At 36.4% G+C, this 123,916-nt stretch overlaps 1 protein-coding gene across 10 annotated transcripts; it reads right to left on the minus strand.

Moving 5' to 3' along the window:
- Positions 1-32,949: 32,949 nt before the first annotated feature.
- N4BP2 (NEDD4 binding protein 2) lies at positions 32,950-119,781 on the minus strand. 10 transcript variants are annotated; one of them, XM_070263959.1, is made up of 21 exons: positions 119,384-119,761; positions 112,366-112,425; positions 110,577-110,682; positions 94,498-94,840; positions 92,167-92,259; positions 89,181-90,327; positions 86,536-86,660; positions 83,026-83,114; positions 78,238-78,314; positions 73,770-73,925; positions 69,592-71,975; positions 68,622-68,707; positions 68,014-68,059; positions 66,565-66,761; positions 63,603-63,721; positions 51,265-51,403; positions 45,517-45,705; positions 44,125-44,293; positions 37,663-37,786; positions 36,322-36,397; positions 32,950-35,805 (listed from the first exon to the last, which is right to left on the minus strand). In XM_070263959.1, the coding sequence occupies exons 6-20, from the start codon at positions 90,314-90,316 to the stop codon at positions 36,352-36,354; spliced, it is 5,082 nt and encodes a 1,693-aa protein (XP_070120060.1). In that variant the 5' UTR covers positions 90,317-90,327; positions 92,167-92,259; positions 94,498-94,840; positions 110,577-110,682; positions 112,366-112,425; positions 119,384-119,761; the 3' UTR covers positions 32,950-35,805; positions 36,322-36,351. The 10 variants fall into 10 exon arrangements, 7 of the variants coding, with proteins under 7 accessions (XP_070120060.1, XP_023493971.1, XP_070120059.1 ...); XR_011437629.1 differs by lacking the exon at positions 92,167-92,259 and adding an exon at positions 64,315-64,451 and having other exon boundaries at positions 33,054-35,805; positions 119,384-119,763; XR_011437628.1 differs by lacking the exon at positions 92,167-92,259 and adding an exon at positions 64,315-64,451 and having other exon boundaries at positions 32,950-36,397; positions 119,384-119,763.
- Positions 119,782-123,916: the final 4,135 nt, after the last annotated feature.

Genomic DNA, 123,916 nt, shown 5'->3' on the forward strand with positions numbered 1-123,916 from the left:
TGCCCGTACCGGGGAGAGAGAGCAGCTGACCACCCAGCTCTGCGTGGCAGGAAGGGGCTCCTAGGCATGCTCACCTCTCAGCCCCAGCCTTGAACTTAACTGCTCACTTCTCCATCTTTCTGGTCCTCTCTGAGTCTCTTCCTTGAATCCTCGTAAGTCCTTTTCACGATGGACTGCTGACGTCTAGAGTGAAATATGACCAGAGCTAAGAACCTAGTGGAAAACTCCAGGGTCACACAAGCTGCCTTGTCTTTCAAGTGCTACTCTTTGCTCCTTAGATCTCTTTAACCAAGTCATATATCTTAATAATAATAGTCACCCTGGCCTACCATTTATGGAGCATTTAACATGTGCCAGTTAAGCATCTCATATGCATTTTCTTATTCAACCATCCCAACAATTATGAGGTAGGTGCCATTGTTATCTCCATTTGCCGAGGAGGGAACTGAGGCACAGAGACTAAGTATCTCACTCAAGATCACACAGGCAATAAATGGCACAGCCTGATTCCATAGTCCATCTTTGCGTTCCTTTATGATGGCAGCCAGCTGAATTTTGCCAATATCTTTGGTATCTGTGATTACAGGATACAGCAATATGGTTTAAATATTATTTATCAGCTCTCTCACAACAGGTGGGTACAGTAACCTCCCAAGTCTGTTTGCCCAAATTCCACATGGCTCATTGACAAAGATTGATTTTAAATTTCAAAAGCTGCCATTATTCTCATCCAAAAAAACAGAAATATTTTCTGTTGCCCTCTCCGTGTTCCTCGCACTTTTAAAGAATAGTTTGTTGCCCCTTTTGTTTTTTTTTTCTAAGATGCCTCTCATTTCCTGCTTTAGCATAAAGGCATGAATTTTAGACATATTTTTTTAGATACTGTTTTTATTAGCTATTGCCTCCCTATAAATAGGCAAGAGGAATTTCACCCACTACTGAATAGTTGTGCTGACAATGTGTAAAATTGACATGTGTAAAAATGGCTTTCCTATTCATGCCTGAATAAAGTTCTGGAAGCTGTTACAGATATATACTGATTTATAGAAGAGGCTTGGAACCGTCTTCTGAAAATCGCACAAAACTAGAATTGATATTGGCTTGTCAGTTCATGATCTAAACAGGTGAGTCTCTTAAATGAATAAAATACGTCTTATAAGAACATATAATCAACACAAGGAGTCAAAAATAAGACCAGCGGTGTTTTAATTGCAAATAGAAATGTTAAAAATTTTTGCACCAATGCCCGGAATGTGTGTAGATTTTTCACTTTGGATGAATGTAGTTTTTTGTTTTTGTTTTAAGATTCCACTCACAGTCTTAAAAACGGTTAAGAAAATCAGCTAGTGATCTTTTTAAGCTCACCAGGAAAAAGCATACTCCTTAAGCTCGTGTTTACCTCAATAGAAAATTTATATTCGATCAGTTGGCAAACCTGGAATAATTTGGCCAGAGCTTTGGGAAGCCAGATCCAGATTAGCATATTCCCTGCTCTTTACCAATCAACTTCTTGTCTTGGAAAAATAGCCACTTGCTCAAATGATAAATGTTGAGTCAACTAAGTAAAATTGTGAATTCCATTGACTTTATTACTGATACAACCTTCATGGAGAGAACCAGCTTGAAACAGCTGTGTGAAAGTTTGTACTTACTTATAAATTGTAATTAGGCTCATAGATAAAAACCGAAACAAGACATCATGTCATCCAGCTGAGACTTGACACCAGTTGGCATTGCTTCTCAGGAAAAATAGTTATGGACTCAATGGAAGAGAGAAACAGTTATGTACTCAGTGGAAGTGTGGGCAGTAGAGGTAACCACTTTCTTCAGAAGGCACTGATTTCATTTCTTTGTTGCTGGTGGCTCAGGCCTAAGAAGCAGGCAATTTCAGCTCACTATTAATCAAAAAATATTTAACGACACGGAACATGCTCACAATATACTGTTAAGTGAAAAAAGCAGGATACAAAACTGGAACTTGACTTCAACTTATTACATATGCAAATGTTACAAGAGGCAACCTCCGGGGGACAGGACACCAGTGATTTTTATGTCTTCCTTTTCTGTATTTCCCAAATTTTCCATAATAAGCATCTATTATTTATATGAACCAGCTGAGAAAATTATTGTTTTCTTTAACTGCATTGAGCAAGGCTACCTAAGTTTTCTCCATAAACCGCCGTCACTGCTTCAGTCGCAATATGTTTTACATAATAACCAGTGATTTTATAGCAGTTGATTTTCAGAGAAGACTCACTGAGCCATGGCTGAACCTTGCTTGCAAAGTCATCTTCCTCATCGTTCAGCCTATACACATGGGGTCACTTTTAGATGATTCCAAGCAGATGCAAATTCCACTTCCATATACACTCCAAAAACAAGAGATTCCAGAGGTTTTTGCATTACAGTCCTGTCTTAAATTTCCCTTAAAATGAAAATCTCAGCTGGGAAAGACCTCCTAGGTTGTCTAGCAGCTTTCTCTTCTTATGGGAAAGATAAAAGAGTACTCAGAAGTAAAAGCAGGAGGTTTCTGGGAAACTTACTCGCTGTCTGAGCTCAAAAAGAAAGAGGTAGTGGAAATGCTCGATGCCTATTAGAGGAAAACATGTTTGTGACAAGTGCAGTCAACGATTGCAAGACTCGGTTTCAAACTAAACCTGCTATTTTCCTATTATTATTATTACCTAAATTATTATTGCTGTGCATTTTATTGAATCATTTAGGAGAAAGGGGAGTATTTTTGTAAATTCTCCTTAATGAGCACTTTCTGTTTAAATGACATTTAAAATTATGCATAAAATTTCAAGATTAGACATAAACAAATATCTATTCTTTTTAATTTTTTAACCACATAAACCTTTAAAAAAGCAAAATTTCTATTAACACATTTTTTCCAAATAAAACTTTCCAAGTTTTTAAATGTTTACCAAAAACAAAATGGCTTTCATAATTTGGGGCAAACTTATCTCTATGGCATTTATTATTCAAAATACAGAATAAAATTGATTTTGCTCTCTGTAATTCCTGTCTTTTAATTAATCTTCTAATTATAAAATAATGAGATTTTTTTTAACATGCTGAAAGAAAAATATTGAATTACTAAGTTTTCTCTTAACTTTGCATTTTTGTCTTTCTGATTCAATACACAACTTACAAAGTACTTTTGTGTATATAATCTTATTTGATCCTCACAAAATCACTGTAAAATAGCAAAAAACATTATTATTGTTCTCAGCAACTTTCATTTTATAAAGGAGAAAACTGAAACTCAGAAAGGTTAAACAACTTATGTAAGGCTAGATAGCCAGTGAGTGAGAGAACTCTCTAGATCAATTTACTTCTACAGCATTTTCCCTACCAGAAAACAAACTACTTTTCCAAATTGATTTATTAAATCATAATAAGAGGTACACATTGAATTAAAGAGACATGCAAAGAATGGAGAAAATCTGCTATTTTAAAAGATTCATAGATTTATTAAAGAGTAAGATAGAAAACTAAAGTATCTGTACAATAAAATCCTAATTTTATATGAAAAAAATTTATTCATATTTCTGAAAGACTAAAAATAATTATAACAAATAATAATGATTGTCTCAATGGTGAAATTGGAGATAATTTTTTCACTCCCTTTTCTTTAATTTTTTGTACTCTGCAAATTTTTAGCAATCACTAAGGATTAACTCTATAATCAGAGAAATAAACATTACAAGCTGTTTTTAATAAAGTGCTATAAATACACAGTTTAATCTCTTCAGTAATGCATTTGGTTTCACTTCAGTTTTTTGGTTTGCTGGGAATTTTTTATTTAAAAAAAAGGCAGATGTGGTTTCAATGTAAAAAAAAAAAAAAAAGAAAAACTAATGTGAAATCACAGTGCTGTATTTTTGAGGGCTTAGTTCTCCATTCTAGCCCATGTAGCAATATAAGGCAGGTTTTGAGAACTTCACCTGAAAAATCATTTCTGTGGTTTTCTTTGTCTCCACAATAAGTCCCAATGTTTAACCCTTAACTTGGATACTACCTGTCCAATAGTCATGTCTTCTTTCTTGCTAAAAGAACCTCTATTTGGGGTTGGGCAAACTGTCCTGAACCAGGGGATGAATCACGATGTCCGGTCTAAGACAGTGAAAGAGAAGCTTTTGGTTCCTGGCTTCCCAGCTTCCTTTGCAGCTGTGGGTACCCATGTGATCCCGTTCTAGTCAATGAACTATTTGGGAAAGTCTTGGGTGTTCCTGGGAAAGGTCTTCCTCACCAGTTAGATCAGGGAGACACAGTCAGAAAGCACCTGCCTTCCTTTCATGCTTTGGGTGTTGTCATATGAGAATGTGATGCTCTGAGAGCTACAGCAGCCATCTTAGGACAAGTGGAAAAGCCAAGAAAACTGCAGAGATGCAGAGCCAGAAGCCTGACGTCGTTGACTCACTCACTACCTCTTAATTTTTATGTGAGATAATTAAATGCTTGTATTATCTAAGCCACAGTTAATTATGCTAATACTTGAAACTGAATGTTTTCTAACAATATAGTAACAAATAACAAAAATCTGAAGTTGAAGCTATCAACATCTTACAAAATGTAAAAAAACTTATCCAATACCCAACCTAAATGGCCAACAGTATAGAATGTCATTTAGAAATGGTTAGGTATACACGATATTGTATGTCAAATATATCTCAATAAAGCTGGAAAATAAAAAGGAATGGTTAGGTAGATTATTTTACTGGGATATCATACAGTCATTTAAAAATAATATTTAGGAAGACTGTGTGGCCGCATGAGGAGATGCTCATGATGTAAGATTATATGAAAAGAAAAGAAAAATAGGAGCTGAGATTGTATATGCACTCTGATTACAAAAATGTTTTGAAAGACTCTGAGGAAAAAAACCCAAACCACTAACAGGCCTTGTCTTTGGGGAATAGGATTGCCAATAGATTGCTTTTATCCGTTCCTCTATTTTCTAAATATTGGGCCTCATAGGTTACAATTTTAACATTAAAAAATATAAAATAAAGTACCTTATATAGACAGGCAATATAAATCTCTGGAAGAATTTATATCAAATATAAGAATAGGTTTGGCTCTCTATTGGCAAAATCAAACTTCCCAGCTTGACTTGCAAAGCCCTTTCTAACATGGCCGCTGCCTACCTTCCTAGCCCCATCTCCTACCACTCCTCCTCTTCCAGCCACAGTGAACACTCTTTCATGCCTCTGTGCATGTTCTTACCTCAGCCTTAAAAGCCTTTCCTTGAGAACAAGGTAAACATTCCTGGTTGTGGCAGAGACTGCTGGTTATTCCCCAAAATCCTTTTCCTCAGTAATGGAAAATAATTCTCAACTGAGTACATTGCAGCCCAGAATAAAGGCAATAAGCCCCAGCCTTCCTTTCTGCTGGAGGTAGTCATGTGGCTTTGTTTTGGCTACTGAGGTGCCAGCAACCTCCAGGAAAGTTCTTAAAGGAAGAGGTACTCTCTTCTTTGTCCTTTCCTTCTCTGATGCTTGAACTTGAGCAGCCAACTTGGACCATGCAATGAAAGCCATGAGCTGAGCTTGGAGAAACAAGACAGAAGAAGGCTGGGTCCCTAATGATTGTGTTGCTGCCACCCCAGCCCTGGAGTGCCTACCTCTGGGTTTCCTTTGCATCAAAGAGAGAAGTAAACTCTTACCTTGCACATCCCACTATTGTTTGGGGGTTTTCTGTCACACACAATCTAACCTAATCCTAAATGATGTATTAATTTACTAGATAAGCTAGTAGCAAAAATGTTTTTAGAAGAGGGATGACAACAATGTCACTGAATTGCTATCCAGAAGAAATGAACAGAAAGTTGGGAGTTGGAGGCTGGCATGCAAAGGAAAACAGAGGCTGAAGAAGAGAGAGGGGGCTAGCAATACAGTGAGAAGCCAGGGCCACCAATGACTATTTAGGGGAGAGGATGGAGGCAAAGATTTGGCCAAAGGAGTTTTAAGAACAAAGATAACTAATATTAAATATTAAGTCCCCTGTTGCATTCTGCTATGACATAATTCCCTAATGTTACCACCAAATTCTCAGTAAAAATCTAATATACACAATAGTCTGGTGTGACAAAGTTTTTTGGAAAATCAAGGGAAAGGGGTCAAGGCAGATAAAACAATGGCAAAAGTGAAACACCAAAAGGCTGTACATTCAGTGGAAGCCAGAAATCAACACTTATGATAAGCATAAGCTTCCCCAAATCCCCAGAAAAATGGGTAAACATGCTGTATTTCCCACTCAATATGGAATGATTTTTACAGACAATATTTTGCATTTTAATTATATATTTATATAGTTTTGCATATTGTTTTCTTTATACCAGAAATAGGGTCATGCTAGACATACTGTTTTGCAACTTATTTTTGTTTTGTTTTGTTTTATTTCAATAAATATGCCATGGACATCTTCCCGAATAGATTAAATTTACTCTTTAATAGCAGCATAATATTCCATATGGAAGCACCATCATTAATCTAACCAGTCCATATTGATGTAAATTCACTTTTGTGCTATTGCAAACAGTGCTATATTTGTACAAAACCATGTAACAGTTGAATGCACTTGTGCATGAGCAGTTAAATCTTGTGGAATACGTGACAGGAGGTGACTTCGCAGGGTTTCAGAGTAGATGTATTTTTTATTGTAGTAGATATTGCCAAATTACACTCTGGAGAAGCCCAACAATGATGTCTGAGAGCACCTATTTGCCTGTCCTCTCACCACACCAGATGTTATAAATCTCTCTAGTTTTCGTCAGCTGAAAATTGGTATCATCCTAATTACTAGTGAGATTCAACATCTTTTCCCATATTTACCTGTATTTATTTTATTTCTTCTCTGAAAGACATATTTATATCTTGTGCCCATTTTTTTCTATTGAATGGTTTATTGTCTTCACATTGATTTAGAAAAATTGTTTATATATTAAAAATATCAATAATCTGTCTAGATGTATTTTACAATATTATCTCCAGGTCTATTATTTGTCTTTTAATTTTGTTCATGGTGTCTTTTGCCTTGCCCAAGTTTCCGATTTTAGAGATTGCTTAGACAGACTTTACCACTCCAAAATGTAAACAATATTTCCCTATATTTTATGATTTATCATTCTTTCAAAATTATACGGCAATAACGTACTAGTTAAGATTACAGCCGTTAGCACCACCCCGCCTAAGTTCAAATCTTGATTATGCTGTGCCACCTCAGGAAAGTTATTTAACTTCTATGTGCTTTGCTTTCCTCAACTGTGAAGTTGGGTAACAATAAGCATCCATACCTCAGAGGGTTGTTCTGAGGATTAAATTAGCACATACCAGGAGTTCAGGAGACTCCACGCAACACGGCAAGTTTCAATAAACATTAGCTACTATTATTTTGCTACATTTTAATGACAGTAGTTTTCTCTGACGTGCCCCATAAATAAATTCTCCAGAAATGCATCCAATCCTCATGAATAGTCTTAACCTTTCTGCCACCTGCTCATATCAGTGAAAATGAAACTCTGCAACTGAAGACAGACGGAAAATTGAAGACTGCAGGTGAGAAGGGCAGAGTGCCACACAGCAAATCAAACAGAAGGACCAGCTGCAAAAACGCAGCAGGTTATGAGCAAACAGAAGAGCCTAAGGTAGGAATTATGGGAGTCTTGCCCACAGGGCTCTCAAACAGCAGCTGCACAAACCTGCCTCATCCCATCAGAGGCAAATGGGCCATTCCCAGTCAAAGGAGGCTTCTTCCCTATACATTCAGCCTAGACACTTAGCAAGTTGCAGGGACTTATATTCAAACCTTCCAAAAACTTTGATTTATTCCTGAGCAACTTTATGTAGTTATCTCGAGAGCCTGTTCATTGTCCTTGTGAAGCATTATAGCTGGAACACCAAGATTGTTCATTGTTTTTACAATGATAAAGCGTGCCCGTGTTTTGTTAATAATCACTGAAATCTACACAAAAGGCACATGCCGCCCGAGTACCACTAGTTCTTCCTACAATTCCTTAATCTCTTCCGTATCTGTGAGTACCTTTTTTGTGCCTAAAGCTGAATTTTTTTTCTTTTCTCTTCTTTTTCTTGATGAGTCTTCTCAGAGTTTTCTCTATAGAATTTATATATCTTGAGGAACAGTTTTTGGTTTTACTTACCAAAGCTTATGTTATTATTTTCCAATTCACTGATTTCTGATTTTCTCGACTTCATTTGCATTGATACTGACAGGAGACAGAAAAGGTAAAGGCTGATTTTAGATTGTACTCATTTCTGAGCAAACAATTCATCCTCCTGTTACTTTCTTTGATTTATTGTGTTGTTTTCTGGTTGCTTAAGTTAAATGCTTAGACTTTTTCTTTTAAATTACTGTCATTTCATAATACAAGTATTTAGTTGTGGCAATTTTATTTGAATTTCAAAGGACAGGGTGACCCCAGCAGACATCTAGACTACACACGATTTATAAAAGAAGAGTTGCTCTCTCAAAAAAAGGCCTGTGCGCAAGATGACTGTGGAGAAAATGGTGGAACATTAGAACCAGGAGCAGCCTTAAGGAGAGCCAAAGTCTTACACTCTGCAAATGGGGGACCTGATGAGAGATAATGAAATCATTTGTCTGACTTTAAAAAGTCAGATATCTTCACACTGTGTCTATCCTCCAGTTGAGCAAGAAGTCTTTAAAAAACAAAGCAACGAAGAACTACCTCTTTTCCTCCCTTCTTTCTCGCTGCATGATACCAGATCACCCAATATCCTGAAAAGAACCTAGTTAACTGTTTCCTTTCATAAGCAACCCAAGTCTGAAATACTGTACAAATTCTATTTTCAAAGCTGAGCTTCAGCCAGGCACTGCCCCAGGCTTCCCCCTTCCCTCCAGGTTGGAAATTGGAGGGAAATTCTGGAAGGCAGAAGAACAAGGCCTAATGTTGATGACATCTGCTTCAACTGAGAATTTTAGATGCAAGCACAGGGAACTTGGATAATTAAAGTTAACTCAGTGAAAAAAGATATGTCACAATTATTTGGGCCCCTGTTATGGCGCCTGTCCTTCTCATATTTTCTCCCAGTCACCACAGAATGGTTTCATTGTCTTAATCTTGCAGTTCTTAACCAGAGCTGGGGACAGGGGGTATGCCTATTCGAATCACCTTGGAAGTTTTTGGTCAAAATTATATTCTTTTTACTCCTTGAATGATAAACAATGATCTAATCAAAGAAGAAGGGAGTAATAAAAGATGAAAAGGAATCTAGGAATCTAGTTTTGGAAATAATTAGAAATGGGGACAGATGTTCATCATATGACTAATGATGAAAACTTTGATCAGCATGAATGTCCAACAACAGGAAAATAAATTACATTACAGTAATCCATATTATGGAGTGTGTTTATACTATTATAACTACTTTTAATACTATGAGAAATGATGCATGCTTAAACTTTTATTGCAAAATGTAGGGTACAAAAATATATAAAATATGATCTCAACTATTTAAATGTTTAATTTATATACACAGAAAAAAGATTAGACAGGAAAATCAACAAAATGTTAGCAGACTTTTGTTTTTAATGGGAGTAATGGAGAGGGTATTTTTCCCTTTATACTTTTTTTTTTTTTTTTTTTTGCTTTTCAGTGTTTCTCTCAGAAGCATTGTTGCTTTTATAATCAGAAATAAATCAAGAGAGGTTTATGGGTAAACTTCAAATCTGCACCTTCTGTTTCTTACAGTCAGTTCTAGAGAAAGAAAAGGAAAGGAAGATGGGGGGAGGGAGGAGAGAGGAGGAGATGCGAGGAGAAAGTTATAACAAAGAGAAAAGGAAATACCGTTGGTTTACCAGTAGGGGTGATATTCAAAATATTTAATGAGAGTCTGGCCCAGGCTCCATACAATGAGCACACAGTTGGACTGTAACTAACTGGTCCACACAGGCGTATTCCCACAGAACGTTAGCCTGTTTGCAGGCTCACTTCACAAGGGAAGGTGTTGCTGGGAATATCCTGACCATCGCTGAACCTTTGTGTACACCATCTCCTCACACAGAGCACATTTACCTGCATCTCCATCTGTCAAAATCCTGCTTAGGTGCTTGTCTTCCATGAAGCCTTTTCTAGCTGTTCCAATCAAAATAAGCTTCTTTCTCTGTTTCCCTATAGCCTCGTCCCCATTTCTCTATTGTAGTACTTACCATAAATGCTGCCTCATAGTATAGGAATTACGTGCTTTCCCGCTATTCCGTATCCCCACAGTACCTAACATGGTAGAGATTGCATTTGAGTCCTCCTCCAGCTGTATTCAAAGCAAGGACTCTGTCATTACAGAGTACCTTCCAGAGAGTCCTTGGTGTTAGGGCAGCCTTGCCTTTTGCAACTTTGGCTTACCGATTGGCTCGCATCCAGGATCTGAGCAATTTCCTGAGGTGGGATAGCAGACAGGTTTCCTAAACCGGCCCCTCTGAGGAAACAAGGGGCTCAAAAGGAAGTTGGCCTGATTGCAAGGGATGCCCTCTATTGATGGTGAGAGTAGAGCTAGATGTAGGTGGTGACTGGGATGGAAGTTGGAGGAGAAAATAGACAACATCAGGGAAGTGTCAACTGGACGTACTCCCAGAGGTACCTGCAGGGAATACTGGGTGGTGCTTTTGCAAAAAGACAAAAAGTTCTTAGCTTTGGAACATCAGAGAGTCAACATAATCATTCATTTACTTAGTAACGAAACATTAATACTATCATGGTCAGGCCACGTGCTGGATATTGGAAGATTACATAACATACATTGTTAGGAAAGTTGTAGTAAAATGGTGACTGTCACAGACTTACACACACAGCTGAGTTGAATTGATCTAAATCCACTATATTAGTTTCCTAGGGCCTCCATACAAAGTACCATAGACTGGGGGGCTTAAACAACAGAAATTTATCGTCTCACAGTTCTGGAGGCTCGAAGCCCAAGATCAAGGTGTCAGTAGGGTTGGTTCCTTCTGAGGGCTGTGAGGTAAGGATCTGTTCCAGTACATTCTCCCTGGTTTGTAGATGTCTATTTTCTCCCTGTGTCTCTTCATATCATCTTCCCTCTATGCATATCCTGTGTGCGAATTTTCCCTTTTTATAAGGACACCAGTGTACTGGATTAGAGTTCACCCAAATGACCCTATTTCAACTTGATTAACTCTGTAAAGACCCTACCTCCAAATATCACATTCTGAGGTACTGCGAACTAGGATTTCAACACACGAATTTTGGGAGGACACGATTCAACCCATAATACCCACTCACGTCTTACAGGGTAATCCAAAACTAAATCCAAATGTCATCAGACAGCCTTGAACTGCTTCTCTGGCTGTGTTGCATGGGGACTGCCACCCAGCATTATCCTTGAGAGGAAGGGTAGCAGGAACACCAATCACAGCAGCAATAGGTAAGTTACAACATGCCACTCTCACCCTGCCAAGGGGGTTGGCAGCTTTCTCCTTGAGCTCGGTTCCTGTTTTCCTGTCTAGTTCCTGGCAGCAGGGAAAGATGCACAGCAAACAATGACGGTGATGGTGTATCTGGCACTTCACCTTGCAAGGGCTTGCCAAGGACACAGAAGACAGCCTGAGAAAAGTAGAAGCCCAGTCCTTTACATATGCAACCCAGCCAGACAGGCTAAACATATCTAAATGCCTCTACCAAACCCCAACATAACTGATACAATCATTAAACTGGACACCACCAAATAAAATGCGCCAATCTGCTTTCACTGAAATATTAAAAGTGAATCTCAAAGGTGTTCCAAAAAATAATTAAATCTTTCAGTTGTAAACATGTAAAAAATACATTTCATATCACTTATTATCTAGTTCCAATCCCTTTCCGATGCACCAAAGAGGAACTAAAGTAGAAAGACATCATTGATCAAAATGAGGATATTTGAAATACGGTTGCACTGTCTTAAATGGACCGTGACACATTAACTCAATCATTTAAGTTAATGCATAACTTGATACAGCTATTGAACAGGAAATGATCTCATTTGGTAGCATCTGGCCAAAAAGATACAGCTGAAATATATATATAGTCAACAATTTCCAATTAGAGCACAAAAATGGATGAGGTCTGCTGACCTCATGCACGTATCCTTACTAGAAGTCTATCTAGTTCATTTTCTGTTTTATCTGTAATCTTTAAATGTATTACCACAATGAACTCTTACATTGGGGTGGTAAGTTTGTATAAGTGCATGAACCAAATGAAAAATACATAAAGCATTAGCTACCAGGACTCTTGATGAAGTTGTGCCAGATTCACGGGCTAATTTCTGACCTCTAGTGGTAAAGTTGCAATAAGGTCCTCGAATATATCATACTCCACTCTAAATTGCTGCTGACACTGGGGAGAGAATCCATCTATAAAGGACTAAAAGGAAGACAGTCACCCACAATTTCAGAAGGAATTGGTCTCTTTGACCCTGGGTGGTTTGGGACATTAGTGAACTCCTTGGCTGATGTCCACTTAAATGCTGATTTCAAGCCTCATGCAAGCAAGACTTATTCAAGAACTCCAGACAAAGCAAAGCAACAGTACTTGGGTTTGCATTCAGACTCTTCTCTTCCTCTCCCCAACCTCTTCAGAGTACTAGTGATTAGGAGAAAACTCAAAGCAAGCAAGGAGAGGAAAGAAAGGTGTGGATAATTGGTACCCATACATGAGCTAACAAATGTAGATATATCACTTAATCACACATAATAAAGTATTTCCAAAAACAAAAAGCAATACTGATACATCAAAAGGAATGTAGTGTTTAGATATCAGAAAGTAATCCTTCCATTATCATTTATAACTAGGTACACTTAAAATTTTTAAACCATAAAGTGGATGTAACCAATTCGGACGTTGGCCCCATAAGTCAGAGATTACACCACTAAGGAGAAAGATTGCTAGCACAATATTATTTTTAGAATAATAGCAGAGCAAAGATAAAATTCAGGGAGAAATGTGTGTTTCAAGAAAAACAAAATTATCTTCCCTGATGATGACAGGATTATCATTTTGAGTTGTCTATTTCTGTTAACGTAGGCAATGCAATTGGTAATTCCCCAATCTTAATGAATTACAAGAGCTCCATAGAGATAATGCAGCTTGTAAAGCTCACTGCATCTGGTCCATATCACAGCCTTTTCTATTGTTCTAAATTTTGTTCTTTAGAACTCAGATACACATGCAACATTGCCACACCCACTCTCCATATTTTTATCTACTAGCACATTCTTGTATTTGTATGTATGTAGGTAGGTATGTGTGTACTTTTATCTTCTTGTTTATCTCTGGCCTCCATCTAGCCCCTCAATCTCAGTTAACTACCTGCTGTTTATCTTTACATAGCCTTCTCCCTGGTCATATAATCATAAATATACACATACACCAGAGTTGCCATTAACTGTTTAATCAGTTAAAACATTTAAGAGTTTGAAAAGGTATATTAATGCATTTCCTGATAGTGCTGGATCATCACAGACATCAGCTAAACTATCTGACTGTAACATTTGATACTAGAAAGTGGCCTAAAGTGAAATATAATAATATATACATAATTTGCACACTAGATAATTCACGCTATCAAGTATGACATTTTTCACTACATTTTAAAATATGCATCTATAATTTAATTATGTCTGTTAAAAAAAATAATATTTGGAAAGCAATGCACACAGTTTTTTAAAAATCTGTCCAGACAATGAAAGTAAAATCTCCCTCTCCTACTTCTGACTCCCCAGGCCGACCCCTAGGGTCAACTGCTCTTCAGAGTTTTTTATAGAACCTTTCAGAAATTCTTCATGTGTAACAGGGACAAAAATGATTACTGTGGGAGTATTCATAGCTTCTTTCCATCCTCCTATCTACTAATAAAAAAATTCTGACATTTGTACCCTTGACCCCTTCCCACCTCCTACCTTCCTACCTCCCACTGCCTCATTATGCAGATAGGACAAATGGCGGAGTGGGGGGGCTTTTAAGGGAAGAAACAAAGAAGCTGAGGTAGGAGATTTATATCCAAAAAGCCCAGGCCTATTCATTATAGGGGAAGAAAAACAGAAATGGAAAGAAAGAGGGAGAGGTGACAGATGAAGCCTGTCACTGGCAGAGGTATCAGGGAGGGTTTTGGTGAAAGGGGGTAAGTAAGAAATATGGTGCCAGAGGTTTTGGGGTATCTACAGAATATGAGAGAGTGGGAGACAGAAAGACTATGTGGGAATGCAGACGTAAAGAGGCGTTCATACAAGTTATGTTTTATATAACTTGTGTTACATAAAATACAAGTGTTTCATATAAGTTCTTTGAAGAATACAAATAAAGAGTAGAATTACTTTTACTGTCTTCTGAACATGATACCCTCTGGAGCTGAGTCATTAGGAACCTGGGATCTATTCTGTCCACTTCATGTGTGGGTTTGCATTCATGTATGTATGTGTGTGGGTGTGTGTACATGTGTGTGCAGAGAAAGAGAGAGACAATATATAAGTGGATCTATCTACATATACCCCTTATAAAAAACATGAATGGGATCATAGTGTAAGTACCCTTTTTCACCCTGCTTTTTTTCCCTTAAACATATAGATTGATTTATATCCTGCCTGCTTCCTAAAAACATTTGAGTTAGTTTACAGTGAAATCTCAGGCACATGACCTAAAATTGTTAACGTGACTCCAAGGATAGGAATCAAGAAATATAATGGCGAAGGGAGAAACTATATTCAGAAATTCTAGTTAATAATTTCATTTCACAAGTGTAATAAAAAATTAATAAGGTATTTTAAAAATAGATTCCTAAATAACCAAATGCCAGACATTAATTTTGAAGGGAAGAAATTAATTTTACCTAAGAAAAGACAGAACAATGAAAAGAAAAACTTAGCCTAGAGCTTAAAATGACAGTGAGCGCTTCTTACTGTACAGCTCCATCCACTTCAGAATCTTAACAAAGAGATTCAGGAGAGCGCCATCAATTCTCAGTTGTTTATATAAACAGAGAAACTGAGATAATCCAAAATAATGGGTAATTTCTAATGTATATTTCATTGGTTTTCATATATTCAGAGGGGTAAATGAATAGGAAGTGACTTGAACCATAACAGTGAAATCCCACTGCAAAGAATTGTTTCAGAAAGGCCTGAGAAACTGTCCATTTCCCACAATCCTCTCAGCTCCTCCCAATGACTGCATCCATCTCATCCCTCTAGGAGCAAAACAGTAGATTAAGGCAGAATAATCCTTATAAATCTTTCCTCAAAGTGGGGCTGTGTTGAGTCAGATCCTATCAGTGTGAAGGATGTGGGACCATGCAAATAAAGAAAACATTTTTTAATTCATCCATATTTTCAGCAGACTGACTTTCAATCTTCCTCTCCACTCCATTACCTATCACCTTCCTGGGCTATATGTACATAAAATGTCTGATCCAGAAATTTTATATCAGTTCTGTGACCTTCTCCACTCTGATCACCATCATCTCCATGCTCAGCCACAAATCAAAGTCTGTTGGGAACAAATATCCACAACCCTAATATCTTGAACTCTGAAATTCTCTCCCTTCCTACAACCTCCTTCCACTTTCCCTCTCCCTCACACTTTCTGAATCTGTTCTTTACCCACACCGTACCTTCACTATTCACCTCCATTTCCCCAGTCTATCAGCCCCCTCTAGATTCCACTTGACCCCTTATCCAGTCTGTATCTCTGAGTCAACCATTTCAACTTCATGCATACAGCACCATAAATTCCTTCTCCCTTCTTTCCCACACTGATTTTCTTCCATACGTTTGCCAATCACTAACCCAGTTTAACCCAACTGATGTCTCTGTTTCTCATCCCTGACTTCTGAGAATTGCTAGGGGAAAATCACTTAAATGATACAATAAACAAGCGACACAATAACAATAATAACTATAAACAAATTGATACGGTAAACAGGTACAATAAACAAGGTAGAATATACAGATCACAATCTGGAACCTGGTTCTCCTATTCATTAGCTGGGATAGTTTGGGCAAGTGACATAATCTCTCTGAGCATCTGTTTCCTAATCTGTAAAATGGGGTATATGCACTAGGATGCTTTCAACTGTCAGTAACAGAAAATCCAACCAAAAGCAGTCTATTGTCTCTCATAATAAGACAGCTAAACGTCTGTTCCAGGGTTAATTCAGCGGCTCAATGATGTCATCAAGAACAAAAGTTCTTTCCTCTTTATGCGCCACCATCCTTAGCACATTGGCTTGGGCCTTAGGTTTATCTTTTCATTGTTACAACATTGGTGACTAAAATTCCAGGCATCGCATACAGACATAAAGTCTTGCTGAAGAAGGGTACACTTCCTCTCACATGCCTCTTTATATTAGTAAAGAAAACCTTTCCTAGAACCCTCCTAGTAGAATTCTCCTCAAGTTCCTTTGGTTTGGTCATATATCCACCTTTTAACCAATCACTGGCAAAGAGAAATGGGATTGTCATGATTGCCTTTTCAACCAATCATAATTCACCCTCTGGGGCTAGAGAGAGGTCAGTCTTTCCTGAGCACATTGCCACGAGATACGAGAACAAACAGAGTTGTTATAATAAGATGGAAGACTACCTGTCGGGTAAGCCAACAACCTCTGCCATGTGGGCAATAATACCTACCCCAAAGGGTGGTTATAAAGATTATATTGGATACATTTGCAAAGTACCAAGCGGTGCCTGGCATATGGTAGACACAATGGCTTTTAAAGATGTTCACAAATTCTTTGACATTCTTTCCCTTCAAAAGGTAGTGCTAATTCCCCTACCTTTGAATGTGGGCTGTACTTAGTGACTTGCTTCTAACAAATAGAATTTGGCAGAAATAATGGTATGAGACTTTCAACACTAGGTCATAAAAGGCATTGCAGCTTCTGTTTTGCTCTCATGGATTGCCCACTCTGGGGAAGGCTGCCATGTTGTAAGGACACTCAAGCAGCCTGTGGAGAGGCCCATATAGGGAGAAATCAAGGATTCCCACTAACAACCCGCACCAACTTACAAGCCATGTGAGCCACCACCCTGGAAGTGAATTCCCCAGCCCCAGTCAAGCCTTCAAATGACTGATGTCCCAGCTGACATCTTGTCAGCAACCTCATGAAAGACTCCATCCCAGAATCCCTCAGCTAAGCCACTCCTAGAATCCTGGGAAACTCTGAGGATAATAAACATTTATTGTTGTTTTAAGCCACTAAGTTTTGGAGTAATTTCTTACACAGCAATAGATAACTAATACAGATTTTGATACCAAAAGGGGGTTCTGCTATAAAAATAACCTAAAAATGTGGGAGTAGCTTTGGGACTTGGCAATGGGCAGAAACTGGAAGGACCATGAAGAGGAAATTAGTGAAAACTTAAAGGGCCTTGAAGAGACTGTTAAGGAAGCCTGATGGGCTTTGAGGAGACTGCCAGTGAGGGCAGTAAGGTTCTTTAGCTTACTATGACAGTCCAGGTAAAATGTTTCATGGTTTTCTCCTGGACAAATTGTAAGTCTGAGCTTCTTGGACCATTGCTGAGAGGTAATACACATCACGGTTAAATCACAGACTATAGAGCTTGATTGCCTTGATTGGAATCCTAGTTCCATCACCTCTTATCTACGTAATCTTAGTCAAGTTGCTTAACCTCTTTGTGCCTCAATTTCCCTCCTTGGATTGTTATGAGGATTAAATAAGTTACTGAGTGTAAACTTAAAGGAGTAAATACTTCTTTCTATCTCCCGTGGCAGAGTGGATTACAGCTGGGGACCTGCAAACCAGGATTGGGGTAGAAGCCAAGGAACGCTACCTTGAATAGCTAAGAAAAGGATAAAGCCTTTGTGGCAGGCTATCTCAATAGGGTAGCATTTCTTAAGGGGTGGCCCACCTGCATTAGAATCATCTGGGGTATTTATTTAAAATTCAGGGCTGAACCTTCTGAGATTGAATCAGGAAGTCTGAAGGAAGGCAGAAATTTGTATCTTAGCTGAGCATTTGGTGGATGATTCTTGTGTACACTAAAGTTTGAGAACCACTGCTCTGGGGAAAGGCAGTCCAGGTAAATGGCCTGAAGATTAATCTCTTTGAACTCTACTTTATTTTTTATTTATTTTTGAGGAAGATCAGCCCTGAGCTAACATCTGCTGCCAATCCTCCTCTTTTTGGTCAGGAAGACTGGCCCTGAGCTAACATCTGTGCCCATCTTCCTCTACTTTATATGTGGGACACCTACCACAGCATGGCTTGCCAAGCAGTGCCATGTCCATACCCGGGATCCAAACCGGCGAACCCCAGGCCGCCGAAGCAGAACATGTGAACTTAACCACTGCACCACGGGGCCGGCCCTGAACTTTACTATTTTATCTTAAAAATTAAGGCAAAGTTTTCCATTCTTCTCCACAATTTATTCATTTTTGTTTTAATATGAAATAAAGTATATAAAATAATAATATGCGTTATTTGCCATTGAGTACAATTAATGCCCCTGAAACATGCTAAGTTGACCCTGGACTTGTGGTACTCCCTGGCATACCTCTACATACCTCAGTTGACATGCAAGGCTTTTGTGATAAATACATCAACCCATTTTATTTCTGGTGCTTGGTTTGACAAGTACCATGTGTCGTAAATATGGACATTTGATAACTCATCCTCCAGCTCCACTTTTTTCTAATGAAACTTTTTGTATGGTAGAGGCTGGAAAGTTTAAAATTACATTTCTTAGACCTCTCTGGCATGTAAAAATCTGGATATAAAATAGTTTCCACCAATTAGATACACTCTTACGAGATTCAAGAGGCAGAAGCAAGTTAGAGGCCATCTATCTGTTGCAATGTCTCATTTTGCTAAAAAGTCAAGTTATGGAGAGGTTAGGTTTTCTTCAACACTTTCCAGGTGCCTAGTCACCAGCTCTGGGTGTGTAGAGAGTGAGTTGTGGCAATGGTGCCATGGTGGCCTCCTGATTCCTCACCTTTTAATTATGGCAGAGGCGGCAGCTACTACGGCAGGTTTATTCTGCAGTGTTCTGGAAGTCATACCCAGAGCCAAGTCTAGAGTCCACCTCTCCAAGCTTTCTACCCAACTTTTTAAAAATGCTTTCCATTATAGAGTTTTAAATATATTCAGAAGTAGACATTATAGAATAATGAACCTGCAGCTTCAATATTTACCAACTCAGACCAATCTGATTTCCTAAGTAGCCTGACTCACTTCATCTTATTTTCAAGTAAACCCCAGACATCATATCATTCTATGTAAATATTTCAGCATGTATCATTTTCAAAAAGTAAAGACTCTTCTAAAAATATAACCACCGTGAGATAATAGAAAATATATACTGGTCTCAGGCCCTGGTTCCTGGCGCTGGGCTCCTGAAACTCTTGTAATTCCCTAAGTGACAAGAACACTAGGAGCATCTCTCGTTCTAAAATTTGACTTTGACTGCGTCCCTGACACAGGGCTCCCAAGTCCCCTGTAAACTCCTCAGTGGTAAGAGCACTCGGAACGTCTTTCATTCTACTCAGGTGACTCTTGATGGGCTCCAAATGGGGGCTGATCACCAGAAAGACCAAGCCATGATTAGAAGATTGGAATTTTCAGCCCTACCCCTCATCCTTAAGAGAAAGGAGAGGGACTGGAAACAGTAATAATTGATCATGTCCACATGAGGAAATCTCCATAAAATCCCAATAGTATGGGGTTGAGAGAGCTTCCAGGCGGGTGGACACATCCACACTGGGGGGTGATGCACTCCCAACCCTTCACAGGACAGAAGCTCCTATGCCCAGGTTCCTCCGAGACCTCGCTCTAGGTATCTCTTCAGCTGGGTGTTTATTTGTATCCTTTATCATATCCTTTAAGAAACTGGTAAACATAAGTAAGTGTTTCCCTGAGTTCTGTGACTCGCTCTAGCAAATTAATCAAATCTGAGGACAGGGTCATGGAACCTGATTTGTGGCCAAGTTAGACAGAAGTGGTAAGTGGGGATCTACTACTTACGATTGGCATCTGAAGGGGAGGCACAATCCTGTGGGACTGAGTCATTAACCTGTGGAATCTGATGCTATCTCTGAGTAGACAGTGTCAGAATTGAGTTGAATTGTAGGACACCCAGCTGGTATTGTAGAGAATTGCTCAGTGTGATGGGAAAACCTCCACACATTTGGTGACCAGAAGTGTAGGATTCTGTATAAGCGGTAAAGGAGACACAGAGGAAAGAAACACATAGGAGGAAGAAATGGGCTTTTCCCTTTACAGGAGAGAAAGACATAGGAGAAAAACTAGTTTTTCCTAATACAACCACAATATCACCATCCCTAAAAAAAAAAAGTCTCTTGTCATAAAAGTTTTCTCTTTTTTTTGTTGAACCAGGAAATCAGATCCATAGATTGCAATGGGCTAATATATTTCTTAAGTCTTAATGTATAGGCTCCCCTTCCGTTTTTGGTTTTTTTTTCCCCCCTTCATAATTTATTTGAAGAAACTGTGTTGTTAGTTTCCTGCAGTCCATATTGTGGTGATTGCACCCCATATTCCTGTGTCCTCTAATTCCGATCAATTGGTTATTGGATCTACAGGCTCAATCAGATTTAGATTCAATTTGCTTTTGTTTTTGGCAATATAAGCTGATTTTCACTGATTTTTGAGTACCTAATTCTATATATTAGGTACCTTTCTGGGATAGTAGAAGCTATCAGAAAACAAAACAACAAAAACAAAAGCCTAATATTCAGCATTCAATCAGATGAGTCCACATGTAAAGAGTTAACGGGGATAAACAAACTGGCTCATCATTTAGACATCAAGGGCAGGAAATCTTCCCTAACAGTACCATCCAATTTGAGCTTTGTAATCCACTGTACTCTAGAGAGGCAGTATTCCAGGACCCACTTAAAGACAAGCCAGGTCATTAGCTTACTATGGCAGGCCAGGTAAAATGTACCTTGGGTCTCTCCTTGATAAATTCTAAGTCTGAGCTTTAGTCTTCTTAGACTGTTGATTTTAGCTTATATAAAGCCGATAATAGGAAACCTCCCAAAGGCCACCTGGATAACAGCTTCCACAACTTTACTAGTCAAAATTATAACATGTGTAACTACACCCAAAACTCTGTTTTCATTGCTGACTGCCATGGCCAAACACAGGTCTCCCAAGAGATATACTTACCCGTCTTCTTTGTTTTCTGGGCAGCAAGAAGTTTCCAGTAAGATTTAAATATCTTAAGATCCTGGATAACCTCTTCTCTATTTTATTTCACTTTACTAACCTGAGTAAGAAATTTGTGACCTCGTTGTATTAGCCAGGGTTCAGTTCAGGGAACAACAATTCTAGGTATTTTTCCCAGAAAGAGATCTCAACTACTGTAACCATTGGCTGTACCATGCAGTTTCAGCATTAGCAGATGCCAGTTGATTGGCTCTCCTGAAGCTGGGCAAAGTCAATCCAAAGCAAACTAGGCATCAGTTCCTAGAAATAAGCAGATTTTGGCTTCCCTCCATCCCTAGCCCACCAAGTTATTTATTTAGTGGATTTCATAGGAAAGGGTTGAATTAATCATCCTCCCTAGTTCATGGCACACTGTCATCATAGGTCTGTGCAAGGTCCCTCTCATTTTATTGATTTATTCCCTTTTTGCTGCATTCCTCATTTTCATATCCTTTCCCTGCCCCAGGCAAGCTTTAAAATATTTTCCATGTGTGTCACTGTTTGTATGTATTGTTGTAAAACATACATTGTCGTTTTGTCTGCACAATTGACAAAGAGTACTGTGCTATAGATCTCATTGTTTTTTCCACACAGCACTGCTTTTAAGACTTATCCATGTCGCTGTGTATACACCATGCGCGTTGCTGCTAACTCCTGCATAGTACTCAATAGTGCGTATCAGCCATTTCACACTCCTCCAGTGATGAAGACCTACGTTACCTCCAACGTCCTGCATCATCCCTGTGGACCTACATAAAAATTTCTTTGGCATATACCCAGCAATAAGATTGCTGAGTCATAGGATATATAAATACTGTTGTCCCTCAGTATGCGGGTGGGAGGGACTGGTTCCAGGACCCCCAAGGATACCAAAATCCGCAGATGCTCATATCTCTTATATAAAATGGCATAGTATTTGCACAGAACCTACATACATCTTCCCACATACTTTAAATCATCTCTAGAGTACTTATAATACTTAATACAATGTAAATGCTACGTAAATAGTTGCTATACTGTACTATTTAGGGAATAATGACTACAAAAGTCTGTACATGTTCCATACAGATGCAACTGTCCTAGGCCTTTCATCCGCCGTTGTCTGAATCCGGGAATGCGGAACCCCCGACTGGGAGGGCCCACTGTATTTAACTGAGTACTACCAGATTGCTCTCCAGGTTTCTCACAAGTTGCTCTCTCACGAGTCTGCACTCCCATTGCTGGTGCATTAGAGTAATGTTTGGCATTATCCAGGTTTCCATTTTGCCAGACTAAGTGTGACAGAACATCTCATTTTTATTTTAATTTATTTTTCTCATTAGGAATAAATTCTCTTTATTAGCTTGTTGCCTTTTGGAGTCTCCCTTTCTGTAAATTGCTTCATCATATTCTTTGACCATTTTCCTATTGGGATTTAATTTTACAGGAGTTTCTCTTATATTTAGAATTAGCCTCTTGGCATTCAGACATTGCAAATATTTTCTCCTATTTTCGTTCATGATGTTCTTCATTGGGCAAAAAACTTTATGAAATTCACATTTTTGCCTTACGCTTTTGTTTCTGGGGTTTTAAGTTGCTCCCCACCCCCAGGTCAAAAAGATGTTTTCCAAAATTACTTATAATATTTAATGAAATCCCAGATGCCATGTATAAAGATGCATAATGATTTCAGGTGTTTAATTGTGAAAAATACAGCCAATGACAACTGTAAGAAATAACCTACAGTAAGGACCATCTCAATTTCAGAAATAATACATTGTGAGTTTTAAAGTTGATGACATACACGTACTATTAATTTCATAGCTTCACCTGTCACAACTGTCTTTAATCCTTCTGGAGTCCACCTATGTATACTGTTAGGTAAGTACCCAGATCGACTTTTCTTCCTATATATCCAGTTTCCCAACCTCAGGAGGCAAGATTTCAATAAATTTACCTTTAAGTATGATATTTGTGCTTTAAAAAAATACCGTTTATCAGACTAAAGAAACTCCTTTCTATTTCTAGGCATCTGAGATATTTTATCATTCTAGGCATTATCATTTTAGGTATTAAATTTTATCAAATACTGTTTCTTTATCTATGAAGTTAATCATATGACTTTTTTCTCCCCTTCAGTTAAAGTGGTAAATTATATCCTTGTATTCCTGGAATAAACCTACTTGGTTGTGATACCTTATGCTTTTTATATACCACTGGATTTGTTTTTCCAATATTTCGCTTGGATTTTTGCATCTATGGTCATTAAGAAGATAGGATATATCTTTTTATGGTTACGTTTTAATCTATGTTTGACAACTCCTAATACAGTTTTTTTAGGTCTGTTTCTGCTCTTTTGTCTCTGGTGGTTACCATTCTTGGTGAATTAGATCTTCGTATGTTTGGTTATTTTTTATTTTAAACTACTTGTTTTCCTTGGAAAACAGTATGTGGGACTTCTTTTTTAAATCCTCCAAGATGAGGGTGTATTGTCCCTAAGATTTGTATTTGCTTCTGCCAGGCAGCTAATGGTGGCATTAGCAGGCTGTGACTTCTTTAAATTCAATTCATAGCCTGATGTTTTTTAGACTGTGTAGGTAATATAATTTTGGCTGCTAATCTGTGAGGGCCACTAGTGATTATAAATTTTACTTTTTTTTTTTTTTTGGTCTCTTGCTCCGCTCAGTGCCAAAGCAACATTCCTTGAAGTCTTCTGGGAGTGGGAAGGAGGGCAAAATTACTTCTGATCATCCCCACTGAGGATAAAGCCCTTCATCTTTATGGAGTATCTCTTATTAGTCTCCAGGTATGCTGGCCTCTGTCTTCTGTTGCTGCTCCCCAACAAGACTGAAAACTGAAACCAAGGTGAGTCAGGACCAGAGGCACCTTTTACAAAGGTGCCTCTAAGTCCTTTCACTCAGATTTTTGGCTGAAGCCCTTACTATCTTATGAAATATGCAATGCTATTAGAATGTTTTAAATATTTTCATCTGGAATTTTTAGTCTCCCCCATGCTCCTGGTGGAAGGGTCACTGTGAATATCTAATTAAGAAACATATACACAAATATGAGATAGCTATATCTTATATTAAATAGGTCAGGCTGATGTAGCAACACCAGAAACACGCTTTGACTGAGTACTTCCTCCCATGACCACTGATTGAGCTAGTCTATGATACTGACTTTCTTTCCTAAGTCTTGAACAGTGCAGACTGATCCTTCCCAAATAAATTTCCCATCTTCCTCTCCTGTTCAGCATGCTGCAAGTATGATTTGTCCCAAATCCAGTGGTTATAGTGATGCTATTAATGGTTTTTGTTTTCCTTAGAGGGCACTCCAGATTTCTCAAAATTTCATAGGACAATATTCTGGAACCTCATTTTTAATAGAACCTCATTTATTATACCACTGGTATACTAAAACACAATCTACGTACTGAAAAGTTAATGTTGCAATCAAATAAAGGTTATCTATGTGTGTTTTCATAGCTCCCGTTTAAAAGGATATTTTCATCTGATGGCTTTCAATCCAGAGAAGGAAACCATATTCAGTATACTGTTTTGTGCTGTCTTGTAAATAAGTGATATAGCATGCTCCAGTGTGCCCCCACCCACAGGTGAAGGTCTTTCCTTACCAAAGTCAGCCCATAAAGTCTGGAAGAGAAACTGCTTCTTCAAATGTGCAAACACCTATGCAAGGCTACAGGGATCACAAAGAATCAGAGAAACACGACAGCACTAAAGGAACACAGTAAATTTCCAGTAACTGACCCAAAGAAATGGAGATACATGAATTGCCCAACAAAAATTCAAAATAATTCTTCTAAAGATGCTCAGGGAGCTATAAGAGAACACATAACAAAATCAGGAAAATAATACAAGAACAAAACTGTAAAGAGACAGAAAACATAAAAAAAGAACCAAACAAATTTTGAAGCTGAAAGAATACAATGACTGAACTGAAGAATTCAATAGAGAGCTTCAACAGAAGACTGAACCAAACAGAAGAAAGAATCAGTGAGCTCAAAGACAGAGCATTTGAAGTTATTTAGTCAGAGAAGCAAAAAAGAAAAAAGAATGAAAAGAAATGAAGCAAGCTTATGGGACTTAAGGGACACCATTAACAGAAAATCTATGCATCACTGAAGTCCCAGAAGGAGAAGAGAGGGAAAGGGGCAGGAAGTTTATTTAAAGAAATAATGACTGAGAACTTCCCAAACCTGGGGAAAGATTTGGACATCCAACTTCATGAGGCTAACAAGTCACCCCATAATGTCAATCCAAAACAATCTTCTCTAAACCATATAATAAAATGGCCCAAAATCAAAGACAGAGAAAACTTTTAAAGCAACAAGAACAAAAAAAATTCTCTCATATAAGGGAATCCCCATAAGGCTATCAGTAGATTTCTCAGCAGAAACCTTGCTGAACAGGAAAGCATAGGATGAAATATTTGAAGTGCTAAAAGAAAAAACTGCTACCTAAGAATACTTTACCCAGCAAAGCAGTCCTTCAGAAATGAATTTGAGATAAAGACTTTCCCCAAAAAGCAAAAGCTGAGGGAGTTAACCCCCATTACACCTGCCTTACAAGAAATGCTGAAAGGGGTCATTCAAGCTGAAACAAAAGGCGCTAATTAGTAACATGAAAACATATGAAAATATAAAACACACTGGTAAAGGCAAGTATATAGTTAGATTCAGAATACTCTAATACTCTAATATGGTGGTGTGTTAAGTACTTAACTCTACTACAAATGTTAAAGGACAAAAATATTAAAAATAGCTATAGCTACAATAATTTGTTGGTACACAATATAAAAAGACATAAATTGTAACATCAAAAACATAAAATGCGAGGGAATGAGTAAAAGAATAGAGTTTTTGTATGTGATCAAAATTAAATTATCAGCTTAAAATAGACTTATATCTATAAGATATTTTAAGTAAGCCTCAGGGTAACCACAAAACAAAAACCTGTAAGAGACATACACAAGATAAAGAGAAGGGAATCAAAGTATACTCTTATGGAAAATCATCAGTTCACAAAGGAAGACAGCAAGAGAAGAAGAAAGTTATAAAGGAACCACAAAACAGCCAGAAAACAATTAACAAGATGGCAGTAAGTCCTTACAAAGCAATAATTAAAGTGTAAGTGGATTAAATTCTCTAATCAAAAGGTTGAGAGTGGCTGAAAAGATTACAAAAGATCCAACTATATGATGCCTACATGAGACTCACTTCAGCATAAAGGACACATATAGGCTTAAAATGAAGAGATGGAAAAAGATATTCCACGAAAATAGAAATGAAAAGAATGCAGGGGTAGCTACACTTATATCAGAAAAAACAAACTTTAAGTCAAAAACTGTAACAAGAGACAAAGAAGGTCATTATATAATGATAAAGTGGCCATCAAGAAAATATAACAATTGAAATACATACACATCCAACATCAAAGCTTATAAATATATTAAGCAAATACTAACAGATGTGAGGAGAATAACAGACAATACAATAGTAAGGGACTCCAATTCTCCACTTTCAACAATGGATAAATCATCCAGACAGTAATAATTAAGGAAATATTGGACTTGTACTATAGTTTAGACCAACCAGATGTAACAGACATATATAGAACATACTGTACAAGAGCAGCAGAATATACATTCTTCTCAAGTGCACATGGAAGAACCTCTGGAATAGATATGTTACATCTCAAACAAGTCTCAAAAAGTTTAAAAAGATTGAAATTATACCAAATATCTTTTCCAACTACAATGGCACGAAACTGGAAATCAACAAGAGGAAAATGAGAAAATGCACAAATATGTAGAAATTAAACATTATTCCTGAACAACCAATAGGTCAAAGATGAAACCAAAAAATATCTTGAAAGAAAGAAAAATGGACACACAAGATACCATACTTACGGGATGCAGCAAAAGCAGTGCTAAGAGGGAAGTGCATAACAGTGCATGCCTACATTTAGAAAAAAAAGAAAAGAAAAGAAAGATCTCAACTTTACACCTCAAGGAATTAGAAAAAGAACAAACTAAGCCCAAAGTCAGCAGAAAGAAGCAGATAACAAAGATCAAAGCAGAAATAAGTGAAATATAGAAAAACAATAGAAAAGGTCAATTAAACTAAGAGCTGGTTTTTTGAAAAGATAAATAAAACTGAAAAATCTTCAGCTAGACTTACCAAGAAAGAAAGAGAGAGGACTCAAATAAATAAAAATCTAAATGAGAGAAAAGACTTTACAATTGGTACCGCAGAAATACAAAGGATCATAAGTGACTACTATGAACAATTATACACCAACAAATTGAACAATCTAGAAGAAACTGGTAAATTCTTAGAAACACACAACCTACCAAGTCTGAATCATGAAGAAACAGAAAATCTAAACAGACCAATAACAAGTATGGAGATTGAATCAGTAATCAAAAACCTCCCAAAAAGAAAACCCAGGGCCAGATGGCTTTGTGGGTGAATTCCACCAGACATTTAAAGAATGAACGTCAATTATTCTCAAACTCTGACCAAAAAAAAGAAGAGGAGAGAACTCCCAAACTCATTTTATGAGGCCAGAATTACCCTGATACCAAAACCAGATAAAGATACTACAAGAAAAGAAAACCAAAGGCCAATATCCTTGATGAATATAGACGAAAAATTTGCAACAAAATACTAGCAAACCAAATTCAACAGACAGTAAAAAGATCATATGCCATAATCAAGTGGAATTTATCCCTGGGATGTAAGGATGCTTCAACATACACAAATCAATAAATGTGATAAACCAAATCAATAGACTGAAAGACAAAAGTCATATGACCATCTCAATAGATGCAGAAAAGCATTTGACAAAATTCAATGTCTTTCATAATAAAAACTCTCAACAAAATGGGTATAGAAGGAACATAGCTCAAAAAAGGCCATATATGACAAACCCATGGCTAGCAAAATACTCCACAGTGAAAGGCTGAAAGTTTTTCCTCTAAGACTCAGAACAAGACAAGGGTACACTCCTATTCAACACAGTACTGAAAGTCCTAGTCAGAGCAATTAGGCAAGAAAAAGGAATAAAAGAAATCCAAATCAGAAAGGAAGAAGTTAAACTGTCTCTGTTTACAGATGATATGATTTTATATATAGAAAATCCTAAAGACTCCACCAAAAAACCGTTAGAATAAATAAATTCACTGAAGTTGCAGGATACAAAATCAATATACAAAAATCAGTTGCATTTCTATACACTAGCGATGAACTATCAGAAAAAGAAATTAAGAAAACAATTCCATTTTCAAAAGCATCAAAAACAATAAAATACTTAGGAATAAATTTAACCAATGACTTGAAAAGTATGTACACTGAAAACCTACAAGACAGTGATTAAAAAAACTGAAGACACAAATAAATGAAAGATATCCCATGTTCATGGATTGGAAGAGTTAATATTGTTAAAACTTCCACACTACCCAAAGCCATCTACAGATTTCAAGCAATTCTTATCAAAATTCCAATGGCAGGGGCCGGCCCAGTGGCATAGTGGTTAAGTTCACACATTCCACTTCGGCGGCCCCAGGGTTCACCAGTTCGGATCCCGGGTGCGGACATGGCACTGCTTGGCAAGCCACGCTGTGGCAGGTGTCTCACATATAAAGTAGAGGAAGATGGGCATGGATGTTAGCTCAGGGCCAGTCTTCCTCAGCAAAAAGAAGATTGGCAGCAGATGTTGGCTCATGGCTAATCTTCCTCAAAAAAAAAAAATTTCCAATGGCATTATTTCACAGAAATAGGAAAAACAATCCTAAAATTCACAGAGAACCACAAAAGACCCCAAATAGCCAAAGCAACCTTGACAAAGAACAAAGCTAGGGGCATCACACCTCCTGATTTCAAACTATATTACAAAGCTACAGTGATCAAAACAGTATGGTATTGGCATAAAAACAGGGACTAACGGAACAGAATCTAGAGCCCAGAAATAAACCCACTAATATTAGACAAGGGAGCCCAGAATACTTAATGGGGAAAGGATAATCTCTTCAATAAACGGTATTGGGAAAAGTGAATATTCACATGCAAAAGAATGAAACTGAACCCCTATCTTACACCACTCACAAAAACTGACTCAAAATGGACTAAGGATTTAAACATAAGACCTGAAACTGTAAAACTTCTAGAGGAAAACTGAGGGGAAGCTGCTTGACATGTCTTAGCAAAGATTTTTTAGATATGACACCAAAAGCACAGGCAAAAAAAGGCAAAAATCAACAAGTAGAACTATATCAAACTAAAAGCTTCTGCAGAGCAAAGGAAGCCATCAACAAAATGAAATGGAAACCCTGCAGAATGGGAGAAAATATCTGCAAATCATAAAGGGTTAACATCCAAAATACAAGAAACTCATACAACTCAATAGCAAAGAAAGGAGACAGATCCAATTAAAAACTGGACAGAGGAGTTGAATAGACATTTCTCCAAAGACATACGAATGGGCAACAAGTCTGTGAAAAGGTGCTCAACATCTCTAATCATCAAGGAGATGCAAATCAAAATCACAATGAGACATCACTTCCAACCTGTTAGGATGGCTATTATCAAAAAATAAGAAATAACAAATGCCGGCAAAGGTGTGGAGAAAAGGAAACCCTGATATACTGTTGGTAGGAATGTAAATTGGTACAACTACTATGGAACAGTATGGAGATTCCTTAAAAAATTAAAAATAGAACTACCATACGACCCAGCAACCCAACTTTGTTTCAAAGGAAACAAAATCAGTATTTCAAAGTGACATCTGTATTCCTATGTTCATTGATGCATTATTCACAAAAGCCAAGCATGAAAACAACCTAAGTGTCCATAACAGATGAATGGATAAAGAAAATGTGGTGGGATATTATGCTGGCATAAAAAAGAAGGAAATCCCGCCATTTGCAACAATATGAATGAACCTTGAGGGTACTAAGTGAAATAAATCAGACAGAGAAAGGCAAATACTGTATGATCTCAATCTCACTTATATGTGGAATCTAAAAACATTGAACTCATAGAAACAGACAGTAGAATGGTGGTTGCCAGGGGCTGAAGGGTGGGGGAAATGGGACAATGTTGGTCAAATGGTACAAACTTTCAGTTACAAGATGAATAAGTTCTGGGGATCTAAGGTACAATATGGTGACTACAGTTAACATACCATTGTATACTTTAAAGTTGTTATGAGTGTAGAGCTCTAATGTTCTCACCATAAGAACAACAAAAGGGTAATTATGTAAGGTGAAGGATACATTAACCAACCTTTTTGCAGTAAACATTTCACAATATATACACATATCAAATCATCACATTGTGCACCTTAAGCTTACACAATGTTAAACGTCAATTAGATCTCAATAAAGCTGAAAAAAGGGGATAACTCCATCACCTCATTATTTTTTTTAAGATTGGCACCTGAGCTAACATCTGTTGCCAATCTTCTTTTTTTTCCTTCTCCCCAAAGCCCCACCAGTACATAGCTATATATTCTAGTTGTAGGTCCTTCTGGTTGTGCTATGTGGGATGCCACCTCAGCATGGCCTGATGAGTGGTGCTAGGTCCGTGCCCAGGATCCGAACAGGCGAAACCCTGGGCCACTGAAGCAGAGCACTCGAACTTAACCACTCGGCCATGGGGCCAGCTCCCATCACTTCATTCTACATCCTGACCTCAAATCCTGCAGCTGCTCCTATATGAGACCACAAATAGAACTGCTGATTGATCACATTTTCTATTATTTCTCTACCTCCAAATATAGTCATTCCTTGGGTTAAGGAATTAATTTAAATTCTGAAACTTCTTTAAAATTAAAATGCTAACGTTTAATTAGCTATTAAAATTAAATAAATCTCTAGCAAATTAAACTTAAATAAATCAAGATTACCCAGAGGAGTGCTTCAGAACCTATGAAGGGTACAATTGTACGGTTATATATGTACAAATCCATGAATTTGAAGTGTTTAATCTTTTTTCTACAGAAAGTCATTTAAAGATTTCAATCATGAAAGCAAAGCTCAAAGTTACCACCTCCAAAAAGAATTATTCCTCTCCAGTGCTTCCACAGTTCTTTCTTTAAATGCAGTTTCTAGTTCTTAGGACATACACATATTTATATCTCCCTAAAGTTTACTTAGCTTTAAATCACTTGCAACAAGTATTGAGCTTTCAGACATGGATGTGATTAATAAATGTTTAAGAAAACACAAAAGTCAATATGCAAATATAGTAACTAAGCAGTATCACTAGAAATAACTTACACACCTAATCTAGTTGCCACCACCAAGTTATCAGATCAAAAGCAATCTTATTAGCAGTTAAGTCATCAACTGAAAGCCCATTCCATCAGCCATGTTGATGACTCATTTGAATATTTAAGTTAAAACATATGCAACTGTGATTTCCTTTTTATTCTTCCTAGCACATAGTAGTCATCAACAAAGATCTCTGGGAGGAATGTATCAAAAATTAATTTTCACATTATGGCATTCAGTGATCAAAAAACATGTGTCAGAGACTGCTATTCACTCCCTAAAATCCATTCTCTTCTCTCCAAGAGGATGCCCAGATTTTAGCTGAAATATGGCAGACTGAAATACAGACAATCTCCTGCAGCTAGATGTGACCATGTGATTAAGTTCCGGCTAATAAGATGTAAGTGGAAGTGTCCTAAGGCAGCTTCCAAAAATCTTCTATAAAAGATCACTGGCACTTGCCCATTGCTCCCTTCTTCTTTGTCCTTCCTCCAATAAAATGTAGACAGGATTAGAGCTCTAGCCACCCACCCTGGTCTAGGAAAATGAGGGCCACACTTCAGGTATGGTAGAGTAGTGAGCAAAAAGGATCTTAAATCCCAAAAAACTTCATGGAAAAGAACACATGCATAAGTCCTGGACTCTGTCTCTGGAATTTTATATTGAGAGAAATAAACTTTTATCTTTGCCACTGGGAAAATCCATAATATCAGGTTCCTTTGGATAAAGGAGGAAGGCAGATTTATAAATGGCAGATTTTCATAGACATATATTGTGAAGTCAAATCTCTCTGAGATGGGAATATTAGGATATTCTCTCTTTTTAAGTAATTATTCTTACTCTTATGACATATGAAGTTGCTCTATACTAGAAGTCAGAGAATCCAGGTTCAAGTCTTACCTCTGCCACTAAGTAACAAATCAATCAAATTCTCTAAGCCTTTGTGTCTTTACTTGTTAAAGTGGGTAGCACCACTTATCTAATAAGATTCTTGTATGACTTAAAATACAATGGGTATGAAAGTGTTCCATAGTATAAATCACTATACACAAAATAGTTGATGAGAATAATTTTTTATATCTGTGGATAGAAGTTCTGTCTTACACTCCATCCTCAATAGCAAGTGCTCAATAAATATTTGTTAAATAAATATTTTTAAGTCCTTGTTAAGTGAATGAAATTATTCCGCTTTGGAGTTGAATAAAGTTCAAAGGTCTTTAATATTAACTAAAATACTACTTGAGTCCCTTAGAGAGACAATTCTTAATTTTGATAATAGCTATAAGCTATTTGCTATAGCAAAATAATTTAAACTAGAAGAAAAGATGTGACACAGAAATGAAATTTTTATGATCCTTTTCCCTTGAAATTACCATGTAACACATAAAAATATATTTTAATATTTAAACAACTAACCCTACCACATCAAATGAAGGATTTCCTCACATTGGACTGTGGCTAAAGTATTTTATTAAATTAAGCATGTAATTTGCAAATGGTTTCATAAGAAATTTAAAAAGCAAAGCTATAAAACATTTTCAATAAAAAAGTACAGCGTTAACAGCAAAATTACATTTTATTTATAGTACAAATAAAAACAATTCTTTTCTGATACACTGTCTGAAAATTTTATAATATATTCTCCAACTGATAGCTGCAATATTGTATTTTAATGCGAAGTCTCACGGTCAATTCAACCATTTGTTAATAACAGGTTCATCATTTGGACCATGAAAGTCAATTACTCAACTTTAAGGAAAGTAACAAAATTTGTCAACATACAATGTGAAGTTATAAAAGGCTCTTCAGGATGTAGATGTATTCTAGCCTTGTTTCTCTATTAAATTCTGTGAAGAGGCATTAAGTAACACTGTAAACTTGAATTACATTTTAAAAATAAGCACCATTAACATACATTCTACATAAACTTTACCTTTTAAATGACACTTTTTGTTTGGCCACACAAACATTTAAATCTGTTTTCTTTATCATGTAAATAAGAATAAGCAATATTTTAACTATTACACAGAAAGATTATCAAATTTCACCTCATTGCACAATGGAAAAGCACTTAGAAAAAGCACTTGGAAAAAACAGCACACGTTATTTTCGTGTCTTTTTTATACACATTTGTCATTTTCTTACATTGAGAGCAGTTAAACATTGTCAGAGCAATTTCCTGAGTTTCGAAGTTTCCAATTTCCAGCTCAGAAATAACGAATCTTGTTATTATACATGTCCTTTTTTTTAAGCATACAAAATACTTGAGTTCAAAAAGAAAAAGATGAAAATAAAGGCCTGGAAACAATCCAACAGAACTGTTTAGCTTCTCAAAATGTGTTGTAATACACAAGACACTTCAAAGGATGTCAGGATTTCTAATAAGTAACATATCCTATAGGTAAAGGCCACAGAATTGCAAACAGTATGGAAATACTAATACATTGAAAAACTCTCAACTTGAAAATAATATAGAGATATATTGACAGCCAATAAATGTAAGACAGCATGCTTCCACTTCTCATCTCAAAGTAAGGAAGTGGATGGATTAAAAGTACTGTTAAGAGTCCCCTCCGGGCAACCCCACTTCCCCTGTGAGTGTCCACATTAGTTCTCTTTTTCCCACTGGTAAGACACTACTGAAAGGATATAACTGTCACTAAAACCTTCCAAACTACACAAGTGTTGTACTTTTAAAATATTCAGATGCTAGCAAAGAGCCTTTCTAATGACTCACGTATTAGCACAAATACACCAATATATGAAAACTTTGATAATCTCCACACTATCTTTACCTTTGGTATTTAGGACTTAGAAATGGGTAAAACAAGAAGGAAGAGATTATAAAATTCTCTCTCATAATTATATGTTGCTTAAACTATGCTAGACAGTGGAGTAGAAGGCAGGTTAGGATTAAACAACTTCATAAAAAACACATACGATGCTCAAAATTTGCCTATATATTTATGAATAACGATTAAGAAGAAATACTACGAGATTTACCAAAAAGAAGGCATAAAATTAAAGTTGATACAGCTTGGAAAACATAGCTTCTTTCATTTTGCTTCTGCTCACAAAATACCTCACCTCTTGTTCTTTTTGACTGCTCCCCCATTAATCATAATTACATTAATATTGAAATAAGTCTAGCAGAAGTGCTCAAAAACGGTGATTTTTTAAACTGGGTGAGGAAATACAAAAAACAGAAAAATGAGTATGCAGCTGCATACATTCAAATAAGTCCAGGTTTTAGTATTGTTATTCACATTTCTTGAATCAGATTAATTTATACACAGAAATATTTTATTTCATTAACTAACAACTGTAGTTTATAATAAGTTATTGAAAGGAACTGCTTTATTTTTAATGCACACAACTCTTCTAGACATTACAAAAAAAATGTATGTTAAACTGTTGGCATTTTTTCTTTTTTTAACAAACTACTACAAACATAAGAATGTGAATAATACTTCAATGCCAGTCACTAACCATTTCTAAGTAACAAACATATTTTTATTTCTGTGGAAATAAAATTCAGTGATATGGCTCTTTTTTTAAGAGCATGCTTTCATGATGTATAAAAAACATGTTTTTGAGTTTTATTTTCATTAAAATGTTCTTTTGGGGAAATGATGCTATAATTTAGCATTCTTTCAGCTCAATCCTATAATTCCTGATCCAAATGATTTTTTGTATCAAAAAGCAACAAAGTTGTTTGCTAAAATCATATACGTTGAAAATATTCTCCACATCCAAAGTCAAATTTATTTAAACCATTGTCCCATATTGGAAAATTACACTTTACCACATTAAACCTGTATAAAGGAAATAACAATTAACATACTAACAGGACTTTTTAGCTCACCAAAAAACAGAAGTTAATGAGTTTCCTTTTAGAAAGTTGGCTGTTTTTAAAAATAAAGGTAAAAAACCTTTAAATTTTAAGGATTTCTTTTATGATTATATCAAAAATGTTTTCTATCTTTGTTTTCAGTTAATAGGATTTTGACCTACTGCAGTTTAGAGATTACATACCTCAAATATAAAACATAACTCTTTAGTACTGTCTTAAATACCACTTACACAGACCATTCTATAAGCAGTTCTATGAGACAGCAACACTTGGTAGATAACTAACAACTTCTTCTTCTCTGAAAACTTTTCTGCCTATGGAAGTACAAAACTGCAACATAATCTCAGACCTCAACTTTCCTCCCGGAAAATGCACACACACAGAAGAAAGGAACAAGAAGTAAGAGATCAAGATCGTATAAAAAGCAGAAGAAAGTGCAACAGCATGTCTTCCTTCCTGTGGGATACAGCAAAATGAAATAATTTTATATTTTTACTTCTGAAATCAAAACACATTCAAGCATTTTGCTAGATATCCTTGCTTTTGTTACCACTATTTCTAAGGAATGATACCACTGCTTTTTCCTCTTTTAACATAAGCCTTTGGAGGGCAGGAACCAAGTCTCAAAGCACTTTGAATGCCTCTCAGAGAAGCCTTTAGGACTTTATTCAACGTCAAACAACAATTAATACAAAAGTAACATTTTCTCTCTGAGAAAGAATCAGAGCACTTCAAACTTTAAAACTGCAGCCGATATGTTTCTTCGACATTTGTAATCAATAAAAATTCTCTTTAATATTTTTAACAGACAACATATTTGGCATTTGATTCAGTAAAAAATTAAACTTCTCTTGAATTGTAAAAAACATCATCATAATGTTTTTCTGTTTTATAACTGGACATTATTTCTAATAAAACACGTTTACAGTAAAACTAATTTACTGCAAATAAAACTAATTTCAACCTACAAACCTTCACACTTCTAAGTCAAGGACGTTTATTTTACTTTAGCATGACTTTCAAGCACCCTGGTTTAATTTCAGAGAACCTGCAGAAATGAGAAAAGAGTTATTTTAAAGAGAGAGATTTCAAACTGGTTAAGGAACGTATCTTGTAATCAATTCCAAATGCCTATGTTAAATATAATATTTACTATCAAAGTACTCTCCTTTACTAAGCCACCATCCAGGACCATTATCTATACTTAGGTGTCTTTTAATCTATTGTCTAAATAAATAAAATCCTAAGGGTGAGGGTTACTCCTTAGTAGTTATAATAATTTAAGATTTTTCAAAACTCTGAAGCCTGAATTTGGCCCTCACGAAGAAGAGCCTGATGTATAAAGGAGAAGATGATGTCTGCATTACATTATTTCTGTGCATTAAGTCAGCACCAAGAAGAAATCTCTAATAAAAGAGGTGTCTCCTTCATCAGGCTATGAAACGCTGTCAACTCCCTCAGTGTAAAATTTAAAGAAACAGTAGTCTCTAAAATAAATCATTAATCCCAACATGATAGTATTCTGGTCTATTACTCTTTTTGTAAAACTACTCTGAAACGTCATCTGTTTGCATGCTCAGAATTAATGCTACCATTTTCTATAATGTAGTCAAACAACACGTTACATGGCATGAAAAAATATGCCATACTAATTAAACCTAGAAGGTCACGGAGGAGGGTACTTAATGATATACATCCTCAGGGAATCTTTCCATCAACAGATCTTTATGCTTGGACTTTTCTTTTCATTTTCTGTTATTGAATTATAATCACTTAATGAAAAAGGACATTTCATGTTTGCCAGCTAAGATCATTAATGGCATTTAACTTATGAAGAGGTATAAATTCATACTGACTGGAGCATTTCCACTAAAGTTTAAACACATTCAAATTACAAGCATATTTCAGGAGAAACTCCCAATTCTTTCCAAAATCTACAAGTACATATTTTCTTTCAAAGAAATAATTAAACAGCAACCTTACAGTATGATATGTATAATCTAATTCTCTTAGATAATACATTATCAAAGAAACACAAATATATTTACTTTCTTTTATAATTTTAAATTTATGATAGAAATAGTTTTTATCAGATGATTACTTCAACAACAAACACATTTTTCTTCATTTCTGGATTACTGAATGTCGCAAATCCTGCAGGGAACATTCTATCACAATTTAAGTATAAATTTGTGGCTAAAATCAGATAGCTAAATTTAGTTAACTATTCTAACAAATTGCTCTGAGCATACCATTAGTGTTTACTCTCTATACAGGGCAATTGCCATTATCATAACCGAAATCTATACCCACCTGAAGCTGTGGCTTGTGAGGTATTTAATGACAGCTGGTTTGATGCGAGCAACTCCTCCCTGGCTGTGACTCCCTCTGCCCGTAATCACAGAGAGATAGGGCTTACCACCGCTCTGCTCAAATTCTGTTACAGCAGGAATTGGAACAGTTAAAATTTATTTATCTACATTCTCAATAGAAAACAAACTTCAACCACTCAAACACATACAAAATTATTTTCATGGGGATTAGAGATTTATTTCCTCAAAAAGCCCCAAAATTAATGTTTTAAAATGTATGTTTCATCTACACTGTAGGTATGGAAGTCTCATAGCAATTCACCCACCTAAGGACTTAAGAGGGGTTTCTTCCCCTGTAGAGAGGGATATTTGTGTGTGCTACCAGAAGTTCTCTCTGAAATAATGATAATGATATAATAATATTTAATAATACCAAGCAATTATTATACGCATGGAATCAGGTATTGCTTTAAGTGACTTGTATTTATTAACTAAGAATCTTCACAACAACCCTATTAATGAAATACTCTGAAGCTGGCCAGCTGGTTCTGATTAGCAGTTCTGCCACTCAATGACTGTGAGATGACCATGGACAAGTTACTTAGCCTATCTGTGCCTGTTTCCTCATCAGTAAAATGGGATATAAAGCAAGTGCTTTCTAGAATATCCCTCCCAGGAATAGCTATTAGCAAATCTACTAATTATAGCACAGACTGCAGTCCTACTATTAAGATAATCAATTGTTAACTTAAGAAACTCTTCTACATAGATGATGCTTAAACATCAAACGAATCTGAGCCTCTTAAAAGCACCTGCTTTGGATATGATTTTCTGAAAATCAAGTACATAAATAAATCCTGAAACTCAATAATAGCTGTAATAGAATAACAAAAAAACTGTTAATAATGAGCTGATGTAATGAATTTAATAAATACTTGTTCCTCAGTTATAAATAGCACAAGTTTTGATCTTTAGCATAAAATATATATACACATAATATAAACATTCCATGTTCTGCTCATTAAGTTGCCCTAAGACTCCAGCAGATCTACAAACAGATGGCTTTTCAAGTCTCACATCTCCAGGGCAATATTTAACCTGGAATTTTAAGAGGACATGTTGCTCTTGCATTTCTAATTCCTTCTTTGCTTAAGATCTCCATTTCTACTCTAAACCATATCCATTCCTTTAAGCAATACGTCATTTAAAATTCAACTCTCCCTAAGTGCTGGCTACACAAGGGTATTCACTTTGTAAAAAGTTTTTAAGCTAAACAACTGTAATTTACGCATTGTACTTTACATATGAGATATTACAAACAAGTTTACTTTAAAAAAACTTAAATCTCTTAACTAACCATAATTCATTCTCATTGCTCTTTCTCTACTGCTCCCCTTGTCAGGTAGGTCAATCCTTTAGACCACTTCACCTTTCCATAGTTCATTTATTGCTATGAAATGTCCTCTGTGCGACTCAGATAAAGTAGGTGTTCAAAGGATGTTTGTTGAATGAATGTATATGTTTAGGTTCCCAAATTTCAGGCTGTTCCTACCATTTATCACCTTTTAAAAAACTGTTTAACTCATTTTTAAGCATATCCCAGATGTTTTTATCATTTCAACCATAATATTTCAGTATTTCAAAAAGATATGGACTCCTTTAAAAATATATATAACCACAATGTCACCATCATTCTTACAAAATTAAAAATAGTCCCTTAATACCATCAGCATCTTAAAATAACTAAAAATTGCCCCCAATAGTCTCAAAAAAATGTTTTTTACAAAAAAAATTATTTGAATTGGAGTTAAAAATAAGCCCACATGTTGCATTTGGCTGACACATTTCTTAAATACTTTTAATCTAAAGGTTCTTCCTCCCCTTGTGTTTTTCTTTACAATTTGTTGAAAAAATTGGATCATTTATCCTAGATTTTCACAGTGTGTATTTTGCTGATTGTATCCCCATGGTGCCATTTAACATTTTCTTCTATTCCCTGTAAATTACTATAAAGTAATAGTCAGATCTAAAGGATTGATCTGCTTCTGGTTTATTTGGGAGCAAAAAGACTTCATTGGTGGTGGTGGCGTATATTTTAATCACAAGGCACATAGGTTCAGATATATTTTTTTAATTCATCCCCAATTTTGACAATCCTTTCATCTTATAACTAAAAGCAACACAAGGCACAGCTACAGATTTTCCCCTGGAGACATCTGCATTCAACAATACTACCATCTGCTGGTGACTTCCAGTAACTACAGATGGCAGCATACACAACATGGGCCTTGGCTTCTAGAAAGAATTTGTGTCTTGGGTCTGACCAAGGATCACATTACACAAGTTATTTAACTCTTTTTTTTCTTGTAATTTTTTTTATTGAGATAAAATTCACATAACATAAAATTCACGATTTTAAAATGTATAATTCAGTGGTTTTTAGTATTCTACACTGTTGTGCAACCATCATCACTATCTAATTCCAGGACATTCCATCATCTCAAAAAGAGATTCTGCACCTCTTAGCAGTCATTCTTCATTCCCTCCTTTTCCAGGCCCAGCAACCAGCAATGTGCTTTCTGTTTCTATGAATTTGCTAATTCTGGACATTTCATATAAACGGAAATCATACAACATGTCGCCTTTGTATCTGGCTTCTTTCACATAGCATAATGTTTACAAGGTTCACCCATGTTGTGGCATCAGTACTTCATTCTATTTCATGGTTGAATAATATTTCATTGTATGGATATACCACATTTTGTTTGTTCATTCTTCAGTTGATTGGACATTTGGGTTTCCACTTTTTAGCTATTATGAACATTCATGTACAAGTTTTCATGTGAAGAAAGCATGTTTTCAATTCTCTTGTGTACATACCTAGGAGCAGAACTGCTGGGTCATATGGTAACTCTATGTTTAACTTTAAAGGAATGCCAACTTTTTCCACAGTGGTTGCACCATTTAACATTCCCACCAGCAATACCAAGTCTCTACATCCTTACCAACATTTATTATTTTCCATTTTATTAAACTTTTTAAATCATCAGTTTCCTCATCTATAAAACCAGAGGAATACCTACCCTTTATTCAGTCATTTATTCAACTTTTTTGGGTGTTGAATGAAAGGCACTATATACAAAGATGATTTAATAATCATCACTGACTCAATTCTTGGCCAATTAATAATCAATTACACAATAAGCTTTTTATAAAGACTGTGATACATAGGGAGACTATGAGAGGCTATTAATGGGTAGCCCAACTTAGTGTGGAGGTCAAGAAATGACAGTGTAGCTAAACATACAGATAAGGAAGAGGAGCACAACACAAGATGAGAATGGAGAGGCAGGCCAAGGAACAGATTATGTAGAGATTTTGGAAGTTACGCTACATGCACCATGGCAACCTGTACTTTCTTACCACAACGGAAATTATTTATGTTAACTATTTGTTCACTCTCATCTACTCTACTAGACAGCACACTCCATTAGCAAACTCCATAAAGACAGAGATTATGTGTCTTTTTCACTGCTTTATCCTTGAATCTAGAATACAGAAGATAATCAAATTTTATTGCATAAATGATTAACTCATCCTCTATAGACAGAACGTTCTCTTATAATACTTCTATATAAGAGTTTTTCCTTTCTTCAGATTAAATAATGTATTTAAACTGCTCTTAAATTTTCTCTTTTCTAATCTCTATTCTTATTGTTTTCTAGATTTTCTCCTACATTTCCAAAATTCTATTTAAAAAACTACCGGGGGAGGGGAATCCCCTACTTTATTGAAGAATGTCTGCTAATAAACATAGAATGAATACAAATTATAAAACATCAATATGCAACCACCAATATAATAATTGATTCAGCTAAGGATCATCAATGGATGCTAAAATCATCAGGCAAAATATTGTAGAACAGTTATTCACACAGTCACAAAGTATCAATCACCAAAATTTACTAATTAATTACAAAAAGGTACATTTACATAGAGAAATCTGATAAAGTCCTACCTTAGCTAAGAAATCAAACTTAACATCACCAATATTGGGGCAATCTGACCATGTAAGTCTCTTGATATAGTCACCAAGGGCAACTTAACATTCCCTATGTTGTATTTTTACCAAGAAAATTTTAAACTGAATCTAATCATAAGGAAACAATCAGACAAATTAAAACTGCACAACACACTAGCAAACAACTGGCTTGGAGTCTTCAAAAATGTCGACAGAGAAGACAAAAAACAGGGAGAAGAACTATTCTCTATTACAAGAGACTACAGACATGGGGCAATCAACTGCAAATGTGATGTCTGACTGATCCTGGACTGAGGGGGACAAAAAGGCACAGCTATACAAGACATTATCCATACAACTGGAGAAATTTGAATATGGCCTGCATTTTAGATAATATTATTGTAACAATGTTTAATACATGTCTTAAAAGTGATAATGTTATTGTGATCATGTAGGAGAATAAATTTGCTCCTAAGAGATACATATGCTGAGGTATTTAGAGGTAAAGCACCACAATATCTAACTACTTATTTTCAAATGGTTCAGCAAATTTCAGAGAGATTAAGCAAATGTGGCCAGATGTTAACAACTATCTAGGTAAAGGATATACGGGTATTTATTCATACAATTCTTTCAGTTTCTCTGTAGGTTTTTGATTTTTCAATATAAAACGTCAGAAAAAAGTGATAAGAATACACATGTTGATATACAAAATAAAGCTCAGTGTAATATTACAACTAAATATCTGTCGACAGAGGAATGGATACATTACGATGCATTCACAGAATACTATACAGCAGTTACAATAAAAGACCAGATCCACCAAGATAAGTAGATCTTGAAAACTGTATTGGGTGAAAATAAAATAAGTGACTTGGCTGATGATATAGTGTGATACCATGTACATTCATTTTTTAAAATTCACAAAAGGAGTACTATAGACTTATAGTGGACGAACATACATATAGTAAAGGTATTTTAAAAATTGACCAGGAAGACTGTAGACCAAACTGAAGCATGTTGATTTCCACTAGAAAAGGAGGGAAGAAAGAGAAAAGGATTGGGAAGAATACAAAGAGAAGAGTAAAAAAAAAAAAGATATGAGGCACATATGGACAAATGCTATTATCACTTGTTACTTGGATTCATGAGTGATTAGTATATCCCTCTGTAACCTTTTCAACATGCTTTTCATGATACATGAATTTTCAACCTTTTATATCAATCATACTTAATCAAATAATTAATTACAAGTGATGATGTGTTGAATTGATAAACCTATATAAAGTATAGTATAAAGCTTTCTAAAATGTATATAAATCAATTAATCAGAACAGTATAGCTATCAATGAGAGCGTGGAGCTATGGAGCTGCAAGGTATAGCTCAGGCATGTACTCTACATCTCCGCAATAAAATGGAAGAGAAAGCCAAGTTGAAAATTCAAAAATACTCTAGTAGTGGTGAAAGGAGATGACTTCTAGTATTAAGAGTCTAGGGTAACTAAAACAGAATGAATTTTTCTAAGTGTTACTATCTGATGATGAAAAGGAAACAAGATGGTAAACCAACAAGATACTTTAATGTATGTGAAGTACAAGATACTGAATAGAAGCATGAGAAAGATCCTCATCCAAAGCCCTGGGAAGAGGCAGAACTTAGACAAGAGGCAGGCAGTGGCCCTTCCTATTGATCTGCAAAGAAAATATAAGCAGAAAGGGAGACGGGAACATCACCATACTGTAAACACTCAGAAATCCTGCCTTTTGTGATAAGTCTGTAAAAATCCTATCACCTTATTTACTTCTGTATTTTATTAAACATCTATTGAACAATTGATATCTAATAAATATCTGTTAGGGTTTTTCTTAATGTTCTTTTTTTTATTATTATTTTTATTTTTCCTTCTTCTCCCCAAAGCCCCCAGTACATAGTTGTGTATTCTGGTTATGGGTCCTTCTAGTTGTGATACGTGGGACGCCGCCTCAGCATGGCCTGATGAGCAGTGCCATGTCCATGCCTAGGATCTGAACTGGCGAAACCCTGGGCTCCCGAAGTGGAGTGTGCGAACTTAATAACTCAGCCACAGGGCCGGCCCCATCTGTTAGCTTTGATAAATGTCTACTGAACAAAGATGTATAATTTCTGAAAGGTCCCATTTATAAGTAAGATGATTCTCAGATTACACCATGCCCTCCCTTTAGTAAATACAACAAAGGAATACAAATGACTGAAACAGGAAAATTTTTTTTAAATGCTAATGGTCATGCTAATGAGAATTCTTTCCCAAGGGATCCCTTGAAGAATGAGCCTAATACAAACATCTATAAATGTGGCACAGATATCCTCAGCCTGCACATTCAGAATTTCCTGAGTTTACAAGTTATATCAACATAAGCAAAGACATATTTTCTATTGAAAATTTGTCATTATCACAGTCCTACCTTCAGTTTTCTGCTGTAAAACTGTCATCAAATGTTCTATAGCTTCATCCACATGCAGCCCATGGAGATCTAAAACATTCTGTGGCAGCAAGGAGGCATTGACCTTCTCAAAGATCTCCACAGCAGCAAGGTGATTGGCTTCTTTCATCTTCTGTTCATGGAGACTACCCTTTAATTATGAACACATCACCAGTAAACACTTTTGATATTTGCTACTTGGTAGGCAATGAGGAAACAAACAGTGCCCCAAATAAAAGACAGAACAAAAGAGGGAACAGTAAGGGCCAGCCTGAAGGCACAGTGGTTAAATTCGCATGTTCTGCTTCAGCAGCCCAGGATTCGCCGGCCTGGATCCAGGGTGTGGACCTACGCACCACTTGGCACAGCCATGCCGTGGCAGGCATCCCACGTATAAAGTAAAGGAAGATGGGCACAGATGTTAGTTCAGGGCCAGTCTTCCTCAGCAAAAAAGACGAGGATTGGCACCATATGTTAGCTCAGGGCTAATCTTCCTCAAAAAAGAAAATAAATAAATCTAAAACTTTAAATAATGGAATGGGCTAATATGCAAGAATATGCTGAAATTAAGGTGAATTTTGGTGGATTAATAATACAGTTCTTAAACAAGTGAATCATCATTCCTATATATTTTCTGAAGCAAAAATCAAGAAGAGGGAAACTTAAACACCACCCATCTCAAGAAAAAAATCCACTGGTTTATCCTTTGATAATCCTGGGTCTCATCCCTTTCAACACCTTATAGTTACCCCTGAAGCCATCCCTCAAGGTATGCTGTTAGGGCTCACAGCATTAGAACAGTTTGATACCTTTCTCTGCTCTCTCATGAGAAAGTAAGCCACATGGAACCACAAAAAGTAAATCAGGCAGGTTTCTTGTAATACCATGCCAAATGAGCCCAGGTAGAAATTTTACTTTCCTGAAAGATATTAACGTAATTTTCTGTTTCTCACTATAAAAGTGATACATTACTAAAAATTAAAACCTGATGGAAAGTACAAGTCCCCTGTAATCCCACCATAAGATGGCCAATATTAACATCATGCTGTTTTTCCTCCAGAAAACCTGTATCTGTTTAGAAATAGTACTGAATGATGGAATCTAACTTAAGAGAAAACATGGACTGTCAGAGTAAACTGCAGTTCATGCATGCCATAAAGGCAAAAGCAACCACGGAAATGGGGCATTTCAAAGGAGATGAAATTCTCAGAACCATACATTTCTTATCTATTAGGATACCTTATTTATGTCACTTATATAACTTACATTTCCCAGAATAACTTAATCTTGTCACAATATGAGTTTTATCTGCTTTAAGACTGTTCGGACAATGTGAGTGACAAAGAAATAATAATAATCGGTTTTCTACTTTACCTGCTGGGCATAAAAAGTGGCAACGTTTTTCTTCCCCATCCGATAGGCTTCTTTTGCCTTGCTGTAGCACTCCATCCTCTTCTGCTGGTGCAGGAAAGCCTCCGCCCTGTAGTCGTCATACTCTGGGTACTCAAAATCCTGGAAAGATGGTTCACTTGGTACATCTTCAGTCTCTTTCATTTTCTTTGTCTATAAGAAGTTACAAAATAAGTAAAATATGAAGAAAGTAGGAAATACAGGCTTTATCCTCAGAAAATGTATATGAAAATGGGGCAGTACTATTTTTCATCTTTCTTCTCAGAAAACAGATTCTCCTAGTGTCTACGTAGTAAGTCATGCACTCAGCAACTATCATTAACCTTTTCATGCCATACGGGTACCCCTTCTTTAACCACTCTAACCTTAGGAAATGTTGAAAGTTCTCTAAAGCTGCCAAAGTATAATTAGGTCACAAAATCAAGCCAAAACAGAGAATATAAGATTTTCAAAGAATAAAACATTTACCTCATGCAAAATTTTCCAAATTTTAGTTTGAAAATCCATTCAAAGGGTCCAGTCATTGAAAGCAGTAATGGCATATTTCAGTTTATATTTTTAAAAAACCAATCAATAAAATAATTGAATAATATTCTCTTTAAAACAGAAGGGCATGTGGAGTGATCATGCCTGTAGTTAATAAAAATCATAAGTACATTTATGGACCAGTTTTCAATCAGTTGACTACAAACTATCCACTATGGTAGTGTTGACTATTACATAATTTCAATAAGATTTGTGAAAAGTCATCTATCAAGTAATTGTTACCCAAAATGGATACTTAAATCTCAAAGCAAAAATGACTCTAATTCAAAACATAAGGTAATGAAAATAATTATTATGTAAATTTGCCTCACTGCTCTCCACCAAATAGGAAAATTGCATTTTTCTGAACAAAATTCTTAGTACATCCAGATGTCTCTAGAATATAAAGTCTATATTAAAAAACAGCAAAATATAATGACTTCTATATCCAATATGGCTTTCCATTTATCCTATTCTCCAAAGTGTTATTTGCAGAAAACTGCTTGCAAACAGCAATCTGGTATGTTTCTTAGCATGTCTTTAGGGGGGAAAAATAGCTACTATGATTTAAGTTGATTTTCTTAAAAGTTTAAAAGAATTTCAGGCATTAGGAGCCATACCAAGTAATTTAATGAACATTTTATAAACATTCAATCCCAAAACTCCCCAAAAATATAAACTTCAATTTTTTTAACAAATCATGCTTTTTTGATATAATTAATTGAAAGTACATTAAATAGTATAGGTTGCTTGTTAAATTTATAAAACCTGAAAATTGCCATTAAGTTGGAAATATTACCAAGGAGTATAACTATAATGTACTCTATAATACCTTTAATAAAATACTGATTTGAACTTTTATATAATATAATTTAATATATACTAAAAATTATATGTATATATTTGACAAATAAAAATGGCAAGCAATAGGATATATTGGAGTATATGAGGAAGCCATTTGGTATAAACCTAATTCGGCCTGACTTCCTTTTTTTCCTCCAAAAGGGCCTGACTGCCTATTGAGCACGCATTGCATATCTGCTTAGACATTTCCTATGGCCAGAACAAAGGCCCTTGAGATAAAGATGCAACTTCCCCCCCGACATTAGCATTTTTCCTTAGGCTAGGAACTGATTGCTGCACTCACCTCCCAGCTCACCTGTGACCACCCAGCTGGAGACAACAGACTGCCACCCTGCTGTGTTCACCGAGACAGACCTACCTGCTATTTCCATCAATCACTGTGCCGACAGTCTCACGACTATTGTAAAAGGGACATTCCAATCATATGTGAAACATCCTCTTTGAGGGTATATAACGACCCTGTATACCCCCCCACCTCTTGGGAGTGCTCTGTTCCTTTGTGGAAAGACTCTCCCGGGTTATAATCCTCAGATTTAAGCTCAGAATAAACTCAGCCAAATTTTCATTTATAGATTGGATATGGATTATTTTTGTCGACATATTATATATGTATTGCTGACTGATAAAAAAATTTTTTTTCAAATTTCCTGCCCATGAATGGAGTTCAGAAGACAAGAAACACTGGGAAAACCTGATTTAAAATATAGTATTAGTTGGTTGTGTAATTTCTCCACTCATTACATTGTACTTACTTAGCACCTAGAACTTTAGAGGCTTGAAAGAGTTGAAGAAAAGAATAAAATAAAGGCATCACCATACTCCTAACTCATTACCAGAGCCAATTATCTGTAAAACTGAGACTATACAGTCAATTTATCTTTGCAACAAATATCCAGCTTATTTTATGAAAGAACACAAGGCGCTCTCTCACATATGAATATTCATAGAACCTACAACCTTCTGTCACTGTAGGCAGCACTTAATCACAAGCTTGTTTCATATTAATGTTTATATTATTCTACGAGTGTATGGTTTGCATCACTGACAAAATCAAAGACTTTCGGGGGAAGGGATAATAAAAAAGCTTTCTATGACCTCTGAAAAGTCCACAGTGCCTAACACCATAAAGATAAATTCATAAACCTAAACATAAATTTCTTAACATTAGAGTCTCTGTTGGTGTTCCTACTAAAAAACACAGATGATAGATGTTTCTCTGGGAAGAGATCCTTCACTTCTTATTTTTAAAAAAGAAAAAAACAGTATATAATGAGAAATGCTTTTTCAAAGAGCTACTCTCTTTTAAAATAAAACTAAGATTTATTTTTATATCCATTTCACAGTAATGTGGTTTACTATAACTTCATTAACAGGAGCCAAGTGAAATATTTGCTTCCTAGTAATTCACCTAATTAGTACCACTTATTCTCTTGAAAGCATGATGTACTATATAATACCAAAACCATTTCCGATGTTAACAATCTTACAAATTTTATTAAAGCCTAAAGAAGAAAAGTATTAATAAAACAGTTTGAAATGTCAGTTTCTTGAAAACAGATAAACCAAAATGTTCCTGGTACCATGATACTCCCCTTTAGTATCTGTGGTCCCTTAGGGTCCTGGAATATCAGAGACAGACTATTCTGCTCACACATCTTAGAAGATGTTTATCAGTGTTGTGACACCTGCCTACATTTTGTGAGAAAGGCTAAGAAAAATTTCCAGAGTAACTTAAAGTTTACATTTTGGCCAATGTTTACATAACTCACAAAATCTCCTTTTCTGATGACAGCTTCCAATCATCTCCCACTTTGAGCAAGCCCCTTTCCCCATGACCTCCTCTATCATCGTAATGACCCACCATGCCTTCCTCTATTATCAAGAGAGAGAAAGAATAATCTTCATTCCCAGTTTGACCTTAAAGGACTCATCATCATCTTGTACTCTCTCTATATCTTATAATACCATACCTATCTATCCATGTTGAACACAGGCATCAGTGGTATCACTTGGTTCCTGCCCCATGTATAGCACTAACAGATCACATAAACACCTAAGTCCTATATATCAATCAACTAATTGATGGTGAAATATTCAAAGAAAAAAGGGAGCAGACAAGCTATTCCTGAGTGATCTTATTAATAAGTAAGAATAGCAGGATGATAAAGTTCTGTTTAAAAATAATGTGTAAAGCTAATACAAGATTACTATACAAAATCAATTATATTTCTATGTATTTGCAATGTGCAATCTAAAAATAAAATTAAGAAAACAATTCCATTTACAATAGTATCAAAAAAAATTAGAAATAAATTTAACAAAAGACATGCAAAACTTATATTCAAAACTACAACACACTGTTGAAAGAAATTAAGAAGTCCTAAATAAATCAAAAGATACCCCATCTTCACAATAGTGTTAAGACAGCAATACTCCTCTAATTGATCTACAGACTCAACACAATTCCTGTGACAACTCCAGATGGCTTGTTTGCAGAAATTAACAAGCTGATCCTAAAATTCACATGGAAATACCAGGGGCCCCGGAATAGCCAAAACAATCTTGAAAAAAGAAGAACATAGTTGGAAACTCACACTTTTTGACTTCAAAACTTACTACAAAGCTACAGTAATCAACAGAGTTTAGTACTGGCATAATGACAGACATATAAAACAATGAAATAGAACTGAGAGTCTAGCAATAAACCCAAGTCAATTCAGTTTCAACAAGGTTGCTAAGAAAATTCAACAGGGAAAGAATTGTCCTTACGAGTGGTGCTGTAACAACTGATATTCACATGGAAAAGAATGAACTTGGACCCCTATTGCACACCATACACAAAAATTAACTCAGAATGGATTAAAGATCTAAACATAAGCACTACAACTATAAAACTTTTAAAGGAAAACAGGTGTAAATCTATGACCTTGGATTAGGCAATGGTTTCTTAGATATGACACCAAAAGCATAAGCAACAAAGAAAAAAGATAAATTGCACATCATCTAAGTTAAAAACTTTTGTGCTTCAAAGGACACCATCAAAAAAGTGAAAAGATAACCCTCAGAATGGGAGAAAATTCTGCAAATTATATATCTGATAAGGGACTTGTATCTAGAATATAGAAAGAACTTGTACAACTCAAGAGTAAAAAAGAAAAATTTAATGGGCAAAGGATATAAATAACATTTCTTCAAAGAAGATATAAATGGCCAATAAGCACATGAAAAGATGCTCAACAACACCAGCCATCGGGGAAATGCAAATCAAAGCCATGAGACAGCACTTGTGTATTAATCATGTCTTTTATTTCCTGTATTCTGATGCTCTGACATCTGGGGCCTTGCTAACCCCTAGAGAGACAGCCCCCACCACCCCAGGGTTAGCTAATTCCTAGAGACAGCAAACAACTTGCCTGCTAGAGCACCTTAGATAAGCAAACCAACCAATCTAGAGCCTATACGCCCAACTACTTCCTTTATGGGGTTCTCACACTCCAGGCCACCATCCACATACCCTTAATCACCCAGGCCAGGTAGAAGAAAAGTAAGAAGAGTCCCTATGCCCCAGAGCTTGCTGAAATTATTCAAACCATCCAATTCTATGCCTGCTTACCCTGTCTCATCCATTTCTTCCCACAGAAACCACAATAAAGGCTCTTGCCCACGTTTTCCCCTACTCTCTCTGCCTCCTGACTGATCCTGGGGCTTCCTCATGTGGCCCTGCGTAGTGGGCCATGCCTGTTTCTAGGGATCTGTGCATATAATGAACTTCTTCCTTTATGACATCTCCATGTCTGTGTGTCTTACCATGCCTGATTAAAACAAATCCCAGGTACCCTTAAAACAACTTCACACCCACTAGGATGGCTATAATAAAAAAGACAGATAATAACAAGTATTAGAGAGGATGTGAAGAAATTGTAACCCTCATACACTGCTGGTGAGAACATAAAGTGGTGCAGCCATTTTGGAAAAAAGTTTGGCAGTTTCTCAAATGGTTAAGCAATTCCGTCCACATATTTACACCATAAAACACATCATATTACCACCCTACTGCTATTCAATTAAACCTCATACTCTACTGTCTAGAGTCTACACAGAAAAATTCACAGAAATTCAAGTGTTTGTCATGCACAATGACATTGAAGAAAAAAACAATCATCTATAAATTCATTATTTTGAGTAAAGATATTCTAAACCAAATTGGTTAAATTTCCGATCTAGTCAAAATGGTAAGAAATAATCATTAAATTATCTCAATGAACCAACTATATTTTCAATATAATTATTTTCCATTATAATAAAAAATGAGTAACTCTATACCTTTTTCTCCTTAGACTTCTGTGCAGTATGAGAAGGGACATTCTCATTTTGGTGAACGAACTCTTGTGCTACAACTGTTTTTACAGGGTCTCCTTCAAGAACACAGTTTAGAAATTGCACTGTGTGTTCTAATGAATAGCTGTAGAGAGTTTAAGTACAAATATAATGTCAGTAAACGAAAGTAAAAGTTATGTGGAAACATTAACATAAGCAATCCTTCAAACATTTTAGAAGAATATGAAAAACTGGCTCACTTTTAAGTTTTAAACATTGAAATTAAATGCTAATTGCATATCTGAAAGACTCAAGAATGAACAGAGGGTAAGTCAAGTATAGATTCTCACCAAACTAATTTTTAGAAGGAATACCAAAAGGTAACATATTGATAATTAATTCATTTTCTGATCTTTTATTCCAGGTAGAATATCCACAACAAAGCTTTCTTTCATCTTATCAGCTATACCTCTTAAGTCCCTTGGTGGATTCACACATGGTTTCAGTTTCCTTCAAACATCAAACACAGAGAATAGATCTTTAAACTGACATTTATTGTGTCAAATTTTACTTTTTACTTATACCACGGGGGTTCTAGTCAAAGAAATTCTAAGTGCGGATACAGAAAGGACAAAGTAGAACAGTATCTACCTCTCACCCCTACATTATTCAGGCACATTTTCATGGTGATACTACATTATCTGCAATAGGAAATTCTAAAAATTGACAAATATCTGATACACTCATGTTCTAATATCTAAAAAAACTCACTCCAAAGCAAATTATAAATGATTTTATACTGCTCATTATTTCAGACCATTTAAGCCTCCCGATCTCTCTCAATGGTCAGAAAACGAAGAGGTGACCACAAAGGAATATTTTTGAAATGTAATAACTAGTTATCCAAAGTAGTGTGATATTTTGCTGTTCTTCAGTTTGTTAAAGAGAATCCTTAAAGAGGAACCATTTGGGACTACCATTTCCACTTTAGCCCTCTCACCCCACTCCTCATATATGCTCAACACATAGGGGTTCCTAGGGGCTGGAAGCTACCAGCAATTATCTACATCCTGTCTAGCCCTTAAAATCACCAAGCTTGCTCACTCATGGGGCTAGAAGCCAGTCTCCACCACTGGTGTTGTTCGAGGGAAATTATACCTCAGGCATATACTGCAGTAACCGAATCCAACTACCCTTCTTACCAGGATGAACTTGAAGCTACTGCTAACTGAGAAAGTTATCCAGTGGTTGGCAGACAAATGGAGGGAATCAACCACCTACCCTGAGGGTCCTGACCGATCACTCTAGCCATCCCCAGGAAGAACTCACTCAGCCCCCTTACGTTACCTAGAGAACCACAATTCTGGGTTATTTCACATCAGGCCCTCTTGCCCTAGGTCCCCATAGAAGAGAGCTGCCATATGCCAGTACCAGCCCCTAACCCCCAGCCCCTGGGGAGATTTTAACACATATTTCTAAGAAAACAGCAAGTTAGTAGCAAAAAGAAATAGGGAAATTATGGATTGCAATTATACCATTAAAAACCTGATTTAAACGATCCAGCCATCCCACTACTGGGTATTTATCCAAAGAGCCTGAAGTCAGCAATCCCAAAAGTCCTGTGCACCCCAATGTTTATTGCAGCACTGTTTACAATAGCCAAGACGTGGAAGCAACCTAAGTGCCCATCAACAGATGAATGGATAAAGAAGATGTGGTACATATATACAATGGAATACTACTCAGCTGCAAAACAGAACAAAATCATTCCATTTGCAATAACATGGATGGACCCTGAGAGAATTATGTTAAGTGAAATAAGCCAGCGAGAGAAAGATAATCTGTGTATGACTCCACTCATATGACGAATTTAAAACTATGGACCAAGAACAGTTTAGTGGATACCAGGGGAAAGGTGGGGTGGGGGGTGGGCACAAAGGGTGAAGTGGTGCACCTACAACATGACTGACAAACATTAATGTACAATTGAAATTTCACAAGATTGTAAGCTATCAATAACTCAATAAAAAAAAAAACCTGATTTAAGTGACATATTTATTTATTACTGCTGAGTATGCAGAGTTCTATGTTTTTCAAAAGCACTTTCACGAAATATTTATAAAAACTGATCATGTATTAAACCACAAAGAAAAACTCAAATTCCAAAAAGAACTCTTACAGGTCACATTCTTATACCCCAATACAACAAAACAAAATAAGCAAAAGTCCTCCTCCCTCCCCGCCCCGCCTCCACCATCAAAGCCATCAAACCACTTAGAAAATTTAAAACTCTTGGGTAAATGAAAAATCAAACTGAATTAGAGATTATTTAGAAAATAATGAAAACGAATATACTATATGTCAAAATCAAAACATTATACAGAGAAAAATTCATACTCTTAAAAGTATTTGTTACTAAAGACTGAAAGGAAACAAACTAGCAAAGAGTTGAAAACATATCAACAAATTTCAAGCAAAAAGAACCATCAAAAATACAAAAGAATCATCAAAAATAAAAACAAAATTAAGTGATTAGGGAACATTAAAACAACAGACTTTGATCAATAAACCAAAAGCTTGTTCTTTAAAAGGGCCAATCTAATAAAGAGCAAAAACAGAGAGAAAACAGAAAAGAAATTAGGAAAAAGAAAAGGGATGTGATCAAATACAAAATAATGTTTTTAATTATAAAAGAATATTATATACAATTTGACAATAATAAACTTGAAAACCAAGGTAAAACTGATGATTTTCTGGAAGACTACCAGAAAAGCCTCGTGAAAAAAGCAAACGTGAATAAAGTAATAAGCTTAAAAGGTTCTAAAGATCCCCTCCTTGAAGAGGCACAAGCACAGAACCTTCAAGATACTAAGTCATTAAGCTTTCCAGAGCATAGAGAAGAACGGCAGTCTTGCCAGTTTATTTTATGAAGCCTAATACTAAATAAAACCCTCAAACCAAAATCTGACAAAGATAGAACAGGAACAGAAAAATCACAGACCAATCACATTTAATTACTGTTACAAAAATCCCAAAATCAATTCCTACACTGCACTGAAGGAAAAAAACAAACACAAAAACCTAAAGGCAGGATCCAATGTCAAGACGGCAGCATAGTTGGACTCTGAACTCACCTCTTCCCATGGACAGGACAAATTTACAACTATTCTTGGAAAAATTACCCCTGAGAGAGAACGGAAAACTAGACAAAAAGAACCTCCCAAACAGGGACAGTGCTGACCGAGGTGGAGGAGACAGAAATTCCTTTCTGGAGAGGGAAAGCCATGTTCTGGCTGCGGCACTTCATGGCTGGCCAGGAGCAACCTTGAGGTACAAAGACTTCCCTGGAGGAGTTGGGGATCTGAGCGGCAGAGTGTTACCACAATAAGCAGCTTCTGGACTCAGCACAACCGAGACAAATGTCATAATATCTAGCTTTGCCGGCTATTAACAACAATGGGGATTAGCCCCAGAAAAGCTATCAGGCATAAACGGAAAAAACCTGCTCTTAAAGGGGCCACGCACAAATTCACCCATTTCAGAAAGCAACCTAAAATTACCAGAAGGAAAGGTGTACAGTCCTTTTGAGAAAAGAGACTCACATGATAGGTTCTAGGTACACCTTAGCAAGAGATGAAACTGCCCCAGGCTGGGACCCCCTCCCCAGGGACTCAGATATTGGTGGCAGCCATTATTGTGACCTAGTACAGGCATGCTGACACAGATGTTTGCAGATGCCACTGGAGCTCTTAGCCCAGGAGTCTGACCCACCACCAGAGCACAGATTTAATCCAGCTCAGCCAGGGCAGGCAGCCTGCCTTAGGTACAGGCCCCACCAAAAAGCAAGTCCTGGGGCAACTCATGGGCCCACAGAGGTGGGGTGTCTGGAACCTCTGCAGCCAGGTGAGTGAGTCCACCTCTGTGGGGCAGGGCATGCATAAAGGAGTGGGCTTGCATTAGTGGCGTGTGTAGGGCCTCTGCAGTGGGGTGACTGAGTGTGCTTCAGTGTGTCAGTGTGTGTGCACGGAGCAGGACTGTATTGATGCAGTGTGTGGCCCTGCAGGCAGTGGGGCTTGTCAGCTACAGAAGACTTGTATTTCTCAAACAGCCACATGGTGCTCCCACGCCTAGGGCTGGCCCTACTCAGCTGCACTCCTTAGAGAGCTGACAAAAGCCTTGCAAGGCAGAGGCCCACAGTAATTGTAAGCCCCTGAGCCTAACAACCAGCCACGCTGGGGGCCTACTCACTTAAGAGAAAAACTGCAACAGAAATGTGCTATTCGACCTTGGGGCCAACTGTGCTGGGGCTCCCCATGTACAATAAGTGACTGAAGGGACTGCAGCAGCCACACACAGCTAAGCATTACAACCAGCTTGCCATAGGGAAAGCCTCGTCTCCCCAGGCACCTGCAGCAAGAACAACACTGCCACAACAGAAAGACACAAGTAGGCCACACAGCGGTCACTCCTAGAACATTTGGTGATGAGAGGGAAGCACACTGCTGGGCCTCCTAAGGCATCTCTTACATAAGGCCACTCCTCCAAGAGTGGGAAATATAGCTAATCTACCTGATACACAGATATAAGCACAGAGAAAGAGACAAAAAGAGGAGACATAGGAATACATTCCAAATAAGAGAACAGGACAAATCCTCAGAAAAAAGAACTAAACAAAACAGAGATAAACAATCTACCTGACAAAGAGTAGAAACTAATAGTCATAAGAATGCTCACTGCTCTTGGGAGAAAAATGGATGAACTCAGTGAGAATGTCAACCAAGAACTGGGAAATATAAAAAAGAACCAATCAGAAATGAAGAATATTATACTGGAAATGAGAAATTCACTAGAAGGACTCAACAGCAGAGTAGGTGATACAGAAGAATGGATCAGCGAGCTAGACAAAAGACTGGAGGAAATCACCCAAGTTGAACATAAAAAAGAATTTAAAAGAACAAGGACAGGGGCCAGCTCCATGGCCAAGTGGTTAAGTTTGCGTGCTCCGCTGCGGTGGCCCAGGGTTCGGATCCTGGGCGCAGACATGGCACCGCTCGTCAGGCCACGTTGAGGTGGCGTCCCACATCCCACAACTAGAAGGACCTGCAACTAAGATATACAACTGTGTACAGGGGGGGTTTGGGGAGATAAAGCAGGAAAAAAAAAAAAAAAGAATGAGGACAGTCTAAGAGACATCTGGGGCAACATCAAACACACTAACATCCATATTATAGGTGTCCCAGAAGGAGATGAGAGAGACAAAGGGACAGAGAATCATTTGAAGAAATAGCTGAAAACTTTCCTAATCTAAGGAAGGAAACAGACATCCAGGAGCAGGATACACAGAGAGCACCAAGCAAGATAAACCCAAAGAGGCCCACACCAAGACACATTATAATTAAAAAGCAAGAATTAAAGATAAAGAGAGAAACTTAAAAGCTGCAAGAGAAAGGCAACAAGTTATATAAAAAGGAAACCCCATAAGGCTATCAGATGACTTCACAGCAGAAACCTTACAGGCTAGAAGGGAGTGGCATGATATATTTAAAGTGTTGAAGAGAAAATATCTACAGCCAAGAATACTCTACCCAGGGACTGGTGGTGCAGTGATCAAGTTCACACGTTCCGATTCTGAGCAGCCGGGGGTTCACCAGTTCGGATCCTGGGTGCAGACATGGCACCGTTTGGCAAAAGCCATGCTGTGGTAGGCGTCCCACATATAAAGTAGAGGAAGATGGGCATGGATGTTAGCTCAGGGCCAGTTTTCCTCAGCAAAAAGAGGAGGATTAGCAGTAGTTAGCTCAGGGCTAATCTTCCTCCAAAAAAAAAAAAGAATATTGTACCCAGCAAGGTTATCATTCAGAATGAAAAGAGAGATAAAGAGTTTCCCAGACTAGCAAAAACTAAAGGAGTTTATCACCAAGAAACCAGCTTTACAAGAAATGCTAAAGGGACTTGTTTAAATGTAAAAGAAAAGATGACAAATAGGAATAAGAAAATTATGGCAAAAAAACAAAAACAGGGGCCAGCCCTGTGGCCGACTGGTTAAAGTTCTGCGTGCTCTGCTTCGGTGGCTCAGGTTCACAGGTTCAGAGCCCAGGTACAGACCTACTCCACTCATCAGCCACACTGTGGGGGCGTCCCACATACAAAGCAGAGGAATACTGGGCACAGATGTTAGCTCAGGACCAATCTTCCTCAAGCGAAAAAAAGAGGAACATTGGCAACGGATGTTAGCTCAGGGTGAATCTTCCTCACACACACAAAAAAGCACAATAAAGTCACTGGTAAAGGCAAATATACAGCAAAGGTAGCAGATCAACCACCTATGAAGCTAATATGAAAGTCAAAAGACAAAAGTACTAAAATTATCTATTTCCATGGTAAGAGGGTAACAGATACATATGCACAAAAAAGAGGTTAGATATGATATCAAAAACATAAAATGTGGGAGGAGGGGAGTAAAAGAGTAGAGCTTTCAGCAAGAGGTCAAACTTAAGGGACCATCAACTTAATATAGATTGCTATACATGTAGTTATTATATACAGATCTAATGGTAATCACAAACCAGAAACCTATCATAAATACACAAAAAATTAAGAGAAAGGAGCCCAAACATAATACTAAAGAAAACCATCAAACCACAAGGGAAGAGAGCAAGAGAAGAAGAAAGGAACAGAGAACAAACTACTAAAACACTCAGAAAAAAAATAACAAAATGGCAATAAGTAATTCTTATCAATAGCTCCTTTAAATGTCAATGGACTAAATGCTCCAATTGAAAGGCATATGGCGGCCAAGTGGATAACAAATGAGACCCATATATATGCTGCATACAAGAGACCCACTTCAGACCTAAAGACACTCACAAACTGAAAGTGTAAGAAAAAGATACTCCACACAAAAGGCAGTGAAGAGTAAGCTGGGTAGCAAGACTTAACATCAGACAAAATAGACTTTAAAACAAAAGCTGTAACAAGAGACAAAGAAGGGCACTACATAATGATAAAGAGAACAACCCAACAACAGGATATAACACTTGGAAATAACATAGGAGCACCTAAATATATGAAGTAATCATTAGCAGACATAAAAGGAGAAATAGACAGCAACACAATGATAGTAGGGGACTTTAACACTCCACTTACACCAATGGATAGATCATCCAAACAGAGGCTCAACAAGGAAACATTGGCCTTAAATAACACATTACACCAGATGGACTTAGTAGATACACACAGAATATTCCATCCAAAAACCACAGAATACACATTATTTTCAATCGCACATGGCACATTCTCCAGGATAGATAATATATTAGGCCGGAAAACAAGTCTCAATAAATATAAGAAGACTGAAATAATACTAAGCATCTTTTCTGACCATCACAGTACGAAACTAGAAATCAACTACAGGAAGAAAACCAGAAAAGCCACAAATATGTGGAGATTAAACAAAATGCTGCTGAACAATGATTGGGTCAATGAAGAAGTCAAAGGAGACATCTAAAAATACCTGGAGAAATATGATAATGAAAATATAATGTGTCAAAATTTATAGGATACAGGGAAAGTGGTTCTAGGAGGGAAGTTTATAGCAAAGCAGGCCTACCTCAACAAACGAGAAAAATCCCAAATAAACAATCTAACAGTGCACCTAAAGGAACTAGAAAAAGAAGAACAAACAAAGCCCAAAATCAGCAGAAGGAAGGAAATAATAAAAATTAGAACAGAAATAAGTGAAACAGAAACTAAGAAAAAAATAGAAAAAATCAATGAAACTAAGAGCTAGCTGTTTGAAAAGATAAACAAAATTGGCAAACCTTTAGCTAGACTCACCAAGAAAAAAGAGAGAAGGCTCAAATAAATAAAATCAGAAATGAAAGAGGAGAAATTACAATGCATACCTAAGAAATACAAAAGACTATAAGAGAATACCACAAAAAGCTATACACCAAAAAATTGGATAATCTAGAAGAAATGGATTAATTCTTAGAATCATACAACCTTCCAAAACTGAATCAAGAAGAAATAGAGAATCTGAATAGACCAATCACCAGTAAAAAGATCGAAACAGTAATCAAAAACCTCCCAAAAAATAAAAGTCCAGACCAGACACTTCCCTGGTAAATGCTATGAAACAAAGAAGACTTAATACCTATCCTTCTCAAACTCTTCTAAAAAATTGAAGAAGAGGGGAAGCTTCCTAGCCCATTCTACAAAGCCAACATTACCCTGATACCAAAAACAGACAAGGACAACATAAAAAAAAGAAAATTACAGGCCAATATCACTAATGATCATTGATGCAAAAATCCTTAACAAAATACTAGCAAACTGAATACAACAATACATTAAAAAGATCACACACCATGATCAAGTGGGATTTATTTCAGGGATGCAGGGATGGTTCAACATCTGCAAATCAATCAACATGATACACCACATTAACAAAATGAAGAATAAAAATCACATGATCATCTCAATAGATGCAGATAAAGTACTTGACAAGATACAGCATCCATTTATGATAAAAACTCTGAATAAAATGGGTATAGATGGAAAGCACCTCAACATAATAAAGGCCATATATGACAAACCCACAACAAATATCATTCTCAGTGGAGAAAAACCGAAAGCTGTTCCTCTAAGAACAGTAACCAGACAAGGATGCCCATTTTCATGACTCTTATTTAACACTGTATTGGAAGTCCTGGCCAGAGCAATCAGGCAAGAAAAAGACATAAAACGGACCCAAATTGCAAAGAAAGAAGTGAAACTGCCAATACTTGCAGACAATATGATTTTATATAGAGAAAACTCTAAAGAATCCTCAAAAAAACTCTTAGAAACAATAAATGAATATGGTAAAGTTGCAGGATACAAAAATCAACATACAAAACTGTTGCATTTCTATACACTAACAACGAAGTAGAAGAATGAGAAATTAAGAATATGATCCCACTTACAATTCAACAAAAAGAATAAAATACCTAGGAATAAACTAGACCAAAGATGTGAAAGACCTGTACACTGAAAACTATAAAACATTGTTGAAATAAATTGAAGAAGACACAAAGAAACGGAAAGATACTCTGTGCTCACAGATTGGAAGAATTAACATAGTTAAAATGTCCATACTTCCTAAAGCAATCTACAGATTTGATCCAATTCCTATCAAAGTTCCAACGATATTTTTCACAGAAATAGAAAAAGAATCCTAAAATTTGTATGGAACAACAAAAGACCCCAAATAGCCAAGGGAATCCTGAGAAAAAAGAACAGAGCTGGAGGTATTACACTCCCTGACTTCAAAATACGCTACATACTGATAGTAATCAAAACAACACGGCACTCGCACAAAAACAGACACACAGATCAAAGGAACAGAATCGAGAGCCAAGAAATAAACTCACACATGTATGGACAGCTAATTTTCAACAAAGGAGCCAAGAATATACAACAGAGAAAGTAAAGTCTCTTCAATAAATGGTGTTGGGAAAACTGGACAGCCACATGCAAAAGAATAAAAGTAGACCATTATCTTGCATCATACACAAAAATTAACTCAAAATGGATTAAAGACTTGAATGTAAGACCTGAAACCATGAAACTTCTGGAAGAAAACATATGTAGTATCCTCTTTGACAGTGGTCTTAGCAGCATATTGTCAAGTACCAAGTCTGACTGGGCAAGGGAAATAACAGAAAAAATAAACAAATGGGACTAGATCAAACTAAAAAGCCTTAGTTTTAGTTGCACAGCAAAGGAAACCATCAACAAAACGAAAAGATAACCTAACAATTGGGAGAAGATATTTGCAAACCATATATCTGATAAGCAGTTAATATCCAAAATATATAAAGAACTCATACATCTCAACAACGAGAAAACAAACAACCCCATTAAAAAAATGGGCAAAAGATCTGAAGAGACATTTTTCCAAAGAAGATATACAGATGGCAAGAGGCACATGAAATGATGTTCAACATCACTAATTATTAGAGAAATGCAAATCAAAACTACAATGAGATACCACCTCTCTCCTGTCAGAATGGCCACAATTAAGAAGACAAGAAATAAAAGCATTGGAGAGGATATGGAGAAAAGGATACTCTGGTACACTACCAATAGGAGTGTAAACTGGTAAACCACTATGGAAAAAGAGTATGGAGATGCCTCAAAAAATTAAGACTAGAACTATCACACAATCCAGTTATTTCACTGCTGGGTATTTATCCAAAGAACATGAAAATACGAATGCATAAAGATATATGCACCCTTATGTTCATTGCAGCATTATTCACAATAGCCAAGACTTGGAAGCAACCTAGGTGCCCATCGAGGGACGAATGGATAAAGAAGATATGGTATATGTACACAATGGAATACTACTCAGCAATAAAAAAGGATGAAATCTTGCCATTTGTGACAACAAGGATGGACTTTGAGGGTATTATCCTAAGTGAAATAAGTCAGAGGGAGAAAGTCAAATACCATATGATCTCACTCATAAATAGAAGACAAAAACAACAAACAAACAAACACATAGAGAAAGAGATCAGATTAGTGGTTAGCAGAGGGGAAGCAGGGAGAAAGGAGGGCACAAGGGATGCTTAGGCACATGTGTATGGTAATGGATTATAATTAGCCTTTGGGTAGTGAACATGATGTAATCTACACAGAAATCAAAATACAATGATGTAATACCTGAAATTTATATAATGTTATAAACCAATGTTACCACAATAAAATAAAAGCAAATAAATAAATAAATAAGAAAAACATTATTTTGGCATCAAAATACCCAAAAAAGTTAATTATATTTACTGTAAAAAAATATCTAAAGGTAAAGTAGGTTTTATTCCAGAAATCTATTACTGTGACTGACACAAAATATACTAATAAACTAAAGAAAAAAATTCATATGCGAATTCTCAAAAGATTCTAAAAAGGCAGCTATTTAAAGTAACTCTTACTAAAATAAGAATTTAAGAAAAAGATAAGATCAAAAGTATATGTATGTTATTCAAACTAGAAGCACTCTTAACATATCAAACATCAAAGCACACAATAACACAGTAATTAAAACAATATGGTAGAAACTCAGGACCAAACAAATAGCTCAATAAAATCAAAGAGTCTTTAAAAGAAAATGCATATTTGGGAATGTGGTAAATATTAGTGGTTATATTTTGTAACAGTGGGTAAAGACGATCTATTCATCCAGTTAGTTATTTGGAAAAACAATTAAGTTAAATCTCTACCTCATAATATACACATAAAAATGCCAGATAAATTAAACACTTTTTAACTATTAAAAATACTGAAGAAATATTTTTATAATATTGGGGTAGGACTTCCTAAATGAGACATCAAATTCAGAAACAACAAAGAAAAAAGATTTTCTGGTAAAGTATATGAATTAAAACATGTATATGACCAAAGAAATGATACCAGGTTAAGAGATAAGTATCACGACAGGAAAAAATAATTATAATCTATATTAATAAAGATTACTATAGATAATATACAAAGAACTTTCGCCAATCTAGAAATAGAGACAACCAAAAAGAAAACAGGCAAAAAGTAAGCAACTAACAGAAAAAGAAATAAATGAAAAAAGCTCAACCTTACTAGTAATCAGAAAAATAAGAATTTAAACAACAGAATATCATTTTTCCCATCAGCTTGACAAAAATTTTAAAGATTGTTAATATGCAGAGTCAGTTACACTATCAGTGCATACAACCAATAGAGAAAGCCTTTATCAAATGAAATTGGGCATTAGGTATAAAATTTTAAATGCACTCTGACCTAGCAATTTCACTTTTAAGGAACAAGCCTATAATAGCATTCACCCATGTACACAAAGATGTATGTTCAAGAATGCTTGGTGCAATAGGGTTTTCAATTTTTCTTACAGTCAAAAAATCCGTAAGCATGTTTAAATAAACTATAGTACTTTAAGAAATCATTGTAAGAAAACTATAGAATATTCTGTAGACTTTAAAAAGAAAAGAGCAGATCACTAAATACAGACAGGAAAACTAAATACCAACAAAACTACAACAGCACATAAAACACAGCCTCTTTTTTGGTGAAATATATATTTATATATACACACAAAAACAAATAGGCACACATGCGTTAGCATACATATGAGAAAAAAATTGAGGAAGAATATAAACCAATTGCCAGAAACTGCTTTCTATAGTACATTTAAATAGTTTATAATATACCTATATTGCTTTTATCAGAAAAATAAAAATAAGAGATTAAAATGTATGGTATATGCTTTCAATGACATCACAGTAGAAACTACAGGCAATCCTTCCAGCACTCACTTGTGGTCCTTGAAAATGTCCACCAGAAAATTTTGGTTAATGGCAGGAAATATCTTAAAGAGTTGCTTCTCCTTTAGTTTAGTGGCACAATCTTTTTCAAACATAAGTGACTCCCTTTTCTAAAAAAAAAAAAAAATAGAAAAGGCAAAAATCACCCTTAAAAATGGAATCTATAATACTAATTATGCTGATCCAAAAGCATAGCTATTTCGTTGCAAAGACTATTAATGTAAAAGCAATCACAGATTTTCTTCACTGATTAAAGGCAGAAATTAGTAATATAAGTATTCTTGCACTATTTATTTATATCCCATTTTTTTGCAAAGCACTTGAAGCTGCTCAAAATATACACACACACACAATTATACTTCTACATATATGTATGTGTGTGCATGTGCATATAAATACATACATACATACATACTCATATATACACAGTCAACACATTCAAGCATATTATATAAAAAAGGGTGAAGATATACATATATATATACATATAAGTAAACAGGATATAAATAAATGAAGTCAGAGAGTAAAGAAAATAAAGGTAAGAATATGGGATATAGCTAGCAAGTAAAATTAGTATATAAATGCATGCCATGAAATCCTGTACAATTGCTAAAGGTGGGCCACAAATTGAGTTCTGAGCTTCTTCGTGGCCAAAGCAAAGGGGGAAACAGAGATTCTCAGTGTCCATAAAATATAAACAAACCAGTTGCTCAGGAGAAGTACAGCTTTTTCTGGTACTGAGACCTGAGAGAAATTTCTCCCATGGGTCTTCATAAAAGGGACACTGTGTGATGCTGTGAACAACGTCCTCAAAAACATATTCTCCTCAATGGGCAGAAACTACAATTAACAAATAAGTTGCAAATTCAGGTTGACAGAAAATCTTAAAAGTCACAATTTAAAAAATTTTCACAAACATATTTACTCCAAAATAACTGTATGAGAATTGTTACTAATTGTTCTTTGTTCACAAGTCATATTTGGATCTGTTCAAATTGCCACACCAAAGGAACTCTCCTAAAGTTTATTTTAATTCTAACCTAGGATTATAGTATACATTCTTAAAGTGATTTCTAACCCTAAGACAATTTGTTGACATTGTGATGTAAATAAATAATATTTTTATTTGCTACAAAGATCCTAACGTCTGAAAAATAACTTCCTACCAAATTTCAAAGGTGACTCTGAAAATTCTTAAACATAAAAATTACAATAATCTAGGACAATCCTAGAATAGTTATTGGTTTTGAAGCCTAACCATACTTAGGCCATTTATAACACCAAACAATAATAGAAGAGGAACCACAATAGGTGACAATCTGACCAGTACAACGGACCGGTAAAGCTGAACACATCACAAGAATGATGGAAACAAGCCACTTCACTTCAAGAATTAAAAATATCTCATGTTTTATTAAGATATGCATTATACTCTGAACCTACTAAAAAATTCAGTGATCGGATTTACTAGCAATCTACCAGGTCATGGAGTTTCTAAACTCTAAATTCTAAGGTCTCATCAATAAACTGAAAACTCATGACCTTAAACATCTAAGTTAATTACTCTAGTCATACATTATGCCTAAAGTATATTTTATATTCTTTGCTTTAAAAAAATGCGAAGTGTATTTCCCCTTTGGGGACAAAGAGTGAGGAGAAGGCATCAAGAAATTCTCTTACTGAGGTTCTAACTAAGGGGGAGTCCTGGGGACCAAAAGAGTACAGCTTCTATTACCCAAACCACAGAAAGACAAGCAAAAATCACTGACAGAAAAAAATGCATTAAATTGGGAAGTTAAAGATGCTTATTTGTTCACTGTTATACTGAGAAATTAAAAGGTAGGTTAGAACCATAAAGATAAGTTTAAGTAGTGGAAAATGACATTTCAACAAAAATTGTGACACTATTTGGGCATAAGTTCTAGGCTTTCCTTATTTTTCAAGAAAATCCATTTGCCCAATTTACTACACACATAAACTGAAGAGGATATTTGAAACAACAGTAAATTACAAGATGCTACTGAAGAGACTGGTCCTTGGATTATATGAACACACAAAGATGGGAATGGCAGCATATTCGCAACTTAATTAACAAGGTAACAGGGGAAAATAAATACGAAGGTGGTGGAATCCCATCATTCTTCCTATGCCCCAGTGGTACATATTTCTGCCAAAAATAAAAGTGCTCCTTCGAGCAGACAAATGAGCAGGAAAAAAGTAAAAATGTTTTTAAGATCACCATCTAAGAATTCCAGTTTTTTCCTTGAGAATTGAACTAAATAACCTCTAAGATCTTTTCCCTTTTGATTTTGAAATTCTCTAATACTAATTTTCAGAATTCCGAAAAAGGCTAAGAAGAAGAAATGCAAAGGAAACCAAATTCTCTAATGGCTTCATATAGTTAGATATGTTGAACAAGGAACAAAAATAAATAGAGCTCAAAGTGAAGTTTCTGTTTGAACTTGTTTAATTGAAAAGTTAGAAGAAAAAGAGTATTTAATTTTTTAATTCAAATTCTTAAGTTTCTAAAATTTTCTCTAAAAAATTTTGTTTCAAAAATGGACACCTCTTACTAACAGGACATTTTTTATTACTAATTTATGAATGAAATTATCTTTAAATAAAAGATTTTTGTCATGTTTCTAGAATTAAAAAATTACAGAAGTAAATGTCAAAAGCTAAGAAACATGCAGCTCAATCACCTGCAAAATTAAATCTAAAACAGATTTAACATAGGTTGGCTTATTGTTATAGAATATCAACTAATTTCCCAGAGGCAAAAACCTCCAGCTTTAAACTATATGTAAAACAATTTTCAATTTTAACATTAACTTCAATCAGATTAAATACAGATTTCAGACTAGGAAACAGAATCAAACAAAAATCACAAAGTAAACACACATAATCAACCTAGAGTCAGAGACAAAGGCTTAATATTTATACTAACTCATACCAAATTGTGTTTTTCCTGTAAGGCAATTTCTTCTGACATTATTTCTCTGAGTGATACTTTTTTAGTTTGAGTATTCCAATGATCCAACAGGGGTAGCATTTCAGGTGCTGCTAAAGTCTTCAGTAATCTTTTGCCTGTTCTCTGAGATGATTTTTGTTCAGGGTTATCAAGACCAATGTGCCCAACCATGGAAGGATCTACAAAAGCAGTATAAACAGTGTCAGAGCCTCAACAACAAATGTACAAAACAAGCGTAATTCACTCTGTGACATCTACCTCAGAGAGACCCAGGAGACACGGTTTTTTACCTTTAGCTCATAAATATAATGCAACTCTGAAGTTTCAAAATACATCTTCACCTAATTGCAAGCAAGAAATGATACGTATAAATGCAGGAATATTTCAAATGAGCTATGATCTGGGTATCACTGTAAATCGACTCACTGCTTCCCACTCTTTTTCGTATCACAACAACACACAGAAAACAGTAACACATGTATACACTGGTAAACAAAGCAAGCTGCAGCCAGCCAGAGCAGCTCCGGTCAGCTCTGCCCAGTCACTCCAAGGACGGAAGGATCAATATTTTGACAAACCTGTAACCCACTGAAGGCACACAAATATTGAGCAAATGACATTCAACATAAGGAAGGAACTGAACATTCTAAGAAGTTCACAACAACAAGTTTTAATGTGCAACCTTTCAGCATCTCTAACGGATATCAACACATTCTGATACAGTCCTTTGCTGGAGAGTGAAGAAACAGCAAATACTGCCTTCGCACAACTCTGATATTTGGGCACCTCCAGCTCTCAAACAGCTTTAGCTCTTGAAGCTACAACACAAGCACAGATCTGAACTAAAGTTCATCCTAAGAATCTTCAAACTGGAGTCCCAGTGTGGAGTGGACAAAAGAGGTATATGAAGGAACTCATGCACAAAAGGAGGACCCTTACTAACAGGTCTGCCACCCTGCACTAATCACTGAGGACAATGCTATCTAAGAGAACTCTTCTGGAATCAAATATTTTCAATTTGGCAGATGAATCAAAAAAATAACTGATTTTTGCACTCTACTAATATAAACATCAATAAAAATTTTGAATAACCAAGTAGTATTTCAATGATGTTCTCAAACCAGAATAGTTTTCTTTCATTCAGAGCAAAATCTTAACAGGGAACACCTTGACTACATGGATTAGAGCAACCTTAGGTGTTTCACAGCACCCATGAAAGCTAAATAATATTATAGGGGCTTTTTTCTTCTTTAAGTTTTATTTTATATCAATAATAAATGTTAAGTGTTTTTAAAGAACTTTTATTTGCAAATCAAAATTCTGGGATAACATATTTTGTGGAAGTATATTTAAAACGAGTTAAAATCCATACATGCGCACCAAGTGTCAACATCGAGACAAGAACGTTAGAAGTAAAACTATGAGCTTTACCTCGCATAACCTTGCCACAGGATACCTCTTCTTGTCTTTGTCGCTCCTAAACATAAACGCAGAAAATGGGATTGGCAAAGGAGAATGCATTAGAAAACAAGATTATTATAAACCAAAAATGAAAATGAGATTATATTATTTTTCTCTAGCAATCATTTCTCCTTGTAAAACTATCAATTGTTCTTGCTAAATCTAAGTAAAACAATAAACTTAGATAAATAAAATTATAAAGTATGACTACATCTATATATTTTTTTCCACTTAAAGAGCTCTTATGCTGTATTTTCTTAAAAACTGTTCTTGAAATTTAATCAATCAGCACTGCAAGTCTTTAATTTAGGGAGTAAAAAACTATTATTTTTTTCTCTTAAAAAAAAAAACAATCATACTGAGCTCCATCATTAATTATATCATTTAGCCAGTCTGGAAATAATCTAAAATACTGGAAAGAGACAAAAAAATCAGTAATCTGTTAAGTGGTAAAGCTCATTCTCTCTCAAAGTCAAAATTCAATAGAAGCCTTTTGTGTAACATAGAAGATTTTATTGAAGAGCAAAGGTGACAAAATGGACACAAACGGAGCTCTTTATAAAAAGAAGCCTACCAACCATTACAGATTCTTTCCATTTCTCATGAATCACTTTAGCCAGGTTCAGATCTATATGAACCACACAATCCTCAACTGTTAGAGACCCTTGTGAGGGGGAAAAAAGAAAAGAAAATATAATCATTACTCATTATACATTTGCAGAAAACGTACTCAACCACCTTATGCATCATAAAACTAATCTGTATTATTAATTACTAACCTGTTTCTAGTTCTTAATCTCTTGGAACATTTTTGTGTATGTAATATGTCATTGTTATCACACTTTTTGGCTGCTGCCATTATACAGTACTTCATGTATTTAAGTTATTCATGTCCATTAATCTAAATATATTTAATTTATTCATTTCCATTAGTTGAGAGTTTTCAACAAGTGTGTTCTAAGAAATTAATCTTGCCTTAAATGTATCTGGAGAAGCACCAAATGATTCAAAAAGGCTCATCTGTGCAAATAAGTATGAGGTAAATACTAGAGAAAACTTTCAATATATATGCACCGAATGAACAAACTCCATATAAATACTCTCTATTTCTTCAAATTACTTTTTTTTTTTTTTGAGGAAGATTAGCCCTGAGTTGACATCCACCACTAACCCTCCTCTTTTTGCTGAGGAAGACTGGCCCTGAGCTAACATCTGTGCTCATCTTCCTCTACTTTATTATATGTGAGACACCTGCCACAGCATGGCTTGATAAGCAGTGCATAGGTCCACACCCAGGATCCAAACCTACAAACCCTGGGCCTCTGAAGCAGAGCACACGAACTTAACCACTACGGCACTGGGTCAGCCCCTCAAATTACATTTTTTAAAATCCTCTACAAACACATTGTGTCAAAAATACAGCAAGTAATACAAATTACTTTTACATTTTGGTTAACATATGAAATAATTTTTTAATTGAAATAGAACCTTCTATCTATATTCTATTCACACAAAGACACACATATAGGTAATTTACTTTTCCCTTACCTGAATCAATACCAACAGGGCCAAATAATTCACTGAGCTGAAAAGCCAGTTCAGGGGGTAATGCCAATTCCAGACAGTCTATGGTCAGAGATTTGGCTGTCACTGGCATTGGATTCAACATCTCAGTTTTATCTTCTTCACCTACTCCAGCTGACAAAGTACTCCCTGCCATTAGAATTTTTTCCATTTCCTGTTCATCTTCATTCATAAATTCTTCTGTGTTTGGAAATTTCAAATAATCCTTTGGAAGATTTTCATTTTTCTTTATTTCAAAAGAGTCAGTAAAATAAAATTCTTCATTTAATTCAAGATTTGAAGTGTTCGATACAGAGTTTACAACATCAGACAAATTCAAAGAACGTATACTGTCTCCAATCTCTGTGACTTCTAGATTCTTCTCCATTTCACTCTCATCTGGAGTGGTAGTGACTTTTAGAGTACCTGGAAAAGACTGCTTACTGTTATATAAACCCGAAAGTTCTGCCTGACTATTAGGAAGCACTTCATTAGTATTCTTTAGATCTACAGTAGTAGTAGGAAATATACTTGTTATTAATCCAGGTTTTTCAGTAGTTGTAATTCTTATTTCTGCCTGCTCTGAGTTTCCCTTTTCTGAATCACAGGTAGACTGCATATTAATGCTACTGATACCACTTCCATGGCTAAATTCTGGCACAGAAAAATCAGAATCCTCTAAAGGTCCTCTTTGGCTAATAATTTCCTTCAAATTCAATCCCAGAGAAAATGGCCCAATTTGTGCTTCATCATATGATTTTTCGATATTCTCAAATTCAGTATCCTCACACAATTTAGTTTCAGAATCCAACAAAAGGCTTGTGGCCCAAATAATATCTTTGTTACACCTCTCATATAAGTCTTTTAGGGCTTCTAATGAAAAGGATCCAAATAGTTTACAAAGAATGTTAAGATTTTCAGATTCATCAGCACTGGTAAGCTCACTTTCTTCAACATACGTGCTTTTATCATACATTACCCTATACGGAATTGTTTCTTGAACATCTAATTTTCTGTTCATATTCAAAGCTTTTGGTTTAAATCCATCTAATCTTCCTGTTAATACTCTCAAAGAATCGGAAACACTAATTTTATTTTTTTCTATTTTCCATAAGAGAGCAAAATCCTGTGGTTCAGTCTGAGTATACACACCTACTTCTACTCCAGGGACTTCTTTAAGCTTTCCTTCTTGAAATTCAACTAAAGTCTGTGGTCCTACCGTTCCAGGAATAGTTGGCGTACTATCGGTAAAAGTAAGAGACAATGTGTGCGGCCCATGGATCTTTTCACTTGGACAAGTCTTATCCTCGCAGGTCATTTCACTGGACAGCATTTCAGAACCTCCTAGAGAGGCGCTACCCAATGTTTTTAGTTCTTCAGGGCTTGTGCCCCAACAGGCCTCACGTGCCGTGTATAAGGATATTTCATTCATATTGTCATTAGTTCCAAATTCTAGGTTGGGTTCTTTCAAACCAGCCTTTGGCATTCTTGTTCTGTGCTCTCTCTGAGCTAAAGAATCAGATGAAGGCCAGTCGCCCACAATGTTAAACGAGTTTTTTTCAGTATTTTTATAAGTATCATACATACTGCTATTGAAGGATTCTGAAGTATCATCACACTGTGACTTCTTGTTAGCCTCTACACTTTCATGTGGAGATCCTCGTTGCTGGATACAATCTATATTCCCAGACAGACTATTATCTAATACTTTGTGTGATGGAGGGCAATTATACTTTTTGTCACTTTGTACAGATGAAGCTTTTTCAGTTTTTCGGTTCCTTTTCATTCTCTGACCAATAGTCTTATCAACTGGCCAGTCACCAACAAAATTTGATAGCTCCTGTCTCTGGAACTTTTCCAAAGCTGATTTGCTTTTTTGTTTTCCAAAGGTTTTTTTCTTTACCATTGCTCTTTCTTCCAATACTTCATTAGCTGAAGACTTTTCATTTTGAAGTGGCACAGTATGTGAAAGATCACAGTCTTCTTGATTATTTTCACCATAGCAAATACTCGGTGACACTCTCTCTACAAAACTATCTACATTGGTTTTACTATACTCTTGTTCAGAAGCCATTTCTTCTTGCTCTTCTTTTTCACTTTTGTCTGTTACTCGTAGTCTGCTTTCAAAATCAGAAAAACCCATGTCGGGAACTTCCTGAATGAAAGTACTCTCAACGTTAGGATTCATACCACTTGTTTCTTTTCTTCCTTTGTTTAAATCTGCATTAGGGAGATAAGTAACATTCTCAAGTAACATAGTTGCTTTGGTTACTTCAAGTTTCTTCTCTTCAATTAACTCTAGGTGCTTCAAAGATGAGGATAAAATATTTTCTTCTTTTTCAGAGGTAATATCTTCATTGTCTCTCGGGCTGTAAGATTTTTTTAAAAGTATTATAAGGAAATCTCTTAATGTTACTATTAATATCATGATTTAAATTAAAGAAGGACTCAACTGAAAGACAGGGCACTTAACATTTATTTATTCTAAAAATTCTAGAAATAAACTACATTAAAATTACAAAAGCTAACCTTGATCTTTCTTTAATGCACAATGAACACATCCCTTTGTTGCAATCCCAATACCCAGCACAATACTTGACATATAGGAAGCACTCAATTTTTTTTAAATTGCATAATAAACATGAGATTTTCAGCTAAGGTGCTTATTATGCATGAAATATTAAAGTTTAGGTTCTAAATTTGCTCCTAGAAGAAGACATCACCCCCCTGGCTTCTTTCTGACCTATTTAAGCTTAATGTATTCATGAAACTAGGTCTGCCTCTATACCACCTATCTGTCATTTGCTACAGAGGAAAACACTTAAGCTTCATTTATTAACAAAGTCCTAAAGAGTCAACAAACATGATTTGCACTATTAAGAAAAATGAAAGAAAGGGAGGAGAGCTCTCATTTAAGACGTCACTTGTCAAATTTTTAAAAACCATCCTCCATGTTAATTTCAGACTCAGAGCACTTTTGCCTAATCATTACACTTTGAACTTCAGTGCTTTTCTTTATTCAATTTGTCAACTCATCTTCCTTTCTTTCTTTCTTTCTTTATTCCAGGACCTCTCAAAGCCCCAACTCTCCCTTGAAGCCTTCCTAAGTGAAATCACATCTAACATTAAGTTTGCTATGGGCCAGATGCTATTCTAAGTCCTTTACAAGTGTTAATCATAATTCTTATAAGATCCTTATGAGCAAAGTGTTATGATTGCCATTTTAGAAATGAAGAGCTGAAGTAAATGCTCAATAAAAGAACATTTATCAATTTCTCTTCCTAACTCTCAACTCCTTTTTAACAGAGTCTTTCCATATCTTAGCATCATAAAATACAGGAAATTCAGACCTCTATATGTATTTAAGGTTCTTCTTTACTCACTTATTTATTCAATTGTTTATATGTCCTAAATGTTTTGTTTATTTTTAGGAAAGTTCGCCCTGAGCCAACATTTGCCACCAATCCCCCTCTTTTTGCTGAGGAATACTGGCCCTGACCTAACATCCATGCCCATCTTTCTCTGCTTTCTATATGGGATGCCTACCACACCATGGCTTACCAAGTGGTGCCATGTCCACACCCAGGATCCAAACCGGTGAACCCCAGGCCACTGAAGCAGAACATGTGAACTTAACCGCTGCGCCACCAGGCCAGCCCCAGTATATGTCCTAAATTTTTAACAGAATCAGTACTATCCCGAATTGCAAACTTTCAAAAGGCTCTAACTTGTATTACTTAGTAAAAGTTTACCATTAATAATTAATTTTTATGATATCAGCTTGAAGGAATATTCTTACTAATACCTAAGGAAATTAAGAAGTGATGTGACTATAGTAATAACAGAAAGGCAATAATATAACAGATAAATACTGGAATAGCAGGAAGTTACATAAAGAAGGCAGAAGTATTCGTAGTATAAACATGGACTCACAAAACCCTGAGGACAATGAATAAACTCCCATTTCATTGCATATATAAACTTTTACTCCTCTTACTAACCATATACATTCTTCTTCAGATAAGACTATATCTAAACCCTACAAATAACAAATATCTACCTTATATTTAAAGTTATTTGGCAGTGATTTCAGTGTTTTAAAAATCATATTTTTTAAAATTATGTTTCAAATTGAATTTTTGTACATAGGGATTTTAACCTACCTAGTACTTCTGTCCTCAGAAGAATATGCACACAACTCAATACGTTCAATTTTCTCGGGAACTGAAGAATTCATGATTATTGGCACTGAAACAAAACGTTGATAGTTTTCCAACATTCTTGTTATTTTTTCTTTGCTTATCCCATGAATATTGCGCCTAAAAATTCCAGGGAAGAAAAGGGTAGAAGTAATATTGGTAATTAATTTTTTAATCAAAACATATAATATCAAGAAAAACAATGATATGTTTCTGATATATTTCTAGTACATAAAAATATCAAAGCTGGTTTATTATGACACAATATATACTACTTGACTCTAATTTTCATTTTATTCAGGATTTCTTAAATTACCATTTTCTTAATCATTCCATACAATCTTTTCCAAACATCTTTTATCAACCTGGAAAAAACTAGCAGATCCTAATAACTTTAAAAGAAGTTATTCTCAGGCTGCAAAAAAATCTCATAAGAATATGACTAGCATTTCAAGGCTTTAATTAATTATTAACTAGTGAGTAAAACATTCCTCTACAAATGCTTCCATTTATGCCATTATGGCAGACTAGATGTCCCAAAGGGCCCTCCTGGTACAATAAAAGTGGACCCCAAGTGAATTAAATCAAACATACATTTTAATACATTTTAAGTTCAAGCAAAGAAAAAAAATTCCCAGTATTTGAAGTCTCTAGATGACTAAATATGAAATTATATTTGTACTTTCACTCATGGCGGCTTATTTCTTTGTGTGGTTTTGTTTAGGAGCTCATATTTAGTTGAACCTAATATATGGAAATTCTCAGGCTTTAAACTGGGAGTGCTTTCATTCCTACAGCATCTGGATTTGCATCTGCCAGAAGGCCAGATGGTATGTGTTAGTCCCTCAAGGGTCTTGTCTCAATGAAAACATCTCAGTTGCAACTTTTCTATCTTGGGTTGGATCCAAGGCTTAGTGTCTGGATCCCAGGGCTAATATTAGCATTTGCCACCTGGGCAAATCCGGCTTTCATATTTACCTACCTCGATCTTGACTGGTTTCAGATCACAGAGAAGCAAAGAGATAGAAAATAGGAAAGAGAGGTTAAGAGACATAGACACAGAAGACAGAGCAAAAAGGTCTACTATACATCTAATCCAAGTCCCAGAAAGAGAAAAGAGAGTACATGGGACAGAAGCAATTTAAAGAAAAATGGCTGAGAATTTTTCAGAACTGATAAAAGACATCAATTCCCTGATCTCAGAAGCCCAGCAAATCCCAAATAAGATAAATAATAAGAAATCCAGAACTAGAAACATAGTACTAAAAATGTCATTCACCAAAGATAAAGGGATGATATTAAAAGCAACCAGAAACTTAAAAAAAAAAAAAACTAGTCATCTACAAAGAAACCAACTATTAGAATTACAGCTGACTTAACAATAATAATGGAAGTCAGAAAAGAGTTAAATGTTGTCTTCAATAACAGAAATGTCAATCTAGAAAATACACAATACCTAGCAAATACATCTTAGGAGAATGGGATATAAAAGGATTTTCCAACTAAAAATAAAAAAGAGTTTGACATGAAGCAGGCCTACACTGTAAAAAAAAAAATCCTAAAAGATGAATGCAGGCAGAAGGAAGTTCCCAGATGAGAGGTTTATGACGAAAGAAAAATTAAGCACAAAGCAGTAACTTCATGAGTGAAAACAAACACTGTCTGTACTTTCTAGACAATCATAGCATGTATGTTGGTAAGTATCAGAGTCAAAATATTTGAAAGTCCTTCTATTTGTGAGGAGGAAGGCTAAGAAAATGGTTTAACTTTAAATTTAAAGTTAAATTTAATGTAACTGCATGGTAAAATTTTTAATGTAACCATTAAAAGAAAAATACTGTATATAATTTCCAAATTAGTAGAAAAGGAGAAAATAAGAAAACCTGCATTCAATCAAAAAAAAATCCAAAATAAGGCATGACAAGAGAAAAAAAATTCAAATACATAATATCTGTGATAGGAGAAAAACTATTGACAGAAAAGGTGAGATAAATAGAAAGCACATAGAGTATAACGGTAAGAAACAAGACCAATTATATGAATAACCAAAATAACCGTAAAAGAACTGAGCTTATCAGTAAAAAGGAAAAGATGGACAGAGCGGATTTTTTTAAAACCCAGCCAATACTAGTTACAAGAGAGACATCTAAACATAAAGATACTGAAAGATCAAAAGTAAAAGTATGGAAAAAGATATAACACTCAAACACTAACTAAAAGGAAGCTGGTGTAGTTTTATTAATGTTAGACAAATTAGACTTTACAACAAAAATTAATATTAAGGATAAAAGAAAATCACTAGATAAGGATAAAAGGTTCAATTAATTAGTGATATAAAAATCTTAAGCTTATATGCACTTCAAAAAATATCCTCAGAATATATAAAACAAAAATAGGTAGGATTATAAGGAGAAACTGATATATTGAACATAACAGGGAGATTTTAACATACATACATGTCTCACGGTAGATTTCCTCATCCCTCTCTTAAACATTAATCCATCAAGCAAATTTTTTTAAAAAGTAAAGCTATAGGAGATGTGAGCAACAGAATAAATATGCATAATTTAATGATATATTAATACACTATAACCAGTATACATTCTTATCAAGCAAACATGAAACACTGATAAAAAACTGATAATGAACTATGTCATAAAACTTGTCTTAAAAAAAATCAGACTTAGTTATCACATAAACCGTGATCTTACCTACCACAGTTAAGTTGAAAATCCATTTTTTTAAGAAGATAAATTTAAAAACCATCTGCTCAGAAAGTTTAAAACATAGCTCTCAATAATTCAAGGGTTAAAGAATAAAATCAATCATAACGCGAATTAGAAAATAAATGATAAAAAGAAAGTATCATATATTAAAATTCTGGGAGCAGCTAACATAGGACCCAGCGAAATTTACAGCCTCAAATGCTCATGTTAGAAAATGACCTAAACTTTCAGGTAAAAACTTCTAAAAAAACAGAAAAAAACAAAGCAAAATAGACTTTTAAAAAGCAAAGAAAGTAGAAGAGATGAATTAAACATAAAACAAATTTACAATACAAAGATCAATCAAGCAGACATGTTTATTTGAAAAGGCTAATAAAAAATCTGATCTCTGGTGAGACTAAGCAAGAAAAAAAAGAAGGAAGATACACATAAACATATTTGGATTGAAAATGGGAACTTGAGTATAGATGCTGCAGAGATGTAAACAGAGAATAACTACTTTAATAAAGTCTTAAGAAATTTGAAAACTCTGGTGTAATGGACAAATTCCAACTGAACCTTCTCACAAAGAAAACATCAGATCCAAACAGTTTCATACGTTAATTCTATCAAACATTCAAACTTACATAAACTCAGAAAAAGAAGAAATACTTCCCAACTAAATCTGTAAAACTAAAACCATGATACCAAAGCCAGGCAAAGCAGGGCAAGGAAGAGAAAACTGTAGATCGATCTCACTCATTTATACTGATGCAGAAATCCTAAACGAAATATTAGAAAAGCAAATCTAGTAATGTATCGAAAGGAGAATAAGAAGGAATGAACTACTGATAATATGCTACGACATGGATGAACCCTGAAACACGCTAAGTGAAAGATGCCAGACAAAAACGCCACATATTGTATGATTCCATTTATATGCAATGTCCAGAATAGGCAAGTCCGCAGAAACAGAGAAGCAGATTAGTGACTGCCAAAGGGAGAACTGGGAGTGACTTATAGCAGATATGGGGTTTCTTTTGGAGGTGATGGTTGCACCACATTGTGAACATACTAAAATTAGGTTGTCCTTTAGTTAGTATAGAAATCACTTAAAATTACCTCTTAAGAAAAAAATACCCTGACCAGAATTAAGTTAGGGCTAACTCTAAGGGAATCCATAGCATGAAGCAAAATACATTTTATGTCCATGATCTGAGTAACATTTTTATTCAAGTCAAACAATCAAACAAATAAAAACGTTTAACCTTGGGGGAAAAAAGGTGGGGGGGCGGGGAGTGAAATATCTCAACAGCTGGATATTTGCTACCTTTTCCATCTATACATCCTCACCTCCTTCCTGTATTCCAAGTCACTAGGCAGCCACAAGAATTTGTTCCTCCCAGGAGTACGTGGTTCAGGTATGCCAAACCCTAGAGTCTGTTCTACTTTCAGATATTGACATTATAAGTAATAAAGTTCTGACTATATAAGACAACTGGGATTTTTCTGTTAACTCAACTTTAGGAACAAAAAGATACAAACTCTTCATAAACTGAAAAAGAAAAGTCTATAGGCAATACAAAATTTCTTAACAATTTTTAAGCGACAAAGCTGCAATCTAATCCATTTTGTTTCCTTCATTATTTATAAGGGGAAAAAATCTAGATGGACTTTCTATCACTGTCGTGAAATAAAAAATATGTTAGATAGCCTTCAAGTGTTACCTTGCAAGTTCCTTTGGTTTGAACTTCCACCAGGTGTCTGGTTCCCGAAAAAGAACTTTATATTTATATTTTTGCGACTACATGCAAAAAAGACAAAAACATTTAAAAATAATTACTTCCATGAAATTAAATTCACTGTATTCAAATTCAAAGCATGTTAAAACTGGAAGAACCTAAAAGATTATCTAATCTTGATGAGTTTGTTAAACTGGTAAAACGCAATGTCTTTGACCCAGCAATTAACTTCCAGAAACTCAAGCTACTGATAAATACTTACGTAAGAGTGCAAAGATATATATACACCAGGATATCCAGTTCACCATTATTTGTAACAGCCAAAAAATGCAAACAACTCAGTGGCTTTTAATATGGAACTGGCTAAATAAGTGAAGGTACAACCAAACAATGAAAATATTATACAGTAATTTTTTAAATTCTATATGTATTAACAATTAGAAAAGGTCCTTAGTATAAATTGTTAAGAAAGATACAGAATTTTCTCTAGGGTAAAAAAGGATTATTCACATATTTATACATGTATAGAAAACTTCTGGAAAGATTCTCAAAAATAATATTGAAAGCATCTAATCAAGGGAGTAGGACTTCAGGTGTTCTTTCTTATGGTTTGAATCATTATCATATATATGGCATGACTTCCATAATTTTAAAACTACTTCAAATAACAGCTCACTCTACTTTTCAAAACTCTAATATGACTATAACCTGAAAACCAAGCCCTACACTTGCGCACTAGATCCATCTCCTCTCTCCATCCCCAGGATAACTGGGTTCAGCAATTTCTCCCTTCCTCCTGAATCAATCCCATCACATTCTGTTTCTTCTCCCATCTTACTCTTAACCCTACTTCCCCTGCCAACTATCTCCCCATTCTCCTGCTCCTCTTTGCAGGAAGATGTCTAAAAATAATTACTGTATTCTCTGTCTCCAGCTCCTCTCTCTTCTAGCCTCTCTTAAACCCACTCCAATTGGCTACTCTACTGAAACTGGGGGCACTGAGACCATGAATTACTACCACATTGAAAACTGCTATGGTGAATTCTCAGTCCTCTTACTTGACCTTTAGCAGCATTTGTCACAGTTCATCATTCTCTTCTCCTTAGACTTTTCTTCCTTACACACTATTGTTTTTCCTCCTACCCCACTGGGTAAGTGTTCTCAGTCTTTTTGCTAGTCCTTCCTTTTCACTCAGATGTCTCACAATGGAATGCCCCAAACTTAGTCCTAGATCCTCTACTCTTGATGTAGACTCACTTCTTAGGTAATATCACTCCCTTCCTTGGCTTTAAATATCATGCATATGGTAATGACTCTCAAATACATATCTTTAGCCCAGAATTCGCTTCTGAACTCCAAAGTCATAGATCCAATTACCTATTCAACAAATTTAACATATCCAAACCCAGACTTCAGAAATCCATTACGCCACCCCCACCTCAAAACTATGCTATCAGAATCCTTCTCCATCTCAGCTGATAACAGTCTCCGGTTAGACAGGCCAAAAACCAACCTTGATGTCATACTTGACTCCTCCTTTCCTTTCACTTCCACATCAATCCAACGAGAAATTCAGTCGGCTCTACTTTCAAAATATATCCAGAATCTAATTACTATTGTCACCTTCACTGCTACCATGCCTTGGTGTGAGCCACATGATCTCTTACTTTAATTACTGCTATAGCCCTCTAACAAGTCTCCCTGTTTCCATGCTTGTCCTCCCAAGTCTCTTCTCAACACTACACTACAGTGATCCTATTAATAAATAGTTGGATCATGCCACCACTCTGCTTAAAACCCTCTGCTTTGGATTGATGTTTGTGTCTCCTCAAACCCCATATGTTGAAACCCCATTCCTGTCATGTGACTATATTTGAAGATAGGGCCTTAACTATGGAAGTAATTAAGATTAAATGAGGGCATAAGGTGGGGCCTTGATTCGATAGGATTAGTGTCCTTATAAGAAGAGACACCACAGAACTCACTCTCTACACCATGTGAGAATACAGCAAGAACATGGCCATCTGCAAGCCAGCAAGAGAACTCTTACCAGAAACTGACCCTGCTGGACCTTGATCCAGGACTTCGAGCCTCCAGAACTGTGAGAAAATCAATTTTCTGTTGTTTAAGCCACCCAGTCTATAATATTTTGTTATGGCGGCCCAAGCAGACTAATACATCTTACACGCCACTCAAGGTAAAACTCAAGGTCCTTACAGTGATCTGTGAGCCCTCACACAATCTCTCCAACCACCACTACATCTCTGACTTCACCTCCTCTCTCACTACGATCCCCTCAGTTTTATGACAAGATGCCCAAAGTGGTCACTGCTATAATCTGTCATTACTGACAGAAAAGCCCAAAAGTCAACCCAGACGCCAAGGTAGAAAGTGACATAACAACCTGTAATGAGCCTAGTCACTTCCATCTCCTCACTACAGCACCAAATTTCATCCAACTTATTCAGGGCCTGATAACAGCCCAGGTCTTTAATTACCTAAAGGAGTGTCATGTAGCTCTTAGGATCAAATTCATTTTAAACGCACACACACACAGAGAAAAACAGAGACTATGAATTTAAAGACTTTTTCAACTCCCCTATCAATATGCAAATCTTAATAATATGTTATATCACTTGAGAGGATTCTGATTTACTTACGTCACGCTATATGATAGCTCACAAGGGAAGATATATATATTTTTATATATAGATACATATTTAAAGTAAAGTAATAAGTTTTGCCAGTTGCCACTAAGATATCTGACTGTCCCTTATTTATTCTCAATTTACTACTTAGCTACTTTTGTAAATGACAGTCAAAACAGTAATAGACAGTTATCTCCAATCTATTCAACTCCTCCAGAGCTCTTATTATCTTGCTACTAAAAGAAGCAAAAAGTGACTCTCCTTCTATATAGTAATTCCTATATCTACTTTATGAAGAAAAAACTAGTTTGCCACTCTACAATAATTATGACTCCTTTATATTTCTGAGTTGAGAAGAGCCAAGGAATCAATAATGGAAAAATAGCTTTATATTTTCAATTATTATATAAGAAAAAATGGAAAGGAAAACATTATAGAAACCTGAAGCAAAATGAAAATCAGAAAGAGTAATTCGAGGCCTTCTTTATTCTCTACACAGGAAAATAAAGTGTCAAAGAACTTTCTAAGATGACAGCAGGAAGCTAAGGAAAACCTACAGAGAAGTCAAGTAAGGTTAAGGGGGAAAGCATGCCACCCATGGTAAACATATTCACCTAGAAATTAGGAACTCCTAAAGCCAGAAAGCAAACCGAATTCCAGCTCCCAAAATACAGTAAAATCGTGTCTTTGTTTCCTCTACTGACACTGCACAGAAGTAAAATCTCATTTGCTTTCAAAAGACACAATTTTCTTCAGAAGGTGAAGCATCACACCATCAAAACAGTACAAGTGCACTAGGCACAGCAAAGGAGATAGAGGCTGGACGTGTCAAGAACATAGAAGAGGAAGTACCACATTCATTCACTAAGGCAAAAATTGAGGTCCCATGTCCAGGCATGTGCTAATCTTTGGGGAATAAACCAAACAATACCCAAAACTTACAAAAGCTTCATTCGTCAATTTACTCAATGAATATACATTTAACACATGTCAAGCATAGAGCTATACCCTGGAGATGTGATGAGAAATAAAATAACAGTTTTACCCTCAAGAATATACAGATGGCCTAGAGCCAAATTCAGCCAGTATTGGGATAGCCTAGCAGCTAAAGATAGTTTTTATGTCTTGAAAGAATCGTTTGAAAAAAGAGAAAAAAAAGAATATGCAAGAGAGACTGTACGTGGCCCACAAAACCTCAAATATTTACTATCTGGCATTTTACAGAAAAAAGTTAGCCAACCCTACTTGATAAAAACAGTATGCTTGTGGCCGGCCCGGTGGTGCAGCGGTTAAGTGCGCGTGTTCCGCTTCAGCGGCATGGGGTTCACCAGTTCGGATCCCAGGTGTGGACATGGCACTGCTTGACAAGCCATGCTGTGGTAGGTATCTCACATATAAAGTGAAGGAAGATGGGCACGAATGTTAGCTCAGGGCCAGTCTTTCTCAGCAAAAAGAGGAGGATTGGCAGCAGATGTTTGCTCAGGGCAAATCTTCCTCAAAAAAAGGAAAAAATCAAAAAAACAGTACGCTTAATGCTATGACAGAATAAAGCCAGGGTGCCATAAAAGTAGAAAGAGTACTCAACTCAGCTTTTTAGTAAGTTAATGAATGCTAACTTTCTGAAAAATGGTGACATCAAAGCTGTGCAAAAAAGGACTGTGACAAGTCTGGAGAACTGAAAATAGTTGAGTTTACAGAATTCTGAATTTCTCAGAATAGCAAAATTTCAAAAGAAACTTGAGGAATAACAAAGAATCAACAAATTGTGATTCTGCCAAATAAGAACAATAAGAAAAAGAATCATATATATATATACACACACAAACATAAAATTATTATATACACACAAACAGAATTATAATTTAATACCACTATTTTTTCATAAAAGACATCAAAAAACAAAAATAATCTTAGAATTTAAAAACTGAATCTCAGAATTTGAAAACTGAATAAATTTAGCTTTATGGAAAAAACTATTTTTATTTTTCTCATTTTGCTAAAGACCAGAGAAAATTCAGTTACAGACAGTCCAGGGACTGTTTGCTTGAGATTCACTTGTGTAAATAACACCTTCCAATAATTTTACGCCCTCTATTATAGACTTACGACAACTTATGGTACAAACCAAAGCAACATATGGCTTCATTTCCCATGCCTGTAGGTTTGTATTATCTATTATTATAGGAGATATCTTCTTCTCAAAGGCTTCTTTTGCTGAAAAACACACACAGAAAATGACAAATCATTTCTAATAACAATATTAAGCATTATCTTGATATTTTAAAAATCTGATCTTGTTTTCATAATTTGAAAATCATAAATGTGCTAATTTTTTCACAGCCCTACTTCTAAATATCACTTTTGAGTACATGAAAAATTAAAGTACAGGTAAATGTTGAATAATAAATACTAAATAAACAAATACTAAGGTTATAATCAGAGAAAAGTATTAACTAAAACTATCTGATCTAAGTTTTGCATGTGTGTTACAAGCATAAACAGCATAAATTTTTAAAAAGCTATCACTAAAAACAATATCATGCTGGGACCAGCCCAAGTAGCATAGCAGTTAAGTTCATATGTTCCACTGCAGCGGCCCCAGGTTCGCCAGTTCGGATCCTGGGTGTGGACCTATGTACCGCCTATCAAGTCATGCTGTGGCAGCTGTCCCACGTATAAAGTAGAGGAAGATGGGCATGGATGTTAGCTCAGGGCCAATCTTCCTCAAAAAAAAAAGAAAGAAAGACAAGAAAAACAATATCATGCTAAAAGCAACATGGTATCCTGGATAAGACTCTGGAACAGAAAAGGACTTTAGTAAAACAACTAAAATCCAAATAAAGTCTGGAGTTAGGTAATCGTAAGGTACCAGTGGTAATTTCTTAGTCTTGACAAATGTACCGTGGTTATATAACATGTTAAGATTAGGGGAAATTGGGCAACGGATATACAGAAACTCTACATTGCCTTTGCACCCTTCCCATAAATCTAAAATTATTCCAAAATAAAGCTTAAAAACAAACAAAAAATATGGACAAACACCAAAAAATATATATATAATGATTTGAAATAAAGAAAATATTATATACTGTTGTGCAGGAGATTTTCTTATAAAACTACCTTTTTCCCCCAAGGAATTAGACCATTCAGGAAATTAATGATAAACCACAATAAATAAGCTTTACAAGGAAATTATTTGGAAGTTTTAAAAGTTCTGTCTACTCTCTTACAACTCAATAATAAAAAGGCAAATGATCCAATTGAAAAATGGCAAAAGACTTGAATAGACAGCTCTCCAAAGATAAACAAATAGCCAAAAAGCCAAAAACATGTTCAACACCATTAGCCATTAGGGAAATGCAAATCAAAGCCACGCACACCAGGATAACTATAGTCAAAAGACAGATAATAACAAAGTGTTGGTGACAATGCAGAGATGTTGGAAAGGTCATAAAGTACTAGTGGGAATGTAAAGTGGTGCAGTTGCCTTGGAAAACAGCTTGGCAGTTCCTAAAAAGGTTAGACTTAGGTGTGTATATTCATAGCAACATTATTCATAACAGCCAAAAAGTGGAAACAAGCCAAATGTCCATCAACTAATGAAAGGATAAATAAAATGCAACATATCTATGCTATGGAATATTATTCGGCCATGAGAAAGGAATGAAGTATTGATGCATGCTACAACATGGATGAGCTTTGAAAACATTATGCTGAGTGAAAAAAAATTCACAAAAGACCACATATTATATGATTCCATTTATATGAAATGTCCAAATAGGCAAACCTATAGATAGAAAGTAGGTTAGTAGTTGCCTAAGGCTAGGAGTGGTTGGGGAGAAATGAGTGAATGATAATGGGTACAGGAAATTTTTGGAGTGATAAAAATGTTCTAAATTGTTGTACAACTCTGAGTATGCTAAAAACCATGTGAAATATCTCTCAATTAATCTGTTTAAAAAAGATTTAATACTATTATTTAATATTATTATTGCTGTGGTTGTTGCTGTAGTAAGGGCATGTTGAACCATTCCTAAGCACTTCTCATTCTCATTTTTAACCTTTACAACAATCCTGGGGGTTAAGCATTATTATGTCCTTTTACAGATGAAGACACTGGGCCTTGGAGAGTATAAATACAGTCATCCGTTGTTTAACGATGGGGATACACTCTGAGAAAGGCATTGTCGGGTGATTTCATCACTGTGCGAACATCATAGAGTACACTTAAACAAACCTAGATGGTGTAGCCTACTAGACATCTAGGCTATATGGTACCAATCTCACAAGACCACCGGCATTTATGTGGTCTGAAATGTTGTTATGTGGTGCATAACTGAAACTTGCACAAAATCACACAGCTAGTAACTGACAAACCCAAGATTGCTCTTCACCACATCATACTGTTTCTTTTATTTTTAGCTGTGTTGGTATTTTCATATTCCTGAGTTCTCACTTTAACATTTAGTTCAAGAAAGAATATTTAAAAATTTAACAATGTCTGAAGATAGCAAACTCAAGAATCATCCTGACAGTGCATTTATCATAAAAGAAAGGCTAAGTAAAATATTGTCTATAGTCTTCATAAGAATTCTCCATATAAAATTCAAACTATTCATATAACTAAACATTTCATGATAAAACCATCTTAAGTAAACAAACAGTTGCACTAATAAAGAAATTAAGATTTTTACCTATGATCTTCCCACAGATTCAGTTTGAGAGCCTTTTTTTTTTTAAAGATTTTATTTTTCCTTTTTTCTCCCCAAAGCCCCCCAGTACATAGTTGTATATTTTCAGTTGTGGGTCCTTCTAGTTGTGCTATGTGGGATGCTGCCTCAGCATGGCTCGATGAGCGGTGCCATGTCCGCACCCAGGATCCAAACCGGAGAAACCTTGGGCCACTGAAGCAGAGAGCACGAACTTAACCACTTGGCCACGGGGCCAGCCCCCAACGAGAGTCATTTTTACTCTCCCATTATCCTCCATAAAAATTAAAATTAAACCAACCTAGGGAAGACTAGTGGTTAATGATGCAAATTCCATTTTAGGAAACAGGAACCAGAGAATACCAGACAACTGTAACCATCTTGAGCTACGCTGTGACCCAAGTAGAAAATCTTATTTGCTTCTGACGACATTGATTAAATGAAACTTAAACATGCCATGCAATGATCTAAGCATTTTACAAAAATTAACTCATTTAATCCTCACAACAACTCTATGAGATAAGGTTACCTCTTACTATATAACATAAAGATTGTCATAGTTATAATTTTACATATATATTATAGTTATAATATAGAGTTAAAGTTAATTATAACTTTTTTAAAAGTTATATGTCTCAAAATACAAATATTAAGCAGATTTTTTCTTTACATTACTCTTTTTTTTTTTCTCCCCAGAGCCCCAGTACATAGTTGTATATCCTAGTTGTAGGTCATTCTAGTTCTTCTACATGGGATGCTGCCACAGCATGGCCTGATGAGCGCTGCATAGGTCCACGCCTAGGATCTAAACCAGTGAACCCCAGGCCGCTGAGGCGGAGTGCACAAAGTTTACCACTCAGCCACATGGCTGGCCCCCTCTTTACACTACTCTTAATATTATTCCAGAATCCGATGTCTATTCTTACCACGATTCTGGTTCCACTCATGTGCTTCTCCTAAGTACTTTACATCAAACTGGTACTGTCCATTTATGTAAAAATAATCATCAGTACTAAGAATGACTCCATTCGGATTATCCTCTTGCAAAGTCCTGTGAAAGATAAATGGAATTATTTTCATAAACTTTTCTTCAAATTTTCTCTCCTAATTTTTACAAGGTCATAATTCAAATAGAAAATTCAAGTATTATTATTTAAAAGAGCGAGAATATTGTAATATTCAAATGAATCATATTGCAAATCCTCTAAGCAAAAGTTTGACGCCCAAGAAAACTGACTTAAGACAAGTCTATTTTGCTTTATGTAAATTATTATTTCAGACACTTGTTTAATGTTATAAAGTCCTTTATCCTTAACTACAAAGGTTTGAAGATTAACAAATTTAGTTATCAAGAAAACCTGGTAACTGAAAATGCTTCAGAACTCCTATCAGTCACAGGTTCCCCCTCACCTGGTCATTTGATACATAGTGACCTACTTCACCCACTCTAAGTGGAAGGTCACTTCAAGGTAGGCAAGTAGCTTGATATTCAACAGATCTCCAAAAGCAGATAAAGCTCTACTGCTATAAATTTAGTGAGTACGCCAAAAACATCCAACAATATAATGTTAATAGACTATTAATCTGTTAAACTATACACAGTTAAGATAGTTTTGGGGGGGGGTTGACACCTCTCTTTCCTGATTCTGGAATTTATTTTCTACATAATTGAGATACATGTAACGACTAAGCAAATAGAATCCACAGAGACATAATGCTACCATTCTTGACCATTTGTAAAATATCACCATTTATTGTCTCCTCCTAAAATAGGTATAAGTGTATCTAAAGATAAAATACATCTCTTGAATGTAATTTTTATTAGCATCTACTAAGTGCCAGGCACTGTTTTAAGCACTGAGCACACAGCAGTGAATAAAAAAGACAAAAATTCTTGCACTCATGGAGCTTACCTTCTAGTGAATGCTCACTTGATGCCACCTTCTATCCTCTATTTATCCTCGTCTCCTTTATCTCTTAGATTTCCCCTTCTCTGACACTTCCTCTTTTCTCTTTAAACATGGATGCATCTCATCTATCTTTAAAAATTTTCACCATGCTGTAAGGACCCCTTTCAACTCTTACCCAGCTTCTCTCCTTCCCTTAGCCGCTTTATCAATGCTTCATTAACCCTTTGTCTTCTACCTTCGCCGTGCAACAAAGTTGTTTTTAAGATATCCACTCATGACTTTCTTTCCAATAAATCCAAAAGCCTTTTTTCATGCCTTATTTTCCTTAGGCTTGCACACTAGTTTAATACTATGGACCATTCTAAGAAAACTCAGCTTCTATGTCTCTGCACTTCCCAGTTATTTCTCTCATTCAAAAAATATTACTAAGTTTCCTACCTAATGACAAGCACTTCTTTCTCTTCCCATTCTCTAACTGCAGCTGCCTCTGGCTCCATGGCCCCTGAAACCTAGTTCTTCAAACCTGTGTCACAGCTCTATTACGTTTTAAGGTACCACCTTTCATTCCAATCTCTTTCACAAAATACAATATCATGAAGGATTGTAATATCCATAACATTAAATTAAAATGGTTCATTATTGTTGTTATTAAATCAATGAGAAAGTCTATAGAAGAATATGCTTATAACTGAATGAGCAGAAAATGTGGAAATTTACTGGAAAATAAACCCAAAGAAAGCATATCAGAAAACTGAGAATGAGCTCATCAAAGACATTCCCAAGTATATATGCATATTCACTAATATGCATATTCACTAAGACTAAACATACCCATGATCAAATAAAAAAGACCCAGCTAAGAAGAGAAGAAAGCAAAAAGTTAAAATTTGGAAGGAAAAGGAAAAAAAAGAACTGGTAAATAAAATATATTAGATGTAGACCTTCTGGAATTTAAAGAATAAGTGGGGTAGGAGAGACTCTGAAAACAATACTCTTTAACATGTGCTACTGAAAACACAACAAAGCTGCTCCCAAGCCTGACTCTAGTCTCCCAGACAAAGCCACCCACAACATACCGTAACTACAAAAGGGACACAGATGGACATATGAGACAAAATAATTGAGAGTTTGATATTTTGTAGCAAATAAATCAGTGAAAACTTAAAGTTCTCTGACTACCAGTGACTCATCCTATGCTGTCTTCCTTCAAATCACACATTTTTAACAGCATTATTTAACAACATGCTACAATTACAAATTTCCAACTAGCAGTAGAATTCTTGTATTTAAGACTTCCTTGAATTCAAAATCGATTATGGCCCTTTAACTCTATAATCAAAGATGAACTCATCTTTCTCCCAAATTAGTTTTCCTCTACATAAAGCTATTTCTGTTGATTTCACAAGCTCACAATCTTGAAATTATCTTTAATTTCTTTCTCTACTTGTCTCTCAAAATAATAATCTAAGATGAAAGAATTCAATAAAAACTGGAGAAAAAAGTGCTATTAGCTACAAAGTTAGAAAAAATTAGTAAAAAGAAAACATTTTAGGGGTTATTAACATCTCTATTAAGCAAAAGCATTTCACATATTCATACTACTACAAATGTACAGGTTCATGAATTATACTCTTTTTTTAAAACTGAATTAAACCTCATACCTTGCCAAAAAAGATTTTCCTGATCCCGGAAGCCCTCTGAGAAGAACAAGAACTAGTCCAACATAAGATGATGTCTTCTTTCTTACAACCTGAGAAACTGGAGTTTCTTGTACTTGATAAGCACTTGTTCCCTCTTTATTTCTCCATACCTTTGTTGGGGAAGTGTGAGAAATACCTGGGGGTGGAAACGTATAGTTGACAGGTCTCCAGTGTGCAGCTGTGGTTACAACAGGAGCTACAAAGCCATGGTTTCCTTGAAAGAGGTCAAAAGTAGGAACCATTGGATTCCACATTGGTGGAGGTGGAGGCGGCGGCAGGAGTAGAGGAAGAGGGGTGAGTACTGGGCAGTAATTCACATCCTTCCCCTTTGGCGGCAGTTCAGTATGTTTGTGTGACTTGAAACTGAATTCTTCAGAAGGTACAAACATATCAGGTACAGAAGTAGATTTCTGATTCTCACCTCTACCTAGCAAACCAAGCCCTGGATTTTCCACAGTGAGGTTTAAAGGAGCCTGAGATTCACTGACATCCAAATCTACAGGAGCTTGAGAGAACTGAGCCTGAAGACACTCCGATTCTAAAAGCTCTTTCTGTCTTTGATTGAGATTGCTACAACCCCCCCTGGTGTCACCTGCTACATGTAAAGAACTACTGAGCAGAGAATCTTCCAGTGCCAATGTGTTATTCCTTATAACACTTTTGGACTCATTCGAAACTGAATACGAAGTTAAGGAGTTTGAATTTAATGTAGAGGCGGAATTCTCTAAATTTTCACTGTTCAAATCCATATTTTGTGTAGAAAGAATGGGAGTCATACTACTTGAATCTGAATTTATAAATTCACTCGGGTCACTAAAACTACTAACATCTTGCAAAGGCAAAAATGAGTATACTTGGTCACTGGGAGAAGAGTTCAATTTCTCAAAAGCATTCTGTATTAAGGAATCCAAGTCTTCAGTTAGCTGCATGTCCAAAAATGAATCCATTTTTGAATCTTCACTCTCTCCTTCAGGAGGACACTTTTCCATTATTTCATGTCCCGCTGCACTTACTTGGTTCTCAGAAGCGATGAAGCTTTTTGAAGATGATTCTTCTATCTTGGCATCAGTGTCAGATAATTCTAATAGACAATCCATGGCATTTTCAACTGTACAATAACAAGAACAACAGTAACACCAACAAAAAAAATATATATATATGTACTGAAAATAGTAAAATATGATTTGATTAAAATCTACTATAATCATACTAGATTCTGCATTGTAGAGAAACTTATAAATATTCAAGTCATTTTTTTAAAAGCAATATTTTACTAACATACCAGTCTGTATCAGTAAAAGTTCTGAATGAATGATGGAGACATCCAATGTTGTTACTTTCAGACAAACAGTAATAAACTAGACTAATGAACTGCCATCAAGTAGATATTCTCTGATAAATTTATTAAGTGGAAAAATATCTGTAATTGCATGTATTAGGGCTATTAATAAAGATCCTAACTGGTTGATTTATTCAACAAATACTTACCTACTGCATGTTCTTTAAGGATTAAGTATTTTAAGCACTCTCTTAGTAAACCTAATTTGTTTATATGGTCCATGCTATTAATTTCACTTAATACAAAAAATATGTATGAGCATGTACTATATATCACATATCCTTTGTACATAGATGAATAAAATATTGTTATACTATACTCAAAGAATTTCTGCAGTCTAATGGAGGCTATTAAAGATCTTTACATTAGAAGACAATACATTATAATATAATATAGATTAAACAATGTACACTTTTAATAATCTATAAATGCTATAAGCAGCCTTATAGGAGAGCAAGGAAAGATTTCACATAAGGTGATACATGAACTGGGACTTGAAGATTAAAAAGAAACTTGTAAGACAGAGGGGAAAGGCAAAGCCAGTCTTGAAAACACAAAGCATGTTTACGGGATTAAGAGAAGCTGGTTGGAGCATGGGAACACAGTAGTACGGCAGATAAGAAAAGATGACGAAACTGGAAAGGGGGATGACGTGAAATCTGGAAGGGTCCTACACGTCATGGTAAGAAATATCAATTTCATTTTCTAAGGGAATTTGAAGGGAAATTACCTGTCATAGCATTTAGGGTAGAGACTTTACAGATATCACCTCACTGAATCCTCAAATAATACTGTGAGGTACACAAAGTATTCCCAGCAAACAGATGATGAAAATGAAGCTCAAAAAGTACATAACTTTGGGGGCTGGCCCCGTGGCCGAGTGGTTAAGTTTGCGTGCTCCGCTGCAGGCGGCCCAGTGTTTCGTTGGTTCGAATCCTGGGCGTGGACATGGCACTGCTCATCAAACTACGCTGAGACAGCATCCCACATGCCACAACTAGAAGGACCCACAATGAAGAATATACAACTATGTACTGGGGGGCTTTGGGGAGAAAAAGGAAAAAAATAAAATCTTAAAAAAAAAAAGTACATAACTTTGGGGGAGGGTGAAAAGGGTAAAGGGGCACACATGTATGGTGACAGATAAAAACTAGACTACTGGTGGTGAACACGGTGCAATCTATACAGAAACTGACATATAAAAATGTACACCTGAAATTTACACAATGTTATAAGCCAATATGACCTCAATGAAAAAAATAAAAAATAAAAAAGTATATAACTTGGCCCAAGTCACACAGATAATAAGTGACAGACCCAGGACTGGTATGTCTGACTCCAAAGCTGAGCTCTTTCCATTATAAGACAAATAAGGAACCATTAGAATTGTTAAGCATTTCAAATTGGGGGCTTTTTTGTTTTATCTTGTTTTGTTTTATGGAAGATAAATATGGAAACAGCACAGCACAGTTGGTAACAGCTCTGGTATAGAGTCAGAAACCAGCATTTAAATCCCTACTTGCTGGCTATGACACTTTGAACAAGTTACTTAACTTTCCTAAGCCTTGATTTTCTCATTTGCAATATGGGGATAATAAAAATACCTACCTCATAGGGTTGTTCTGAGGATTAAATGAGATAATCCATGAAAAAATGCTGTGCACAAGGACTGGCACCTAGTAAGCACCCAATTAATGTTCCCTTAAGAAGAAAAACAAAGAGGGATTGGAGGGGGCAAACCTAGCAGAGACCAGTTAGGTGATTATAGCAATACTACAAAACCAGATGCCCTAAATGTGGAAAAAGGGGGAAAAAAAAAGAAAGAAACAAAGAAACAAAGCAAATACAAGAGGTATTCCTATGAAAAAAACTCTACACAACAGAAAAACCACAAAAGAAAAGATCAACCAAAAAAATTAACATGTATATAATGAAAAACAGTATTAAGTAAAAGTAAGTAAAAGATCAAGACATATATTACACAAAAGAAGAGTCCTTACAGAGTTTTGGAAAAAATTAAAACAATGGTATAAAACAACAAAAAACACATGAATGAACAAGTCACATGAGAATACAAGAATTAATGAACAATCATACACAAAAATGTATTCCTCTTTATTTTAAAAAAATTCAACATTCCTCTCTATTTTAAGAAAACACAAATTAAGAAAAGGTGTCATTTAATTCCTATTAAAACCTTAAAAATAATACTACACAATGCTGAAAAGGCTGTGGTGAAACCACTAGACTAATACTGTGCTGGTGGTATTACAAATTGGCACACCTCTTTGGTAGGCAATTTAGCAGTATTGTTTCCAAGAGCTGAAAACTGTTCTCACCCTGTGACACAAGAAAATAAAACTTTGGGACTAAGAAAAAAGTCAAAAGAAGGAAAAAGTTATTTATACCAAGATGTTTTCTGCAATATTAATTATTCATGAAGAACTCAGACATAATTAAAGCACAACAACTTAGCGGAATATTAGAAAGCTATTAAAAATAAATATGAAGATTGCAGCAACACTGAAAAAATGCTTATGTTAACTTAAGTTTAAAAAGTAGAATATACAATCTCATCAATGCTATTATTCAAACTAATCAAAATATCAGTATTTATGAACAAGGTGTAGAGAAGATCCTGGAAAAGAGAAATATATTTTTTGTTAGTATGTGAAGGTAATATATTTTTCTTGTAATTCCTCATGGCTGTGTTAGTGAATGTGAAACAAATAAATTTTAAAGACATCAAAATTAGGAAAAAAATGTTGAACTCACACTTACAAAATTCTACACACTATCATTTCTGAGCATCAAGTGGACTACTGAAAACTGGTTTACTGCATACATATCATAACAGAATAGATAAAGGTATGCTCACATCACAGACCACATAATGAATAAAAATGGAAGGTTATCATGCATTATCAAAACTTCCCAAATCTAGAATAATTTTATCCTACACTAACATGGCCAATAGCAATACTAAGCATCAACATTTAATTTACTCATCCAGTCAACTTTGATAGTTTCCCTTCTGTCTACAAACATATTTCTAAACAATTTATTACAAGTTATAAATAACATACTATACTGAAGACTTTACCAAAAAAAAAAAAAAACCACCTCAAACCTTATGAAAAAAGTCCCATGAGGTACGTACTATTATTTTTCTCATTAATAGATTAAAAAATTGAGACCTAGAGAGCTTAAGTGGCAGAGCTAGAAATCCAACCTAGGTTTCTTGACTCCAAAGTCAATGTTTTAAAACCATACTACTCTACTAGCCTCAACTCTCAATCAGCTCTCATTCCCACAATTATAATTACCTCTTCAATCAATAAATATTTACTGAGGTCCTGCTATGAGTCATTTGCTATTTTAGGGACTGGAGATACAGCAGTAAAACAAAACTGTTTTTAAAATTCATCTTTATGGAGCTTACATCTAGGACAGTGGTTCTCAAGCAGAGATGATTTTGCCCCCTAGGGGACATACGACAATATATGGAGGCATTTTTAATTGTCACAATTTGGTGGGAGGAGTGCTACTGGCACCTAGTGGGTACAGGCCAGGGATGCTGCTGAACATCCTACAACACACAGGAGAGCCACTCACAACAAAGAACTATGCAGTCCAAAATGTCAAGAGTGCCAACCTGTTCTAGAGGGAAGGTAAAAAAAAATAATAAAACATAGAATATGATATCTATACATACATCTTATATCTAGAATTATATATTTCTTGAAAGCAGAAACTATGCTTTATTCTTCTTCAGATCCCTCACAATACCAAACTTAGTAGCTTGCCCATGCAGATGCTCCATAAGTGATGAACAAAATAGAAACCAGGCAGTCATTTTTCTATATTACTACTGGTCAGGGCATAGTACATGAAGTCTTCTTATAAGATGCAAAGGGTTCAAACTAAACTTTTTCTCACCTTTAAAATCACATTCAGAAAGCATCAAATACACTACATCAGGATCCAGATCAGAAAACATCTCTGAGATAACGGTGAAGAGTTCTTCCTGATCAACTTTTGTCTCACACATGGAAGGAAGAGTAGTGGTTGGCTCCTCATGACTAGCAACACTGGATACGACAACTTCCTTAGAGTTTGCAGTCTTCCGAAAAGGATTTCCCCCAAGATTTTTCCTTCTCCTTGGCATTCTGACTTCCAAAACTAAAATGTTTCCCTTTTCTTACTTAAGATGTTTGATATTTAAGTCATACCTCAAAGAAAACAGGGTTAAGTATCTTGCACAATCCAGCAGTAATAGGACCTAAAATAGAAAGCAAGTAGAAACACTCAGACTATATAGTTCTATTTCCATTTCTAAAATTGGAATGACATCTTTATTTAACTCTAAGAAAGTACTATCAACTCTGGCGGCAAAGCCAAGAAGCAGTCAGACAATTTCTCTTTCTCCAAAATATTCAAGTTTTGTCAGGATTGAACATGTTAAAAATTAAGATATTAACAAATGCAACATATTTTCAGAACAGTGAGTACACTGTTTTAATATCATTTTTCATAATTAGAATGCCTACTGAACACCTTCATGTGGATGTCTAATAGGCATCACAAACTTAACATGTCCAAAACCGAGCTGCTGCTCATCCCTTCACAGTCTTACCCATCTCAGCTAAGGCAGCTCTGTCCCTCCAACGGCTCAGGTCAAAAATCTTGGAGTCATTCTTCACTCCTCTCATCCCACATCCAATCAGTAAGCCAATTTTGTCAGTATAACCCTTAAAATGTATCCAAATAGGATCGGTCCTCACCATCTCCATTGCTGCCACAGCCTTTTGCCTGGATTACTGTAACAGTCTTGTAAAGAATCTCCCTGCTTCCACCCTTGCCCCTTCGGTCTATTTAGCACAGCAATTAGAGTGATTCAGCTAAACTGTAGGTCAGATCACGCCTCCTTCTGCTAATCTAACCACCAGCTTCCCATCTCACTCAGGGTAAAAAGAAGAGCCCTTAACACGGCCTATAACCCAGACATTTCTGTTACCTCAGTCCTGTCATCCCTAATCCTCTTTCCCTTGCTCACGTCACTCCAACCACACTTCGCCTCCTTGCTCTTCCTCAAACACACCAACCATGCTCCCACCTGGGAACCTTTACATCCTGGTTCCCTCTACCTGAACTACTATTCTCCCAGGTATCCATAAGTTTTATTTCCTCACCACTTTCCTACCATTACTCAAATGTTACCTTCTCAGGAAGTCAGTCCCCCAACACCACTTATCCTTCTTCCCTTACTTGAATTTTCTCCATAAGACTTATTTTCTAACATAGTATATGTTTTATTTATTTGTTTTACTTACTTATTTATTTATTATATTTACTACTGATATTCCAGTAAAATGTAAGCTCCACAAGGGCAGGGACTCGTATATATGGAGAACTCCAGACAGTCTATGCTTGTCTATTAAATATTTCAAACTTAACATATCTAAAACTAAGTGTCTGATATTTTGCCCAAAATCTGTCCTAACCATTTGGGTTGGCTACCATCATCTTTCACCTTATTCCTGTCTCCCTGCTTCCAACCCTTGCCCACTAATAGTCTATTTTCAACACATGAGTCAGAACGATCTACATACAGCACAAATCAGAATGAATTAGGGTCTCCTCTAAATCCTCAAGTGGTTGGTTCTCCATGTCACTCAGAGCAAAACCTAAAGTCCTTACAATGGACCACCTCTCTGCTGGCCTGTAACATACTCTCCCCAAGATATCTGCACTGCTAACTCTTTCATTCTTTCAAATCTTTGTTCAAGTGGCACATTCAGTGATTTCTTCCTTGATTACCCAATTTAAAATCATATCCTCCACTCCCTCTGCCCCAATTTCCCTCTCCTGTTAACCACTCATTGCCCTTAACACATTCTAACATACTATAAAATTTGCCTTTTAAAAAAATTTACTGTGTCATAGCTCTATCTTCCAGAACTGCACTATCAATATGGCAGCCGCTGGCCACATGTGCCTATTTAAGTTAATTAAAATTATATTTTTTATATATTAATATGAGATAAAGTAGAATTTAGAGAAAGAAAATTATCAGAGACAGAGAGGAACATTATACAATCATAAAGGATCAGTCCACCAAGAAGACAGAGCAGCCCTAAATGTGTATACACCAAAAAACAGAGCCACCAAATAAGCGATGCAAAAACCGATAGACTGAAAGGAGAAACAGACAAATCCACAATTATAGTTAGAGACTTCAATACCCCTCTCTCAACAACTGATAGAATAACTAGACAGAAGATCAGAAAGGATACAGAAGCACTCAATAACACCATCAATTAAGGATCTAACGAACATTTATATAACATTCCAGCAAACAACAGCAGAATATACATTCCTTTCAAGTGCCCACAGAACATATACCATGAGCGACCATATGCTAGGCTATAAAACAAACCTCAACAAATTTAAAATAACTGAAATCATACAAAGTATGTTCTCTCACCACAACGGAATCAAACTAGAAATGAGTAACAAAAAGATAACAGGAAAATCTCCACAAACACTTGGAACCTGAGCAATACACTAAATAACCAGTGGATCAAAAAGGAAGTCTCAAGGAAAACTAAAAAATACATTGAAGTAAATGAAACTGAACATATACCATATCAAAATTTGTAGGACACAGCTAAAGCAGCAATGTCAGAAAATTATAGCACTACATGCATACATTAGAAAAGAGGAAAGTCTCAAATCAATAATCTAAGCCCCCACCACAACAGTCCAGAAAAAGGGCAAAATAAACCCAAAGCCAGTAAAAGGAAGGTAATAAAAAAGCTAAGAGCAGAAATGAATGAAATTGAAAACAGAAAAACAGAGAAAAATATGTGAAACAAATTGATGGCTCCTTGAAAAGATCCATAAAATTGACAAGCTTCTGCCACAAATGACAAAGAAAAAAAGAGAGCAGACACAAATTACCAATATCAGGAAGAAACAAGGGGTATCACAACAGACCCTGCAGACATCAAAAGACTAACAAGCGAATACTGTGAACAACTGTACACACACAAGTTTGACAACTTATATGAAACGGACCAGTTTTCTCAACAACCACAAATAACCACAACTCACTCAACAGGAAACAGATAAAAGCTCTATGAAATTTAATTCACAATTTTAAAACTCCCAAAAAAGAAATTCCAGGCCCAAATGGCTTCCACGGAGAATTCTAAGAAAGATTTTTAAGAAGAATTAACACTAACTTTATACAATCTCTTCCAAAAATAGAAGAGAGAACACTTCCCCACTCATTTTATGAGGTTAGTATTATCCCAATACCAAAATCAGACAACGCCAGTATAAAAAAACTATAAACCAATATTCTTCACGAATACAGACACAAAAATCCTTGACAAAATATTATCAAATAGAATTCAGCAAATTATAAAAAATATGAGGGATGCAAGGCTGATTCAATATTCAAAAATCAGTGTAACCCACCATATTAACAGGCTAAAGAAGAAAAATCACAATCATATCAATGAATGAAGAAAAAATACTGAGAAAATTCAACACCTATTCATGACATAAATCTCCAGAAAAACAGAAATAGAGGAGAACTTCCTCAACTCGATTAACAGCAACTACAAAACCTCTATAGCTAACATTATATTTGATATTAAAAAACTAAATGCCTTCCTCCAAAGACTGGGAACAAGGCAAGGACGTCCACTCTTAGCTCTCTTATTCCCTTAATGCTGGAAGTTCTAGCCTGTGAAGTAAGGCAAGAAAAGGAAATAAAAGGCATACAGATCAGAAAGGAAGAAATAAAACTGTCCCTATTTGCAGATGACATAGTTCTCTACATTGAAAATCTCAAGGAATCTACAAAATGTCCAACAAATAAGTGAATTCAGCAAAGCGCAGGATACAAAATAACTGTATTCACATTTTCTCTTTCATGAGATTGGCATTGATTGGAACTGCATTTCTGGTAGGTCGATATCAATGTAAGAATGTGCATAGAGGTAGTAAAAGCAGCAAGAGGTAAAATCTCAGAGGAGTTCTTATCACAATTGTAAAAAATAAATAGGAGTGATGTCAGCATCACAGCAGAGTGAGTTCTCCTGACAATCTCTCCCCTCCATGATACAATGAAAAAGACATTCACGCTCCAACAGAGGACATCCACACAACACAAAAGACATCTGAGAGACCCACACAGCCACACGTCAGAGGGTGGAGAGGCTGAAGCCCCCCTCAGAGGAGGTGGAAGCAGGTAAGAGAAAAACCTCACTGCCTCCCCAAAAGACTGCTATCTGGGACTGCAGGCAGCTTCCGAGATGGAAGGAAGGGGGCAGGGGACACCCATTCTTGAGAACATCAAAGATCCCCGAGGTCCCTTGCAGCCTAGAGGAAGCCCCCGACCAGGGTGAAAGCTATCATAGGGGGTGACCTCATCAAGCCAACACCCCAGGAGAGTAGATAGCAAGAGGAGAGCGAGTAAGCCCACAAGAGCACACAGAAGAAAATGCCCCCCCCCCCCAACCTGCCCAGCACTGGCTCCAGTGCCTGGGATCTCGGCAGAAGGCAGAGGGCTCAGAATACGCAGTTCTTGACCCCAACCCAGTGGCAATACATGGTAACTGCAACCAAATAATACCAGGATGTGAAAGAACAAAGCCACGCCCTCTAGCAGTATCAAAAATTATATTAGATCTCCAGACCACAGTGAAAATGACAAGTAACCAGAAATCAGTCCTGAAAACACAGAAACATGTAATCTAAATGACAGAGAATTCAAAATAGCTATCATCGAAAAACTCAACAAGTTAAAAGAGAATGTAGAGAAACAATTCAAGTTCAGGAGCTACTTCACAAAAGGGACAGAAACTATAAAGAAAGTTCAATAAGAAATATTGGAGATGAAAGGCACAATCAATGAAATAAAACAAAATATGGATTCCCTGAATGCTCCAGCAGACATCATAGAGGAGGAAATCAGCATAATCGAGGATAAACATGTTGAAATGCTCCAGATAGAGAAGAGACAACTAAGACTAGAAAGAAATGAACAAAGTCTCTGAGAAATATCCAACTCAATTAGGAAATGCAACATGAGAATTATAGGTATTCCAGAGGGAGAAGAGAAGGAAAAAGGAGCAGAAAGTCTGCTCAAAGAAATAATAGCAGAGAAGTTCCCAAAACTGGGAAAGGAAGTGGAAAACCATGTGGAAGAAGCTATCAGATCTCCCAAATATGTCAATGTAAAAAGACCTACTGCAAGGCATATAGTAGTCAAACTGGCAAAAGTAAAAATACTAAGGGCAGCAAGGCAGAAGAAACTAATCTGCAAAGGAACCCTTATCAGGCTTTCAGTGGCTTTCTCTGGAGAAACGTTACAAGCTAGGAGAGACTGGAATGACATATTCAAATCTTTGAAGGACAAGAACTTTCAGCCAAGAATACTCCATCCAGTGAAAATATCCTTCAGATATGATGGAGAAATAAAAGCTTTCCCAGATAAACAAAAGCTAAGGGAGTTAGTAGCTATGAACCCCCGCTACAAGAAAGGCTCAATAAGGTCTGCATACCTAAGAAAAAAGGGGGAGGAGAAAAGGGTTACAAAGCATGGAGTAAGGAGATAAACAGGTAGACAAAATCAGAAAATTGTAGCTATGCATCAGAGCAGGTTAGCAAATACTCAAGAATAACATTAAATATAAAGGGAAGGAAAACATCAAAAACAAAGACAATCTTGTCCTTTTAACCACAAACTCACAAGACAAGATGGAACTAAGATGTGAGAAAAACAACTTAGGAGGGGAAGAGGGAAAGGAATGAATCAGTTTAGTCTGAGAAATAAGAGCCCATCAGAAAATGGACTATCTTATCTACAAGATTTTGAATACAAACCTCATAGTAACCACTAAACAAAAATGCAGAACAGAGACACAAAAAATAAATAAGGAGGGCCAGCCCGGTGGCACAGCAGTTAAGTGCGCACGTTCCACTTCGGCAGCCCAGGGTTCACCGGTTCGGATCCCCAGTGCGGATATGGCACCACTTAGCAAGCCATGCTGTGGTAGGCATCCCACATATAAAGTAGAGGAAGATGGGCATGAATGTTAGCTCAGGGCCAGCCTTCCTCATCAAAAAGAGGAGGATTGGCAGCAGTTAGCTCAGGGCTAATCTTCCTCAAAAAATAAATTAATTAAATAAATAAATAAATAAGGAGAGAACAAAGAAACACAACATAAAAAACTACATAACTCAATTGGTAGACCGAAACACATGGGACAAGAAACAAAGGAAATGCAGGAGAACTGGAAAACAAGTGATAAAATGGCAGCATTAAGCCCTCATATATTGATAATCACCCTAAATATAAATGGATTGAATTCTCCAGTAAAAAGACATAAATGGGTGAGATGAATTAAAGAACAAGACTCAACAATATGGTGGCTCCAGGAAACACATCTCAGCTTCAACAACAAACACAGGCTCAGAGTGAAGGGATGGAAGACAATACTCCAAGGTAATGGCAAACAAAAGAAAGCAAGTGTGACAATACTTCTATCAGACAAGGGAGACTTCAAGATAAGACAGGTAAAGAAAGACAAAGAGGGGCAGTATATAATAATCAAAGGAATACTCCACCAAGAACACATAACACTTATAAATATCTATGCACCCAACACAGGAGCACCAAAGTACATAAAGCAACTATTAACAAACCTAAAAGGAGATATTAATAATAACACAACAATAGTAGGGAACCTCAACACGCCACTCACATCAATGGATAGATCATCCAGACAGAAAGTCAACAAAGAAAAAGTGGAATTAAATGAAAAGCTAGACCAGTTGGACTTAATAGACATATATATAGAACACTCCATCCAAAAACAGCAGAATACACATTCTTCTCAAGTGTGTACAGAACATTCTCAAGGATAGACCATGTGTTGGGAAACAAGGCAAGCCTCAATAAATTTAAGAAGATTGAAATAATAACAAGCATCTTTTCCAATCACAATGCTATGAAGCTAGAAATTAATTACAAGAAAAAAGCTGAGAAAGGGACAAAGATGTGGAGACCAAACAACATGCTATTGAGCAACCAATGGATCACTGAGGAAATTAAAGGAGAAATCAAAAAATATCTGGAGACATGTGAAAATGAAAACATACCATACCAACTCACATGGGATGCAGCAAAAGTGGTACTAAGAGAGAAATTCATTGCAATACAGGTTCACCTTAACAAACAAGAAAAATCCCAAATAAGCAATCTCAAACTACACCTAATTGAATTAGAAAAAGAAAAACAAACAAAGCCCAAAGTCAGCAGAAGGCGAGAGATAATAAAAATCAGAGCAGAAATAAATACAATTGAAACAAAAAGGCAGTAGAAGAAAGGATTAATGAAATAAAGAGCTGCTTCTTTAAGAAGATAAACAAAATTGACAAACTCCTAGCCAGACTTACAAAGAAAAAAAGAGAGAAAGCCCAAATAAATAAAATTAGAAATGACAGAGAAGAAATAACAACAGATACCACAGAAATACAAAGGATTATAAGAGAATAATATGAAAAGCTATATGCCAACAAAATGGACAATCTAGAAGAAATGAATAAATTCTTAGACTCTTAAAAACCTCTCAAAGCTGAATCAAGAAGAAATAGAGAATCTGAATAGACCAATCACAAGTAAAGATGTCGAAACAGTAATCAAAAGCATCCCCAAAAATAAAAGCCCAGGACCAGACAGCTTCCTGGGAGAATTCTATGAAACTTTCAGAGAGGATATACTGCCTATCCTTCTCAAGTTATTCCAAAAAATTAGGGAAGACAGAATGCTTCCTAATACATTCTACAAGGCCAACATCACTCTGATATCAAAGCGCGACGAGGACAACACAAAAAAGGAAAACTACAGTCCAATATCGCTGATGAACATAGATGCAAAAATCCTCAACAAAATATTCACAACCCAAATACAACAGTACACCAAAAAGATCATACACCATGATCAAATGGGATTTATACCAGGGACACAAGGATGGTTCAACATTCGCAAATCAATCAATGTGATACACCACATTAACAAAATGAGGAATAAAAACCAAATGATCATCTCAATAGACACAGAGAAAGCATTTGACAAGATCCAACAGCCATTTATGATAAAAACTCTTAACAAAATGGGGAGAGAAGGAAATTACCTCAACATAATAAAGGCCATATATGACAAACCCACAGCCAACATCACACTCAATGGGGAAAAACTGAACGCCATCCCTCTAACAGGAACAAGAGAAGGATGCCCACTATCACCACTCTTATTCAACATAGTACTGGAGGTTTGGCCAGAGCAATTAGGCAAGAGAAAGGAATAAAAGGAATCCAAATAGGGAGTGAAGAAGTGAAACTCTCACTGTTTGCAGGCAACATGATCATAAATAGAAAACCCTAAAGAATTCATGGGAAAACTATTAGAAATAATTAACAATTACAGCAGAGTTGCAGGGTACAAAATCAACTTACAAAAATCAGTTGCATTTTCTATCATAACATTAATAAAAAAAAAATCAGTTGCATTTCTATACTCTGATAACCAATTTACAGAAAGAGAACTCAAGAATACAATTCCACTTACAATCACAACAAAAAGAATAAAATATCTAGGAATAAATTTAACCAAGGAGGTGAAAGAGTTATACAATGAAAACTATAAGACATTATTGAAAGAAACAGATGATGACATAAAGAAACATAAAGAGATTCCATGCACATGGATCAGAAAATAAATGTTAAAATGTCCATACTACCCAAAGCAATCTATACATTTAATGCAATCCCAATGACATTCTTCATGGAAATAGAGCTAAGAATCCTAAAATTCATATGGAGCAACAAAAAACCCCGAATTGCTAAAGCAATCCTGAGAAAAAAGAACAAAGTTGGAGGCATCACAATCCCTGACTTCAAAACGTACTACAAAGCCACTGTAATCAAAATAGCATGGTACTGATACAAAAATAGGCACACAGATCAATGGAACAGAACTGAAAGCCCAGAAATAAAACCACACATCTATAGAGAGCTAATCTTTGACAAAGGTGCCAGGAACATACAATGGAGAAAAGATAGTCTCTTCAATAAATAGTGTTGGGAACTCTAGAAAACCACTTTCAAAAGAGTGAAAGTAGACCATTATCTCACGCCATACACGAAAACAAACTCAAAATGGATCAAAGACTTGAAGATAAGTCCTGAAACCACAAAACTCCTAGAAGATAATACAGGTGGTACACTCTTTAACCTCTAACTCAAAAGGATCTTTTCAAATACCATGATATCATGTCTTCTCACACAAGAGAAACAAAAGAAAAAAAAAAAAAACAAGTGGGAATTCATCAGACTAAAGATCTTCTGCAAGGCAAAAGCAACTAGGATCAAAACAAAAAGACAACTGACCAACTGGGAGAAAATATTTGCAAATTATATATCCAACCAGGGGTTAATGTCCATAATATAAGGAACTCACACAACTGAACAATAAAAAAACAAACAGCCCAATCAAAACAGAGGTAGAGGAGATGAGTAGACATTTTTCCAAAGAAGATATACAGATGGCCAATAAACATGAAAAGATGTTCAACATCACTAGTTATCAGGGCAATGCAAATCAAAACTACACTACGCTACCACCTAACACCTGTTAAAAATGACTAAAATCACTAAGACTAAAACTAAAAAATGTTGGAGAGGGTGTGGAGAGAAGGGAACCCTCATACACTGATGGTGGGAATGCAAACTGGTGCAGCCGCTATGGAAAACCGTATGTAGATTCCTCAAAAAAGCTAAAAATAGAACTACCATATGACCCAGCTATCCCACTACTGGGTATCTACCCAAACAACTTGAAATCAACAATCCCAAGTAACATATGTACCCCTATGTTCACGGCAGCACTATTCACAATAGCCAAGACATGGAAGCAATCCAAGTGCCCATCAACCGATAACTGGATAAAGATGTGGTATATACATGCAACAGAATACTATTCAGCCAGGAAAAGAAGACAAATTCATCCCATTTGCAACAACATGGATGGATCTAGAGGGTATTATGCTAAGTGAAATAAGCCAGACTGAGAAAGAATCACACCAGATGATTTCACTCATATGTGGAATATAAACAAACACATGGACAAAGAAAACAGTTCAGTGGTTACCAGGGGAAGGGAGGCAGAGGGTGGGCACAGGAGGTGAAGGGGAGCACGTATTTGGTGATGGACAAGAAATAATGTACAACTGAAATTTCACAAAGACGTAAACTATTATGAACTAAATAAAAAAATAAAGAGAAAAATAAATTGTATGTCTGATTCTCTAGTTTTCAGTTTCTTCTACCTTTATGTCTGTATAACATTTTTCTTTTTAACCTTTTAAAATCTTGAGTTGTTTAAAGACAAGCAAATATGTTACATTGGAATGTACCATATTATTTATTTATGATAAAGCCACTGTTTTTATATATTTTACCAATATATTTATATATTCTACCAATGAACACATGGACACTATATTTATATATTCTAGCCACTGCATTTATATATTCTACCAATGAACTGTATTTATATTTAAGTATATAAATTTAAATAGCCACTGTATTTTTATATTCTGTATTTCTATAGCCACTGTATTTATATATTCTACCAATGAACACATGGACACTGTAATTAAAAATACAGTATCATTCACAAACACACAAAAAAATGAAATACTTAGGTATAAATCTAACAAAACATATACAGGACTTGTATGCTGAAAACTACAAAACACTGATGAAAGAAATCAAAGATCTAAACAAATAGAAAGACAGTATGTTCATGAACTGAAACACTCAGCATAGTGAAGATGTCAATTCTCCCCAAATTGATGGACAGATTTAACATAATTCCTATCAAAATCCTAGCAAAATTTTCTGTGGATATGGACAAGATTATTCTAAAATTAAATGGAAAGATGAAGAAACTAGAATAGCTATAACAATTTTGAAAAAGAGTAGAGTGGGAGAAATCAGTCAACTCAATTTTAAGACTTGTTATATAGCCACATTAATCAAGGCTGTGTGGTATCAATGGAAGGACAAACACATGATCAGATAACAGATTATAGATTTGGAAACAGAAGAGAGAACCCAGAAATAGATCAACATAAATATGTCCAACTAACTTTTGACACAAGCGTAAAGCAACTCAATGGAGGAAGAATAGCCTTTTCAACAAATGGTACTGGAGCAAGTGGACAGCCATAGATAAAAAATAAACCTTGACCTCAGTCTCACACTTCACAGAAAAATTAACTCAAAATCAATCATGGACTTAAATCCATAAAACTATAAAACTTTACAAAAAAAAAAAAAGGAGAAAATTTTCAGGATCTAGGGTTAGGTAAAAACACCAAAAGTATGATCCATAAAAGGAAAAACTGATGAAGAATATAAGATTGCTTTAATATTTGAAAGTTAATCAATGTAATTCCTGACTAAGAAAATAAAGAAGAAAAATCACATAACTCAATATATGCAGAAAAACCATGTGAAAAAGTCAATATCCACTCATGATAAAAACTCTGTTCCAACTAGAAATAGAAGGGAACTGATAAAGGCATTTACAAAAAAAAAAAAAACAACAAGCCACCACCAGCATCACCTGGTACTTAATCGTGAAATGCTGAAGGCTTTCCCTCTGCAATCAGAAATGAGACCAGGATGACCGCTATCACCACTTCTATCCTACATTGCTCCATTGTACCAGAGGTCACAGCCAGTACATTAAGACTTGAAAAGAAAATAAAAGTTCTAAGATTGGAAAAGAAGAAATAAAACTATCATTACTCAGACAATACAATTGAGTGCATATAAAATCGAAAAGAATCTAAAGATTATCTGTTGGATTACCAAGATAATTTGGCAAGGTTGCTGGATTGTTTTTCTCTAAACCAGCAAAAATTAGAAAATAAAATAAAACCTAATGGTCTAGACCTATCAGCAGCATCTACACAGGGGATAATCCCTCCTCAGGAGAACACCCTTAGGACATTCAGTATCTTCTCCTAAGGAAAGTACCACTTTTAGGATTTTCTTTAGGATTTCAACCTGGAAACAGTGGAGTGCTCGAGAGCTTGGCCCCGGGATCTCTTCCTTTCCCTGATTTACCAGCTCCTTTGGTGATCTCACTCAGTCTCATGGCTTTAAACACTAACAAAATGCCAACAAATTTATCTCTCCAACCTGCACCTCTTCCCTGATTCCAGACCCACATCAAACTACCCACTGAACATCTCCACTTTGTGTATCTAGTACACATCTCACACCAGGTGGGTCTAAAAGTGATCTCCTGATCCTCCTGTGCAGACCTGCCCTAACTACAGTCCTCTCAGTCTCAGCTACTGGCAACTTCCAGTTGCTGAGGCCAAAAAACTAAGGGCCATTTTTGCCTCCTCTTTCCCTCACACTCATGTCTATCATTCAGCAAATCTTGCCAGTTTTAAATTAAAAATATATTCAGGTCATATAATAATTCTGTTACCTGTAAGGAACTGCCAGAATGTTTCCCAAACTGGCTGTACCGTTTTAATTTCCACCAGCAATTTCACCCATTTCTCTACATTCTTACCTGTTATTGTCTGTCTTTCTAATTATGACCATCCTAATGATATCACGTTGTGGTTTTCACTTGCATTTCCCTAATGACTAACGTTGTTGACCAGCATTACATGTACTTATTGATATTTGTATATCTTCTTTGAAGAAATGTCTATTCAGATCCTTTGCTCATTTTTAAATTTAAGGGTTACTTGTCTGTGTTATTGAGCTGTAAGAGTTCTTTATACATTCTGAATACAAGACCTTTATCAAATATTTCCTCCCATTCTGTGGGTTGTCTTTTCACTTTCTTCATAGTGTCCTTTGAAGCACAAATATTTTTTATCTTGATGAATTTATTTTTCTTTTGTCACTTACACTTTTATGTCCTATCTAAGTAACCGTTGCCTAAATCAAGGTCACAAAGATTTACACCTGTTTTCTTCTAAGAGTTTTATAGTTTTAGCTCTTACATTTAGGTCTTTAATCCATTTTGAGTTAATTTTTGTATATGGTGTGAGATTAGGGTCCAAGTTAATTCTTTTTCATGTGCATGTCCAATTGTCCCAGCACCATTTGTTGAAAAGACTATTTTTCCCCCATTGAATGGTCTTGGCACCCCTGTCAAAAATCAACAGACCAGTAAATCTAAGAGTTTATTGCTGGACTCTCAATTCTGTTTCATTGACCTACATGTTTATTCTTATGCCAGTATCACAGTGTCTTGATTACTGTAGCTTTAGTAAGTTTTAAAATTAGGAAATGTGAGTCTTCTAATTTTGTTCTTTTCTAAGACTGTTTTGACTATTCTGGGCCCCCTGCATTTCCATGTGAAATTTAGAATCGGCTTATCAATTTCTGCAAAGAAGCCAGATGGAATGTTGACACGGACTGCATTAAACCAGTAGATCATAAGTCAAATCAGTCCACTCCTTTGCTTTAAAACCTCCAATAGCTCTGCATCTCATGCAGAGTAAAAGCCCAAGTTCTTAAAATGGCCTCGTTAAGATCCTAAACAGTCTGGTTCCATAATAACTCTCTCAAATCATTTTTTGATACTCTTTCTCTTGCTCTTTCTTAAACTCACCCAGTATTCTGCTTCACTGCCCTTATACTTGATTCTTAGCCTGAAATGCACTTTCCCCAGATATCTACCTGACTCACTCCTGACTTATAAAACTTTACTCATGGTGCGCTTGTAGTGAGGCTTTCCCTAACGGCTCTATGTAAAATTGCACAGACACACATTCTCTCCATCTCCCCTTCATTTTTTTTTTCCTCCAAAACAGTTATCACTCCATAATTTAGATGTTTATTTTGTTTAATGTCTATATACCCTGACACTAGAAAGTAAGCTCTTTGAAGGCAAATGTTTTTGTCAATTCTGCTCACTCATGTAATACCATCACTAAACTAAATAATAAGTACCAAAACTAAATACCAATACTAAAACAAGGCCTAGCACATAATTAGCACTCAATGAATTTCTGCTGGATGAATGAAGGATTAAGGTAGGGAATAAGAACCAAGAAGAACAGGAAAGCAATAGGTCAGAATTCTAAGAAGAAATAGAAATACTCAATAAACATTAAAAAGTTTAATTCATTAATAAAGAGAATTGAAAGAGAATATTATGTTGCCTATTAAATAAAAAATAATAATTTTTAAAGTAATAATAGCCAGTGTTGGCAAGGTTATAGCAAAACAGGAATTCTCATACACTGTAAAGAGTATAAAATGGTATAACCTTTCTGGAAAGCAAAGCACCACTACGTATCAAGAAATTTTAGATTACATATATTCTAAGTATATTAAAATGAATTCCAGGAATTCATCATAAAAAATAATCACAAACTTACAGAAATATTTATATAGAGACATTCAAAATACAGTGATTTTTCTACAAAGAAAAACTGAAAAATATTTGGTGAGAAAGGAATGATAAAATAATTTCTGGTGACAAGTATAATTTATTAAATACTTAATGCATACCAGCTAGAATGCTAAGATTATGACTTTACGTAATTCTTAAAACACTAAGTAATATTATGCCTATACTATAAATAAGAAAACTAAGGGGGCCACCCCCGTGACGCAGAGGCTAGGCGTGCACGTTCTACTTTGGTGGCCAGGGGTTCGCCAGTTTGGATCCCGGGTGCGGACATGGCACCACTTGGCAAGCCATGCTGTAGTAGGTGTCCAAGATGTAAAAAGTAGAGGAAGATAGGCACAGATGTTAGCACAGGGCCAGTCTTCCTCAGCAAAAAGAGGAGAATTGGCAGCAGATGTTAGCTGAGGGCTAATCTTCCTCAAAAAAAAAAAAAAGAAAACTAAGGACTAGAAAAAGTAATTATCAGGCTTAAGGCTCTTAAGTAGCAAAACTGAGATCTGAACCCAGATTTGTTAGACTCCACTAAGTACCATATCCCTACAGATTCATAAAATGGAATTTTATACAGCCATTAAAGACTATATTTTGGGTAACATTTAATTGGAGTTTTTTAAAACAATGTTAGAAAAGAAAGCAAGACATAAAACTAAACATAATTTACATAGATACTCAAACGGGACTGGACTAGATTAGACTAGGATATTAGACTGGAAAGGAAACCTCTGGGTAATGAGATTAAAAGTAACTATTTTTTTTTTTTTTTTTTGAGGAAGATTAGCCCTGAGCTAACATCTGCTGCCAATCCTCCTCTTTTTTGCTGAGGAAGACTGGCCCTGAGCTAACATCCGTACCCATCTTCCTCTACTTTATATGTGGGATGCCTACCACAGCATGGCTTGCCAAGCAGTGCCATGTCCACACCTGGGATCCGAACCTGTGAACCCAGGGCCACTGAAACGGAACGTGTGCACTTAACCACTGCGCCACCAGGCCTGCTCCAAAAGTAACTTCATTTTTAACATACAATTTTTTATATATATTACTTTTGTATTTTCCAAATAATGTATAATGTACACATTTTTTTCATAATCAGGGAAAAAACAACAATCACTATTATCAATTAAAGCTGAATCTTGGACTTCCCTCTATACTTCTTCCAGCTTATAAACTATATATTCCTTCTACTCTCTTTATGTATTGTGTCTACTTTTATGGAAAAACATCTAAACATACAGGCAGTTTGAGTGTCCGACCAATAATTAGTACAGTGAAGAAACTCTTACGTATAAAAATATACATAGTTGACACTACCTTCCAATTATCAGTTTTACTTTGTATATCCAGTTTATTTCAATCCCATTTATTCACTTATGTTCACGTTTAACTCTTAACACCTGATTTTACGTAGCTTCCTTTTTCCATAAAGACAGTCTTATTAACATACTAGTTTAAACAAGCTTGTATAACTTCTTCACATACATACCTGACCTAAATAGAGTGTATTCTAAAAACATATGGGCAATAAGGATGGGTAAGTAAGGTCTGATGTATTATGGAGAAATGTGAAAGGACTGGCTCAAATGAAGAACCTAAAAACAAATAATATAAATTTTTATTAATAGTGATACCATGAATACATAAATTTCATACACATATTTTCCAAGCTCTTCTACCTCTTTTATTCAATTTTAACCTGCTAGAGAACCTTATACATACTTGCTCATCATCAAAATATTCCAGCATAGTAAACAGAGGTCTTACCAACTCCAGTTTTTTTAAACATAAAAGGACATATTTTCTTTTAACCATTAAAAAAAATTCAGGTTGAACATGAAATCTACAAATACCAGTAGAGTGAACACAAACTCAAACAGTCATATGGCAATGGTCAGCACTACCATTCAAGTGGATAAATCAATAAACACCACTTCAAAAAAACCATCCTACTGAAAACTAAATCATTAACCCAACACTAAAAAAATTCCCCATATCATTTTATGAATAAATCTGTTATATGTACATATTATAAGGAGTTTTATATAAAATAATTTTAAATTACTTACCTTTATGGAAAAATATCCAAAAAATAATAAATTTCTATAACAATCAAGAAAGATATTCTATTTAATACTCAATATTAACCATCTAGGAAGAATAGGCCTAAGAAAACTGATACTAACAATAAAACACACTGATAATAATTTACTTCTTTAAAACCATCAAAAAAAGGAACAAAAACAAACAAACAAAAAAAATAAGGAACATACAGGGAAGTTACAGGACCCAAACTGGCATGATTCCAGACAAGATCAGAAAATATCTCCCTCTGAAACAAACACTACCAAGAATAGTACAATCAATCTTCACTGGGGTTTAAGTTGCCTACAAGATGATTTTAAGTGTACCGCTGTGATAAGGGTAAGGTAGATACTAAATCTCATCAAGGTACCAAAGGGTTTGTAATTAAAAAGACAGGATTTATAGAAAATGTAACCCAATTAACAAATAATCTTAAATGTAACTCTCTGTCATAAGAATTATTATAATTGATAATTGAAGACATCCTAAATATTGGATGGACAAGAGTATGGTTAATAAATTATTGCAAAAAAAGAGAAAATCCTACTTTGGAATACTATGCGCTATTAAAAAGTTTAAGGTGGAATGTAGAAACCAGAAAGAACTCTGAGACATATTCTTAAGGGGAAAAGCCAGTTGCTGAACAATATATAGCTTTTGGCCAGAGAAGGGCAGAAAGATGTATTTCCTCTATAATTCTTGAACATTTTCTACAATCTTTCATTACTTACTGCCAGTACTAGACTTGCTTAGTTATGTTAGAGCCTCACATTGTTGGTTTTACTGACATAATTTCATCCACATATGTTTATTTCCCCAATTAGCTATGTTCCTCGGGAACACAGATTATGACACATACTCCAATTTGGCACTTAGCCATAGTCCTATACACAAAATAGGTGCACAAATAATATTTGTGGATGGCTAACTATATGTTAGCAAGAAGTAGCATTTTAGCAGCAGAGAAATTAAAACACACATTAAATGGGAAAACTAGGACCACGATATAGTTCTTTAGACTTCCTGGATCAACATATTTATGCAACCACAAGCTCTTGGAGAAATTCTAGTAAGAAAATCTGTGATAACATTTTCCTTCTCATGAGAGACTTTTTAAACACTCAAATATGTAAATAAAAGCTTAAAAACCTATGTGAAAAATATTCATACTCTATGACTTAAATAATACTTACCGTCTGTCTGGCAGTGATACTCAGGTCCATAATACAAGGTCTCTCTTTCTCACAAAGTACCTAGGAAAATAAATTTGTAATCAGAAAGGTGGTTAAGAATCATAATGAATATTCTCTGTGTCTGCCGAGAACTCCCTCTTCTCCTCCCCTACCCTACCAGGGCTCTGTTTTCTACTAATGGACCCCTGGCCATATAAGTGAGCACATCACATGACCTAGGCTGAACTAAGCATGGTACCTCATCCCCTCGGCTGCAGAAAGTGATCAAGGGATGGGCATGTGACCAAATCTATCTAGAGCCTCTGACATGAAGCTCTAAGTAGACAAGCCTGTGCTTCCAGGAACCAGGTCCCAACATGTAAGGAAGCACATCCACAGTAGGAGAAATGATGCCAGTATGCATAGACTGAAGTATAGGAAAGGCCCAACTATGGGCAAGTTAATCCTTAGCTCCTTATGGATATGCATCTCTATGCCTGCAATTTCTGTTATATGGTTATTGGTATAAGCAGTAACTGGTACATACCACTACATACTGGTATAACCAGTACCTTTTCTCTCCACAGGCTATTTCAAACTGTATGTCTGTTACCTGCAATCCAAAAAGTTCTAACTAATACACAGAAAAACTGAACAGATGGAAATTATACATCAAAAGATATATTTCACTGAAGATATAAAAGGGCCTACCAAGTATGCCTTTGCTGACTTAGAAAACTTTCACCTATCAGATGTAATGTCTCTTTCCCCTTTTTACTGGTAAACCCCAAAATTACTATTTAATTCTCCTTTTAGTATACTCTGTGCAAATCACACCTTTTTTTTTTTTTGCACCGAGGAAGATTCACCCTGAGTTAACATCCATTGCCAGTCTTCCTCTTTTTTGCTTGAGGAAGATTCGCCTTGAGCTAACATCTGTGCCAATCTTCCTCTGTTTTGTATGTGGGTCACCGCCACAGCATGGCCACCAACAAGTGGTGTAGGTCCATGCCCAGGAACTGAACCTGGACTGTTGAAGCAGAGCACACCAAACTTAACCACTAGGCCACTGGGCTGGCCCGTCATATCATTTTTTAAGACAGCCAATTTACCTTTTCCCTTTATTACATCCTAACCAGTACATGGTAAGATGACAAACAAGTAAAGCAATTCCAATGTGATAAGATGATATAGAATGCTAAGGAAACAAACAGAAGGTGTATGTAAGCCAGCCTTGAGGTATCAAGGAAGACTTCCCCATAGAGGTGTCACCCCAACTGAGACCTGAAAGACAACTCTGAGTTAATGAAACCAAAGGGGAGGGAAGCAAGGAAGTAGAGAAGGCATTCCAGACAGAGGGAAGCTTCTCTACTCAGGTTTAGATTTAACAAACTTGGCATCTTAAAGAAGAAATGCAAGTGACTGAATGACTAGCATGTTGAGGGCAAAGGGAGAAAGCAACACGGAGGATGAAGATGAAGAAGTAAACAGAAGTCAGATCACGAAGACCCCGAAAGCCAAATTAAGAAGTTCAGACTTTATGCTGAAGGCAATGAAAAGCCACAAAAAAGGTTTTTAGCAGGGGAGTTACACATTCAAATGTGCTAGACAGATTACTCTGGCTACAGTGGGAAAAACAGATTGGAAGGCAAGACTGGAAGCAGGATAACCACTTAGGAGGCTACTGAAGCAAGCCAGGTGAGAGATGATGCTAACCACGGAGTAGGCTGGTACCCCTGGGGATAGAGAAAAGGCCCAGACTCAAGAGATATTAAGGAGGAAAATTCCAACAGGGCTCAGTGATCAACCAGAATGTGGGGAAAAAAAGAAGAGGACGAGGAATAGGTCATGTTTCTGTCAAGTTTTTAGCAGGGTCTACTATTTACTGAATTCTTACCACACATACGTTATCTCATTTAATCTTCCTCTAGAAAGAAGACAGAAAAGCAGCAGTTTGTTTCAGATTTTTGGTTTGAGGTTGGGAGAGGGACGGAACGGGTGATAACGACTACAGTTTGGGATCTGCTCGGTTTGAGGTACGATGGGAGCACACAAATGGACATGTCACGCATGTAGATGACACACGAGTTCAGTTACCAGGAAAGAGCTTTGAGTTGGAAATTAGAGAACTACCAGCAAACAAATGGCAACTGGGAAAAATATTTTTAAAAGTAAAATATCTCCTTTATTCATGCCAATATTTATTTAATACCTACATACCCAGTGTTGGGACCAGTGTTAGGCGATTTTAAAAGTGAGTAAGCTTCAGTTACTAGAGGGAGGAGGCAGCTCAACATAGCAATCAGTGTATAATGGAAATACACCAAAGGCTCAGAGGTGACACAAAGAGTGAGCGATTATCTCTGCTGCGGGGTGGAAGGAACACTTCACAACAAATACCACCTAAATCTTGAAGTAGGTTAGCAGACAGTTTAGGGAGGAGAGCAGGAGGAATAGTAAAGACACTCCAGACAGAAGCAGCAATAAATTCAAAGACACAAAAGAATTTTTAAAAAAAAGATGCCCTGCTTCAGAACAGAGAAATTAAATATTATTCATGCCAGTCTCCCAAATTAATTCTTAAATTTAATGAATAGAGAGGATGTATAAAAAAATTTTTCTTAAAAAAGACAAGGGGGAAATTCACTTTACTTAAATATCAGAGCCTATTATGAAAGCAACATAATAAAATTAAATAGTACAGCTACAAAAATCCAGTGAAAGATTGAAGAACTGGGGCCGGCCCAGTGGCGCAGTGGTTAAGTTCACACACTTTGCTTCAGTGGCCCAGGGTTCGCAGGTTCAGATCCCTGAAGCAGACCTAGCCCCGCTCGTCAAGCCAGACTGTGGCAGCATCCCACATAAAATAGAGGAAGACTGGCACAGATGTTAGCTCAGCTACAATCTTCCCTCACACACAGAAATAATAATAATAATAAAAACCATTTAAAAAAAATTGAAGAACTATTATGAGAAGTCAAGAGACCAGAAATAATCCTAACTATACCTCTAAATTTATATGTAATAACATAGGCTTTCTAAAACAAGAAAGACAGAATTTTTTAATAGTATTAAAATGATTTAATAGTAATTTAAACAATTAAGGTGGTGTCACATTTTATACTAAAATAAATTCTGATTATAGAGTTTATTTTAGAAATATTGGGGAAAAACTTATTATCACATCTATAAAACAACGAAATTTCTTAATTTGGAAGTATGAAGCAATGACAAAGGAAAAGAATGACTGATTTCATATATGAACATTTTAAACTTCTGACAATTAAAAGTAACCAAAAGTGAAAAGAAACCTAGAGAAAAATATTTTCCAGGAAAAAAGACACTAATATGTTTGGGTCTTTCTCAAAGTTTTAAGAAAAACAGACCCAACAGATGATCAAAGGATATGAACACACAATCCACATTCAGAAAAATACAGTGTCCACCATGAGTCTGGTGAGGTTTGGTGAAATTGGGACACTCAGAGGCAGTGCTCAGGCAAGTGTAACACATGGATTCTTCGATCCTGTAATTCTACTGACTAATAGTCATAAAAATCTAGCTGGCTTAGCCAGTTTATTCCTCCACGGAAATTAATAAAATGCTCTTTTAATTTTTGTATATGAGTTTGGACAGCACAAATTGATTAAACTCAATCTAGATGTACCAATAAAATAATTTCTGGAGGACAATGTTGAGATTTTTCCAACAGCCTGCCCTTCGAGGCATATTTTAAGACTTTCGTCCAGTGGGTAGGAAAGTACTTAAAAGCAAACTCAATAAACCAAAATTCCAAGTAATGTTAAAATCTGTACAAGATTTAATATAAACAAATTGAATTATTTATTGTAACATAGAGGGAAAAATGTTCAGATGACAAACCAATATATCTTATTTCATCAATTTTAAGGCGTGTTTACATTTCTGCAGTAAGGATACCTCCTAAACTCAATGACACGTCACAGTTTACTTGGAGCGTTTTTGGGGTTTTTTTTAATTTTGTAGAGGTACATAAAATAATAGTTCATCTCACAACTGATGGGATGAACGGTAGTTATTTGGAAATGTAATCATTTACTTGATATCAAAGGTTTTGTTTCAGAGGGCCATGGAAAGAATGTGCTAAGAGTCAACTTTTGGGTCACAAAGATCCAGGCTTGACTGAATCCTTTTCTGCCAAATACTAGTTGGGTGACTTTGGGCAACTTTCTTCACATTTCTCAGATTTTCTGTTTCCTCACCTGTACAATACTACAACCGATAATAGTACAAATCTCATAGAATTCTGAGAATTAAATACACTAGTGCTGGGGCCGGCCCCGTGGCTGAGTAGTTAAGTTCACGCACTGCGCTACGGCGGTCCAGGTTTTTCGCCAGTTCGAATCCTGGGCGCGGACAAGGCACCGCTCATCAGGCCATGCTGAGGCGGCGTCCCACATGCCACAACTGGAGGGACCCACAACTAAGAATGTACAACTGTGTACGGCGGGGCTTTGGGGAGAAAAAGGAAAAAATTTTTAAAAATACAATAGTGCTTAAAACAGTGCCTGGCATTTATATTACTATGAGGATGAGGGTGATGAAGATGATAACGACATTTGTTTTACTCATTGCCTGGCATGGTAAATATCAAAAAAGTTCAATCTTTTCTTTAATTCCTAATAAAACTACTTCTAAAGGCATTTAATAGTGATCTGATCATGGGGATGTAATGTACAGCACGTTGAATACTACAGTCAATAATGTTGTATTAACTTTGTAAGGCAACAATTACTAGACTTACTGTGGTGACCATTTCGCAATGTATACAAATGTCATATCACTATCCTGTACATCTGAAACTAATATAATACTGCATATCAATTATACCTCAATTTTTTAAAAAAGTTATCTAAGATTAGATGTTTGACTTGACATACTGAGATTCTCCCCAAGACTTACAACGTGAGTTTGCAATAAAAAGCCAAGGAGAAGGGAGGCAAAAATTCACATTGGCTAATAAATGGTTCCTGCTTTGCATATCACAAGATATGCATAACCATGGATAATCATAAAGGAAAAGAAGATTTTTAAAAAAGGAAAATCCTCGGTGTTAAAATAACATGCACCTAGGGGCTGGCCCCTTGGCCGAGCGGTTACGTTGGCGCGCTCCGCTGCAGGCGGCCCAGTGTTTCGTTGGTTCGAATCCTGGGCGCGGACATGACACTGCTCATCAAACCACGCTGGGGCGGCGTCCCACATGCCACAACTAGAAGGACCCACAATAAAGAATATACAACTATGTACCGGGGGGCTTTGGGGAGAAAAAGGAAAAAAGAAAATCTTTAAAAAAAATAAAATAAAATAACATGCACCTACACGGATAATATTTATTTTAGCCTCTATCGTGTACAAGATACTATGCCTACTTTAATAAAGAAAAAAAATTCCTCTACCATAACTTAAGCCCACTTTTTCTTTGAAATCCAGTACTCAGGTCCTCTTTACTCTCCACTTCAAAGGAACTGAAGTCAACAGGTACACAAATTTATATTCCTAAGTACTGTATGCTGATTTGCACTGGGTTTTTTAAATTCTTTCATACGTCAGTCCTTTTTCATGAACGAAATTGTAGCCTCCTTGCAGAAAAGGAGCCACTGCTTTCCTATTCTTCCCACCACCTCCACCACTGCAGACCCCCATCCCAAGACAGCCACTTTAATAAAGGCTCTGACACAGGAACTAAAAATTGTTGATTTAATTTCTGACCTTTAAAAACGGACAACGTAAGAAAATGGAACCATGCTGATTATCAAAACACACGATGTTAACATTTCTTAACACGGGTAAGGATTCTTTCATTGAAAAGTGAAGGAGGCGAGTTAAAACGAGTTAGAAAAGAGAGCCGGGTGTTTGAGAGGAAAAAAGCAATGAAAATAATAAAATCGGAACGAAAAAGCTGATGTTGGGATGAAAAGATAACATTTTTTTTAAGTGGGAGAAGAGAGGCAGCTGCAAATCAGTCGTTGTTTTCAGAGAGGCCAGGTTGATCTTGAGGATTTTCTTCTCTGAGCTCAACCAATCCCCACCTTTTCTGAGTTAAGCAGTCTCCAGGCAAGCAGCGCTTCTTGATTGGCTTAAAGATGTCGAGTAGAAAAACCAGCCAATCCTGCCTTCAAGTCAGAACTGCGCTATGGAGACATTACAACCACTGCATGGCGAGAATGTGTACAAACGTGTCGGTGCCAAATATCAGATCCCAAGACTGCTGCCGAGAGGAAGATCCTTTAAAGCCAACACTGAGCGTAATCTGGCACCTACACTTTTTTTTTAATTACTCTAGCTCTCTTTCTGAGGGAAAAAGCTGTTTTAACCAAAAGAGCCTAAGGAATAAACTGTGCCACTGGTCAGATGACTCACTATCAAACACCGATTTCCAAACGCACACCTCGGAGAGGGTCTGGATGGCAGCAGGGTTTGGGGAGGGTCCCAGCGAGGCTCGAAGTTGCGGTGGGGGCGGGGAGTACGGACGCGGGTCAAAGAGGGACAGAGATCAAAGACAGGGCACGTCCCCGCAGTATCCAAAATCGGCATATGGGGAGTGAGAGGCTGTTTGGGTTTGAACAAGTGAGTAAATAAATGGCTCTGCTAGGACTACGTGCTCGGGAGGGTGGCCCGAAGTTCCAAGAAGGCTCCGCCTGGGAAACGCCAAAGGCGCTCACAGGGGCGCCAGGTCAATCCCGGCGGGAACCGACAGGGAGGGCGCCCCGGGGGGCGAGAGGGGTGTGCCTGGGGCCTGGAGGCCGAGGAAGCGGCCGCGGCCCCCGCCTTCGGCCGGCGCGCCAGGGCCCGCCCCTCGCCGACGCCTCACTTCCCTTCCGTCGGGGCGGCCCGGCCTCCGGGCCGGACAGCGCGGGCCCCCCACCTGCGGGGTTTGGGTTTTGGTCGCAGCGCCGCCCGCCGCTGCCTCAGGCCCTCCGCCTGGGCTCGGGGCCCCGGGCCCCCTTTCCCCAGGACCCTCACCCGCCCCGCGGCCCCAGCTCCCACCCGCCGCCTTTACCTGCTCCCGGAACGCGCCGAGGGCGTCGAGGCCGGCGCCGCGTCGTCGAGTGCGCGCCGCGGGTCCGCAGCCTTTCCCGCCGCCGCCGCTGCGCTCTCTGGCGCGGCGCTGGGCTGGCGACCAGCGGCCCGGGCTGTGGGGGGGGGCGCGCGGTGAGCGCCCGGCGGGGAGACACTGCCGCTCTCCGTCCGGCCACGGAAGAGCAACCGCGCAGCAGCCAGCCGCGAGAGGGCGGGTGGGCGGCCGAATGGGGAGGGGTCTCAGGGAGGTGGGAATGGCTGCCACGTCGCCTAGGTGGGTCGCCGCCCTCCGCCTCCCCCACCCCCGCCGGCTCCCCGCCGCGACCTCTGCTTCGTCCCCGAACTCCGCCGTGGCGCGTCGGCTCGCCCCGCAGGGCCGACCTGGCGACCCGGGCCCGCGGGCGCCCCCGCCCCTCCCTGCCCCTGGAGAGCAAGTCCTGGCCTGGCCGGTTCGGCGGCTTTGGATCCGTTTCTCTCGCCACCACCTCCCCCCCAAAATAGCTCGCCCACAAGCCTGACGTGTTTACCCCTTCCCTTGTCGGGGCGGGGGCGGGGGTCGCATGGAGGAGCAGGCAAGCCCTTCCAGTGTGTCGGGTTCGGGGGGATGGCGGGAGCCGGTTGGTGCCGGTGAACGTAGCGATAAGGGGCCCGAAATTTCTCTTCAAATAAACGGCGCGGTTCCTAACCCCCTTCGCGCTCTCCCAAGCCCAAGAAGCAAAACAGAAACACAAGGCCGTCCTCGTGGTCGAGGCGGGGGAGGAACCGCGAGCGGGGGCCGGCCGGCCAGCGCGCGGGTCCCGGCTGCAAGTTGGGAAGGAGCGCGGGCCGCGCCAGACGGCCTCGGCGGGGCCTCACTGGGCTGCGGAGCCCGGGCGGGCAGGGCCGGGGCGGGCGGGCGGGCGCGCCAACCCCGCCTCCGTGCGCGCCGCGCTGCCCGCGGAGGTTTCCAGGCGCGCGGCCCGCGGCCCCTCCGCGCGCTCGGGCCGGGGACGCGGCGCGGCCGCTTCGGAGCCGGGGAGACAAAGGGACCCGCGGCGGCCGCGGCCCGGACGGAGACTGCCTGATGCAACCCGCGCTGCCAACGTGCAGAGTGAACACGCTTGCGGAAGCACAAAAACGTGTGCAAGTTCGCATGTAGCGCCGGCGGCACCGACCTTTGCTCCCCTTGGAGCTGCAGTTTTCAGGTGCCAAGAGAAAGCAACGAGGTTTTCTACCCTTTTGCGATCACTGTTATGATTAGCCTGTCCCCCAAGCCTGCTCCATTTTTTCTCCCTTCTAAACTCTGCTTTCCTTGGTTTCCTTCTTCTGTGCTTTGACGTGAAATATTCAGTGCTGTCAGGTACACGACTTTTTTACGCTTGCTTTCTGCTGGTGGTGGTGGTTTGGCTTATCGGTTTTTCCCTCCCTCTGTTCCCCTCCCTTTGCAATGACTTTTATTCCACTTCCATTGTTTTTCATGAGAAATGAAACAGCATCCTGACAATATTCCTTTGCATCAAAGAGACAGACTGTCAATGATGTTATAATAATTGTTTTAAACTGAGTAGAAACTTGGGAAAAGTGCAAGTGGATTTTTATCTTCACTAGTCTAATTGAAAACATCCTAGTGTTTTGGGGTTTTTTCTTTCAGAAACCAGAAATATTTAAGCAGAGAGCTCGGGATGGTAAATTTTCTAATGAAACCAACCACATAGAAAAATACAAAAGGAAAAAACCTTTTGTATGATTTTTTGTATTTTTAGAGATCCATTGAGTCCCAATGTTAAGAAATTACAATAAAAACACCTGGATTAATGCTTTTATTCAATTTCAAAATACAAAAATTTTAATGATGTACCCAGAATCTCAAGATATAAATATCTATTGCTGAGAACCTAACATTAACTCTGCCTCTGAACAGCCATTAAGAGACTAATAACAGTGATATATGCCACTTTAGAAATGAAAGAACCCTAGTAATTATAAACTTCAAACAAATCTAGCAAGTTAATATTAATTTTGTTCATAGGAAATAGGTTCACCATGATAATAAAAACTGGCATTTAAATTCTTGAGTTTCCTTTGACCATTGTTAAGGATTCATCACATCTTACGTCTGAACAATAAAAAATAAAGTGTTCTTAACACTGGAAAATATATTTCAAGCCACCAAGACATCACCCAGGCTGAGTGTTTTTTAAAAAGAGTGCTTACTAAACCGATAAAAGAAAAACATCAATACTATAAAGTTCTGAAAGTCAGACTCAAATGAACAAAGCAATCTTTACTCAACATTCACAATGCCAGCCTTCCTTTCTGAATATTTATAAAGATTTCCTCCTTCCTTATTGGTTTAAGTTCTAAGCCAATAGGAAAAGTACAACACATCTTTTAAAGGGTGAGACATCAGCATTAGGTTAAAATGTTGGAAAAATGGATTATCATGCCCATTCTCATTCAAGATCATGTGTCTTAATTTCAAAGAAGAAATTTAAGAATCTGAATTATTAAGTATCTGGATATACCTTAAATGCCAAAGTGCTATTCCTGATCACACTCCGCTCTCTGTAATCTTTAATTGGTTACATTACACTTGATTATGTTACAATATTTAATTCTCTAAAATGCCAGATGAATCTGAAGAATGGCAAAATGCCTATTACTTAACACTTTAAATAAGATGAACCCTGACATTTCTTTAGATGAAAGATTGGCCTTTAAGGAAATAATAAAGTTTATGTTTTGGGAAATGTCTTGGATTTTTATAAATAAAATGGCCAATGCATCATAAATAAATCTTTCATAGTTGTCTAAACCCAACTTTGGTCTATTTAAAGGCCAAATTCTAAACATGCTTGTTAATGTTTATGTTCATGTTTAGAACAAAGGATGATTTCCTCCAAATCAAAAATAATCTGTGCCACCTTTTCATTCCTATACTTTGATTTTGACTTGGAGCATTGTGCTTAATTATTTTCATATTTATAATTTCCCTTAGTAGATCATCAATTCCTTGAAGGCATATTGTTTCCTGTTCAGCCTTGTATTCCTGACTGCCAAACTCAGAGCCTTGTACAAAATAAGCACTCCATGAATATTTGCTGAGTGAAAGAATGAGCGAGCATCACTCGATGACACAGTAGATGAGAAATCAAAAGAAAATCTCTCAGGATTTTTTCCTCCTCTACATAATAGCTGATAAATACTTCTTTTCATTCCCAATTAAACTTAGAATAGTACTGTTGCAAAAACTTTACTGAAAGAAAATAGGACCAATATATGCTGGAACTCCTGTGTTTTTCTATTTTAAATGTGGTGGAAACTGGATAGTGGGTAATATTGCTTTTATCTAAAGTAAATAAGTATCAATGGGCTTATCCTTTTAAAGATTGCTTTACCACACTCAACAGGAGCTGCAAGCTCTGTGGCCTTGGGAAAATTACTTTAAGCCTTCTAAAACTCAGTTTTCTCATCTCTCAAATGCATTCATTATATCTAGTACTTTCTGATTAATTAAAATAATGAAAGCATGTAAAAGTAGAGGCTCAATAGAAGGTAGTTATTGTTACTTGCAGATATTAGTGGACTCAATCATGAAGAAAAAGTAATTTTCTTTATGCAGCTATTTATTTATAAAAAGGCAGGCTTAAAATGCTGTTTCAAAAAAAAAAAAAAATGAGGCAGCCACCCCTGATGACCTATTGGTTAAAGTTCAGTGTGCTCCGCTTTGGGGTCTGGGTTCAATTCTGGGGGCCGAACCACACCACTCGTCTGTCAGTGGCCGTGCTATGTTGGTGGCTCACGTAGAAGAACTAGAAGGACTTACAACTATATACTACCGTGTACTGGGGCTCGGCGTGGGGGTCGGGGGTAGAAAAAGGAGGAAGATTGGCAACAGATGTTACTTAGAATGAATCTTACCCTACAAAAAAACCGGTTAATTAAAAAAAAAATGAGCAAACAAATATCCCGAGGGAAGGAATAGGACACTCAGAACATCTACCAAGAGGAGAAAACTTTTAAGAATGGAAATTTGCGAGGCCGGCCCTATGGCCGAGTGGTGAAGTTCCTGCGCTCCGCTGCGGCGGTCTAGGGTTCGGATCCCGGGCGCGGACTCGTCAGGCCACGTTGAGGCAGCGTCCCATATGCCACAACTAGAAGGACCTGCAACTAAGATATACAACTGTGTACCGTGGCGATTTGGGGAGATAAAGCAGAAAAAAAAAAAAAAATGGCCACAGTTGTTAGCTCAGGTACCGATCTTTAAGAAAAAAAAAAGAATTGAAATTTGCTAAGAGAATAGATCTTAAGTGTTCTCAACACACACACACACACACACACGGTAGCTAGTGAGGTGATGGATGTGTTAATTAACTTAGCTGTGTTAATCATTTCACAAAGTATATCAAATCATCACATTGTAAGTTTTAATTATATACAGTTTTGTCAATTATACCTCAATAAAGCTAGAGAGAAAAATTAAGGAAAAAAAGTCAATCTACTATTGTAAAACCAAACAAAAATAACAAAAAAT

This window comes from Equus caballus, chromosome 3 (assembly GCF_041296265.1).
Source record: "Equus caballus isolate H_3958 breed thoroughbred chromosome 3, TB-T2T, whole genome shotgun sequence".
NCBI lineage: Eukaryota > Metazoa > Chordata > Mammalia > Perissodactyla > Equidae > Equus > Equus caballus.

Excerpts from the sequence above, each read along its gene's own strand:
- N4BP2 (XM_023638203.2), bottom strand. The coding sequence starts at position 94,726 with ATGCCAAGGAGAAGGAAAAATCTTGGGGGAAATCCTTTTCGGAAGACT. Across the intron at positions 73,926-78,237 it reads AAACCAAAGGAACTTGCAAG|GCGCAATATTCATGGGATAA; the intron begins GTAACACTTGAA and ends TGGAATTTTTAG. Across the intron at positions 71,976-73,769 it reads TCTGAGGACAGAAGTACTAG|CCCGAGAGACAATGAAGATA; the intron begins GTAGGTTAAAAT and ends AAAATCTTACAG.